General features: G+C 47.0%; 16 protein-coding genes and 2 non-coding genes across 18 annotated transcripts; 12 read left to right on the top strand and 6 right to left on the bottom strand.

The window, feature by feature from the left end:
* The first annotated feature begins 17851 nt into the window (after nt 1–17851).
* On the top strand, nt 17852–23723 carry LOC128724954 (paternally-expressed gene 3 protein). Its single transcript, XM_053818675.1, has 3 exons — nt 17852–17857; nt 20274–22631; nt 22759–23723. The coding sequence occupies exons 1-3, from the start codon at nt 17852–17854 to the stop codon at nt 23008–23010; spliced, it is 2616 nt and encodes an 871-aa protein (XP_053674650.1). The 3' UTR covers nt 23011–23723.
* Nucleotides 23724–24195: 472 nt separating this feature from the next.
* Nucleotides 24196–25157, bottom strand: LOC128727308 (trypsin-7-like). Its single transcript, XM_053821203.1, has 3 exons — nt 24867–25157; nt 24466–24800; nt 24196–24388 (listed from the first exon to the last, which is right to left on the bottom strand). The coding sequence occupies exons 1-3, from the start codon at nt 25155–25157 to the stop codon at nt 24196–24198; spliced, it is 819 nt and encodes a 272-aa protein (XP_053677178.1).
* A 707-nt stretch (nt 25158–25864) lies between these two features.
* LOC128727224 (40S ribosomal protein S4) lies at nt 25865–27986 on the bottom strand. The gene is made up of 3 exons (XM_053821111.1): nt 27975–27986; nt 27222–27480; nt 25865–26550 (listed from the first exon to the last, which is right to left on the bottom strand). Exons 1-3 carry the CDS (start codon nt 27975–27977, stop codon nt 26024–26026), a joined length of 789 nt encoding a protein of 262 aa, XP_053677086.1. The 5' UTR covers nt 27978–27986; the 3' UTR covers nt 25865–26023.
* A 799-nt stretch (nt 27987–28785) lies between these two features.
* LOC128724952 (serine/threonine-protein kinase Nek8) lies at nt 28786–36484 on the top strand. Its single transcript, XM_053818673.1, is given in 8 exon segments — nt 28786–29499; nt 29561–29850; nt 29890–30200; nt 30265–30382; nt 30443–31076; nt 31144–31278; nt 31390–31493; nt 36370–36484. Coding segments are annotated over 8 exon segments (2421 nt in total).
* Nucleotides 36485–38327: 1843 nt separating this feature from the next.
* On the bottom strand, nt 38328–42616 carry LOC128726997 (ras-related protein Rab-8A). Its single transcript, XM_053820853.1, has 5 exons — nt 42493–42616; nt 40418–40617; nt 39996–40088; nt 38622–38735; nt 38328–38534 (listed from the first exon to the last, which is right to left on the bottom strand). The coding sequence occupies exons 1-5, from the start codon at nt 42614–42616 to the stop codon at nt 38406–38408; spliced, it is 660 nt and encodes a 219-aa protein (XP_053676828.1). The 3' UTR covers nt 38328–38405.
* A 1863-nt stretch (nt 42617–44479) lies between these two features.
* Nucleotides 44480–45931, top strand: LOC128724950 (uncharacterized). The gene is made up of 4 exons (XM_053818672.1): nt 44480–45484; nt 45544–45612; nt 45675–45767; nt 45860–45931. Exons 1-4 carry the CDS (start codon nt 44480–44482, stop codon nt 45929–45931), a joined length of 1239 nt encoding a protein of 412 aa, XP_053674647.1.
* A 1778-nt stretch (nt 45932–47709) lies between these two features.
* Nucleotides 47710–49203, top strand: LOC128724949 (uncharacterized). The gene is made up of 4 exons (XM_053818671.1): nt 47710–48744; nt 48817–48885; nt 48951–49082; nt 49141–49203. Exons 1-4 carry the CDS (start codon nt 47710–47712, stop codon nt 49201–49203), a joined length of 1299 nt encoding a protein of 432 aa, XP_053674646.1.
* Nucleotides 49204–49284: 81 nt separating this feature from the next.
* LOC128725375 (complex III assembly factor LYRM7) lies at nt 49285–50331 on the bottom strand. The gene is made up of 4 exons (XM_053819116.1): nt 50235–50331; nt 50018–50161; nt 49860–49941; nt 49285–49789 (listed from the first exon to the last, which is right to left on the bottom strand). The coding sequence occupies exons 1-4, from the start codon at nt 50253–50255 to the stop codon at nt 49686–49688; spliced, it is 351 nt and encodes a 116-aa protein (XP_053675091.1). The 5' UTR covers nt 50256–50331; the 3' UTR covers nt 49285–49685.
* A 290-nt stretch (nt 50332–50621) lies between these two features.
* On the top strand, nt 50622–51405 carry LOC128725272 (ATP synthase subunit e, mitochondrial). Its single transcript, XM_053819002.1, has 3 exons — nt 50622–50754; nt 50964–51120; nt 51190–51405. Exons 1-3 carry the CDS (start codon nt 50710–50712, stop codon nt 51234–51236), a joined length of 249 nt encoding a protein of 82 aa, XP_053674977.1. The 5' UTR covers nt 50622–50709; the 3' UTR covers nt 51237–51405.
* A 1663-nt stretch (nt 51406–53068) lies between these two features.
* On the top strand, nt 53069–69611 carry LOC128722496 (protein Lilipod). The gene is made up of 11 exons (XM_053816163.1): nt 53069–53140; nt 62994–63118; nt 63417–63556; nt 63642–63872; nt 63965–64033; nt 66355–66510; nt 66578–66736; nt 66802–66956; nt 67027–67258; nt 67323–67479; nt 68949–69611. The coding sequence occupies exons 1-11, from the start codon at nt 53069–53071 to the stop codon at nt 69280–69282; spliced, it is 1830 nt and encodes a 609-aa protein (XP_053672138.1). The 3' UTR covers nt 69283–69611.
* A 1883-nt stretch (nt 69612–71494) lies between these two features.
* LOC128724948 (uncharacterized) lies at nt 71495–75419 on the top strand. Its single transcript, XM_053818670.1, has 2 exons — nt 71495–71685; nt 73790–75419. Exons 1-2 carry the CDS (start codon nt 71495–71497, stop codon nt 75417–75419), a joined length of 1821 nt encoding a protein of 606 aa, XP_053674645.1.
* Nucleotides 75420–75872: 453 nt separating this feature from the next.
* Nucleotides 75873–75944, top strand: Trnam-cau (transfer RNA methionine (anticodon CAU)). Its single transcript has one exon. It is a non-coding gene; the product is annotated as a tRNA-Met (tRNA).
* A 259-nt stretch (nt 75945–76203) lies between these two features.
* On the bottom strand, nt 76204–83501 carry LOC128727620 (golgin subfamily A member 4). The gene is made up of 6 exons (XM_053821548.1): nt 83418–83501; nt 82638–82713; nt 78683–82563; nt 78541–78612; nt 78296–78418; nt 76204–78220 (listed from the first exon to the last, which is right to left on the bottom strand). The coding sequence occupies exons 1-6, from the start codon at nt 83499–83501 to the stop codon at nt 78194–78196; spliced, it is 4263 nt and encodes a 1420-aa protein (XP_053677523.1). The 3' UTR covers nt 76204–78193.
* A 1056-nt stretch (nt 83502–84557) lies between these two features.
* On the top strand, nt 84558–93147 carry LOC128727106 (pre-mRNA-processing-splicing factor 8). Its single transcript, XM_053820975.1, has 7 exons — nt 84558–84810; nt 84878–85640; nt 85704–85829; nt 86282–87143; nt 87216–88040; nt 88114–88306; nt 88629–93147. The coding sequence occupies exons 1-7, from the start codon at nt 84558–84560 to the stop codon at nt 92765–92767; spliced, it is 7161 nt and encodes a 2386-aa protein (XP_053676950.1). The 3' UTR covers nt 92768–93147.
* On the top strand, nt 93122–93193 carry Trnae-cuc (transfer RNA glutamic acid (anticodon CUC)). The gene has a single exon. It is a non-coding gene; the product is annotated as a tRNA-Glu (tRNA).
* Nucleotides 93194–94282: 1089 nt separating this feature from the next.
* On the top strand, nt 94283–95079 carry LOC128726700 (dynein axonemal light chain 4). Its single transcript, XM_053820523.1, has 3 exons — nt 94283–94351; nt 94661–94744; nt 94915–95079. Exons 1-3 carry the CDS (start codon nt 94283–94285, stop codon nt 95077–95079), a joined length of 318 nt encoding a protein of 105 aa, XP_053676498.1.
* A 973-nt stretch (nt 95080–96052) lies between these two features.
* Nucleotides 96053–100523, bottom strand: LOC128722934 (ARF GTPase-activating protein Git). The gene is made up of 6 exons (XM_053816626.1): nt 100466–100523; nt 99723–100399; nt 99365–99607; nt 99044–99307; nt 97793–97971; nt 96053–97714 (listed from the first exon to the last, which is right to left on the bottom strand). The coding sequence occupies exons 1-6, from the start codon at nt 100521–100523 to the stop codon at nt 97072–97074; spliced, it is 2064 nt and encodes a 687-aa protein (XP_053672601.1). The 3' UTR covers nt 96053–97071.
* A 909-nt stretch (nt 100524–101432) lies between these two features.
* LOC128726185 (elongator complex protein 2) lies at nt 101433–104106 on the top strand. The gene is made up of 5 exons (XM_053819977.1): nt 101433–101558; nt 101621–102980; nt 103050–103353; nt 103422–103916; nt 103992–104106. The coding sequence occupies exons 1-5, from the start codon at nt 101436–101438 to the stop codon at nt 104104–104106; spliced, it is 2397 nt and encodes a 798-aa protein (XP_053675952.1). The 5' UTR covers nt 101433–101435.
* The last annotated feature ends 10219 nt before the right edge of the window (nt 104107–114325 follow it).

The following is a 114325-nucleotide window of genomic DNA, read 5'->3' as shown; positions in this document are numbered from 1 at the left end:
ATTACAGGGTGCTAAAGAGCTCCCCGAAATGCACGCCGAATCGGATCGACACCCATTTGCATTAATTTACGTGCCAATCATCGAGATAATAAGAGTTTTATGAGCTCCCGGGGGCATGCATTGTTTTGCGTCCTTCTCATTCGTTATCCTTAGTTGAGCTTTTTTTTTGGACCTACTCTCAAAGGTGGGATGTATGCATACGTTTTTTATGCATTTTCTTGATTTCGACATTCGAAAAGCTATCGACTTCCCGCGCATTTATTGTCGAAGCAGCAACGCCGAAGTTTCTTCTCAAGATGTCGGTGAAACTTCGCACAGTAACGGGAATACTACGCAAAACCCACCACCTACGAAACGATCACGCGTTCGCTTCATTTATCTCACATTATTAACTTATCATGCAGCGAATCAAGCGCAGTGAAGCCCATACCGTCACGTGACCATGCTGTTTGCAAACCACGGGGACGAAACCACGGATCTGACCACCCGCAGTATCACGACCACAATGCCGATCACACGATCAATCAACGGCGTTTGGCGCGCGCGCGCGCCAGAGCGAACACACGCGTCCACCTGCTGCTGATCTGGCCGGGTGCGCTAGAATGTCCGAACCACCTCCCAATCGGCCCTACGGCTCTGAACGGGCGACATAAATCAAAGAGCTGCCCATAAGCTGCTGGCTGGCTCACCCTCCCAGAATCGCGCCTAACCTTGAATTACGGCTAGGCAAGTTCACAGCGCGATCATGGAATGTGCGATCGCGCGCAATGGCCGATCGAGAGAGACGCGCAGAGCGCGAAAGAAAGAGACAGAGAGAAGAGCGTTGTCAGAACCAGAACCCAACCGTTGTGGCCGTCGAAGGGAAGGACCGTGCTTTACACACGCATGTGACCTCAATTCGCACCAACCGCACGGCCAGTCACCGAGGGTTGCGAACTCCTCGGGGCACGGGGCACCTTCCCACGAAACCGTGGTTGACATTTCGGGGCGTGTGCCTCCGAAAGCGCGTTATGCAGGGCTCTACCTTCGACGGCCAATAACAATATCAGGACGGAAGGCTAGCTGGAACAATGAAACCGATCGGCAAAGAAAGAAAACTGTCTCGGCCGCCATTTTGGCCTCATCCTGGCAACCATACTACCAATGGCGTCGGAATCCTAACCTACTACACCAGCTGTCAAACAGCGCGCTGCGCGCGGAACGAATTGTCAAAAGTGCGCCAGGGCAGGGAGTGTAACCGTGCGCCACCTAGCGGCTGTCAATCAGCCTTTATTTATGCTTAATTTAATTTGAACCAAAAGATGTCATAATTTTTACGCCGCTCGGTCCGATCAGGCGGGCCGAAACAGGCTGGCCGTCCGCCGTAACTGACTATCGATCACCTAGGAGCGATACGGCGACTTGCGAGATAGAACGCCAGAAGCAAGAAGCTTCCCACGTGTGCCGTGTGTGGTTTGGCGTTGAGCTCAAATCAGAAGCTCGTGCGTAAAAGAAGTCTGCGGGGTCCTAATCCAGCAAGGTTAGCATCGAAATGGGAGGGGGTGTAGATCCGGTTGTTCGCCCGACTCGACTGGAAATGGCCGTCCATCAGCTTAGATACCCGCCAATGTCAACAGAAAAGGTCACGTGCCACCATTACACCCGCAGCAGGACTGGACAGAGCTGGCGTGCCCGGGCAACATCGACACCGAATCGATTGGCTGCCGTCTTGACACTTGGTCCCGGTTGTCTAAAAACACCACACCAGAAAAAACACACACAACACATCAACGGGACGACGCGTCTCCAATGGCAACGGGCGGAACGAGATCAGGCTACTAGATCACGAAGCGGTCCGTTTGTGCTGGTGTCAAAATCAGAAGCTGAGTCATCCGCCAGCCAGCCATTCAAATTGATGGATTAGTTGTCAAATGTCAGCCGATATTGCCCTTTTTCGGACGGCTAATCGTCCGTGGGGCCAATCGCCGGAGACCGTCAGCTTCAATTTCCACCGGCTTGAAACCACACAATGCGGCCTCTGTAGGGCTTTGGGTTGGATTGAAGAATTTACCGACCGGTTGGTTCTGAAACACTCAATGTCAGCCTGTCGTTGGCGGGCGAGAAACCGCGTATGCGTAAGCGTACATGCGAGGTATCGATAGTCCGAAGGAAACCGATGACCATAAATGGACGTTCCCCATAACATAAAACATGGAAACTTTATCTGAAGACAATTAAATTCTCGAGCGATCTGAATGCATTCTCCGTAGCGCAGTTTCCGCGACACGCCAATTCATCGCCTGATTGGGATCGATTTCTGGGGTCACTTGCCAATGTCCCCGATGTCCACTCTGTTAACGTGTCCTTGCGTAAACGTACGGACTCCTGGCGATCTGGCGACCTAGAACCATTTATACACACCACCAGCGAAAGCTCCACCATTACGGCACGTTCTTGATTCCAGCACTTGTCATAAATTATCGGCAATCCCACGCGCCATTTGCCACTGAGAACTGACGCTCCTTACCGCGTCGACGTAGGTGTAATTGAGTCAAATTACGATTACGGTTTTGTTCTTTCCGCACCGAAGGAGCCGCCTGGTTTGGCGCCTTTAGCAGGAGTTAATTTTCGGTTAGTAACGACAGGCGCCAGCAGGCTTCGTTCGCAATCCAGGAGGCGTCAAACGCGAAACAACACGCGCCCACTCTTCGAGTCAAAGCCACCGCCAAACGAGGCGCAACTCGCCTACCTTTTCACGCCCTGAAAGCGCCCGGGGGTGCGTGTAGCGATTGTTTGTAAATTACCCAGCCTCCGCCGGTACACAAAAGCGGGCACCAATTCCCTGGCGTGGCCCTGCGCCTTAACGCCGCCCGTTTTCGGTGCGTCATAAATCATGCCAACCGGGAGGGTCGGCCCACCAAAAGGCTCTGGCTCTGGGAAAGCCCTTCGGAGTGTGGCTCAGCGGTAAAGGGTTGCTTCAACCCTGGACAGTCGTCCTACCGATGACCCTGTGTGGGGAGGGCGCAAAACGCGAGAATGGTGCGCTCGCGCGGCCACTGACGGACAGGTGACGCCGTGGTGGGCATGATATTTCGATTCGAAAACTTCGATTTAATATTCCTTTTTAATTAAATAAAATTATGTTCTCGCGTGCGCGGATCGGTTCGCGCAAACGCAACCGCACGAACTCGCTGCGTGGAAGGGACCTGATCTGGTTCACGGTAAGTGAACGCCACAGGTGTCTGTGTGTGTATACCACCTCTCTGTTCTATCGAAACGCCCCATTCTGTGGCCGGTTTCCAAGGAGACCCAAGGCCGACCCGGCCCGCGAAGCCCTTCGCGGAACAAAGATGAAACGCGCGCGCGTTCACTCTAAGGAACCTCCCTCTTCGGCTCAATCTAAGTGAGTTGGGGTTTAGTTTTTGCTTGTTCTTCTTTCGCTTTACACTCGTAACACTAATGCCGGGCGACGTTGATACCTCTTTTAGATAAAATCCAGCCCCATTCGTCGCTTGGAAGTCGCCCAATTGCGTGCTTTGTAGTCCGGTGAATTGGGTTTGGCAGCTGGTTAGGGTCTCGGCTGTAATTAGGTGATAAATGCCACTAAGCGTTCACTACGCGAGTGTTTTGGGTATAACATCATTTATCTTGCAAGGGCTGGAGTTGCGAATGAAAGGCTTATTTTGAGCTCACAATCAAAAACATGAGTCTTTACAAGGAATTAATTTGTTTTTTTTTTTTTGACCGTTTAGTAGGTCTCAGAAGGCTCCTTGTGTGACATGCTTTTCATTGCTAAATCAATCCATTAATAGAAAAAATTCGTTAATAAGGCGCAAAACTGCTGGAACCGTAAAAAATCCTGATAAGGTATGCACAAAACATCAAAGTTTATGTTTTTACTCCTTTACACCTGTGCTTATTTTCTGGTTTTAACGGCTTTGTTAATACGCGCTAATTAAAATGGTTTTAATTTACGTTTCTTCGATGTTATTACTTTATTGGCCGCGGCGATCCTTTCGTTTTTCTTTTCTGGATTGAAACCCCACCCGTTGGTGGCTTTCTGCAACCTGTTTATCCAGCAGGTACCCATTTCGTGAAGTGATTTTTCATTACCCCTAAAAATTGCTCGATCGACCCAAAAACCGCCGAAAGTGTCTCGCTAGAAGTGGACCAAATTAAGCAATACTCCCGTGTACATGCGCTGGGCATGTACTCGAAAAGACCGGAAAGCTGCCACCGCAAGTCGTGCGTGTGTATGTTTTGCAAATTATGCAAATTACAGGCTTCTTTACGAGCGGGAACGCGAGAAATTACGGCCAGGTGACACCGGCCGCTTCTGCTGGGTAGCGTTTAAGGCGAACAGGCGAATGAAATGCTCGGTGCGTGAACGCCGGCGTGGGCTAAAACAAGCTCTTAAAGATGCAGCGAACAACTTCATCGCCGTGCTGGAGGTGAGATTTTTCGTCGGAGGAAAAGAAGCCATTTTTGTGCCCTGCAATTCATGGCTTGAAGGAAAACAGGATCGAAGAGATGTGATTTGAACAAATGATGCAATTAATTTCTCGTAATTTTGTAACCAATCGAAGGTTCCACTCAATACTTTTCTACTTCTCGTTTCAATAACCAATTTCATGTCAAATGTTTTAAATAAAGTTAAAATAAATCTAGGATTTGTATGAAATTAAACTAAGATTCAAATATTGATGCATTAATTTCTTCAGCCATCACCCAAGCCAAAGTGCTTATGCCTTTGATTTATATTAATATTTATTCCGAAAGACCGATCATGCCGTTCGATCACGTGACACGCAAACGACATAACTAGTTCCATGCGATGCGGGAACCGAATGCAGTCATTTTGATTTTATTTTTACTTTTAATGTTTTTTCTTTCAAACGCACCACACAAATCCACCACGGCACGATAACCGCACTTGAACATCGCGCTACCGATCGGCCATTTTTATTGCCACCTCGGACGCTACGACTGTTCAATTACATCATTTGCTGAAAGTAATGCATACCATTAAAATGGGCGATATATAGTACTGACCCGAGATGCAAAAGTAGTCCGGTGAATTGGCAAATCGGTGGAGAATTCGTCACTGGCTCGTAAATGAGCCACTCCTCACAGTAGGATCGAAAAATGTCACTTCAGACGCGCACGGAACCACCCTTCTATACAGGTCGCGATGAAAATGTGAAATATTTTTCACGCGCCCGTTAAATGTCAACCGTCATTAGCGGACACGGACCTGCACCAAGCATCGAGCCCACGAGGCGATGATGTATGAGCATGTTGCTGCTGCATCGTGAACCTAGTATCGGTGCGTTCGGCTGGTCCATTACCCAAAAGCACACCCGTAAGAATTAGAGCATTCGTTCGAGCCAAACGTCACAGTCCACCCGAAAGGCGTACCAGAAGGTTGCGAAATAGACAAACGCGCAACTCCACGGGAACTCTTTACCGCGCATTTCTGATGACGCGTTTGGTGCTGAGGCGTGAGTCACCGAACGTACGAGACATCCTGCAGCGCAGGCTACCTTGAGCAGCGTTCCACCGACGCACCCAGAGGTCCTAACCCAACACTGACCCATAGACGGGAAAGTTTGCACGCAGTTGTGCGTTTAATCAAATACCATACCGCGTGGCGGCACCCGGAATGCCACCAAATTGCGACAATTAATTTCATTGTGCACCGTGCCGAGCTGGTGAAGGTTTGCGATGGGCTGTTTACCGTAGATCTACATTGGGCTGCTTCGAAATACCCTTGTTGGTGGGACTGACCGTGCATAACCTACATTCTGTGACGGTCGAATAGAAAAGAAATATGCCCCACAATCGGGCCAACAATGATTAAAATCGTGAATAAAGCATAATCTGCTCGCCAGGATCGATGGATTATTCGGTGGAGCTTTTCTTGTGTGTGCGCGCACGCGTGTATGTGTGTGTATCGAAACCCATCAACGGGTCACGGGGTGATTGGGCATTGCACAATTTATTTCGCATTTTTCGGTAGAAGGGCTAACATTCTTTATTCCATATCCAGCCCGTACCTGCACAATTCAATCTTCCACCATGCTGAGATCGTGCACATTCGATTCCTTTCTATTTGCGAATTTGTTGTTGATAATTGATTGGCATCCAGTGGATTGACTTCGTCATGGTACTCTGGCGTGACTCAGAAGCAACATGGACCAAATACTTAACCTGTAGCGATGGGGAAAAATGAAGGAAATAAAATTAATCTTGTTGATCAACATATAAAAAGGCAATTTGAACATAAAACATTGATTTCGAACTTTATTTACCCATCATAAACCGGCTCTATTTTCTCTCCTTATAACCTCTGCAACTGTTACTGCCGATTACATAGTTCCTTTAAGGCCATACACCCCAACAACGAATCATCCGGACGTCCAATGGGCCTGCTTTCCGTGTGACTGACTCTGTCTGATTCGCCGTGCGGCTCAACGGAACTGGAAATCCTTCCCAAGGTGCAAACAACTTTCGAAGGCTCAAGGAACCGGCGAAATTCGATAACTTCACCCAAAGCCGGTCCAACGCACGCACAAAAAAGAATAGCACGCATGACGCGCCACGAGTTCCGCCAAGGCGCCAGCAGTTCATGGTCAAGTTTGGAGCTCCATCGACCGTTTTTGAGGAACTTTGTTTTGATAAATGAAGCCAAGCCACACGGGAAAGGACCCAAAGCAAGCTGGTACGGACATAATTGTGGATGCCGTAGAGAACTCCCACGTATATTCAACATCTCTTGACCATCCCAAAGCCGTAGGTCAAGAGAAGCTTTAATCGTAAAGTAAGGCTTCGTGACGAAGTCTACATTTGTGGCACCCACGGTAACGCAAACACCATCGTCCTAGACAACCCAACGGATCGATCGTACACTGGGTCGATCGTATCGATCACCAGAACCGACACCGATGACCTCGTCCTCCACATTCTCTCGCCATCGGTGGTTGGCGTGGTGAACGCGCTTTTCTTCTCAAACAACAATCGAAAACCCGGCGCCTGGCATTGAGCACGGCAGGTCCGGGAGACTTTGGCTCGCGGTACCGAACCAGGGGAAGGTGCATTCTTTTCGCCAGTCCAACCAGCGATTCAACCGTGGACCTCCAAACTCGGTGAACCGGTTCCTTGGGCTACAAGCGAACGCCTCGAGTCGCACGATGACAGACGGATCGACGAGGTTCTCGCAACGGCCGAGGTCTGATGGCTGCCTAATGACTCAGTTTCTCCAAATATCCGAAGGCAACGTTTGCTGGCTCCGTCGACAAAACCTCCGTAGACTTCCGGTAAAGGTACGCCACCTGTCTAGCTTAGACACGCCGCTTCGACTTTAACCGGCGAAAGGCTATCGATGATCGTGCGAACGATCCTTTCTTCCCTTAGCGCGAAAGGGCGTCAAGTCGTTAATTAGCAATTATGCCACGATAAATGACGGCTCCATGCTCGAGATTGATACGGCTTGCAAGCGACGGCAAATGAAGCCTAAAAAAAGCCACATTCACCGGTTGTCCTTCGTTTATTTTCGATCGTGGCCTCGTCTCGAAACGTTTGCTCCCATGTCGGCTAGACGGCCACCGAAAAGCGTTGATGCAAGACCAAAACCACCGGTCGTCCTGCAGTTTGTTGCAGTCATGTCGTGGAAAACGCTCCTGCACGCATATCTGCACGCGGGCATTACCTAATGGGTGCTACGGTTTTGAGCGGTCAAATATTTTCAAACCTGAGCTGTCGCACGGACCACCAAACCGGCCACCTTTTAGGTGTTGAGCAATTGCGCGACTCGTACGCGTACTTTGGGGACATTAAACAGCTCACTAAACTCCTTGCCGTGGTCAGGTCTCGTGGCAGCATGCTAATGCAATATGGGAGAAACCGCGAGTGCGTTGATGCAGCAAACACGACGGCTCCTGATTGTGGAGTCTGAAATTCGCACCAACCAGTTGCGATTCCCCCGGGCTCTGGTTCGATACGTGCACGTGCGCGAAGGTTCTGCAAAAAAGGGCACGTAGACCGCACACCAGGCCACGGAACCAATTGGCACAAGTACAGCTAGGGTGCGTTTTAATTAATTCATCCAAACCGTTCCGCCTCAAGGTGGAGATCTAGTCTCGGGGCTTCCACGTGCATGCGTAAGAGCTCGTAGTCGCGTGTATCGATCGATCGATCGATAATCCTACTAAAGATCCTACCAGACGCGGCAGATTACTTTCAGCTCGGGGTGGGGATAACTTGCACTACTTGTAAGAGAAACAAAACAGCACCTTGGCATAGCCAGTCCGTTCCAGCTTATCCGCCAAAGCGATGACTTCCCCGGTTAGTGCAAGTTGGTTTTATTTTATTTTTTCCTTCACTATCTGTCATTTCCCTCCTGCTGTAGGTTGCATAAAAGTTTTCCCGCCCGTTCCCAGCTGCCTGGTGCCGTAACTTGTGCGTTGTACTAGGAACCTATTTGCGCTCTGGAGCTGGGCCAATAAATCGACAGACTGCCGTGGTGGCGTAAGTCCGCTATCGAACGGCAAATAATTTGCTTTCTACAAATGTTTTGTGATAGCACCAACCTAGACGGTGACAACAGAGGGCAGAGACAGATCTTGGAGAGGGAAAAGCGATGATGGAAGAATCAGGCTCGAGATAGAGACGATGGCTGCTACTATTACGTTACAGGAAATGGAACGCTGGCACGGGATAGGTATAACTGCCTATTGGTATAACAGAAACAAGCTTCAGGTCTCTGAAAAGGGTTCACCTACATATGCAAATAACCATATCAGGATACTCCCAGGCATTTTGATGTTATTGAATAATTGGAAAGGTTATTTAAATTATAGACCATTTATTTTGAGAAAAAGTAAACGTTATCTTGCTACTTATAAAAGAAAAAATCATCATTACAATCAAGGAATATTACCATCATTCAAAGGTCAAATGTTTTCTTTTTTGTACTCAATACATCCTCAACCTGCTAGCGTTTCATTCAGCCACATACTAAGGCTCTAATTACCTTTGATTGATCGTCTCCCAAGTAGAAATCTCTCAACTTTTTTCTATGAACGAACCAACCCGCTCGACGAGGGAAACGGATTTACAAAAGTTGTGTCGTTGTGTTTGCTAGAATGGCGTAAGGACACACCAGCCACCTCTCCTTCCGTTGGCTTTTTACATCCTCGAGAGGATTATTAATTAGTGTATGAATAATAAATCTAATTAATTACAACGCGCGGCAACTGGGCGGTGAACGGTGGCCCACTAAACGCCACACTCCCGTATCTAGCCATCTCGCGATCACTCTCCTTCTCTCTCTCTCGCTTTAGCTCTCTTTCTATCTATGCTTAGAACGGTTGGACTTTTACAGACCGGCAAGAGTCTGTAAAAAAAAATGCTATTTGAAGGAAAAATCGCCCTATCCACCAAGCAGGCTTAGGTGGTCTTTCGGGCTACCTAAGGATGATGGTGACCGCAATAGCGGCGTTGTATGAGGCTGACCCTGCACAGAGGGCACGCACAAGCTGCGAACGCGGATACGCGTCACGATTACTCGGCCACCGTTCTACTCCGCCCAATCGATCGGAATCGACCTGCGCGAGCTACGGATGCCAGCACGCACGAGACTTTGCTCAGGTTTTGGCACGGAGCTGTAATTAAGCCCCGAACAGCGCCCTTCCAGCACAGTTCGAACCGGTGCAACGGAAGCGTACCGTTTGCCTTGCCTGGCGAACTTAGGCCCCGTTGTTGGTGACACCGGGTGTACTCATTACCGTCACCGTACCGTTTGTTCCTATGACACGTGCGGTGGTACCATGACCCTCAAGGTTGTGCTAGTGTGCAAGCAGGTTGAGACGATGCAACAGATCAACTAACCTCCTTTTAGCGACACGTTTTAGCACGCCGTACGCGCTGCGATGTCTCATTAGGGGTGAAATTGGTCGAAGATCGAATTTTTGGCATATTTTCTGACCCAAGATTTGCAAGTACTCTAAAGATTTAGGCTAATCAACCATTCGCTTATCGCACGTAAGATCCCACAAATGTCGCTTACGCAACAATGACCCAGAAAGGGCCAACCGAATCAAGTGCATTGAGTCATTCGGAATCGACAAGGTACACGTGTACGACGTCAAGACGCAAAGTTGATCGAGATTGTTTTCCACCGGACGCGGTTTGAGTGACATAAGTCTTTACCTTCAGCCACCTTGACCTGTCGTGTTTCAGCCATGATCGACTCGGTACTCGCCCCAATGTTACCCGATACATCTGTAGACCGCCTGGGAGTCCGATGAACTACCTCCGGTGACCTGTTTCCATCGCCGTACGCCCTGATTGCTCGCATGGAAAATAGACCAACGGATATTGATATACATCACATCAATGCGCCCCCCCCCCCCCAAAATAAAGCTCATTTGTTGTCGTATTTCTTCAGTTGCGCTGATTGATTCGTTAGTATTTTCACTTGTTTGCTAGGGCTATTTGTTTGAGCCCTTAAATAGGCTTCTAACCCATGGCATTTATTCCATGCAATCGTCGTCGAAGGGACCTGTCGCCCAAGGCAAGGAGCACATACATTAAACGTTCACAAGTCAACCCCGCAATTAGCGGCAGGCTCGGATATTCCAGCAGTCCACCTATGACGCATCGGGCAAAGCAAAACCCACCCCATTTGCCACCCTTCAAAGCAAACATCATTTGAACTGCATCAATATCTCTCGATCCTCGGTGTCTGCCTTACAGCCGAGTGACCGACCCCAATCCCAGGACGAAAAATGACCGTACGCCTTCATTTGCTATTTATTGTGCCGCTAATAAAGCGCAAACCGGATCGATGCAACCGAGACCATGATGAGATGAAAATGCAATCGATCCAATTAGTCAAATCCACGACCCAGCCCGAGTTCTGTAACAGAGGGACACCGAAGAACAATCACTCCACGCATCGGTGCGGTGTTATGTAAAGCAGGACCGTTTGCTGCGACGATCACCCCACCTTCCTCTCAATCCCACCCTACGAGCTACCTAATGCACCCGTCCCAAATCCACCCCAACGGTGTTGACAAATTCACGTGTGGCCGTCGCCGGGATTTTCCACCATTTTCTGTGACCAACAGCGCGCGCGAAGAGGAGGCTGGTGAGGGTGAAAGCGGCGATCAGGGCGGGCTGGGTGGACGCACGGAGCACCCGGAGCACCGCGTGCGAGGAAGAGTTGTGCAACATGTCAAACGGCATGTACGGCTTGAAACATAAATTATACCGCAACCACACTGAACCACTTGTATCAGATTGCTTTCCGATATGTCTCACACACACACGCGGGTCCAGGTGCCTCGTCTTGGCCGGGGCCCCGGGGGGGCTTCAGATCGTGCGCCAGCCCCCACACGCGGGTGAAAAGTGCGTAGAAATCTGATAGCCTAAACCAAGGTGACTGGAAAACCGTGCACCACACAACCGGGTCAAACAACCTCTCTGTCAGGTTCTTCCAGCAACCCGCTTGTAGGTCCCCGAAAACGGTTCGAAAGGATTCCGACCACCCTCTAACTCCTAAATGAGGTGCAGGTCGTCGATCCTTCCGCACCAAACCAGCGTTTCTGCTAGCTTCGGACCACGGACAGGAGCGCGCGTATCTAAACGCACCCCCAGATCGTATGACTGAACGCACCCCATCGGTTGGTGAGCAGTTTTTTTTTTTTGTTGTTAGCTTTGCAAATTTGCTCCAAGTCCACCCCGCAATGGCCACCCTGATCGACCCGCGAATGTGCTAATTATTACGATCGGCAGCCGAGAAACGGTTTCCATTTGGGAGTTATCATTATGGGACCACTCTGGCCAGTTGAGAGCGTTTGGCTGGACATTTGGCCGTCCAACAATGTACGCGGCTCAAGTACGGGTTTACGATGAGTCATACGATCGTGCAAGCGATCTCCTGGTGGAGTATTTCTCGTTTGTCTCGAGACTCGTCGATTTGTAGCACGCTGAACGGTCATTACTTTGGCTTATTGAAGGAGTGCGTAATTTTTTACGAGCATGTTCTAGTTTAAATTTCGAAAGAAAATCTCTGTAAGAATATGCAAATTGAGATGGAATTTATCAACAGCTCACTACTTCGACACTGCTTTTAGTCTTCGCCTGGTTGGTTCAAACTTGACACCTTTCAAATGCAAGATTACCTTATTTTTTGTAAATAAAAAAAGGTAATATTAATTACAACCTTTAGCTTCGGAGGCCAACACGTGCACGACAGTTCAAACCATTTTCAGTGACATTTCAACAAAGTTACTTTGAGCTGGATCAAAAGCGAATAAAACAATTTAAAGCTCTTCGTTTGTTTTTTCTTCTAACACCCGTTACCACCAATATCGATTTCTAAACACCCTTAACCCGCTGTCACAGAGGCCAATCGAAACCTTCCCGCTTGATTGCTTCATTCCCATTTCGGCAATTATTCTTACTTAAGCTAATACTACAGACAGAAGTTCATTCGTTCTGTTGCGCCACCGAAAACAATCGTTTAAAGCGCACGCGTGTGCACCCAAGGAGTAAGAGGATTATTGCGTGCGATCGAAAAAGTCAATTCCACGCGACCCAAACCCGCCAGGAGGCTTGCAAATTTGTTTGTCGTTCCTCGTGGGGGTCTTTCCTTTTTTTGCACCGATGCTTTGGATCACGCTTTCACGGTCGGGCCCGTTTGATCCTTGCCCATTTGGGTTAATTCAAATGATCAGCCGCTGCGTCGGTCGGTAAAAGCCTTTTTCGCGCCGACGATGATGGGTTGCGTGTGCTCAGGCGACACCTCTAACCAAACCAAAGCCCATGCGCCTCGATCCAATTACCCCAAGGTGCCGAATTGATTGTCTCCTTTTTTTTTCGCTGATGCCGAGATTGGAGCTGTGTGAAGGGTCCCGTTCGAGGTGGACCATGGCGACGCAACGAGATCGAATCGATCGTCAACCTGGGCCCAGTTGGTTGAGCCTCAGGCTGCAGATATGCTGTCGAACAGAAATACAAACAACAAAAACAATAAACATACACCCTTCGACATAATTGATAATGTCATAATCGCTAATGATATTGGAACCCGCCCGAAGGCTACCAAGACCCGAGCCCAACCTTCGCTGCCGGCTCGTTCTCAACCGGTGCCGGCTTCCACGTTCTTGAGGTTTAACATTCCTTGCGAACGAAACCCCTCAAAGGGTCGGCACAGAACGAACACCTGCCCTCGGGAGGGGAAGGCGATCGAGATTCGAGCTGGATGTCACGCCCGGGCGACGAAACGATTTCGATAATTGATCGTTTAAACGAGCTAAAATTTGACGTAAAACACAAACAGCTCAAATACCCGGGGGCGAAATTAACTCCTCGGCGAGGAAACATGGCGTTCGGTTCGGCGTGAAGTTTGGTCGCCTAAGAAACCGACCTACCGGTGCATCGATCCGGCTCTAAAAGAGCGAGAGAAAGAGAGAGAGAGAGCACGTGCGTAAGTCCAAGAAAAATGCCTACACAACTCAAACCGGGTTGCGTAACGCGCACGATCATGCAGCGATCGTGTTGATCGTTGCAGGCGATGCATTTCGCAAATTAAAACGACGCTGTACCGCGAGAACTCTTCCACCGTGCAAACCGTCGAACCACCGGCTGGAATGTCGATCGGTGTTGATGCCTACCGACAGTTTGGTTCTTCAGCCGTCCGTAGGCACCATCGGTGAGCTAATCCACGGCTCGACATTAAATCCGACAACGCTACCAGGCAACACCGCACCCAGCGCAAACATGAATGGAAGTGGAAGTGCTGAAGGTCCCATTCCGAGTTGGAGTGTGATTTTCATTCCTCGCCAAGGAATGGTTACTGAGAACTAGCATCATTGAGGAATTTATTGAGCGTTGTGATCGACTCCTGAGCGATCCTCAGACGATCGACGTCTAAGCGTCTAGGGGTTTGCGTGGACTACGCCCCAACATCCGGTACCACCTGCCATCGTTCTGCAGCAGCGATGGCGTAATCTTGGATTCCTCCGGACACGAAAGTGAAAGGAAAACCCTCATCAGGCTGCTTCGATTTGTAGCACCAAAGCCACCCAACGATGGGCGGTGATTTGTTGCATCCGAAAGGCACTCTCTGTCGTAGTGGGCTTTCTGTCAAAACTTCACTTAAAGGAGTGTAAATGTCAAAATGTGTTAGAAAATAACACCAAATCTCAGCCCACCAGGTACACGAGAAGCCGTTCGAGGCAAGCTTGTGCAAACACCGATGTCTTGAGCATCGTAGCTTACAGAACGCCTGGGCAGAATCCGTAATCGATACACGGGCGGTGGGCAGTAGCGAAATTGTCTGATTTTTTTTTTGTTTCACCAACTGAGCTGCCGTTCGAAACCCTTGCGTACGTTGGAACGCACAACAAGGTGGCTTTTCTTTGTCGCCACGCATTGCACCCTGACCGAGGTTTTGGCCCTCGGCCGGTTCTTTTTTGATCGTACTCCTATCGACCGGTGGCCCTAGTGCGTTTGATATGGGTTTTATTTGCTCAAATTAGCGTTTTATAAGCGCACCAGCAGGCTCCAGCGCTGTTGCTGCTGTACCATAAATCAGCCCAGAACGGGACAGCCGTGGGGCCCGTGGGGGTTTTGGCTTATGCTGCGTGTGTTACGCAACGTACCGCGAAGAATGGACCACCACGGCCATTCGCGCATTACAACCATAATCCCTGGTAATCTTGTCCAGGATGTGGACTTGAACTGGCATTACATCATAAGATTACTAATTTATTATGACAGCATAGTTCCTGCTTTTATTTGCCATTGCGACGTAGGCACTGCTAGAAAAAGAACGGATTCTGTTGTACAGATGTGATATGTGCAGCAGACACCGCTGATTTGAATTGGAACAAATCAAAATATAAAATTATACATGTAAACATGTTTATGGGACATAAAGATATAAATCAACCTTGTCAAATTATTACTAACGTAGTGAGACCTCCCAACCGAGTTCATAAACTTTAATTGATTTCGGAAAATATATCTCACTCGTGCGACAGGTTAAACGGTAAAACAGTAAAAAATTCCGAGCCCTCCCGTTCAAGGTCATCCGGACATCCGCTCGTCAGTAACAGCGTCCAACAGAGTCCATTTGAAAGCACTCTCGAGCCCTCGAAACGGAAGTGCACACTTACTAGAGTTAGGGGTTTTAGCAACCAACACGATACACCTTCCCGTGGGCTCTTATTCCAAGTGGCATTAGTTTTCGTCCCGCTAATGCTGCACATTAAAACACCGAACCAACCAAGGCCGTCCCCATGATGATTTACCATCAGTCAATCAATGTGACAAATTGTTGGCCTGGCCCCAAGCACCGCTGGAACCGCCAGGCTGCTGGGTTGCCTGGTTGCCCATAAAATGTGACCTCAAACGATCGTTTGAGGCATACACCAAGGGCTCGCCCGGCGACGGCGTGGTCCGTGGATTTACATCTCAACACTCCGGGGTTTGTTTCGGTTTGGTCATTTCTCTGTGCCGCCATTTCTTCGCCACAATGTTACACCACGTCTAACGCGGGACGGCGCAATTTTTGCTGCACGCGTACGCTTCGGTTGCGGGTCTTCGGTCACGGCAACAGCAACAACACCAAAAAAAGGGCGGGAAAAACAACAGCACTGAGCACTGCGCAGCATGAAATTAATCAAAGTCCACAACGCCCCGGTTCGTCGCAAGGCTGCATTGGACGCCATTTTCGCCCCAGCTCAGTCTAGGATCCCATTTGGCTGAGATCCAGGATCGTCGGGTGGCAAACCTGTCCCGATTTCGAGGGTTGCGTTGGTTGCACGCGCGCTTATGCAATCTGTTCTGGGTTGGTTGAGGTCGCAAATCGCCCGAGACCAGGTCGGCTAGGCTCAGTCCATCCCGATTGTCGGTGGTTAGGGCTCGAGTGCATCGATCTGCACCAAAGACCGCTGGATTTGTCCCATCGTCCCGTGGACATGCGAATGGGTTCGGTGTAGGGTGATAAAATGGCGACGACAGACAGGGCGGTGTGTGTAATCGATTGCCGCGTTAATCGGTCATGCCGTAAATGGAGCGCTTGCAAAGGGCCGAGGAATAGATTTTGCTTTTATGTTTTTTTTTCCTCTCCCGAATGGAGACCGTCGCCGTCTTGTTTAATGACTATTTTGTATCGTTTTGGGAAAATAAAACACCGTCTCACTGGCGCTCTTTTGAAGGGTGTATGGGTACGGAGGATAGCAAAAAGGGAGGACTGCTCAAATGCTACGCCACTGCTGATGAAACGCCCATTAGGTGGCAAAAAGCAACGCGGGTTATTCGATCAAAAGCTGTTGTGACCCCTTGGACGTGAAGCATACTATTAGCGATCGCATAAGCTAAGCTACTTAGCAAGTTTGAATTTGAACAAAAGAAGAGATTTTTTACGCCTTGCACATAAAATATAATGTCCGAAAAACATGATTCTATTTTTTGCAATTATTTCATTGGAATCAGAAAGTATATTATAATGTCAATCACGCCATTGACCCATTGAGGTTAGCATGCGAACAATATTCTTAATAATCCATCAGAAACAAATCATTCTTTCTAAGAGTTTATAGATGAATTTCTGCAAAGAGAATTACAAACTTCAACCACCACCACTCTTAAGCAAATTCCTTAAGGATCCTTTTTGAAGATCTTCCTGCGTTCTGCATGTGAAAATGCTTCTTACCCTCTTTAAAAGGATGATTTCCTTTGAATCAAATTGATATTGAAATAGAGCAAAATAAAAAGAAAATTAACACAACGCATGCCTCGATGAAATTTAAATAAATTCGAATGTTCTTCATTCGCTGGGTGGACGAAAACAACCGTCATCATGAAGAAATTCAAAGCTCACCTTGGCTTACCGTCCCCACCTTCCACCCTCCATCCGCAACATATCGCATCTTTCTCTCGGCATCGTCGTCGTCGTCGTCGTCGTCACCCTGAGCCACAGAACAGAGAATGCGGGCGCGAACCGATCACCGACCGATCGCAGAAATATCTGTATCAAAGCACCGACACCCCCAGAGCGACGCCTTTCGCGACGTGAACGTGGTACTACTGCCCCTCCACAGTACGATCGCGTGCGCTGGGGGGGTGGGGGAGGGGGAGAGGGGGAGAGGGGGCAGGTGGATGCTTTGGTGGGGGAAACCCTCCTCCTCTCTGAACGCGATCACTTTCCACCACGCGCACACCATTTGACCCCGGCGTCCTAGGGCAAACCGGGTGGAGGTAACGTGAACAACCAGGACGGGAAGCTGCAAACGAGATCAACCCCCAACGATCGAGCACCCCGACCACGACCGATCGGGCCAATGTGTGCGTGCATGCGTGCGTACTCGTCCAGGAAGGATACGCGTGTACGAGCGTCACCAAACGTGAAACGAGAGCACCCGAGAGCTCGAGAACGGTGTGGTGCGCGTGAAAAGCGCGAGAAAAGCTGCAGTACTTGGAGTGGGAAGTCCGGCTGGGTGGTGCTGTTCTGTTCCCACAGTCGGCGGGCGTTCCTTTTCGGGTGACCGGGTGACACGGTGGCGATATAAAAGGGACCGGTGGGCTAGGCCGACCATCCAGTAGTACTACGGCTCTATGTAGAGCGGACTCTCGCAAGCGCAGGACCTCCTTACAACGGCCGTCTGGCATCGCAAAACCTTTTTCCCATTTCGGTTTCTCCTCGCTTCGAACGGTACCGCACCGCGTGGGCATCCCTTTTCTTTCCCGCCTTCTCGAGTGTCGTTCCCGCGGTGGTGTGAATCCTTGTGTGCCTTTCGATCCGGTTCGGATTCGGAGCAGGTGGTTGCTTATTTTCACAAAGTGTGCTCGTTGCGGCAACATGAAGGTGAGTGCGCGTGTGCCGAACCCGTGAGATGCGCCAGTGACGGTGAAGGATAACAGAAACTGTCCAATTGTGCGGCTGGCACGTGGAATAGGAGTGATAAACGCGTTCTAAGGAACAATTGCGCCATTTGTCAAGTGCCTGTCCGGGTGGTGGTGTCAAAAACTTACGGAATATAAACAACAAAAAAAAGACACCCGTTTGTGGCTCACGAGGCAACCTCCACGCTAATCAGGTCGACGTACCGGTTGACCTCCAGAGCGCAGACCTCCATGTGGCAGAACGCGTGTGTGTATGTGCTCGCACCGAAATGGTTGTGCGTTTTCGGAGGTCCTGGTCGAAGGAATCGCGCCACCACGAACTCAGACGTCATTGCCGCTGCCCGTAAAAGGAACCCGCTAGCTTCACGCGGCTCGATCGCGGCCAAATGGGCCACCAATCACGTGACCCGGCAGTGCTCTAATTTGACGACCGTCCGCGCGAGAATCGTGAGCCAAGTCGATTCAATGAAATCGAGAGTAACGATAGCGTTGCGCTGGCCCGAGGCCATCCGTGGGTCAGCCCGTACGAGTCGCCATTGCCCTCAGGCGGCCACCAAACGGGAGAGAGACTTCAATGCGACGATCGCAAACGAACGTTTCCAGAAAGCGTATCGGTGGGGCTTTTTTTTTGGGTTGGCCAAAACACGACCGATTGGCCACGAAAAAATGTACGGAATCGAGAGATTTTCGATCCCGATACTGCACCCATCGCCCCATCGTCCGTGCACCTTTTCTACGTCCACCCGCAACCCCCAAGTCCTAGTCTTAAGCGCAACCTGATTCTAGGCTGCAGCGTTGACTTTGTACTGCTTCTCTTTTTTTTATGTCGCATTTTGCGCGCTGCTCCTTCTCCGCCATGGACAAGTGACCATACGGAAAGTGAACGCACGCGGCCGGTTATGTAAAGCAGTAGGGCGTTGGTACCTGCCGCACCAACCAACCAGATAACCTTACTAAGTCGCGTACTGCTGCACTTCGCCATGTGGGGCGTTCCGTTTCCCATGCACGATGTACAGCGTGGCGTGGTAATAGATTAAATAATGTTCACTCCCTCCTCGTAAGGGAGTATCCGAGCTTCGGGCACAATTTACAGCTGCCAACAGCTATGGGTCCAACGGGAAATGCAAATCACGCTGGTGGCGCGCACGTGGCCCGTGATGGATGGCCAAACGCCCGCCTACATCCGGTTCAGTAGGGCCCCGTTTTCGTTGCTGCTAAAGGGGATGCCCAAGGTCGGGTAGTCGTGGGAAGAATGGACACCGACAAAGGTAGCCGTAACCATTGAAACATTGCCATTGAAAGAAGTATTAATCTCCAGTTGCTTACCTTCGAACGCGACAACCACGTTGCTTCGCTTCCAATTTGAATTTAATCGACGAAACGACGTGTGGGAAATATTTCATTGAAATATTTCACAAGCAATTTGAATCGTGGTACAGCATGCTTCTTGTAATAGAAGTTTCCCGTTAAAATTTAAGGTTTTGAATTGTAAAACCATATAGAAACGACTTGATAGATTAAAAACCAAGGAAAAAGAGGTCATGTCCAATTCGTACAGCTAGTTTGTTGCACTTCTTGCAACATTCATCCCGCGGGCAAATGGTTTGAAAAGCGGCAATTATCATTCCAGCTCACCGAGCAGCAGCATATCATTATCTATTTTTAAATCAAACGTCGTGTAGTCGATTCCAAACCGAAACCCGCTCATTCCGTGCCCGGTGGCACATGTGGCGAGAACCGTCGCCGGTGTAGTTGGGAATTTAATTAGAAACCAGTTTCTAGCGCGCCCTTTCGCGCCCAGCTGCCCTGGGGAGAAAGAATATTTGGCAACGGGGGTTAAACCGCACGCACCATAAACAGTGTGCCTTAATTGAATCGTCACTGAGGTGCGCAGCTCTCGCATAGAGTGACATTGCACGCGCATGGTCGATGTTCACAGACGCGAATGTCACATGTCTGCATGACGGTCGACCCGTCGGTTGGTCGGATCTGCGGTTGCCACTGCTCCAATTTGGTCAGACGGGTGTAAAAACAAGTTCGTTAACCAGTCGGCAACGATCGCGCAAGCAATCGCGATCGCAAAGGGGTTGCAACGGCCCTTCGGGGGGAGTTCCAAACGGTCAGCGTGTGACGAGAGATTGGGCGCCAACTTGCCAACTAGCCCTGTCGACGGGGGCCAAAGGAAAGAGGTCACAACGCAGGGGTCCAAGAACTGTTTCATTCTTCTAACGCAATCCAATCGCACGCACTGCTGGGATTTCTGTTGACAAAGCGCCCTCTAGCGACATCTTTGGTCACATCCTTAAAACTCCTAGACAACACCTTCTAACGAAAGTTCTCGCTGGTTCTGGGGTTTTTTTCCGGGAATTTCTCCACAGTTTTTCGCCGCAGTCCTTGTCGCCACCTGTCTGGCTGCGTCCGGCCTGGCCAGCCCGGCTCCGGATTGTCCGCCAAGCGGACATGTTAGTGGATACTCCTACCCAGCGCCTACTGTGCAGCTGTCAGTTGGTAAAGCTGTCAACTCGGTCAGTGTGACACCCGGCTTCTCGTCCTACGCCGTCGATGGTGAGGTGAAGTACGCCTCGGTGGGTCCTTCCTACAGTTCGTACGAATCATCCCCGGCCTACAGCGCGTATGGCACGTCCGGTGAGGAGCTGAAGCTGACGAGCTACGAAGCAGGTGTGAAGACGGTTGCGGCCGCTCCTGCCGTCACCTACGCCACCAAAACCGCTGGAGTTGTGTACGCTGATAAGTCACCCATCACCTCCTATGCCTCGGTGGTTCCATCCAGTGTCAGCTACACCAAGACGGTGGCTGAACCCGTCTACGCTCAGCCCGTTGTAAGCAAGGTCCTGACAAGTGCTGCTCCGGCTTACGTCACGAAGGAGTATCTGCCTCCGGTCGTCAAGTCCTACTCAGCTGCTCCAGTCGTCTCGTCGTACGTCGCTCCAGCTGTCACAAAATACGCCGCCACTCCGGCCGTTGCCACGTACACCTCCTCGCCAGCTGTTGCTTCCTACGTGGCCGCTGCTCCTGCCGTCAGCAAGTATGTTGCAGCCGCCCCAGCCGTCAGTTACGCAGCTGCCCCAGCCGTCAGCTATGCCGCCGCTCCAGTCGCGAAGGTAGTCAGCGCCAGCTACGCTCCTGCCACGTCCTATGCCAGCTATACTCCAGCTGCCAAGGTTGCCACCTATGCTGCTCCTGCTGCCACCTACGCCAGTTACGCTCCGGCCGCCAAGGTCGCTACTTATGCTGCGCCATCCTACGGTTATGCTGCGTCTTATGCTCCAGTCACGAAGGCCTACGCAAGCTATGCCCCGGCCGCAACCTACGCCAGCTATGCCCCGGCCGCTAAAGTAGCCTCATACACACCAGCCGTTGGTTACGCCGCTTATGCTCCAGCTGCCAAGGTCGCTTATGCTGCCCCGGCCGCCGGCTATGCCAGCTCATACGCTACAACCTCCAACCTGGCTTATGCTGCCCCAGCCGTCACGAAGACGGTTGTGTCCGCTGCTCCGGCAGTCGCTTCCTACTACGCCGCTCCCGCCGTCACCAAGTACGCATCTGCCCCAGCCGTTTCCACGGCGTACGTGTCCGCACCGACCGTCACCAAGTATGCCACTTCCGGAGTGGCCTATGCTCCAGCTGTCAGTAGCTACGTGGCACCATACTCAGCTCACGCTTACACCCCAGCCGTCAGCAAGTACGTGTCCTCACCGGCTGTCTCCTCGTACTACGCCACACCCTCAGTCTCGAAGGTAGTGTCCAGCCCGGGCTATGCCTCGTACGTGTCTGCTGCTCCTGCCGTGGCTAAGGTTGCCGCCGTTCCGGCTGTCTCGACTGCGTACGTCTCTGCACCAGCTGTCTCTAAGGTAGCTTACGGACCGGCCGTCGCTTCGTACAGTGCTGGTCCGGCTGTGTCCGCTTACACCACCGGTGCGGCCTACTCAGGCTACTCTGTTTCCCCGGCTGTCTCGAAGGTAGTGGCCTCTCCAGCTGTCGCTGCGTACAGCACCGGACCTGCCTACTCGTCGTACTCTTTGAGCCCAGCCGTCTCGAAGGTTGTTGCTACTCCGGCCGTGGCCTCCTATAGCGCTGTTCCGGCGGTCTCCAAGGTTTACTCTACTCCTGCCGTATCCGCATACAGCGCTGTTCCGGCTGTGTCGAAGGTCTACTCAACTCCCGCCGTAGCCTCTTATAGTGCTGTCCCAGCTGTGTCGAATGTGTACTCCACTCCAGCTGTGGCTGCCTACAGCGCTGTCCCGGCTGTCTCCAAGGTTGTCGCTACTCCGGCTGTGACCGCTTACAGTGCTGTACCAGCCGTGTCGAAGGTCTACTCAACCCCAGCCGTTGCTGCGTACAGTGCCGGACCGGCTTACTCCTCGTACTCGGTCGCCCCGACTGTATCGAAGGTCCTGACCACTCCTGCCGTTGCTGCTTACAGCGCTGGACCGGCTTACTCTTCTTATGCCGTTAGCCCGGCTGTCACGAAGTACGCCACTGGTGCCGTTGCAGGATACACCACTGGTGCTGTTGCAGGATACGCTGCTTCTGGAGCTGCCCACGGATACTATGCCGCTGGTCCCGCGGTTTCTGCCGCCCATTACGATGGCTACCGTTATGCTGCTGCTGCTCCAGCTCTCACTACCGCTTACACTGCTCCGGCTACTGTTGTCAAGACCGTTGCTCCTACCACCGTCGTCAAGACGGTTGCTGAGAAGTACGTGGAACACTACGTAAGTATCCGGAACCACTCGAGAGATGCTGTCAGTTTGTTTGACAGATCGACTTCGCGACGAGTGACAGCTAGCGATCAGGCAATCCGTTCATTGTTTGAGTTCATCTTTTTCCTTCCTTGCGCAGGACGATAATGCCCGTTACGCTTTCGAGTATGGAGTGAACGATCCGCTGACCGGTGATATCAAGCACCAGAAGGAGGAGCGCGACGGTGATGTCGTCCGTGGCCAGTACTCGCTGGTGGAGCCTGACGGTAACGTGCGTACGGTCGACTACTACGCCGACTGGGCCACCGGATTCCACGCCACCGTTACCAACAGCCGGGACCAAGTGCACGCCACGAAGGTCCTTGGCAAGCGTGACACCGTGAAGGCGTAAGGTGCATTCCCTGCCCTGGCGCGCTAGCCCGGCAGGACGATTGCGCTGCGTTTGCTTCACTGTACAGAAACGTCCTGCATTCCCCACTCTCATCCAGTACATCCTCCGAAACACACTCATCCGAAAGCACTCGATATTGCATGAAAAGCGAAAAGGACTCGCGCACCTGGACCGGATCCTTGGGACCGGTGGCCATCGTGGGCTTGTTCGCGCGAGCCGTTGTTGAAGATATCCTTTTTTTGTTTGCGTTTATACGTTTATGGCACCCATTGCATGCTGTCTGCACGTCATTAGACTCGGAAGGACACGTCAAGCGAACCAAGAGGCGAACCACTTTATTTTTGTTTGTTTGTTTTGTACGTTTTACTACTATTTATTTTCGGTGAGTGCGTGCAGAGCACACGCGCCATCCTAGACACCGGTGCCGTGCCGCGAATGGGGACTGATCTTCGATCTTTGTCCCAAGTGGAGATAGCCCTTCCGGAGAACGATTTCATTCGCTTGTTTGACTCTGTAAATATACACCTATTTCTATTGTTTCGACAAAAAAACACATTATATCAAACACACAACCGCAGCCAGCGGCCATTTTTTTGTCGATCACACATCCCATCCGGCCTCAACAACACGTGGCTCGGGCCACGTGGTTCGACCGCATCCCCCCTCCCGTTTGCCACCAGGACACTTGTCGGACAGCCCGTTTTGGAAAGTGCGCACCCATGTTATCTTTGTGATAGAAGTGTCATACAAATATATGTATTTTATTACTCTTTTTTAACAACGCCACGTGTTTCGGGATGTTCAATCTGGGTCGCATACGTCACGTGGTGGAGGCGCCTGGTTTACCTGTGATGGAGCGCTTACGTCATATCACAACACGCTTACGTCATATAATAACAGGCTTTTCGCCTAATAACCCAGCGGAGACTTTTGCTATCTTGCCTGAAACTAGATAATATCACCATTTTGTATTTCCAACTGCAGCATGCTGCAGTCACCTTTACTTTGCTCTATTTATGAAAACGCACAGAAAAGTGTTTTCAAGATCATTTTTTCGTAGAAACGTTGTCTTTCTCAATTCCAACTATAACTTTTTTTTGTATTTAAACTCCCGATATGATCATGTTCTTTCCAACAAACCGTTACATAAGCTAGATAGATGGTCAAAATACTACATTTACAGCTTTATACGTTTGTGGTCTCACGAATGAACGAACGAATGCCTGGTGCAGCAACACGGGCATACACTCCCGGCAGGTTACCCTGGCACAAGGGCGATCCCCAGGACACGATACCGATCTGGCGACCGTTGTTGGTCAGCGGACCTCCACTATCACCATTGCATGCGTCTCGGCCCGACTCACTGGCACAGATCATGCTGGAAACATTCGCAACACGTTAATACTCAACCCGCAACTTCACGCACACAACTCCTAGACGCAACTCGTTACTTACTTATCGGTGAGACTAGCCGCGCCCCAGAAACTGCGGCAACCATCCTGCGAGATAAGCGGCAAATCGACCGCCATCAGGTTCAACGGTAGCGAACCGATGGGACTGGTCAAACCCCAGCCCGAAACAACTGTACGCGTTCCAGCCGGGTAGTCCGTGCCCTCTGGGGCCAACGGGATTGCAGCGATGTTGGCTCCAATAAAGGACGTCGTGATACGGATGACACACACGTCAAAGTCCAGGCTGGCGTCCGAGTACGACGGATGGTTGATGATTTCCGCTGCCTGGAAGAGAACTCCTCCAGCAGTGCGGTCGGAACTTCCACCACGGAGTGTGATCTGTTTAGGAATCAGGACAAGTTAGCCAATGTGGGTGAGCGATTGAAAAGGATTCGAGGATCCTACCGCCGTGACTGGTGGTGCCGGGAAGGTACAGTGGGCAGCCGATAGAGCGTAGTTGCTAGAGATCACTGAAGCACCGCAAATGTGGGCTCCATTCTGACGCAGAGACAGCTGGAACGGGAAGTTAGCGATGTTGACCTCGGAACCTCCAACGATGCGACCGTTGGGTGGTGGGACGATCGGTGGCACCAGACCTCGCGGTAGGCGACGCTTCGACAGGTACAGATCCTCCTCCCAACTGGCCAAACAACTGCCTACCAGCAGTGCCACCACGAGCAACGACTTTATCGCCATAGTTGACCCTTGCGCTAAAACACGACTGATCGGAAACGAGCTGTAAGCGTGCCGATTTGGTTTAAATAGTATAGCCCAAAGCTAGCGTTTGTAGATAAGATATCTTCGCCACTGTTAGGCCTTTTAGGAAATACAATGCCCTTTCTCTTGCGCTCATCAATGTTCACCTCACAAGGTGGGAAATCCTGCTACGTCAGGAGAAGAAAACAATCGCACCATTCGCATGTGTCGATTAACGTTAGACGTATCTTATCATGGGACTGGCTACGGAACCATTTCCGAAATGTTCTTAATCCCATCGGCAAGACGATACCATTTTGTATTGTATTATTGCTGCACCTATCAGCAGACTGTGCTTATACATAGCGATGTGCGTGTTGAACTACTAGTAATATTTTAAGGGGCATAAAATTATGTTCTAATTAGCATCACAGCAGTTATTTCTACAACCGCCATCCAGTCTTGTTTACGGAGATTAAACGCGATGCGTTCAACGATCTATTCTGTCCCTGGGGATGGCTTTACAGAACTTCACGGACTGAATCGCCTGGTTCCATTCCAATTACCGTGCCCAAACGATTCCTAGTTGAACACGAAGAGACTATCATACTGTTCACTCCTTGAGCCGTTGAAACAATCATTTTCCTAAGCCTTTCACACATATGGGAACGAAAAATAGAAATAATAGTCGAGATCAAAGGTTTTTTTGTATATTCTAGACTTTATTTTGTTCCAACATTTGAAACGGATCTAGACATTCAAATGGAACACATCCTTCCTCTTTCAATCAAACCAACACGGAATTGTTCGCCCTGGTGGACACCCTTCGGCCAGGCTCACTCTTCACGGGACGCGCAGCAGTAACTTTACTGGGCAGCCTTGTTGGCCAGTCGTCGGTCGCGCTCCTCGGCAATGCTCAGCTTCACACCCTTGCCCTTCGGCAGCGAGATGTATGCCTTGGTGCTCTTGCCAATGATGAACACGTTCGAGAGACGCGTCGCGAACACATGGCCCGTCGTGTCCTTCACGTGCACGATCTCGAACGATCCCGGGTGTTTCTCGCGCAGGATCACCGTACCGCAACGACCCAAATTTCTTCCGCCCGTGATCATGCACAGGTTGCCCGGCTCGAACTTGAGCACATCCAGCACCTTACCGGTGGCGATGTCGTACTGGATCGAGTCGTGCTGGTGGATGATCGGATCCGGGTAGCGGATGGTGCGACCATCGTGCGTCAGCAGGTACGGCACACGCTTCGGTCCGATCTGGACACGCTTCACCTTCAGCAGCTTGTACTTGGCCTCCTCCGAAGTGATGCGATGTACCGTGAAACGGCCCTTCACGTCGTAGATCAGACGGAAGTACTCGCCGGTCTTGTGGATGTTGATGACATCTGCAGAAAGTGAACAGAAGAGTGACAATGTTAATTAAACGAACGAGCCCCTATAACCCCTATACTACTACCCCCCTATAAACCCTATAAACCCCTATACTACTGCATAAATTCCCATCTGTTCATCGCATTCTTCATCGTGCGAATCCATTTTTGAATACAGCACAATAATCTAATCAATAATAACTATCCTCCGTCAAATTTGTTATTGGTAGGCCATCAATTATCAAGACCTTCAATGACCGTCGACGGAGTGTTTGCTCTAGGCCAGTTTAATGACGGACGACGCTAGAGAGTTCGCTGTCAACCCGCTTCGATAAGGCCAAACAATTTGCACCGTATCCTGGGGCAACACACTGCAGTATGCTGGAATAAAAATTCGCCAAACGATGTTCCCACACCGAATGTTCCACTTCATATTATTTTCTGGTGTACTGTTTCTCCTTCAGTTTTGTTATTGATAGGCCACCGATATTACTTGAGCCTTCAATGACCGTCGATGGAGAGAATTCATTCTGGGCCGGTTTTATGACGAGCGGCGCGTTTAAATTCGCTGCCAACACGCTTCGATAAGGCCACGGTATCATCTCCACCACGATACTCCTGCACTGCACGTATAACAACCACCAAACACTACACAACCCTTCCGTTCCGTTACCGGTGGTACCTACCCATGAATCCGGCCGGATAGTTCGGGTCAGTGCGGACCTTGCCGTCAATCTTGACGTGACGCTGCATCACGATCTTCGTGACCTCGGTGTTGGTCAGCGCGTACTTCAGCCGGTTACGCAGGAAGATCACCAACGGCAGCGACTCGCGCAGCTTGTGTGGGCCGGTGGACGGACGCGGCGCGAAGGTACCGCCGGTCTTGTCCAACATCCATCCTCGTGGAGCATTCAAACGCTTCAAATGTTTCTTCGGTCCGCGCGCCTAGAAGAGAACAGAAGATGATTAGATACGCTCAACAGACCGTTAATTAAAGGATGCTTTGGAGTGTTTGAAATTGGCCTACTGCAACGTCGAATTGTCCCTAACCTGCTGTCCTCGGGAACATTGCTACACATCACTTTACAGTGAACGAAAAATAACAACTTTTCTCCGTTACACACATGATTGTGTTGCAGTAACAAACTCACATACCATTGAGTATCATCTTAATCGAACTATTTACAACAGCTAAGAAACAGAATACATCTCATAAAGACGCTCGCGATGTCGCTTCCGTCCGGCGATTGCATATCAACAATGTGGCACATCGGCATGTCTCATTTCTCACACAAATCATCAATATTTCAGCTCCAAACACGCCTAATGCAGTCTCCGGCATATCGAGCCATTGTTGATGGAGAATGCAGGCACATTTAACGATGTTTTGCAGGCCAATTTCTAATTATTCACTCCAAAACTCCACGCACGTTACTTACCATCTTGATAGTTTAGGGCGAAAAGAAAACTACAAAAGACAAAATGCCGGAAGTTGTCAAATTGCGTTCAGTGGGTCGAACCGGCGTTGACGTTTGGCTGCGTGACGGAAGTTTTGCGCCATCTAGCGGAACACGTGTCTAAACTTGAAATGCTATGAAATAAATAAATTCAAATTTTGTGGCACTTTTAATAAATATAAAAATATTCATGTTTATTTTAAGATTGAAAATTAATCAGCATTTCTATCGTATGTATTTTTTGGTCGTACACACAGAGTGAAATCGCATTCGTACTGCAATGCCACTATCGAGATGCACTGTATAAACGCTATTTTTACTAGAACTAGTATTAAAAACTACTCTTAGTTATTGCTCTGTTAGAATCATAGATTTAAAGACAAAAATATTTCCACGAAATATAAAAACTAGTTAAAGCAAAGATTGTATGTTAAAATTAATAACGTTCAAATTAATTCATTTGATGTGAATTGTCAGAGATTTTTCACTAGGCAATCATTTAAAAACTGTACCAATGCAGTGCACAGCAGTGATCTGCTCATTTAAATTCAACTGATCTTTTAAAAATGGCAATAGAACTAAGCATATCTAACTTTTCCATATGCATTTGTCGTAACTCTATGTTAGATTGCACTGATGTGAAACAGCTGTGTTTTTTTTTTAAATCACAGCGCTTGCGCTTCTTCGCCGAGCTGCACATCCATAGCAATGATAAGCCCACAACAAATCAGTTATAAATTTTAAAATTGACTGGTTTGTGCATATTTACTGTGTGGGAAAATAACTATTCACAATGGAGCTAAAAGAAATTCGACGACCATACACTATTAAACCAAGTACCGGACAAACAGAATCTACTGGTGAACTATCAATGATGAGTCGATTCCACAGCGTTTCCCTGACGGAGAAAAATCGGGTAGAAAGAATCACAAACTCGAACGAAGTATCCAACAGCCAAGATAAGGAACAGCACCACGTCCTCGAGCTCCCCGGATACAGAAGGATACGGCCCGTAGGTCAGGGTTCCTTCGGTGTAGCTATCCTGTACGACAGGCAATCGGATGGGCAACAGGTGGTCATGAAGCAAATAACGCTCAGTGATCTCGCAAAACCGGAACGAGAAATGGCCATGAATGAGGTGGAAGTGTTTTCTAAGCTTCATCATCCCAACATCATCTCCTATCTTGGTTCGTTCGTGCGGGGTGACATATTACTGATCGAAATGGAGTTCGCAGATGGCGGTACGCTCGCGCAAATGTTGACCAAACGCAGCCAGGGCGAATCGCTGCCGGAACGCTTCGTGTTGAACATCTTCGAGCAGTTGATCAGCGCCATCAACTATATGCATTCGCAGAATATACTGCATCGTGATCTAAAAACTGCCAACGTATTTCTGCACGGTAGGGGCACGGTGAAGGTTGGTGATTTTGGTATCTCAAAAATCATGAACACAAACGTGCACGCCCAAACAGTGTTGGGAACACCGTATTACTTTAGCCCAGAAATGGTAAGTCCTGTGGGTGATTTTTTGCTATATGGTATTTAAAACTGCAGTGCGTTTACTCTAGTGCGAAGGCAAGGCGTACGATGAGAAGAGTGATATCTGGGCCCTCGGATGCATTCTTGGTGAAATGTGCTGCCTACAGAAGGCCTTCACAGCGACGAACCTCTCGGAACTGGTGTCCAAGATTATGACGGCAGAATATGTCCCATTGCCCGATGGGTACTCTCAATCGTTGCGCCACGTTTTGGGGTTGATTTTTCAAATTGAACCGATTGCGCGCCCATCCGCCAAAGAACTGTTGCAACATTGGATTCCTGTGATCTATCGAAATCTGGATTCCACTGAGAGGTAAGCGTCTTAAAGTTGCTTCATTAAAAATACCATTCACTAAAGATTGGCCAACAGCTCATTTCAGATGGAATGCCAGCCTCCTGCATTAGGAAACGATCGTGTGTCATCAAAATCGATGCTTCAAACACAGAAACCCGTTCTAGGACATAATTCCATTGCGAATAGTCTTATCGATGGAGCCACAACCTTGGTTGCAGCAGATGTAAACCAGAATCCACCGATCGAGCGCACTGTGTTGTATCAACTGCACTCCTTCGGTACATCTTCGTCAATGGCACCGTTGCATCTGCCACCTACAATGAGGATCAAGCAAATTGCAAGCCGTGGGCAACATTTTATAGCAGTAATGGAAGGTAATGCATAAACCGAATGTGTCTCGCAGCTTAAATGTAGCATTTTTCTATCATACACCCGCAGAGGGAACCGTGTACAGCTGGGGAGAAGGTGATAAAGGTCAACTCGGACATGACGCCCTCGAGACATGGCACCACATCCCGATGAGGATCGACGCCATCAAGCAGCATAAAGTAGTTTGGTAAGAAATGATACCGTTGACCGAATAATGGGTGACGAGTAAAATCGTTTCTGCTCATAGCGCTGCAGTCGGCGAGGGCTTCACAATCTTCTGCACAGCCTCGGGAGCTTTACTAGCTTGTGGTGACAACAGCCACGGATGTCTCGGGCAGGGTAACAAGACATCACTTTTGCTTCCCAAACCAATTGGAAAGCTTGAACACACACCCATCGTGCAAGTGGCCAGTGGAACGACACACGTGTTGGCCCTCACCGAGGGTGGCATCGTATATAGCTGGGGCACCAGCAACAGCGGTGCGCTGGCACTGGGCAAGCGTATTCAAGTCGCCCTGGAACCGGAACGCGTCATCTTGCCACAGCTGGTGCAGAATGTTCGAGAGCTGCACGCCGGACCGGACTGTACGATTCTCATCACCCGCCAGGGGGATTGCTATTGTTGCGGTAGCAACACCGGAAATCGGCTCGGGTTGGGGCGGAAAGTCTCGGGAACGACCACATTGCGCAAGATCCTGCTTCAGGCTAGTCGCCCCAAAATCCTGACAGTTAGCGTGTCGGACACTCACGCCACGTTCCTGATCGAGGGTGGCTATTTGGTGACACTCGGGGATAACTCCAGCGGCCAACGTGGTGTAGGCCATCAGTACGAGCTGCCTCAGCCTTCGATCATACGTCAGCTGCAATCGCGGTACATTGTGGTAAGCAGTAATACAGTTCTGGGTCAATGTTTGAATTTTCTCCAGAATTTATCTTAATTGCTTTCAGAATGTAAAATGCTGCCAAACGTACACTGTTGCTACTACCGATGATAATTGCATCATACTCTGGGGTACTCGTTTGGGAACACCGGATGGAAATGAAAATCCTAGTGGATCACACGCTAGAAACAATAATGCTGAGGTGAGATCATATTTCTAGTTAACATAGAGAGTAAGAATCCACAATAATTCGATATCTGCGATTGAATCGATAGCATTTTACATGTTTCACTCGTTTTTTTACTGTACTTAGCGATGTTCCCTGGCAACAATTGCGAACAGTACGATGGCACTGGCAAATATTCTAACATCCATCTACAAGCATGAAACGATCCTCGATCCGTCCGATGTTTTGGCGTAAGTACAGCTGCAACCAACATTCGTGCACCTTTGCACGATATTACATTTTTTGCACATACAAACATTGTAAGGATAGTTTTCGTTTCGTTTGAGGAGCATTTAAAGACGCTCTAATACGTTCGTACGAGCTTTAGTATCAGTTATCCGTTTTTGATGATATTCTAAAGCGGTGTGCTTGGTTACCAAAAGCGATTACATCGAGCAAAAGGCTGTAATTTTGTCACTATAAATCCGATAATCTGCTATGTCTTGAAAACACCCCATATTGTCACAGCCGAGTCTCAAAAAGAACCCCAGGTTGTTCGCCTCTTTACTCAAGTGTCGAGCCATACGCCGGTGAATGTAGTATATAAGCCCCGCGTTAAATCTGTCGCTCAGTTGCTCGGTTGCTGTACAGAAACGTGTTGTGAAAATGCTGCGTAAATTCGTTGTCCTAGCCATTGTGCTCTGCGCGGTGCTGTGTGTTAGCGGTAAGATAGCATAACGAGCTTATTTGCAGAATAATGCCTCGGAGTAAATCACAATGCAATTTCCTTTCTTGGCAGCCCAAACCGCAAAACCCAAGCCGACGCCGGCGACCAAACCTCCAGCAACCGTAGCACCCTCTGACAAAGCTTGCAAGAAGGGAGAGGAGTATCCAAAATGCAGCAACCCTTGCAAGGAGAACAAGTGCAAGCCGAACCCTAAGGGCACAGTCTGTCCCGAAGTTTGCACCCCCGGATGTTACTGCGCTAAAGGATACGCTCGTAACGCTAACGGAGTGTGCGTGCCGACCTACATGTGCGCCTACAAGAATTTCTTGGGTTAAGGACATAAACGTTACCTATTAAAATCTTGCTTGTGTTGATAAAATTACGAAATTGATTTAACGGTGTTTAAATTTTGGGTTCTCTTACATACATTTTGCGCAAATTATGACGATTGTAGTTCTTTACGTGAATGTGGTATAGAATTGAGTCTCACAAATTGGTGGGCTGTGAGAACTGATGATATAATATGCATTTATACGTACGAAAAACAGGACGCTGATTTAGTACTACCTAACGATACCAGCATCGATGTTTAGCAATACAGAGCACTACGTCACAAGAACATCGAAGAACCAGTTGTACTTGATCGTTTGTTCACTTGTTTCTATGAGTGTTGTCGCAATGCATATGGAATTTATTCAATTGCCAGAACAATTTATTGATAACTGCCACCAACTATTCAAGTATGGTGAGGACTTTCCATGCAATATTGCGGACAATTCCTTACAAAGTAGAAAATAGTGCATTGTGGAAATTTCCACACTCGTTATTCGATTTTAAATATTCCGCATATTAAGAGGGGCGTTCGTAGCTCGTTCGATCGTGTTGACATTCGATCCGCATATAAACATACTGGGAGGATTTTAAAATAATTTCAGGATTAACATAAGTTGTATAATAAAATTTATTTCTTCCATATATGCCAAATATTTTCACAGTTATTACATACACATACAGTATGTATTTCATGGTAAGAATTCACCTATGCAAATAAGCATTTGCAACAATCTATTCAAATATGCAACACAAGTGAAGTTTTGTGAACTTTTCTTTCGAATTCTCAGAAGGGTATACTTGAGTCAATCTCAAAGCGGTTACTCAGTTCCTGCTACACATGTGCAGAATACCTTATCATGATCGATTTGCAATCTTTTTAACACGTTGGCAGCTGCGTTTATACGCTTCTGTGGGTAGAACTGGCTGGCCTTACATGTAAGCAATCCAAGTGCGCTGTTAACGGCAGTGATATTAAAAAAAAAGATCACTTTTATAAATGGCAAAACCTGCAATACAAAGTATCTTAAAATCTTCGCAGCTTCCCAACGGCCCTGAACCATGTACGGTACCTGTTTGTTTGATCAGATGTTTTAAGATTTTTGCGAACAGTACTGTTTTCTACATATTTTTTGTTGTTTTGTTTTCATTTTTTGTGATGATATATCGTTCCTAAAACACATCATCAACGAAAAAAACAGTATATAAGAACACTTGCCGTACATCTTCAACGAACAATCGTTCAGTGCCGCTCAAAATCATTGCTTTGCAGTGACATTTTTTAGTAAAAATGTTTCCCAAATTCAGTGTACTTGCCTTCGTGGCCATCGTGCTGCTGATTGGTTTTGGTAAGACCGGACAATAGCTTCCTTCATATATACTGCGCAGATCTGCGGTAGCTAAAGCTTAACTTTTCTTGTCATCCCGTAGTTGCCGCTCAGAAAACCAATGCTCCAACCCAACCCAAACCCAAACCCTGTAAGAAGGGAGAGGCGTTCAGCGATTGTGGTAGAATGTGTATGGAACCAAGATGCAAGGCCACTGATACCTCGAAATGTCCTGAAACATGCGCTCCTGGATGTTACTGCAAACCCGGTTTCGTGCGAAGTGCCAACAACGTCTGCGTTCCCAGTTACATGTGCAACTACAAAAACTTTGCTTAAAAAGAAAATGCAAGTTCTCAGTTAGAACACCATTTCTAAAGAATCAACATGCGTTTTTGTCAAAGCCATAAACTAACATGCGTGTTTTTTTGTTACCTATCTATTAATGTGGCTTTTACTTCTATACTATTAACACTACATAAAAAACTAGATGCGACTGCAACTTTGAATAGCTGCATCTATTCGACCCATCCTTACTCGGCCATGTTGTTTATAAATGTTATTGACATTCTTTTTCGAAGGACTATTCCAACAGTTCATTTCACAGTAACCGCCTGCATCTACTAGTCAAAATGCAGGGGAGAATGTTCGTAATGGCAATAGTGCTCACTGTGTTGCTGTATGATTTCAGTAAGATGCCGAAGATACGGATAGCCAACGTACTACGTTCACGTAATCACTAAACCATTTTACTGCAGCTCTCAGTCCGTTGGCATCATTGTCTGTGATTCCAACAAAAACCTGCAAACAGGGTGAAGTCCTCGTAAAATGTGGCAGCGGCTGCATGGAACAGAAATGCACACCTAGAAGGGCGGTTTGTCTCGTACTCTGCGTATCCGGATGCTACTGCGCCAAAGGCTACGCTCGGAACAAGTATTTCGTTGGTTAGAGAAGAAAATATTTCAGACAAATTTGCATTATTTTCTCAAGCTATTTTTCGACCTCTACCTTCAAACACAAATATGTTTCATTTGGTTACACGTGGTTATTTGCATTTAAAATCGTTTCAAGTGCTCCAAACTGCATTCTAAACTGCAGTAAGTGTTTTGGACATTGTTCAGTACGTGATAGAAACGTTGTATCCAAAAGTTCTTTTCTAGAGTTGTGTTAAAGGTGCATAGGATGATACATACATTTATAAAATAAACTGTAGAAAAGGATTTTCATAATCCTGGTTTTTGCAGAAAATTTGCCTGTTTATATAGCTGAATAAACAGATAATTTTCAATACCATCACTATTTAAACAAGTGTGTTGCGTTGTTTGCTAGATATATCGTTGATCTTTCATCAATTTTGGCACACTGACTGTTCCACTAAGAGCGTATTTTAAGCTGGCAAACGTATATAAGCACATTTGAAATTACCTTCCTGAATAACATTCGTGAGGAGTGGATTAACTAAGGTCGATATTATATCAAGCAAAAAATATGCTTTCCAAATCTACCATGCTAGCTTTTGCGACATTTGTTGTTGTGTTTCTTTACGGTACGATTTTGACGATAGCTCAAATTACTGAAGCAGTACTACTTGAATTGTACAATTTCGATGTTTCCCTAGCTCAAAATACCTCTGCAACAAGCATCCTACCAAGCTGCCCACCTGGAGAAAGATGGAAAACATGTAGTAGCATGTGCACGGAACCAAAGTGCAAGCCTAAGTACATGATGTGTCCTGCAGTATGCGTTGCAGGATGCTTCTGCAGGGAAGGATACGTACGAAACAACAACGGTGTTTGTGTACCGCCTCACATGTGTGTTTACTTGAACTATCATGGTTAATATACGTTTGTCAATTATTGTAAACTTGGAAAACTTGTTTTATTCGTTGTGTCCCCTTTTTAACATTATTGTACAGAGAGGCTAGCGATGCATGTGCAGTAAAATTTGTCTATTTTTATCGTCACCATCTGCATTGCTAGACACACAAACGGCCTTCAGTTTCTCTCAGACTTTCAGAGTTTACCAATCAGAGTCTGGTTGATAGACAAAGCTTGGCAAAACATTGAACTAAATCCACTAACATTCATCTTTGCACAGATGTATAAACGATGTCATATGACCGATTAAGGCCAAAATTTTGCGACAACCTCTGAGCTATTGTTTTCCAGTTTTTACATTCTAAAACGGGATTTATATATAAAGACACCGCGACAGCCTTTGAAAGTAACAATTGCACAGTATACATCCAACAAAGAGTACAACTAGCCGATAGTGAAAATGCTGCTCAAGCTATCCGTTTTAACCGTTGTTCTTGGCATGCTCATGGCGAAAGCTCATGGCATATGCTTCTGCAGTTAGTAAAAGCGGTCCAGAACGCTATCGTAATTACTATAATCGACTATATTCCAACCTCTTTTCATGCGACAGAGACACCTTCGCCTTTTGATACCAAGCCGGCATGCAAGACAGGAGAAGAATACGTAATTTGCACCACGAGGTGCGAAGAGAAGCTGTGCAAACCGAGGACCAGAACGTGCTCAATATTTTGCACACCCGGATGCTACTGCAAAACCGGCTATGCACGAAACCAGAACGATGTCTGCGTACCGTACTACATGTGCTCTTACTTGAACTATTACGGATTTGATCAACCAAGCCGCTAAATAAAACTGCACTAAACTATTTTCAAAGTGTATGCTACTGCCGTTTATTAATAAGAACGGATATGTTGGTTTATATTCACAGTTTGTACTCCTCGAAGGAGCAACAAAGCATAGGTCTGTACGCAAAGCTGCTCGACGTTCATCCCTTACAGCACAGCATACTGGTGTTGGTCGAAACCAACTGTCCGTTGGCGTAATTCGGTCCTAGCCGAAGAAGAACACAGCCTCCGATCGACACCTGTTTTATTGCTCTAGATGTTAGCTAACAGTTGTAACTGATGAACACCATCACCCACTCGAATATAAAGTCAAGACAAGCACAACGATATGGTTAGTTATTTATTTTAATGCGAGAAAGAAAAACACTTCTGTAAAGTCTGTTTCAATCACAAATCAGAAAGAAAAAGATTTTTTATTGGATTTTCGTGATAATTTTATTTCGAAATAGTCCAAAAAAAACTACCATCAATGTTACAACTCAAACCTCGTTCAGCGCCATCTATATTCACGTATCGCATCCAATTTCGGTAAATTCTACGTAGACTTCCCTTCCTCCGTATCTGTTGGCTTCAGTAAGCGACCTTTATGTCGCCTTTTCCTACGCTCGCAAATGATTAAGAAATCGTCCCCAAACGTCGTCCTTCAGCAGCTGCATACAACATCCCTTACTGACTAAATCTGGCTTTTTCCACCCTGTTCCATACGTTCACGTGTGTATCAGCATGTCTGCCTCACAGTTCTCTTTTATAGTAATACTAACTCGCGTATAGTTTAGTGAAATTTTCGTTAGGGTTATGCTTAAAGGGTTATCCTTCCTTGCTTCCTTGCATTCTGCTCATCCGTGCTCCAACATCACCAGCCCATGTGGCCTCGTAAACTTGTAACGGTGGCTAGTTAAATGCGATTTCGTCGATGATTGAAATTGTGATAAAAATGAACGAGTAAAAATTTGGCTATTACATCGTTACGTGCTTGTTACGCAATCTGGCCCCATCCCAAATCCGATTAAATTGAGCGATGAGTGGAGTAAAATTATTCTCAACTAACCCTTGCGTAACGTTAAATTATTTATCCCACCGTGTGTGCATGTGGCTTGTGGCAATTGCCACACAATGCTTCTAATTGCACATTGATCTTTCCAATGCTTTAAACTAACTAAAACTAGGAATAATAAACAATTTCGTGAATGCTTCTATCGTTCTTATGTGTCGGTTTTCCATTTAATAGTTGAAGATCGAACGCCCTTTTCGAAACCAAAAAAGCTCCCATCAAGCACAAAATTCAACACTACTGAAAGAATGGTACAATGTTTGCTATGCCACCGAAAGCTCGAATAATTTCAAGCCTCATTATTCTACGCAAGCGATTTTGTAGTGCTCTTAAATGACTTCTCTAAACGGGGCCGATTGATCTACTTTTCAATTCGGAACGAAATAAAAAAAAAGCATTCCAAACCGATTCGATTGGCTCGCTGAAAGACTGTTATACTTTTTACAAGATAGCTGCGTCCTACGGCTTAATCTTTTTGAATGCCCTTCCACGCGGAGCTTTGCTTATGTACCATTCGTATGCGTGTATGTTTTCGCTAATGAATTTGCAACTGGTTAAAAATTTTCTAAGTTGATTAAATGTTCCACTTCTCCCAGAGCCGTGCAGTTTACCTTTCCACCAATAGTTGAAGGCGTTTGCCGAGCTGGGAAATCATCAGCAGATCGCTAGTGGAAGTGAACTAAGCAGGCTATGGTATGTTGCTCGCCATCTGGTTCGAAACCTCATCCACGCGGTGCATCCAAACCTAGCCGAAGTATTACACTCTACGTGTACGCATACGAACCCGGATCAAACTCCCAGATACCGTCGAATGCAGACCACTTTCCCCTGTATACTTTTTGGAACGCGCCGCACTTGCAGTGCAACATGTCTAATATAATTTGTGCTTCACATCGTTTTGGCGCTGTGCAATCGCTGAGTACATCGCACGCGAGTATATCCGTAAGATTCCGCAGGAGAACGAAGCCACGGCACCGCTAGTGGTAAGTCTTGTTGTGAAAGTTTCGTACAATCCTCCCGTCCTGATCAATTCGTCTGGTACTCTGGGCACAACGGTCCGCGACTTCTTTAGCACGAACAACGTCCACCCTCGCCACCGCTACCTAACGTGAACGGTCCGAGACCGTTTGAGCCGGGTCCGTTCTTTATCATGTCCTGAAGACCCTTCTGGCGATCACCATCGTCAAAGTTTTCTCCCTGAAAAGAAGCGAAAGAAGCGAATGATTGGAAAGATATCGATCAGGCCTTCTATCAGCTCTGAGAGCTCTGAGATATCATCCTTACCCGATGTTCTCGCTGCTCGCGGATCTTCCGGGCCAGCGTCAGGAAAGCTTCCTCGATGTTGATGTTCTGTTTGCAGGACACCTCGAAGAACGGCATGTCGAAGTTTTCAGCAATCTAACGGCAACAGAATGCAACGGAACGAACCATTAGCTAGCTTTATTCGAAACGTGTTCAACGAGTCATTGCGGAAGAACTTTCCCAACCACGTGCGCTTTAACTTCATATCATCGAACGTGCACACCATCGCCGTCGGAAGGCGATTGTAAAATTCATTACAATTGGGTAGTAAAAGCTAGGTACTTGTTCGTTTACGAGCTGCATCCCGCAATATTACAGACGCATAAACGACGACAAAGTCCGTTACATCCGGCAAAGGAACAACCCAGGGATAGACTTCGTTTTTTTAATGCCGTCTACCAGTCGGATAGTAAATCAAGCGAATGATTTTTTTTTCCTCGTTTACGACCAACCTGCCCGACATAATTCCGGAACTGCTTATTTCAACGTGTTACACCGGTTGCTTGCCACCCCGGCAGAACAATTACATACTTAGGCCTGGAAAGGGCTCCACAGGTCAATGGCATCATTGAGCGGGAAGCCCCGTGAACCGAAGGAATAATTTACCAATCCGTTCTGTTCGGTTTGCTTTTGTTTGTGTCTTTTTTTTCGCTCGTGGGTTTATTTCTCGCCGACGGATTTATTGCTCCATTCGCCTCACCGGAGCGATAAATCCTTTTCCAGCGCCGCCAGTAACCAAACAAAGCGTCCTGTGTCACCCTCCCGACTGGAACCACCCTTCATCCTGGGAAATCAGGAAAAACCGGCGCCACCAGCATACCGTTCCGTGTGTCGCCTATTTGTCTCGAGCAATATTCCATTTTGCCAGTGCGGTTCCATTTGTGAGCCGATCCCACCCTCGGCCAGGTCGGGGTTTGTACAGCCACAGGTACACGCATCCTGAAACCTTGTAAGGACTCAAGGATAAGGGGGACGAAAGAAAAACTAAACCAAACACAAACCAACCCTCCGATTAGCGGGACCTCGGTTGAGGACCCACTCATTCAGTGATTTTTTTCCTAACTCCGAGTGGAACGGCGTCAACCAAATGGAAATTTGCTCCCTTTCGACGAATCCTTAGACCCCACCCCACTACCCTTTACTCTTGCTGGGAATTATGATGCTTATGACCCCGTTCCTCTTCAGAACAACGACACGAAAAACGCAGAACCAGACGACCAGAGCTTTCGGGCGCCGACGGTGCAATAAATTAATATCAATTAATTCCCTCGCGGGTCGAGGGAAGGCGTGTGAAAATGTCCTCCGTCCTTTCGATGATGTTAGCCCCCTCCCCCCCTCTCTCCTTCCTCAAATTACCTTTTCGCCTCGCTCCTTGTCGACAGCTCGCTGCGGTGGGTTGCATTCGCACTTATTGCCCGCCAGAACCTTTACCACGTCGGGGGCCGCGTTCTTGAGGGCGAAGCAAATAGAAATAACCGTGGCCATTAATGATGATGAATGAAGTGAGATCAGGATACGGGACGGGGGCTATACAGTTCGTGCGTAATGCATTTTCGTAGTGCTGTTTTGTGCAGCAGAATGAGTAGGTAAAAATGCAATTTATAAATGTGATCAAGCTTTCTAAGACATCTTCTTAAATAAAATTCAGCGTGTTGAATTTCTAACTTACATTGAACTTAAAATGTGTTAAATTGAATACAAATATCAAACACACGAGAACTATCTGCTCTTTGCTCTTTGCTACTTTAATCAAATTCGTATTCAAAACGCCACCATACCTCCTGAATGTTTCGCAACCAGTAGGATAGATTGTTGAACGACTCCAGGCTCGTCACGTCGTACATCAGCAGGATGCCCATGGCGCCGCGGTAATAGGCAGTCGTTAACGTGCGGAATCGCTCCTGTCCGGCCGTGTCCCAAATCTGCAGCTTGATCGGCACACCGTCCAGGTTGATGAGTTTCTGCTTGAAATCGATGCCTGGCGCATCAAGAAACAAAACAAAGTGAAAGAAAAAGGAAAATTCAACGTTCAAAACCATAGACAGAAAGACAAACACACGTGCCCCGTTCCTGGGCATCTCACCGAAAGAGATCAAATAGGAACGTTCCCAATTTGCGGTTCCAAAACCCCACGACCAAGGTGCACGGGTTCGGGAGTCCAATTTCCCGTGTGCCAGACTTTGCGGGGTTTTTTTTTGTCGTTTGCTTAAAACGGAAAATTCATTGTCAATTTCCAATGGTGCCTTCTTCCGAAACCCGTAGCAAAAGCTCGGATCTTTGTGTGACCCAAGAGCCGGACGTTTGGTGCAAATACAATCCATAAAACATGACGCTTTATTAGATCATGCTGGGGACTCCCGACGGGAAGGTTGCTGGATGCCTTTTTTCGTTCGCTATTTCTCCCACCTCATAGAGCTCGCGACAGACGGTGGGCAAATACACCAGCATCTGACCATATGTCATCGAGATCCGAAGGAACCGGCCCGTAAACTACCCGTGTCTTGTCAGAAATCATTCATTCCGTTAGTCACCCATGCCCTAGGCCACCAGCAGGACGACAAACCACTTTTCGCTAATGGTTCCGTGCTTCAAATTCCTTGTCCTCGGTGTAACGATGCGCGATATAAATTGCCCTGTGCTGCGTCCCTCTTTGAGAGGGAATGCTTTATCTGACCATCCGCTGCTCGAAAGGCGAAAGGCGACCTGAAAAGCGGTAAAATGCACTAAAATACGACACTGGACCGTAAACGTCGATCGTAAAAAATGTCTCGCCGGTGGTGGGTAACGAAGGCTGGAGCAACGAAGGCGGCAACCTCAGTTCGGTAATTCACCAGACCTAAGATGTACGTGATGTACGCGAACATTGCCAAATATTGCTAGCCAAGGAGAAGATAAATAAAAAGGTACAGAACGCGAGAAAATGGATTCAAGGACTACTATTCCATGGAACTCTAAGAAGGTTTTTTTTCTAGATAAGAAGCTATGATTCATGGTGGAACCAGTGAGAATTAAGTAAAGGTGAACATTATTCTCTAGCTTCAGCTCGGTTCAGCTTACTGGAGGGGTGTAACGAATGCTCATTTAAAATTTTAAATAGTTTAAACACCTTTGAGCAACGCCTGCTGTGTATTTTTAATGTGCTTTGCATTATTCGCTTGTTGTGTTGAATTATTCCTTTCTGTTGAATATTCTTTCCATTTAAAAGTTTTAATTCATATGCACTGCTTTGCAAATTTTCAAAACATGCCTCGAGTTCTTATTGTTGGTTTCTGCATCAAGCTTTCTAACGGATGTAACTGACGCCATGACGCCTGATATTCAGCCGATAATTCGCTGAAGCACGCACCGGGAAATGAATTCCGCCCCAGCAGCACGACGCCGTGGCGCTCGATGACGACGATGCGACCAAGGGCAAATCTCCTGTCGTTGACGGTGCATCATCGCATATGCAAAGTGCATTTCACCAGCCACCTGCAATTATCCGCACGGAACCGCAGCGACCCGCGCGATGAATCATCACGTGCAGGACCTTCTGCTTCTGCCCTTTCGGCAAGTGCAAGGGAGAACGCAACAGCATCGATAGCAACGCCGCATTCGTCATCGTAATGATCTGCTGCACTCGGTTCTTGAATCGATTTTCCTTAATTGATGAACGGAAGAACGGACGCGGATGGCACACAAAGGATAGCGTGGAAAGGATAGCTCGCTCTCTTGGGACCGTTGCAGGTGGAAAACAAAGACGAGCCAATTTCGTTTGATGGCTACATCCCACACAAGTCCTCACCGGAACCTTCGCATCCTCCGCCATGCTGTGCTCTTTGTTGTGAAGGTATCAACTATCGTTTCCACTTACCGATCGTGGAGATGTAGGTATCGTAGTACCGCTCGTCGCAGTACCGATGAACGATGCACGTCTTGCCAACGTTGGAGTCGCCCAATACCAGCACCTTGTACGTGGCCGCAAAATCGAGTGCCATTTTCGGGGCGTCGAAGGGCTACACGTGAAACTCTTTCGTGTGATTCAGCAGCGAACGGATGCCTTTGTATTATTTTGCTATTTTTTGTTGTGGCGTTTCGTTAGCAGCTCCTTTTACACGCAACTGTACACCTTCTGGTTCGGGCGAGTCTGCGATGGTCTGGCGTGCGGAAAACACCCTTCCTGCTTTGTTTTCGCTTAAGTTTTCCTTCCGGTGGATAAAGCACTCTTTCCGTCGTCTAATGGCTGACGAATGGGTGCTTAATGCGGGTTCCGTTTTTTCACTCGCTTCGCTACCTTCTCGGTTTCACTCTCGAATGGCTACTTGGCAAGGATACGAAAACAAATAAGAGACACCACTCGCGGAATGCTGCGGATCTGAATCGCAGAACACACCCTGGGTTTTTTTTGCACTTTTATCCGAACCAAACCTTACACCACTGTGAACACTCTCACTGTGATACTGCTTTCTTTGTTCATTTTCCACCGCCGAAGTTCGCGGTTGAAAATGCACTTGTCGCGAGACTTACTACGCCGAAAACTACGCTGTAATAAAAGGAAAAACAAACAATAGAACTCTCCGATTCACGCACTTTTCGTTGGTGGGTGTTTGCGAAACAAACGTCCACCTCGTCACCAGCGGAACTGAGTCCACCCCACCAACGAGAGCTTTTACACCGAGACCAAACGCAAGGGTATCCTTGTTGACTTTCCCTTACATCACAACTGCGCGGTTGGGATTCCACTTCAGGTCCACTGTACCGAACAGGCCATGCAAACACTTGTGTTGACGTTTGCTTTTCAGCGCAGGCTGCAAGAGCCTGCAGCAGGAGCCGTTGTTTTCGAGGAAATAGAAAATGGAACCCAAAATGGAAGCTGGGAGGCTCTGTCTAAAATTATTGCTTCTTCAACGTTGAGCAATCTCGCACCATACACTAAGTATCCTAGCGGAGGGTAACGTTTGCACAAACACCAGCCACCGTGAAAAGTGATGTCCTTTTTGCGGGAGAAATCGATTCCAGGCTTCCGAACCGTACCACTATCCGTAATGAACTGCGATTGCATCCAACAACGGGTTGCGATTGCGTTCGTGCCACCGAAGAATTTGATGCTGGGTGGTTTTTGTCGCAAAACTACACAGACTTCCGTCGATATGCTTGCTCGGCGGTCCGCGTCACAGAGTGTGCAGGAGTCAACACAAAACAAAATTGCAGGAAAAATCAATACTCTCGGGGCGCATGCGTGTGCAATGTCCGTGGGGTGCAGCATACGAACAGCAGGCACACAAACACACACTTCGACCGCGCCGCAGATTGCGTCCCACGTGTGCGAAGTTTCGGTCGTTTTTGAAATGATTTAAGCGCATCGGTGGATAGCCGTTTGATTGTAATTAGATGTGGAGAAAGAAAAAGAAATAAAAAAAATAATCAGCATCTTTGGAAGTATGTTGTAAACTGTAGCTTTACAATAATTTGTTTGTTAGCATACTTCTTACGTTATCATGATTCAAGTAACCGTTACAATGTTCATTATAACAATCATTTCTCCTTTAAAAGCCAAAAAAGTGCATAAACAGTGCACAGACCCTGGGCATCGCATGTAATATACTCCTATGTTCAACGGCTTATATTAAGGATTAATGTTACAACACATGATACATTAAACATTGTGTCTAGCTTCAGACAACGTACATTATTCTACATACTACATTGCTCTACTCTTTAGCAGGCTCGCTGTTGAAATGCAGCCATGTACCGCCACTTGTTCAATGATGCATTTTTTATGTAATGCATTCGTTCAATTGCACTGCCGACCAATAATAACTTCCCGTAACGAGTGATCTTTGCTTCAGTCCAGCCCCAGGATGTATCGCATGCAAACCGAGAAGCGGACATATTTTCGTGCTCTCCTGGCAGACACGTTCGGACTGGTGATTCGTCTAACGCAATGGTGTTTCTCGGCTCCGTACCCGCTGCATCCGTACCAAAGGATCAAACAACACTCCCAACTGAAGCAAATTCGGTTGTTGCGGCAGTGCACATCGGTAGTGCTACTGATCTTAGTTATAGCCGCACCGATCTGGCTGTACGTTCACTACGCGAAGCTAATCTTTGGCTACAAAATCCCTATGTCCATCAAGCTGATGTACTACATCCAAACGGTCCTGCAAACGTTTGGTATCGGATACGTTATGTTGTTTTACAGTTTTAAAAACAACTTCCACCATTTCTACTTCGGTCGGATCGCATACGTGCTGGAGCAGTTCGGTCACCGGAATATCGGTGAACATTTGAACGTCGTCAGAACGAACATCCGCCGGTTACTTGTGGGTGTTTTACTACATACTGTGATGATTCTCATAATACTCGTCGTTCGCGAGCACTCGTGGGCCATTCTACCGAGAGCCATCATCTTCATGGCAGGACAGCTTATGAGTACAAGTCTAACGCTGCTATACGTGACCCTGTTCTATACCATCGCCGTGTTACTACGCCAGATGAACGACACGCTGGAAGGTATTCTGAATGGTCCCGCATTGGATGAAACTTCGGCTGAATCTTGTCGGTTTTTGAACAAACCGATACGTAGCACTCGAGACGATCAACGGATGATAGAGAAGATTCGATTGTTGCAGCTCAGACTTCTCGAGGTGGTGATGCGTACGAATGGAGACGCATTTGGAAAGCTACTGATCGCGATCCTGCTGACCACGTTCATCTATCTGAACACCGAACTGTTGCAGCTCTACCAAGGCATGAGGATTGGTGCTTACTCTTTCCAAGCTATCAGCACGAAATTATTCAATGCTATACTTAAATTTGCCATGCTGCTCCTGTACGCCTACCCAAATCGAATGATTCAAGAGCAGGTAAGGAGCGATTCAAAATTCACGCATACTTTTAGTGAGTATTTTGATTTATTTCCAAGAATCTGCGAGCGTTGGATGTGTTGCATCAGCTGAGTAGGACAGGAAACGACGCTCGTTGCAATGAAATTGTACGTAAATTAACGGTTCCTATTTGCAAGGATATAATAATGCCTCATTCTATTCTTAACAGATCAACCGTTTCATAACGCAAAAGAACTTCTTTCTCGCTAAAGGACATGAAGCCTACGGCATGATCTCCGTTGATATGTCTCTGATATTACACGTATGATGACAGGAATCACTCACCGTCTCATTGTTCTGCTGCATCAAATGCAGACGTTCATTAATATTAACTTCCATTTCGTTTACTTTTAGATTATTGGCGGATTGACCAGCATCCTGGTGGTGTTGGTGCAATTTTCTGATGCGAAGCCCTCACGCACCTGAGCTCATTAAACTTAGCTTCCAAAATATGAGCTCTAATGTGGCGGGATTTTGCACGAACGTATTTTTTCTCATTGTGCACGGAATGACCATGTTCGTGAGCAAAAAATAGCAATCAAATAAAGGCACAAACCATGTCTCCTGGAAGTAATTAACGCACGACTCTCTTATAGCACTGACAGTTCGAAAGCTTGTTAGTAATCTAGTTTCACTTTCCGGTATTGCTACATTGAAAAGCTCACGTGGAAATGCATTCATCATTTATGCAACAATTGGTGTTCGTGTGGCGTTGAAAAAGGACTCAAATGGAGTCAGTTAACCACCGTGATGGAACCCGTGAAGACAGACAAAAGCTTCTACCACAACCTGATAACCAAACAGTTCCACCTTCTGCTGAACATTACCCAATGGTTATCATTTCTGCCTTATCCTTCCTACATCCTGCAGCAAGATGTTCAGGGAAAGCACTTCCGCACGCAAGTTCTACGGTGTTTGAACGATGCCATGGCCGTGATTTTGTTCGTTATTGCCGTTGGCAGCTATATTGTTCTGTACAAGCAGTATCCAGAGCTGCTGTACGTGGAAAGCCATCCAACCACGTTGCAAATCATGTACCATCTGGAAAACTGGCTCACCGTCATAATGGTGCTGATTGCAATGCTAAAGCCACGGTTCAGCACTGGGTATTTTCGGAACCTGGTCGACACCTTGCTTGATATACTGATGTACTTTGATCGACCCAGGAGTATAGAGCTTGCACTACGGAAGACGGCTAGTACATCCAAGCGATTGCTGCTGTTATACTTGTTCCACGTGGTGCCGACTACCGTTACAATTTGGATAACTATCGCTCAGCCAATGTCTACTTTTTTGAACGTGAACTACATCGTACCTTACATCGCTGTCGTGTTTACCGTGCTTCGATACCATACCTTACTTTCTATGATAGCCTCCATTCTGGGCTGCATGAATGAAATGCTCCGAGATGCTACCGTACACGAAGCTAGTGATCTACGACCCTACGGAAAACATATCAGTTACATTAACCTGAAACCCACGGTAATGGGGACTGACGATTTGAAACAGGAAGTGACAACGATAGAAAAACTTTCCACGCTGCATATGTCGGTCATGCGGCTAGCAAGGAACGCCAATGGACACTTCGGACCACAGATGGTGCTAATCCTGGCCACCACGTTCATCCAAATAAACGTGGTTCTCTTGGGATTGTACCACAATATTGGTCAACCCGTGAAGGATCAATTCTCCTTGTGGGTTGAGCTTCTGCATGCTATAGTGTTCTTTACGTTCTTCTTTGTCATCGCTGGATCGAATCATTCAATTCAAAAAGAGGTGTATCAACTAACAGCAAAAAAATGCAAGGTGCTCGAATTGTAAAAAATATCTAAATTTACTGTCCTTCTTACAGAACGAACGTTCGCTACTGCTATTGCATAAATTTAAATGCTCCTGGAACAACGAACAAAACGTTGCGGTAAGGATGATCTAGCCCTGTTTCAATGAACTCAGAATTTCGCTCTAATGGGACGGAGCAGTGAAGTATATAAAATTCGTTAGCCTCGGAGATTATATTTGCTTACATTTTGCTGTGCAGCATAGTGTCGTTGCGTGATGCCTCTTCATTTTATCCTTTATGCGATTAATTTTTAATTACAACTACCACTCATCAAGGACACGCGCGCGCGCCAAATGATTTGTCTATACAATAAGTGTTGCAGCGCTCTGGGAGTGGCGTTCTATCGTCAGTATCGTTTTAAAAGATGGCCTGGAAAGACACGGAAAAGGACAAAATGCGTCATCAGCTACGCATGACGATCGGAGCAACGACACGTGTTTCGCAAATCCTATCACTCGCCCCATACCCACTGACTCTGTTTCAGGGGGATCACTGCGATGTCAACAGTGATCGAAATCAGGTTGTGATCTTTTTCCGCCATCTGTTCGCCATTTTCATAACAGGTGCTACCGTAGCGTCTCAGTTTGTGCTGTTTTTCTTCTATCCTGATCTGCTGTATCAACCAACGGCTCCGGCGTTCATCAAAATTCTCTACTACATCGTAAACGTGCTGCAGTCGCTAACGGTTGCGAATCTGATGATTGGCTGTGAACGCCGCCGTTTGCAATACGAGGGGTACTTTTCCGAGGTGCTGCAGTTGATAAGAGCAACGATCGAACAAAGTGACTGTGAGGAGACGATCTGGTACCGAAACACCGCCAAAGCCTTGTTGATCGCATACTCCACCGTCACGGTGCTACTTCCGTTCATTATCGCAACGGTTCACATGGGCATCGGTACCATTCCTTATGCGATAGCCCAGGTTGTTCCGTTTACCATTAGTTATCTGATTCTCGCACAGTACTATTGTGTGTACGTACATTTGTCCTCGATTGCAAGGAAACTAAACAAGCGTCTGACTAAGCTAGTTAGCATCAACTCGCCATTGGAACAGGGAGAACAACGGAAAGGGAAATCAATAGCTTATGATTTTGTAACACGCTCTGTTTCGACCGTAAAAGAAATCCACATATCTTCTGACCAGATCGATCAGCTTCGGTTGCTCCACGTGCAAACGATTGAGATTACAAACAGTTTGTGCATCAACTTTGGTCTTGTAATAATTCTCATTGTTGTGGCCGCTTTTGCAAGCATTAACATTGAGCTATTGGAGATGTATCAAAGCATCAGGCATCCTACACTAACACCGTTGACCATTTTTATGAAATTCATATTTGCAATGATAAAATTTTCGTTCTTTGTTCTAATAGCCTATCCTAATCGACTCATTCAGAACGAGGTGATTATCAGATTAAAGTTCACAACTTTGAAATATGTAGCAAAATGAAAACTTCATACCCATGCTTTCTAGAACCAGAGCACCCTTTTCATGCTATACAAAATTCGGCGATCCTCGTATGCCCCTGACGTGAATGGGGTGGTAAGTCCTCGGAAATAACGATTTGATGATAAATGGTTTTGCTCAAAACTTTCGACTAAGCGAAGATAAAAAATGAAAAACAAATGATTCGTGCTATTTTGTTTCAGATCGAACATTACATATCGCAAATTGCTAACCTGCAGGACGTTTACCAAGCATGTGGAATGATTAACTTAGATATGAAGCTTATCTCTAACGTAAGTAGCTACTAAGTGGCGTGCAGCACAAGAAAATATTGTTTGTTTTCTTTCGCAGGTTGTAGCCGCGATCACATCCATTATGGTGGTGCTAATTCAATTTGCAGATTCCAGCTCCTAGGTTGCTTTTGGATGCAACATCTCCAATCTAATTGTTTTCGGCCTTGAACAGTAACGACTAACATTCTATGTTATGTTTTGATTGCATGTAGAAACAAAACGCTTACATAAAAGCTTTTATTCAAATCATTTCTTAAATAAGATAAGGAAAGCTAATATTATTCTTTTTAAAATTTCATACACCTATCCAGTACTACGTATTTCATCACTACAAACTGATTCCTTTAAACTTCAATTAATATAATAAGTACTATTCATGATATGGATAATATTGAATGAGTCTTTGGGAGTATGAAAATAAAATAACAACAATTAACTAATGCCTTATTGTATTCTATGTACTGCACATTGATTCTAAAAACTGGGATAAGGTACCTATTCGGAAATGCCATGTTAAGTGATGATTCCGATAACAATTTCGATTAGAGACACGTGTTTACTCCCAAAAAGCAACAGCAGCGCCGAGAGGTGGAAGACATATGTTTACTTTTTATCACTACACTTCTTGCTCCGAGGCGGAGGAAGTTCGGCGTTCGGATCGAACATTACATTGTCCATTTTTCTCGTGTCAGGTGTGATTCTTGCCTCTAAAAAATATATCAATTGTAGCACATCCGAGCTTTGGCCATTGGCCACATACCGTCACGCATAGCTTACCGAATACGGTTGGGTTTTTCTTTACAGCTTGCACTACAGATCTGCGCAACTCAACATCCACATCCTTAGCAATTTGAATCTTCTGTGAGGAGATCATATAAGAAAGAGCGATTAGTGCACCTGCTTTCATAGATAATTTTAGAGTCAAGTCAACTCACCTCTTTGATTTGTTTTTCATCGGTGATGTCCTTGTTTTTCATAAACTCTTCCCGGATACGTTGCCTGGCGGCGGAAATAGTGCGAAAGTCGCCGGAAAACACATCATTCTTGGTGCGCTGCAAAATTTTGTACCACCGGAGAGCCTGCAATATGTCCACGAGATATCATCAGGTGAAATCCACCATACTACACGTGAATTTGTAGCTCAATCCTAACCTCGCGTCGTAAAGAACTCATAATTTTGTCACCGGTGCCGGGAACCGATTTTGGCTGGGTCAATTTGTTTTAATTTTACGCAACACCGATAAAGCTAATGTTTATGATGCAACTGTCATGATCCAAATCAGCTGACAGAGGAAAGCAAAGATGCAATGCAGAATTTTGCAATGTATCTCCTATTTAACTGCTGGATTGAAAATGATGCAGCGGTTTAAATAGTGTCACCTGTGCTTCCCTATGTATGGGAAAAATAGAATTAAAAGAATAGAACTTCTAAAACGAATTAAAAAAATAAGTTATCGTTGCACTCTTTTGACAAAACATCGCAAATTCGTTCGACATCTCTTGGTCCGTCAAATGATATCTGTCAAATTCTAGCACTTTGCCATTCGGACCGATTGCGATATCGTTCTGTGCCAGAAAATCGTCTATTTTTCCGACCTGCTGCAAATTTTCCCCTGCAGAACCCGAAATGGCTGATCTTGGTGCTCCAGTTCGTGTATCCCCTCTGATCCGGGTAAGACAACGTGCAAATCCAGACCGAAATTGCAGCGCATTGACCAGCAAGGAATCAAAACATTATGTAATGGGAGCCGGAGATCTTCCATCCCGGAACATTCCGTTTTCAGTCCCTGGATGGTGATTCGATGCTGATTATGGATAGGATGCATCGCATGGTAACGATTAGCATGAGCTGACAATTTAAAGTTCATCGTGTTTTTCTAGTTCGGACGCTGGTCCTTCCTGGTGGTCGGAGTTGCCTACGGTGCGTACCATCAGCAGCGCCTGGCTAAGCGGGAAGTTGGAATCCGTGAAATTGAAGCGCAACAGAAAGTTATCCGCGACGCTAAACTGGCCGTAGAAAAGAAACGAAACCAGGAAGGTAAGGGATAATAAATCTCTGTATATCTGTATTGGAAAAGAGCTGACCACTTGTTTGCATTGCTTTCAGCTGAAGCAAAGGCCATTGCCGACCTGTCTGCACCCTCCAAGAAGTAAACAGAGTAAGGATGCAGTTTCTTTCTCTTCAAGACGCCCTACATCTCATGTCTTGTAAATGTTGCAGTACTGGATGATAAATAAATTCTTTGCTAGGAAGTAAACAACTCGTAGATTCCAAACGACTTCGCCGGTTTGAGCTTCGAACACAATGGCTCGTCCATTAGATCCGTACATAAAGATATCGTTTGTATGCGAGCTGATCGAAAAACTAATAACAGTCGCATTATTGAATTTCTTTAGAAAATAGATGTTCTGGAAATTGTACTGTAGTTTTGAGTTAAATGCAATTTTTGGATATTTGCTTTCTGAACGTAAAATCATCGAATTTTGACGAAGCAGGCACATGGCGATGTAATGTATACGTTTACTAGCTCATATTGATTACTCAAAAGATGTTATCTCGAAACTTATTCAGTAATGCTTACTTTAAACACTCCTAAAATTTTATAATTATTACTACTACTAGCAGTATTAGTTTTGTAGTTTTCAATAAATTAAATTTTCAAAAAAAATTGCGCCTTAATTGACCTATCTGTATATTTTTGAATGTTTCACGCAACACCTATAGTGTACTCTTTCACTCTCTATTTAAACAGCCAAATGCATCGTTTCGCTCTCTTTTTTAACGGTTAGTTTCAATCGATGCATCTTGCAATCTAGCATGAAGAGAGCGTTGCAGTTCTTCTTGGTTCAGTTTGACTTGTTCGATTTTCAATAGTGTAATTAATGTACTACAAATCAATTGTTGGGCGAATGTTTTAGCAGGGATTCAAAAATTAGAGTTTTACCCTGTAATTCACGGAACGATCTGACACTCTGGCAGCTGACATCACGGTAGCGCCGTCAGTGTTATCTGCTGGTAAGCCAGAGAGAGAGACGAAGCAACGGCGTCATCTCACTCGCAGCTTGGGTTCCGTTTGCGTCCGTCGCATTTGCTCTCGAAAGGCCTGGTATTTACGCATCCGCTCCGTCCCGTTGTGTACGTCTCGCGGTGGCCAACCAAACGGCTACTGCAAAAGTTATGCTTGCTAGTTCGCATTATACGTCCGTCACAATACCGTTGGTTCGCGTTGCATTGAAGCAAGGCTAGTGAACGAAAATCGGAAGCAAATAAACCTGGCTGGCTTGTGTGGTCACTTGTGTTTCGTTATCTTGCCAAGGCACGGTCCGAGTTGCCAGCTAGTTTGCGATTAGAAAAGTGTACGGGTTTGCAGTGAAAAGGTTCCCTCTCGGTAATTGCGGCCTAATCAAACCCTCGCCAACAACAACGCGCTCCCATCCACGTCCCGGGCCAGTGACAATCCGTGCCAGGATCGCACGGCCAACGTCACTACGCATTTGTTTCCGAATTGTGCCATCTACATCGAAGTGAAAGTGGCTAGTTACCATGCAAGGCGTCGGTCGGTGATGAATGCGCCCGTAGAAGGAGTGCCTACTGTTTTAGAGGAAATATATTCGACAGCATAAGTGGTTGATCCGTGCATTCCGAGTGGCTGCCAGCAAAGGCCCTATGGTGATGTGTTGCGATATTTTGAGGCCTCCCGGATCCGTCGACGGAGATTAGCGGAGTCGCGCGAAGAAAGTGACCGTAGTGGGTGCAAAATCAACTGTTCGAGAGAGAGCTTATCCCCGCGAATCTAGTACCCTTTGGAGGGCCAGCGCCAGTCTCCCTGCCAACGGAAGAGGGCGCCTTCCTTCGTCGTTTTCGCGTGCGTGCTCTCTCTCTCTCACTTACTCTCTATTTCCATCTCTATCGTTTGTGGCCAACTCTGGCCCCCAACGGCGGCAAGATTACCCTCAACGTGACCCAACTTTCCATCCTGGACGCGATGGAGCAGGACGAGGAACAAGTGCCCGACATACGGGAGCAGATGTTTCACAACACTGTCCGCGAGCATATCGTAAGTATCGTATGTGGGGGGTAGATGTGGGTTTAGTGGGTATTTTTAAATGCATTTTCATGCGCACCCGCCCTGGAGCGAGTGGGCCTTGCAGCGGTATTCCGAATTTAGGTCACAGTGCCACACCAGTGCACTACCAGCGTGTTTTGTGCGGGGCCAATAGTTTGTTTCTTTTTCATTTTTTTACACTCATATGGGTGAAAAAAAAGCCGAATGTACACCTTGGAATGTAGCAGAATCTTCTAGCTAGTCATGTACATATACATGCACACTGTGGCCGAAAAACGGTGCCCATCAAAATCAACGCCGCGATTAGGCTTTTCCGTCGACTTTGACCTCCTTCACGGCACCATCCGCGCAAACGCCAAGGGTCCTTACGGTGAATAATCCGTACAAACACAGGGTACCCGATAAGACGTGGCCAGCACAATTGCCACCGATAAGCGGCACTCGCGTGGCGTTTGTCTAACGCTTATTCGTCGATTTGAACGGCAATCTCAGCATTTTCTTCACGACAAGTGTTGGGGTTTGTCTCGCTCGATAGCCTTCTTTCAACGGATAACGTAAGAAGAAAAAACCACCAAGACTGAAAATCAATAGCAAACGGGTCCGATCATATCTGGATCGCAAATGTTCCGTTGCTATATCAACACCAACACCTACCCTGTTCAGCTGCTCAAGAGAGAAGAAAATGCGATCACCAATCATGCTCCTACGTGTGCACCACGTATCCGTTTCTAATTCGTTATCACGATGCAGGCCAGAAGGGAGCCTTGGAGTGAAGATGGTGAGGCACATTGAAAGGGGCTGCTTTTGTTGTTCTCCCAACACCCCACTACCGCTACCTAAAAACAAATATTTAAGGGTAGCTTCGTCCATAGGCGATGGAGCAATGATGGCAAAGAACGCCTTTTTGATGTTTTGTATTACATCGTTACCAAATTCTACTTCTAATGGATGTCTTAAGCAGCGGTGCGTAGAGGTAGAGGCAATGAAAATAACTGTACGCCTCATGAAAAGCCTCGGTGAGGTGGTTCGACCTTCATTTCTTTTTTCACCCTCACGTCCTCATTTCGCACACCCAAAAATTTTTACTCTCTTCGCGATGCACACACAGAACCGTGTGTTCGATGCCAGCCGAGGAAAATGAGGTACACACTATCAATCTATAAAGCTTTGGAGTGCCTTGGGTTTAACGATTTAAGGTTAAGAGAGGCGCTAAAATTGCATCTACTGCTTTTTACACCTGATAGGACTATACAATCAGCGCTGGGATGTTGAGGAACTAAATGCCATGGCAAACCTAATCTTACAAGAAACAACCTCCAGAATAAGCTCGATTGTCGAGCCCTTTCGGGATGATTTCTTAACGCCAGAATCTCAAGTAGGTGCTGACGGAATCACAGGCGGGTGGATGGATTCGAAATGCATAAATCGGATGCTTGATGCTTTCCAAGTGTGGCCAGATGGTTTCCAATTGGTAGAAAACAAATATTTCTTCTGTTCTATTTCAATCTCGATCGGGTTAAAACGTGCTCAAGAACACAGCCAACATTAATTTACACATTAACGGTACGTAAGCGAATAAGATAATAATGTACAGCATCTGTATATTTAAAATCATGAGGAAAAAGTGTACGCAGCGAAAACGATTTTTTATGAGGCATTTTGTTTTGTATATCTTGAATACTGGTACTTTTTTGCAATATTTTGTCTATACATTAAACCATGCAAAGCAAAATGGTTAAGGAAGAAGATAACTGGCTGTTGAAATGTGCTGGAAACTATTTGATAACTATATTACTATTCATCTCCTTGCCATCTAGATGTTACTAAATCATGAAATCGACGTAATGGGTAGCATTTTCATGGAAAAAAATGAGCTATCATCCTTGATGAATTATTTCCAAGCAACCGAATGCTGCATTATTTTTTTTTTGCACGTGTGTGATGCGATGCTTTCTCTTTATCGCACCAGTTGCACAAGTTGCACCAATGCGCCGCTCCAAATGGCATTGACCATATTCCATCACGGATGCGCTCAGCCTAACTCACCACCAAATTTGCACTAATCGTACCATGTGGCGCCTTCGCCGTTCTGCACGGGTACTATATTTAGCATTAAGCACGTTCGACCAAAACCGCTTGCCTTCTCCGACACCTAAGCGGATGCTGCTGTGAAAAAATATCACCCTCGGCTTGCGACGATTCCGGCGACGTATGTGGTTCGTTGCCATTGATCTTTCGACGGCGTCGCGCGTTTTCCGCCGGTAATTGTTATATTTTTGTTTCCCATTTTCTTTCCCTTTGCCACCCTACGATCGTTGGTTTTCCCTTCACGGCTAAGGTTTATCGGCTGCGGGGTGATGATTGTTAACCGCCCGATGGTCGACAAAATTAGCAACCGCCACACGACGACGACGCTACGGGATCGGACGGAAGGAAAAAAAATACGGACGCGTTTCTCCTTTCACTTCTCAATCCGGGTCTTTGGTTTCTTTCGTCTGGTAGTGGGATCTACGATAATAAGACGCTGGTGGAGGGATATAGCTTTACATATGCGTTTGTGTGCTTTGTTTTCCAACGTTTTCACCTCCGAAAGGAAAAGATCACAAATGCAAATTTCTCCGTAAAAATAAAACACCAAGACGAGTCACATCCTTTTGACAGTTGGCAAAAGTGATCATATTTTAGCGATCTGAAATGTCCACCTCTGAACGCTTGAATTGGTGGCTGCTCTTTCCGGCGGAAGACACGATTCCACCGCAAGACGGAAATGGTCTTCCGTCGGTGTCAGACACAAACCACTGGCAATGTTCATTAATTGGCCCGTTTCTGGCCGATGCTGCCACTTCCCAGTGGAGGTGTTCCACTCAGAAGTGCATAATTCCATCGTTACGTAGTGTCTGAGGTCTTGTCTGGTTTCCACCGTCAGGCAGTGTCCCTCTCGGGTGATCTCGCCCGTTTTCCGGTGGAACCAAATTTGCTGTCCGCCCAATCCGTGGCACCGTAACAGGGCTAAGGATCGATCTCGCATAGGCCAAGTGAGACAGAGCTGTTGTTCAGTCCGTACCCATCCCATTGCCCGAGACCGGGTGGGATCGTCCTGTTCGGGAAATACGTGCTGGAGGTACCAACGGAACGATCGACATCCTAACTTGCTACGAAGGCGCTTGCGTTCGCTGAGGCCATCGTTGGGCATCCCGTCAGAAGACCGGGCTTTCAGCAAAGTTTGCAGATCCGGATGCAAACGATAGAAGTAGTTGGCGTACTCGTCCATCCACACCTCTGCCACACGGAGGCTGTTTTTCATCGTGAGCTCTCGTTCACGGATGTAGCTCTTATTTTCGCACGAGAGGCATGTTTGAGAAGATAGTTAAGGTGGATAAGAGGATACGGAAGCAGAATTCTTTGAGTTTACTGGCCGTGAAACTTACCCCAATGTACGGATGGTTTCGTTTCTGAATGTGAGCCACTCTAGAGCAGGGCACAGTCTTGATCACCCCACCGCACATCCAAACTTTGAAGGAGAGCTCCATGTTTTCACCGCCGTAGGTCTGTAGCCCGGGATCGTACCATCCAAGGCGGGAGAAAAATGCCTTCCCGATGCAGAACAATCCACCAGCCATTACGGGACTATTGAACGGTTCCAGTGGGTTCTGTGTGTGGGGAAGAAGTTGAATCAACTAACTTGAGTACGTATTTTTCCTCTTGCTTGCCAAACTCACGGCTTGATGTCTTTGAAGACGATCGTAACGTGGACGCCACTGGAAACTGAGATTCCAATCAAAGGCTCCATATAGACCACTTGAAGGTCCCGGTTGTAGGGCGAGTGTCGTCTCGTTGAGCCAATCGATCGTTGGTACAGCAACGACATCGTCTTCATGTGCCACCAGCTCGAGCAGTGGCTCCAGCCAACCTTCCAGACACTCACAGTGTGCGTCAAGAAAAAGCAAATGCTTGGCGGTGGCTTGTTTGGCTCCAAAAATACGTCCCTGGATTAGCCCTATTCGTTGTGGTGTTCGCAGGATACGAACCAAGCCACTGTATGGCAGGAAGTAGTCATCCAGGAAGGTTTTCAGTTGCACTGTAAGAATGCATGAAACAAACGATCGCAGCTATAGGGTCTTTTGAAGACGTCAATGACAGAAGAAGCTCAGTAGAAACTTCCATTCGACAGCTAAATCCACACTTACCCATACTAGACCAATCGTCCACCAGCAGGATCTCTTGAACAAGTTCCGGTGGGGTTCGATTCAGAACCGAATGTACAGTACGTAACAATACCGACAGGGCCTCATCATGGAACACGATCACGACGGAGACCGATGGTAGTGGCGTCTTTTGAGCCTGCTTCCTTCGACACCAGGGATCCCGCACATCCGGCAACTCCCGGTGTACGGAGATCAGATCCGACACGAACTGGTTGTAACCCTGGAGCTCCCATCCGAGGGCTATTTGCTTCTGTACTGCTGCAGGTATCTGTGCCACATCCGGCGGTATCGTCACCGGCACACCCAAGTGTCCTGGACCTTCTTTAGGTGAAGGTTTGATCCTTCGAGAAGGGCTACTTACGGGTTGTTCAAACACCGCACGGGAGTACTGGTGCACGATGAGTACCAGGCTGATGGCCAGCAAAAAGAGTAGCATCAGCTCAGGTCTACATGCAGCTGCACGGTGTGTGGGGAGCTACGGAGAAAATTCGGAACGTTCCGGCATGAGTTTGCTGACGTAAAACGCACGCGTTCTCACTTTCACGGTCCCACTGACCCTCATATTGGTGAGGATCATTCCACGCGCTTAAATCACCGCTTTTCCACTACTATGCCTTTCGCATCTTTTTTGCTGGAAGTTTTCCTTGAAGACGAAATGTTCACGGGAAATTCGCGCGCAATGTGCGCCAAGAAAGCAACTGAACTGCCCACGGTGGAGGTCTCAATCGTGCAATTTTTTCTAGGTTATCGAGGAAGTTGATTACTACTTCGAATAGAGCAACATAATTGAGAGAGAAAGGGAGATAAAAGAGCACAAAATCATGCTTAGGTTCGCCCGATGGGTTCGAATGAATGTAATTTTCTTGTTTTCCGTCGTTGTCTTATCATGAACGTCGCCTGAATCGATGCGTTTCCTGTGCGTGCTGTTTTTTGGGCTGTTTTTTTAACATTTCCTGCATGCTATGTGTCTGTTGTCAGGTCGGTTTCACTGCACAGTGGAATCAGATAGATAGATCGATCGAATTTTGGGTTATTTTCAATGTTTTCGAGTGTTATATTAATGTGGCGTATATATCGGATTTTCTGGACCTATTTTAGAAGTGATATTGTTGATTCCTTTTGCCATTGTGCGCAGAAAAAGTGAATTTGTTATTTGTTACAGAGTCTCTAACCGGGACTGAGACAGTAATTACATCATGCAAAATGTATTTTGCGATAGCTTGAACTCCACCACAGGTACCTTTATCGATAAACCTTGCCTTTCTATACTACATTCACTCCCAATGTCCGACCGATTGATCCACAAAAGGTGTTCAGGTGGAGAACGCAACACCACCTTGTCGGTATATTGGCTATCGTTTAAGATAGCGCTTATCGCCGGTGCCATTGAGAACGTGCCCTCGTTTGCCACTTGTCGTCCGGTTTCGGTCTCCTTAAACTTTGTACCTGCCCTTCGTGGACCGCGTGCCAATTTAGGTCTGCGTGCGACACGATTTGTGACGTCACCTAAAAGGGGGGTTGAACGAAACGTAGAATTGTTTACATTGGAGTTGGTTTAGTTTTGTTTACAAACGTCATCGAGCGCCTCGTGCGGCACGATCGGTTTTATGATACAGGGCAGCATGTTATAATGCGCACACGGAAATTTTGGTGCCGCCAGCATCAGTATAAAGCATTGCCACCGGTTCAAAGGCAGCATAAAAACATTCTGCTTGTGACTCGCGCGTGTGTGTGTTTATCAGCCACATAAAAAGCACACACCGTTTTGTTTACTGCGTGGTTAGTTTGGTTCCATGTTTATCACCCCAACGGCTGGCACCAGTTCTTTGTTGTATGTAAACACAGAGAGACAGATAGAGCGGGATAGAAATAGCGAGAAAGAGTGTTTGAAAAGTAGACAAGGTCTAGCCGGAAGAGAGACATTCCGCGAGTTACACGCGAACTCGCAGCTTTGTGATTTTGTTTCTTTGTGCACATGTATGATCGGATTGTCGTACTCTAGGGGTTATAATCCGGATCGGAAACATCCATTCGTTCACGGTGCATGCAAATTAGTAATTAGCACGGTTAGAGTGCATATCGACAATCCGATAACATGCACTATCGACAAAGTATTGCTCTGAAAGGGTATTTTTCTGTGTATTATTATCCATCGATCGAAACCTTCTCATGCTAGCTAGGTCGCTATTCCACGCGCAATAATACATGCGTGCAGATATTTATTTCCTCACCTAAGGACGGCAACCCTTAGCACAAATCTATCTACGCTTTGTACAGAACAGCTCTGCGGCCTTTAAGAGTGTCGCCATCACATCCGCTGGATACGCATTTTATTTTTTTTTTTTCACATCCACACATGTGCGTATCGTTGAAACCACGACGCAATACTTCCAGCCGAACGATGCCCGGATTTTCCATGATGTAATATGTTCTTTGTCGAATGGCTGCGGGCAACATAGGGTTGGTAAAGCATTGAATTGAAGACCCATAGTGCGGTTGGCAGACACGATTGTATTTAGTTTGCTTTTTATTGAAATAGATTTATAAGATGCAAGCATTTGTGATCAAATAATTTGACATGCTTTGTGGTCTCAAGTTCAAGGTGCAGAGCATTTTGTGTCGCTTGTGAGCCACAAATAAATCCCATTGTCAGTGCGGCGCTTCGCTATTGTTAACCGATCGTATCGATCATACATCTTCACTATAACCGCCAACTCTATATTTAAACAGCGTCCACCAGTTTCTGAATGCACTTCATCGGGGGAGGTCCAAAAGTCCACCCTATCATTCGCAAGCATGCGACACACTCGAGAGGATCGAACGAAAGTAAAACATGCGCTCTGTTTGTTTGGTTAATCATCTCACACGCAACTACATCTAAGAGACCTGGCTCGTCCGTCTGACTGCACTATCGTGCAAAAATGTTCACTCTGCAAGAAACCACGGCTTTGGATTAAAAATCCACCCCCAACAGGCGGTCATCGGGCTGGAAAAATGGAAACAATCGCACACCCGTGGAGCATTCCCGTCGACTGTGCAACTCGTGGGGAGGAAGGTGAAATCACAGCCCCAACAGTAGGAGCTTTAGTTCGTGTCGTCTGCAACCAGAGCCTTCTTCTCTCTTCGATGGTTTCGAAGTTGGCGTTCCGCTGGTGGTACCGAAATCGAGGCACTTTCGGCGGGAGCAGAGACGAGACGTGTGTTCGCTCTTTTCTTCTGATGTTGCTGCCGTTTTCTTCGAGCAGCTTCGCGTGTCGTTTGTTGCAGCGTTTGGAAATCATTTTCATGCCAACAACAACATGTGTGTGTGTGTGCCCGTTGGCCACCCCATTTAGGGTGGGAGGGATTTATGAATGGCAGGAGCGGGAAAGCGGTTCGTGCGATGTTTTATTTTTAGTTTGCGACTGGAACGCGGTTTCGTTTTGATGTGGCTATACTATATTGCATCAAAACACTAGTGAGGGGTCAATGTCCTTCACCCAATCGTGTTTTACATCGGTCAGCAACAAAAGAAGCGCGTTTTTTATTTGAATATACGTTATAAAATATTTGTTAGGGCGTTGGTTTTTTATGACAGTTTTGCGCTTCTGCTATATGGGTTGATCTTGCATTCCATTCCAGACCTCGGCACATCAGACTCTGTTAGCAACTTTCACTTCGCACCTTCGTGCGACTCATCTGGGTCCAGTTGTCTGGCGAATAACGGAGAATAAGACATTGCCGATCGATCACATTAACGCAAATGGTGAGCACGTGTAAAACATGCACATGCTGCGGTCGTTTTGTTGAACTCTGTACACGAAATAAACCCTTCCTCAATGGTGTACCGGGAATCAAAAAAAAAGTACAGCCGTAAAATAAATCCAAATCAGGCAGCAGCAACTCATAAACCTCTCCCTGCATAAATAAATCGTTTGTGTTTGTCCACGGGTCCAACCCAAAAAAAAATGAAGAGGGTAGTGTTCTCTGCTGTTGGTTCTGTAAACAATCCACCATCATATAGCCAAAGCTGTTTTTTCGTGCGGCACGTGATCCAAAACGTGTACGCCCGGTCCGCCCGGTTCTCTTTGCATCAAGTCGTGGCTGAGTAAAAGTTCCAACTGAACGAATTGGAGCGTCGTGGCGTGACGCCCTTTTTGGGATGGTTTCTGAAGTGCGCTTCAATATTTGGTATGTCGTGAGGGTGAAAAAAAACTTCATTTGGTCGCCCACTGGCGCCATTCAATTGACTTGACGAGCCCCTTCGGCTTGTGGAGGTCTAGACGGCTCGTAGACGAAGTAAACAGAGGAACGAATAACGAACGAATGTCATGAATATGAAGGAAGTCCAAGTGCTGAATGTTTGAGGTTTTATGTTGGATTTTTTTTCGAGCACGAACGTCATGCTTCTATGCAGAGAACTTCTGGCCGATTGGAGCTCATGATTTGGTGTACACAGGGAAATGTCTCACGATACAAAGCGGATTTAGGTTGGAGACTTGGGAGACCACTAATTAAGCATTCACATTACGTTTAGTTTGATAAATTCTAATGCTGCGATGCATGGGCTCGTACGTGGCGAGAATGAGAATCAAAAAAGCTAAGTAAACAGTACTATATTCCATAGTGCTGTGGAAACAGCATAGATATGGATACGTTGTACAAATGTTGCTTACCAATTCGTGCAAGATCATCGGCATTGCTATTCTTCGCTTCCTCGATGCGCTCTAAAAATTGGTAATTCGATTAGAAAACGTTTAGCGGAATTGCATCCTTTCATTCGTTGCATCTCTTTAAAGCATCCTCGTTTCAGCTCGTTACACAGTATAATGCATTCAATTTTCTTTTCTGTATTCTGTTTTTTTTTTTGTCTTGCTTCGATACCAAACCCGTGTTACGGTGAATGTTGTGTTCAGATTGAATCTTATCCCGTTGCTTCAGGCAACATAAAAAGGCAAGCTTAAACACCAATTTCCGTTCGCAAGCGCATGCACGCGAGAGTCATCTATCCCGTTACATCGGATGGTTGTGCAAGTAGAAAGACAGGATTGAGTTGCAGAAGAAATTTTTTATGGAAAACAAAAATGTTAATTTGATCTTGGAATGTTTTTTTCGGTAGCATATACAACAACGACTACTCACATAAATAATCTTTCGAATGATTGAATAAATGAATTTCGAATGATAAAACATTAACTATCTTCTCTGTCTGTACTAAAATACTATTTGAATTCGATATCTCGTCTATATCGTAAACAGAAACTTGTTAAGATATCGTTCAAGTGGTGGAAAAGAAAAACGGTGCTTCAGTCCGAAAATAGCGAACTGGAACAAATGAGCGGCCTCACCATGATTGTCGCAGGTCGCTTGCATAGTGCAGCAGCCGGTTTTCGATGTAATTTTTTAAGGGTGAGGAATGCATGTAGCCTTCTCGGCAAGTACGAGATCGGTGGGCCGATCGGACGCGGTTCATTGCGCTCGATAGAATGATTGTGCAATTGAGGTGAACGATTTCGAACTGCGGGTTAATGAGACGTGATGGAGACAGTGTCTGCTAGGGATCGATTTCGCGTACGCGATCAAATGTCACTCTTTTGTTGTATTTCTGCTAAATTGATGGCCAGAAAATAAGAACAAACTATTTTCTCGTTTATTTGCAGATATTTATGTTGTTATTTCTGTTGCTTTACCTTGGAAGCTATGCGTTGATCATCCGGTTCCGAAGACGTGATCGTGAGGATTTGTTTGCGCCAGATGAGGACGAAATCACCGTCTATCGAATCAGGTAAGTACGGCGGCGCACATGACCGTTCTCTTGTAAAATATAATGTTTCAAACAGAATCAGGTCTTATCCATTATGACGAATTGAATGATCGCATAATACTATGCTGTTTTTGTTTCGAATGAGGCATGTTTTTGCATCAAATTAAATCTGGGAGCGCCAGGGACGACTCATTCAGCCGCGTTCTGCAGCACAATGGCGCTCCTTCCATTCGTAATCGTATTCTCGTTCCGTTTGACTAACTATTGTGTTCTCTGTTCTCTTCTGCGCTATGCTGCCGGTTCCGCTGCACATGAACAGCTTATGGTTATGCACATTTTCACTAGCAGTAGCCGTGGGTGCCGCCCTGCTGCTCCCCATTTCGATCGCCAGCAATGAGGTGCTGATCCTCTATCCCAACAGCTACTACGTTAAATGGCTGAACAGCTCGCTCATTCAAGGTAAGGGCGCGAAACCGTACCAGAAGGCCGTACAGGGCAGCCTTCCATCAACAGGCCCTAACCGACACTCGTCTTCAATTTACAGGGCTCTGGAACTACGTGTTTCTGTTCTCGAACCTGGCGCTGTTTGTGCTGCTGCCCTTCTCCTATTTGTTCACCGAATCGTCCGGTTTTAGCGGCCACAAGAAAGGCATCATGGCGCGAGTGTATGAAACGTTCACCGTCTTCTCGCTGCTCGCGTTCATCGTGTTTGCGACGACGTACGTCATTTCCGCACTTCGCGATCCGGACCGGAACACCTTTCAGGCGCTCTTCAGTAAGTGCTCCACCACCCACGTGTCTGCTATTCTTATAGATCCATTGTTTTTTTCTTTTGGTTTTGTTACGCTCTTTTTTTGTCTCCAACAGATCTAGCCAAATATCATCTGCCATTCTTGTACTCGTGTGTGTCCTTTTTAGGTGTACTTTTACTATTAGGTAAGTGGTCGTTATTTTCCTTTATTTATTTCCTGTGATGCTCAGCAACCATTGCAATGCGTTGGGGGTGAGATTTTTCACGATGAGCCATGTGATGGTATGCTCGTAATCCACTCGTCTTGGTAACGATCGTTAAATGGAGCTGGGGGAAAAATCTACCGTGGGGAAAAGATAGTGGTGGATTGTTTTACAAATGGCTTACGCGAGATAGTAAGAGAATAACTTGACCGGGAGTCGAGTTACAGCAGCGCAGAACAGCGATCGTACCACAGGTATCGTGTGACTTGACAAAAATGTCCTTTTTTGTGTTCTTCATTCTTTTGTGATTGATGCATTCCTGTCATGCTTTCAATAAAATGGCAACATCTTTCGCGGACATTTGCATATGCAGGTGTGGATAGCGGTCTGTTTAGAAAGGAAATAAATTCCCACATTTCCACTAACGTTGGTCTGGTCGGCTTTAAAGCAATGATGGTTCTAAAATATTGGCTTGAAGCGCGCTCTAGACCTTACCCTTATTCTTAGGCAGTTCGCTACCTCGGCCACAAGCAAGGATTGGTGGTTACTAGAACACCAAGCGGCGTAACAACGTTTGATCGATAATCTTGTAAACAAAACGCGCATCAACCGCAAAAACCGACCTGTCTGTGGACAATCCATCAAAAACCCGCCCAAAGTCGGAGGCTTCTCTTTGCTCAGGGAAAAAAGCACGGGTAGGAAGTGGAAATAAAATTATAGCTAGCCTTCAGCGGGCTAGATTGGGTACTGCAGTGCACGAATTACGAGTAACAATGCACCACATTCGATTTTCTTTTCATTGATTTAGACATTGTTTTCGCTTGTGCGTTAACGTTGGAATCGGATGATATTTTATTGGTGCAATATGTTTACAATAATCAGCTCTGAGCGCTTGTTAGGCTTCCGAAAGCTCTCCAGATGAGCTAGATTGAACGTCATCCATGGGTAAGGGTTTTGTGGCAAATCGATGATCCTGTTCCGTTCCGACAGTCATACCGGATGTCGCATCAATGTCGCCATTTCCTTCGCCACTTTGCTCCGAGTAAACTGCTTCCGTTTCATCACTCGATGTCACCGCCGCTACCGACGTTTTTCCTTCGATTTCACGCACGATCCTATCAATGTACCCCAACTCACGAGGATTGTGCTTTCGCGCCTCAGACACGCTCTTTTCGTACGCCTTCATTTCCCCAAGTCCATAGTAACCCTGTGCCCGGAAGCTCCATGAGTGGAGATTCTTCTCATCCAGTTTGCTCAGCACAAAATCACAATCGATGATGGCGCGTTTAAACAGTCCGATGCGGATGTAGGCTTGCGCTCGGTTGTTGTACAGTATCGGACTATCCCGGATCTGGTCGATCGCCTTCGAATACATGTTGATCGCTTGCTCGTACTCGGCTCGCCGAAAGGCTCTGTTGCCGGCACGTCGCAGTCCTTGTGCCACCTGTTCTCGCTCTCGTCGCTCCTTTGCTCGCCGTGCCGCATCCCTTTCGACCTCTGCCATGAAGGCGTTTTTATCCTGAACCGGCTGATCAAGCGATGTGTCATCTCCTGCGCCTCGGTTGATGACGGTTCGTTCTTGATTGACGCGTACGATAAAGTTTTCCTCGTTGGTTTCTTCCTTCTGCCTTGCGTTGAGATCAGTGCCAAGAAATCTGCAGAATAGACCCATATTCTGGATAACTTGTCCGAACCAAATAGTAACACCGTTTGTACTTACTGGTCGGCGAAGGCAACACCCATTTGTTCCTTGGTTTTGTCGCCACTGGTCATTAGGTTGAGTATTCGCATGACCTCATCAACCTTGCTGAGACCTGCCTCGAAGGCCTCTTCGTCCTCCTTGGACATCATCCTGTTAGATCCGTCGTAGCACCTCCTGCACTGAAGCTACTATGTCAAGTAACCCAGGGAATCGTATTCGTACAGAAATTGAGCGATGTCCCTCACAAACTGAACGATGACGCACACAACAATCCTTCCTCGCGGACTGGTTCTTCCTTTACTGACGACCTGCACAACGCAAGCAATTTCTGCTGCCTTCACGAGCGCGTTGTTAACTACACAAATCCGCTTGTTGATTGGAAGCTATCAAAGAACCTCGACCCAAGGGCTGCCAAGTGCGAAGTTCGTTGCCGTAACAACCGTCGAATGTTGATGGTGGATGGATTGTTCACGTTGCTACCGCCTGCTGGGTTGCACCGTAGAGCGGAATCCTTTTCCTACGTCAGGCATTGGCGTGTCCTGGTGGTCTCATTCGCTGTCAGCTCATTTTTGTCTTGTTTTCTTCTTTTGTACGCTTCCAGTTTGCACCCCCATGGGTTTTGTAAGACTGTTCGGTGTGGTCGGCCAGGTTCTGGTCAAGCCAAACCTTTTACGTGATGTCAACGAGGAATTCCACACCTTCAACATCGAGGAAGCGACGGTCAAGCGCAAGCTGGCGAACGCCAATATCAACATGGGTAAGAACATTCGGTGGAATACGATGCAAGTCACAGGACTTCATAGAGACCCTCGCTTTCTTTCCAGAGCTACGGAGCGTCACGACAATAGACCTTACACCAGCCAAACTCTGCTCCGGGTTGGATGATTTGTATCAAATCAAACCTACCATCAACGGTAGCACGCACGAGTCGGCCAAGCTGTTCGAAAGACTGAGAGAGCTAGAGTCTGAACGTAGAGTGCTAGGTACGGTTTCCTTAGTCCTGAATCTTAAGTATATTGACTAATCGATCGATCTTTGATCATTTCAGATAAGCAACGCAGCTCTTCGGCCCTACAGAGGAATCTGGTTTATCCGATAGCGATGCTGCTATTGCTGATTCTCACCGGCATCACCGTACTACTGGTCGTGCAGAACACGCTTGAGTTGCTTATTGGCATCAAGGCGGTACCGCTGAGTACACGGGTATGCCAAGTTCACCGTGAAGGCTGATCTAGTGGACAGACATAGTTCTAGCAACTGTTTTTTTTTGTAGCAATTTACGCTGGGAATCACGTCCCTATCGAAGTTAGGCCCACTGGGGGCCACACTGGAAGTATGCATCATCACCTATCTAGGCGTTACGTCCACCGTGGGCCTCTATACGATGCCTTTCATGCGCAACGTTCGTCCGCAGCGGCGGAACACATCACTGGCACAGTTAATAGCGAACTGTGGCCTGGTGCTAATCCTAAGTTCGGCATTACCCCTGCTAGCCCGCATACTAGGTATGTCTTCAACTAGAAAGAACTCAATACTGACCGGATTCATGATATGTTTGTTTCAATTTAGGTATTACAAACTTTGATCTGCTCGGGGACTTTGGCCAGATCGAGTGGCTCGGCAACCTGTTGATCGTGCTGCTTTATAACGTGGTGTTTGGAACAGCGGCCACGCTGTGCCTGTTCAACAAGTTCACCGCTACTGTACGACGAGAGCTGTGCGCTCGGTTAGTGGAGAATTATTTCATCTTTCTTAGCTACCTTACGTTTATTATCAACTGAGACGCACTTCCTTGTGAATCGTACGCTCGAATGCACTGCGTATGATGGTTTTTGGGGTTGGATCATGCTTCCCCGCAGAGGGGCGAGAGCGCCGTTAACCATAACTGTCATTTGTTCGAAGGGTTTCTTGTGTTTGCTTTAATTTATCATCATTGTACCTTGTGGTTGTAGCGCAACTAGGACAAGCACTTTACGGCGCGGAAAAATTAGGAGCACGTCTAGTGTCATACTTACGTTGGTTCACACGTCATTAACGTACTATTCCTACTGGCGCGTGTCGTTGCCTTTAGGGACAATAGTACGGAAAAGATCGAACTATTTTATTTATTTTCATAATTCATTTCGTTCATCGTCGAAAACTTATCATATCTCAGCGGCAGAATATCATCGCGCCACGTCTTCTTTGGTGTGTAAGCTTTTGTGTATGTGTTTGAGAATATGCTTCAATTAACGATCATTAGTTACATGCTAACCGCACACGCAACGCAACGATGCTCAATCGATATACTGTACGGACACTGTAATGCATTTGAGCACCTATTTTTTCATATAACGAAGGGTTTTCGTGTCACACTAGCCAAAAACGAAACGAAATCATTCCTTACGAATCAAGAGCGAGAGCATACAACGACAAATTAATTAAACGAACATTGTGCAAGCGTTAGCACAAAGCCTAAAGCCTGAAATACTCTAAGCTGTATAGAGCAATTGAATATGTAGAAATAAGGGTAATATCTTTCTTGATGCAGGTGCAACATCCAGTTCGGATGAATTCTAGTCGCGAGGAGAATCGATTACGATTAAACAAAATATGTGTGATGCTATATTGCCAGATCTTTCCTTTTTGTCCTTGTATCTTTTTTCCTTATCCTTGCCAGATGACTGAAGTTGAAGGACATAGAAGTAAAGTGAAAAAGAGACATCTATTGTCTGACGAGGAAGATATTCGTGAATATTTGCAGAAAAGCTTTATGAGTAACGACATAATGGCTATATTTGCAAAGTTGATGATCCCATTAGATTATTTTCGTGTTTGTTAAACAATGTGGCGGACAATAAATTGTGTTGTGTAGGTAAATTTAATTTAAAACAAGTGAATAAATTGCAGCTAAGCCGTTTATCAAGCCAAGCGTTAAATAGGGTTGTTATACCTTGTTAATGTGTTCTAACAACATCTGGTGGCTTTTAGTGTAGCTTTTACCTAACTCTCTCTTTTCCTAATCCTAACCTTGGTATAAAATCATACATTGTTTATGTTATCGTGTCTGGTCGAACTTTTAAATTCCTTCACCTTTATTAATCCTTCTAACCGTTGCGTTTTTTTCTTCTACGTCTCATTCTTTTCGTTCTTTTGTACATGTTCTACATCTTTCATCCTACTGACTGCCGTTTATTAAATCCTTAAACCTTGAAGTTTGAAAGCGCTGTTCAACTACAGCAGCCACCTGGAACTCAGCATTTCCCAGAACGCAAGCCAGCTCAATCATCTGCATCCCGGTGCGTTTACCCAGCCGCACCACACGACTCACTGTCCACCTGGGAATGCTGCCCAAAGCGAAATAAGCGAAGCAAACCAGCAGCAGCATACGGTTGTAGTTGAGGAAAACGGAAGCATTACTCTGAATCATCGCCATCCTCCCAATGGGAATAATCAAACCAACGAAAGCCATATCGACCTGACCAAAGAAGAGCCTCCTCTACAGCTAGCCAGCGGAATGGATAACTTGGATCCTAAAAAGACACGCTGAACCAGATAAAAACTACCCAAAAGACATGACATGCCGCAGGTGCTAGTGCAGAAAATTGCGATAGTTTTTGGTGTGCATACGCGCGCATCCTCTCAGTAAGATATAGGCGATAATTATTATATTTTACTTTTCCGTCTACGTTTTTTTGCCACTGATGCCAAAGCACAAATCCGCTGTCTTAATACTTCCATCGAGTGTTCGTTTTTACACAGCGTTTTCAGTGATACCGAAATACGAGAACTCCTCAGTCCTGTGAGGAAAAACCTTCGACGCACACCGATGTGTTTGAGAGTGGCGCACAATTATATGTAATCATCTATCTCCTCGAAACAAGACCACAAGAAAAAATAAGTATCACAAACTTTGTCGTCGTTCTGTAGCGTTTTTCTCACGAATATCACACATTAGAGAGGTATAACGAATGGATGCGAGAAACAAATGGAACCATCAAAAAGGTACATAATAACAGCTGCTTCGAAGGGAAAGGGCCAGGTGTGCTTTGCCCTGCTTTCAAAAGCGAAATCGGCAACAGGGTCTCGTCAGCTGAAGAAATTTCTTACCCATTATCTTAAAACTGTAGGTATTGCTATGAAAGCATCCTGTGGCCTTGCTCTTGGAATGGCACACCCCTCCTTAGGAAAACCTTTGCATTCAACAGGTACCGAGACGAAGGATATTCCTTAAAAGGAGGGTAGCATTACTACCCTTACATGTAGTCTTAAGGTGGTGCGTGTGAATTTTAAACTGTACAGTGTGGCACATAATTATCGGGTAACGGCTAACGTATATGTTCCTTAGGTTTGCCACCTTTGGTTTTACATTTTAAAAACAATTTAGAGTTAATTTTTAAAGAAGGTACTTTTAGAGAACAAGTCGTATGTATTTAAAATACAGTGGATTTAATGACCCTGCTGGTTTTAATGACCGTAATGCATTAAAAAAAATTGCAGTAATTTTTAATGGATTATGCAAGTCACTTGTTTATTGTATTTTTATTCAATAATAAAAGGTAATTTGAAACTATGAAATCTATATCATAACTGTAACATTAAATGATCGTTTTAAAAATGCCGAAACATTTTACTCAGGTCCAACGAACTCCACACTCCCCTATGCTTTATGTTTGGTGTGTCAAGCCATGTGACGACAGCATACTCATATGTTTTTCGATTCCGGTTTGGCCCGTTGGAACGTTGTGTTGGTTAGTGCGTCATCACAGCGAAGCATATACACACCCCTCGGTATGCTCACCTACCCTTAAAATCTAGCAACTGCTGTGCTGTTGCTGGCACAGTTTCTCTCTTTCGCTCGCATCATCATCCCCGGCTCGATCACGTTTTCGTTATGCTATTTCTTTATGCGTGCCTCTCGCAGCAACGCACCAACGGCAACCGCCACTAACACGTGCGTACGCAAGCACCAATGTTGTTTTGCGTACGGAAAATGGCTCGCTCAGCCGCCCTGTTGGAAACGCGCGCGCGATCCGCGTATGATGAAGGGCAAACGCGCCAGGAGAGACATGAGTTAAAGAACAGGGAACTGGCTTAAGTCTGGTCGCCGTCTCGACACAAACACACAGGCACGCTTGGGGCAACGCGCCAGACTACGGGCATCCGGTGGAGCTCGCCATTGCAGTTCCACGCCGCGCCATTGCAGCATAGGTGCGCTGTTCGTTTAGGGGTGCGTTTTGGTTCTTTTTGTGTATTTTTCCATCAGGGAATCAAGCGTCAGTTTTTCACCCTTAAAAATCCTACCCGTAAACAGTGAAACCGTACACCAGTGGACCAGGTTTTCCTCGTGGCTTACCCCTAAAGCCTCAGATAAGGCTGTAAGAGAGAAAAAGAGAGCGTTCGCAGCTAACCTACGCACACCGATTGAGGCTTAAAGGCGCTAGGGGTGTGCTGAAAACAGATTAATCGCTCCAGTAGAGTTGCCACCGTCGGTTCTGTCTGCAGCACGTCTCCGCTAGCAGAACCATCTAAAGTGATCATTCCGTGTCCTGTGAGCCGGCAGTTTGCGTTTACGGGGTGTATGCGCATAAATTAACCCTTAAGTGCCAGTGCATTCGGCGTCAGATCCCTACGGCCATAGCAGCGCAACCAGTGTGCAACAGGAGATCAGTTTTGTCCCGAGGTGGTACACCTGCCGGGCGAGTGATTGTGTGCGAGCGTGTGTGTGTGTTTTGGGACATTTTTCCCACGTGTCAATCGATATGGAGCGCCAGCAATCTGTGCGAGGTGCAGCTCGGGCAACCGACGATCAGCAGCAATCAACACTTTTCACCGAATTACGGGCGGAAATTGCCAAGATCGACGCGAACGCGGAAACGATCACGCAGGCGTACCAAGTGCGAAAGTTCGACGAACTGTTCCGGCGGCGCGTCCGGAGCGAGTTATTAATCAAGTAGGTTTTTCTTCTCCCCCTGTGTGCTATCTGAACATCGTTTCCTCCATCATGCAGCGCATTTTTTGGGGCTTGCGAATTCGGTTTCGGAACTACGGATCGTTGGTTACATACGTTGTGTGGTTTGTGGTTAAAAGCGTCATGTTGAAGCTAACCGGTTGGACAAATGATTCACCAGCGACCGATGGACGCTTCGATAAATGCATCATGGTTGCATTGGCGCCGAAAACCAGTTTTGAGCGACAGTGACGTACGGAAAAAAACCCATCCAGGAAGGCGATCCAAGCAGGCACGGCGTTGGGGGCCGGCATCCATTGTTGATGGTGCATGTGGGAGAAAATGGCGTTCGTGGAGTTTCTTTTATTTTATCTCCACGTGAAGGCTTGGTTTTGCAGCATCGAGCACCATGCTGGAGAAAAAAAAATCGTGAAAATAATTCAATTAGTTTTTGATTACTTCGACTCAACAGCTCGATTTGATTAGGAGCGCAGTTGGGTGTTGACAATCGGCAGCGAGATGGAGACATTGATTAACACCTTTCCGTTGGGTAGGGCATGATAAGGGATTGGTTAGCGTAGAAGTGCTCTCGCTTCGTTTGGCTTGAAAATGAATGAAAACGCAACTGGAAAGTCACGATTTTGCCCCACCTGTCCTTCGCGGAGGTTAAGCTTGATAGCGACATGCTTGTGGCTTCCCAAGCCAAAAATAGCGAAAAAAGAACTCGTCGTAATCACGCTCACGGTTCATTCTGGTTTGCTGGTTTTATTTGTGTTTTTTTTTTCGCCTATACCATCCAAGGTGCTGGTTGTTGTTTACGATGTTTTAACCCCCCCAAAGATGGGCCCCACACAGCCACGATTGAGAGGCATTATCGTGCTGGCGTTGCTAAACCTCGAATACCTTTGGAAAGCGCATTATGTGTTGTTCTATCGAGTGCGCTGTTTGTTTTGCGTACGGGGTGCTTTGATAACGACTACAGCGATAGGGTTTACACGAGGTACATTCACAGAAATTGAGTGGCACTAAACAAACGTGTAGTTCAACAGCAAGCTACTCGTAGTAGTGGTGATGTGGAAAAATTTACTCTTTATCTGGGGTAGTTGAGGGGTTTAAAAAACCACAAATTAGTAAAAATCACGCATTTTAATGTCTCTTTAAATGGATATAGGGTTTTTTTTCCAGACAGATGGTAGCTTGCGTCCAATTAACTCCGTTTTTCATTTTCTCCATTTTCCTTTCTCTTGATGTTGAAACTGAGTTTTGGGTGACATAAAACGTACATTTTCATTTTTCCCTACGCCTGGGGTTGCCTTTAATTTATTGATGAATTCATAGAGGAAAAACTAAGCTATCTTTTGAGGCGATATATCAGGCGGTTACGATCAGTTGTTTTCCCACAGTGCTATCTACGAAATCAATGAAAGACAACAATGGAAAATAGGGTTTTGCTCTCGATCATCGACGCTAACGTTGGCATTAATGATACGAATGAGGTGATTTAAATTTTCACTAATTATGAACCACTCTATCCGTATATTTATACAAAAATCAACAGCTTACGTCACATACTATTTTTTTACCACGGACACATAAGAACGTTTGGAAAGCTGTCTAAATATGTGGATTATTCGTTGGGGCCATAACAAATTTCAACTAGATGTTTTAAATTTAAAACATTCCCCACCATTTACTTTCATTGCCTCGTATTTTCGATATAAAACGATACAGAACACATGTTTGCCTCTCATGGTTTCCGTATCAGACAACGTTTTCAAAACAACTCACCCGCTGGTTGAATGTCACCACAAGCCGGCGCGGTATTTGCATGACTCACTTGCGTAAGCGCACACGCGCGGCAGCACGTGGCCATGAAAGTGCACGTGTTTAGTATCGTCGACAAAACAAGCGCTCGTTTTGAAACGTAGGTTAGCGAAGAAAGAGAAGAAACAGTTTTGAAAATCACATTTTGTGAGATTCCTTAAAGGTTAAGGTGCTACTTTTACTTGATTTTTTCTCCCCCACGTTGATTGATGGAGACGCCTGGTCATTGGTTGAGACAGTTAAACTAATTTCTCTTTCTCTACTCTTCCATTCGCTCTCACAGTGATCTCTTTCAGTACTTCAATGAGGAGGCTCTCTCGGACGAAACGTTTGCTCAACAGCTGGCAATCGTGTTCGCTACTCGGCAATTGGGCGACGCCAGGTTACAGACCACGAACCTGCGCAACACGTGGATTGAAATACTGGAGAAGAACTTCCTCGGTGCCAAGGCGCTCAAGCAACAGAACGTCCAGCGGTTCTACAACTCGGTAACGCTGCTGGGAAATTACTACAACCGAAAGATGGTTGCGCTCGGCAGCAGGATCGCCATCCTTGGGGAGTCGCTGATGTCTTTGCTTAACTCCGAGCTGGAGGCAGAAATCGACAAAGCATGCCATAATCCGGGTCACCGGATCGATCCGGACTTCACAAAGCTTCTGCTGTCGCAGATTACTCTGAACGGAGCGATCGGTAAGGTGGACATGCCGAAAGAAACGAACACTTTGCTGTTCACGATGCGGAAGGCGTTGATCGTTGTGCCGAACCTTTGTATGCAAGCGAAAGCTTTCCTGTTAATGGCCATTGATATGTACTATGGCACGCTCGACGAGAATTTGCTGGACCAGCTGTACACCAAGTACATCGTGAAACCGGCTGAACCAGCACATCCTGTGGTTGTAGTAGGCGCTGAAACGTGCGAACCGGTTCAAACGGTTCAAGCCTTACCGCGAGAAGAACCATCGGTGATAAACGGAGGCAAACACACGCCGGAAAATGAAGCTTGTGACACGAAGACGAGGAGGCGAGGTGGTAGATCGAACCGTGCAGGGGGAGGAGGTGGAAAGGGAAAGTCCCCGGTTCGCACAACGAGCGACAAGGAAAATAAACGCCGTCCCGTACAGCCAAAGGTTGCGTTGGGAAGGAAATCTACTGCCCCGGAATTTGATGACCGCAACATTCGAGCGCAAGAGGACACCAACAGAGTGGGTTCAATCAAGCGTGAAACGCCCACAACACCGACGAAGACTAATCCTCCCACCCCAAGTCAACCTCGTTCACCCGCCAAAAAAGGACTCTCGCCAAGAATGGAAAAACTCGCCGTACCACCGAAGATAACGGTCACCTGTTCGACACCCTCACCAAAGCGCACAAACCAGGAAAAATCTTCTCCTACGTCACCCCGGGCTGTGCTCGGTCCGTCGATTGCGAGGCAGAAGCAACAGATCCCACCAAATAGTCCAACACCTTCTCGGGAAGGACGACAGACGGGGAAGAATGGACCTTCTCAGGTTTCCCGTGGCCACCAATCGACCACATCCCTGGGAATGGAATCGGGAAGGTCGGTGAACATTCCTAGACTTGAAACGCTTTCACTTAATGACAGCTCCCGTGGACGCGATGTAGTGCAAATGCCCGCGAAACCAGCCACATCCATATGTCCGAAAACTCCCGCAACGGAACCGGATCGAGCGGCCGGTACGAGCACCTTGCGCACAACGGTACGAGAGCCCAATGGTCATTCGAAAGGACACGAATCCGTCCCTGCGGAGAAACACAAACAAACGCAAGTGTACTTTCAAGATGATCACCTGGATTTCCCCTCCTTTGTAGCGATGCTTTCTGGTGAGGGCGATTCGCCTAAGAAAGCGAATCCCTACACAAAATCCTTTCTCTCGTTTTTGACGAGCAAGTAAACAATCGAGCTGTTTCGGAAGGAAGGTCGTATTTGAAGAGAAATTGTTGCGTAGAAACAAACTATTGAATAAAGACGAACAATTGTACATAGTAGTTATAGCTTTCGGTTCGGAGTTATAACATAACACGATAATTGTGATGGTTTTCTTACCTTAGAATTAACAAGAAAGAACAGGCGAATATATTGTGCGATCTTTGAGACATATATGCATAACAGCACGAGTTTGGTTGACATACACTTATTTAAATAACCAACTAGATCAAGCTTTAAACAATCTTTCTTTCAGATGTCCTTGATGTATCGTTTGGATGTTCTCCTGGCGTTTCGGTCGGTTTTAACAGGCGTTATTTAGAACCTTCACATTTCACTACTCACATCCTTGCCAGTTATCCTTGTGTTCAGAAGCTTGAGATTCGTTGACAATTTAAATTTAGTCACACCCTTCTCATAGAGCAGAGTGGCGCAGTGGAAGCGTGCTGGGCCCATAACCCAGAGGTCCGTAGATCGAAACTACGTTCTGCTAAGGATGAAGTTATTAAAAGGATAATTGAAATATCCACTTTTTTATGCATAAGCACTAATGGCGAATTTGAAAGATGCGATTTCGATAAATATTCCACAGATAACAAACAAACGACGTGTAAAACATAAAATTGTATAACTTTTTACATTGAAACCATAGATTTCGGACTTATAGCATAAAAACCCCAACAGTTCGTATTCCGCAACTGTTCCCATATTTCGGCAACTGTTTGTATAAAAACACGACTGCTTGTGTTTGGTTTTGTTTTTGTATTGTTTTAGCTAGATTTAATAATGTTTCATTTTCAAACTCTACCCTGCTCAACGCCTCAAATGCCGTAATAACCGCCTTCTTACCACGAACCTCCTAGAGTTATACAATACGCCCTTCATTGCAATTTTCCTATCTTGGATGCTGTGAGAAAAGTGCTGGATAATGCGATGAAACGAATCGGGCCACCGGGTACAATTTACTTCGTTTTACTCTATTCACCTGAGCCCGCTGGGAAGGGAATTTGTCTAGCATAGTTAACACGGGTCGTAGGTGAAACCTCCTCTAATCTTGGGTTCCGGTCCTGGTTGCTCCTTAATATAGCTAATTACAACGGTGTTCAACAACCGACGGTCTCGCAGCATCAAGAAGCTCGTACGTTCGATTAATGCCTAGGAGAGAATACTGCCGAGTTGAGTAATTTCGTGTGATCGCAGGTGTAATGATGTCACAGCAATGATAGCAATGATAGCATGAAGAGAAAGCCCGGTCGGATCTGTGCCTTACTGCAGGTGTAGTTTGATAGGGGTGTTCTACTTTTTGTCCATTTCATTCCGTTTGCTTAGCTTGCCAAAACGGCATCCAGATCATTCGGAGCACCGATATCCCTCACTCCGCAAGGGTATTGCTTCCGGCGAATGGAAAGCAAAGCTTGTCCAGCCAGTCCGTTACGACCTGGGAGAGACCTATAGGGGGGCAAAAGCTCTCACACTAGCCCCTGGTACTAGTTGGGGGCTTTTACGGGCGCGCTGACTTATGCGAAACATGGAGTAAACCACGTGGAACAGAACAAGATGTGAGATTAAGGACATGCATGGACAGATGGATTTCTTTTGCGTTTGCTTTACTTTTCGGTGTATGTATTCAACATTATTCGCCTGGTTGCGCCTCTTACGATTTTCTCTATGCTAACCGTTTTAAACTATAGCAATCCTTTATGAATAGAAATTTACAACCGCAAGATACCGAATCACTCTACATAAACACATATTTATATAATTCTCAATCAAAAGTTACAACAAAATAAACCCCCTCTTTGATTGAGAGGGCGAACAAAAGAAATAAAAAATCAAACGTTAACGTACTAGCAATAGACACATAGTTTACAGAGTAAAATGCACATAAAATGTCATAATCCAAAGGAAACGGAAACAAAAGCAAGATAAGGGAACAGCAGTTCTTGGCGCTAGGTTTTGTTTTACTTCCGTTGAGCCACTTGTATTGACCGGAAAGGATGCACAAAAAGCATTGCACTTAGCACTCGCACGCACAAACTACCCTAGTCTTTCGCGTTGCCTGGTGCACGATTCTAAATGGAGAGATGGTGGTTACATCTTCCCATCGTGTTCAATCATCGGTTGCATGTTATCATCCTAGCAGTTAAAAATGTTTCACAGTACGTAAAATAGACATTACAGTAGTATGTTGGCTGATGCGAGAATTGTTTTTAAAAGTGGCCGATCGTATCGATTCGACGAATGAACACACCGTCCTGTTTGGACTGTCGGGCTCAATGGAGCATTGATGCTTAATAGTTGTGTTTTTGTTCTTGTAATTTCATCTAAATCTTCCTGCTTTCACATGCCTTTCGATTTATCACCGCACTAAACACAGGATGAGAAAGGGTTAGTAAAATTCAACGGTAACGTCACAGTCTACAGAATCGGTACAAACGAAAGGAACGGAAAAGGATGAACTGAACGTTGAACTAAAACTCCAGCTAACCGTATTTAACAGCAGGAAAAAGGATAGAAGATCCGTTTCCTAAACGCAAACATGCAACATGATAATAATATTATAGCGTAGAGGTATAAATACAATCACTCGTACGACAAAACATTTACTTTGAGTCACTTATGGTAATCAATAACTAGGGTATCGTCGTACGAGTTCTTTTAGAAAAATTGAAAACCATATCCGCCCTTTCGATGGTGTTGTTCCTGCTGTTGCCGCTTCTGCATAGCCATCGTCTTTTCCTGCTATAGCAAGTTGTTTATCTGTCCCATCTAGCCATACAGAAAATACAGCAAGTCGTTAGTAATGCGAATAAACGAATCATCACTCCACAGCTAACTACCTACCAATGATCTCCGATGGGCTTCCTTTTCTATGACCACCTGCGTCTGCTGGGGCGAAAACTTCAGAACGGCTGCTATCACTTTGACCAGGGTGCTGTTGTTGCCGGTTACGCTTCCACTGAGATACTGCAATAGATCGTTTAAAAGGATGGAATGAATATCGGTCGTTGAACACTCTTTCGTTGGAGCTGAGAAGCTAGCATTAGAAGAATAGACGTAAAAAAGGACATTTGCTCTTCTGCACGCACCTGGAATAGAATGTTTCGTAAGTACTCGAATTCCGTGTTGGCGGCGATTCCTTCATTGTGATGCATGGATACCTTGGAACGAGAACAAAAGGTAACAGTTAGGACAGGTATGCATCTTCGCCATACGATCGTTCCAGCTTACCAGCGTTTCGTCCAACTGCCGCGACAGCTTATCATTGGCTAGCTTCAGCCGTTCGTTCGATTGCTCCAGGATGAGATAGTTCTCGCATTTCTGCTCCAGAAACAGGTTCCGGTTGGAGACGTCCTGCACCTCGTGCATGATCTTCTTCAATTTGTTCTCCAGCTCTTCCTTTTTATTACGCAACTCGTCGTACGACTGCTGCTGTTCGAGCGATCTGACTTGATCCGGTTCCTGGTCGCTGGCTGGATCGGCAGATGGTGGATCGCGTTTCAGCTGCTCAATTTCCATTTCGAAACGCCGCACGGTTTGCTCCGTTTCGGTCGTAAAATCTGCCAGCCGGACACGCAGCTCTTCGTTATCCTTTTCCAGCTTTTCCTTGTCCGCCCGAAGCTCTTTCTGGAACTGTTCGAACTCCTCCTGCCGGAGTTTGCTTTCATCAAGCGCGCCTTGTTTGCGCTTTTCGTCGTCCTGATCGCGCGCTTCTTTTTCTTTCTCCAGTCGCAGCTTTTCCTCTTCCAAAATGATGTTCTCTGCTCGCACCTGTTTCAGTTGCTCCTCGAGAGCTTCCCGTTTGGCTAATAATGTTTGGTTTTCATCAGCAAACTTCTCATTACACTCTTTCCTGATGCGTTCTGTAAGCTCCTCCGCAGCCGTCCGATGGCTCTGCTCGAGGTTTTCCTCGCGCTGCCGATGGTCTGCTTCCTGTTTCTTTTCCTTCGCCACGAACTCGTTGATCAGCTTCGTAATCTCTTGATCACGTTCTTCCAGCATCGCCTCAGTTTGGCTCTGCTTCGTGCGCACCGTTGCCAGCTCCGCGTCCTTGGATGTTAGCCGGCCTTTGGCTTCCTGCAATTCTCCCTGCAGTTGCTTGGTGAAGGTGTTCAGATACTCGTTCTCGATTTTCACCTCCTCATAGCTAGCGAGACGTTTCTCGAGATCGGTCGCGTTACGTCCGAGCGATTGCTTTTCCTTTGCCAGCTCCTCCATCTGCTTCTGCAGCGCATCGTTTTGGTCCATCAGTCTTCGCTTGTCGCTCTCCAGCAGCACCTTCAGCTCGCTGTGCTTCCCCTTGAGGTAGTCGTTCTCGCTACGCATCTTCGCCAGCTCTTCCTCGAGGCATTTATTGGTGTCAAGCACGCACAGCTTCTCCTTTTCTCGAGCTTCCATCGCATCCTGCAACGATCGATGCTGGTGATCAAGCAGCTCTTTCTCGTCGAACAGACGCGCGTGATCACCGGTACATTGACTGAGCTGCTCTTCGAGGCGGCCGCTTCGTTCCGATTCCGACTTAGAGCGATCTTCCGCCTCACGTAGGGCTACGGTGAGTTTTTTCAGTTCTTCCGCTGTTCGGCGACTGCTCTCTTCCAGTAGGCAATTCTTTTCGGCAAGCTGCGAATTCTCGCACTCCACCTGTTGCAGCTTCGTCTCGTGCTCCTTCAACTTCGCCTGGAGCTTACCAAGCGTGTCCTTTTCGAGCTTCACTCGCACCTCACAGTGTTCCCGTTGTAGCTTTTCGATTTTCTCCTCTAGCGACTGCTTTTCTTCCAGCAGCTTGGAATGTGCATCCTTGACGTCTGTTAGCTGTTCCTCGAGACGACCGATTTCCTGCAGAATGTTCGTGACCTGCGCCTTCAGTTCCGTCTTCTCGCGGATCTCGCGTTCAAGGGTTTTTTCTAGGTCACGTTTTTCCCCACGGATGGTTTCGATCTTCGATCGGAGACTGGTACCCTCCGCCTCGAGGTCGCTCTTTTCCTTGTGAGCGCTCTCCAGCTTATCGACGAGCTCGTCCCGCTTTTCGGATAATCGCCGATTTTCCTCTGACTTTAGTTCCAACACGTGGTTTAGATCACGTGTCGTTTCAAGCAGCTTCGCTTCGGCCTCAGCCATGGAGGCACGCATCGACTCTTGCAGTGATCGAAGCGCTTCCGATTCGGAGTTCTCGTTAATGATCTTCAAGTTGCGTACTTCCTCCGTTAATGTTTGTTTCTGGCCAGTGAGTTGTTTCACTTCTTGCCGCACCTGTTTCAGTTCCTTAGACAGTTCATCGTTCGTCGCCCGGAGTGTGGCCTTCTCTTCCGTTAGCTTCTTTTGCTTACCATTCACCTTCTCGTACCGCTCTTCCAATTGTTCTAGCTGCACCGATACGGCTTGCAAACTGGCCTCGTTGCTCTTTTTGTCGCGATCGTGCAGTTCCTTCGCAGCGTCCAGCGCTTTCGTCAGCTCGAGCAGCTTTTCCTGATCGAGGGATTGCGTTTTGCGGAAAGCGGCAATCTCTTCTTCTGCCTGCAACTGTTTAGCTCGCGTTTCTTCGCGTTCTTTTGCATCACCCGCCAATTGTTGCTGCTGTAGCCGTTCGATTTCCCGTTCACGCCCTGCTAGCTGACTCTCAGTTTGCTGCACTTTCCGCTCAAGTTCGTCGCGCGCCGATTGCACATCGGAGAGCTGAGTTTCTTTCTCGAGCAACTGTTTTTTGATCTCGGCAACGTACTCGTTCGAGCTGTCCTCGCGCTTTTTAGCATCCTCTAGCTCCAGTTTTAACGCATCTAAATCGTCCTGCTTATCGAGGGATTGCGCCGTTTTTTGCAAATCCTGGACCTGCACAAGCAAGCCATCCTTCTCCTGCGCCATTGCCGAAAACTTTGCTTCTAGTTCGGTCGCTTTCTTCAGCAATTCGCTCTTCTCGTAATCCAGCGTTAGTCCAGTCGCTTTCAGCTGCTGCTTGTCTTTTTCTAGCTCCATAATCGTGCGCTCGAAGTCGATAAACTTTGACTCGAGTTTGTTTTTCTGCTCGTTGCACGTGCTCAGCGTGCTTTCGAGCTCCTTCACCTTGCCGGCAACTTTGCGAACCTCGGACAACTCCTTTCCGAGCCCGTCTTTCTCCAGTAGCGTTTGCTTCATGTTCTTCTCCAAGCTCGTCAGCTGCTCCTTCAGTTTGCGTACTTCGGCCTCCTTCGCTTCCAGCTCCGAATGGATAGCCATCTTGTTCTCCGCGATCGTGATCGTGTGTTCTTCTTCGCGTTTCGTCAGCTCGCTCACTTCGAGGCTAAGAACGGCCTTCTGCCGGAGCTCGTCGTTCAGCTTCGACTCGAGAGCCTTTATCCGTTCTTCGAGTGGACCAGTATCCCGCACCGGGATCCCGTGAACGTCGTTTCCGTTGGTACCGTCTTCCCCGGTAAGTGAAATTAGATCCTTCTCTCCGCCACTTATGTTTCCATTCTCTCCCACTAATTCAAGCTTCGAGCGAAGGGTTTTCACCACACACTGCAGTTCATCGATCTCCATCCGAAGGGCCGAATCAAGGTGCGCTTTTGCTTGCTGCTCCAGGACGCATTGCTCGCGCAGCTCACTCATCCGCCTAAGGGCCTTGTCCTGCGTTTCGACCAGCACCGCCCGTGCCTTGGTGTTATCCTTTTCGAGCTCCCGGTATCGTCGGGCAAGTTCCGTGTAACGCTCTCGGTACTTCTGGTACCGATCGAGTGCCTTCTTGTATGCCTGGAACAATTTGTCTTTGCTCACGAGATCGAGCTGATTTGCGTTGGCGCTACCGGCGACCGATTCCGTTTCACTTGCCGACACGTCCACATCCGTTTCGAGGTGATATATTGCGGGTGAATCGTACGCCGGGAGACGAAACGAAATGTCGCTTGCCATTGACGAATTCGATAGCCGGCGGTTGCGCGGCTGCTGTGTCGCGGATCCGGTTGAAGAGTTTCCGGCTACCGAACCCGGAGTTGTGGCCGTGGTTGAAGGGGAGATACCATTGTTGAGGCTGGTATTCGAGAGCACCGAACTGTTGCCGGATGCATTCGACAGGGTGTTCGTTGGCTGGACGGGAGTGCTCGTAGCGGAATTTCCTTTCAGTGGAGAATTTTGCGGAGTATCTGAAATGTAACATAGACTTGTTAATACTGTGGATCTTATGATTAGAGAAAAGCGCAAGTAAATAATTTCGTACCATCTTCCGTGATGCTAAAGAAATTTTCGCTACCAGAGACCTCAGAAGTGGTGGAAGAAGCAGAACTAACAGCAGCCTGCAAAAACAATGTGATCAGTCAATAGAGAATAGAAATAAAAACGCGAATGTTGTATGAATTTAATGAAGGCTAATTACTAGGACATTTAAATGGGCCTGTATTTCATTGCTCCTTAAAGGTTTATATTCAAATTAAGATTAAGATGAGCATATCTTATTCTTCCACGTCAACCTCACCAAACACCCGTAACATGCTAATCATTCTCATCGGAGCGATGACCCTGTTCCAGTTGAGCGCAGCAGGCGTAGTACACCCACCACAGTAGCCGATTGTGGGGAGTTTGGCGTGCTGACCAAAGTAAACAACATAAGCATCTCTCGTAATTCTCGGAGTCACAGCAGGCCAAACGATGCAGGTTCTTGGCACACCTCCCGGAGAGGGATGATGCATGTTAGCATAAAAGGGGTTACACGATGGGTGGTCAAGTGTATGATGAGCTACAACTGGTTACAAATTGTTTCCTTCTTCGTGACGCGTGGAGTGGTAAGGATTAATAGAAGCACACCCAGATACGATCGCAACGTATAATGTCGATTTCAGTAATATGGTAGAAACATGAAACCTGGGTTAGAAAGAATGCAAGAACGTCTCTATTGCGACGAAATGACCAATGACCATAGGGTGTGAAACGGCACACTATTACGAAAGCAGCTGGATTGCAAAAGGGTACAACGCCATGGTTAACACCAACGTTAGCTTACCTGCAACCCTTTCGATATTTGCTCGAACCGTTGCGGGGATTGTTTGACCTCCTCGGCGATTTTGTCCTTAAGTTTTTTGAACATTTTGCCCGTGTTTGCGTTGTATTCTTTGGACGGTTGTCAACGTTAAACCAAGCGTAGGTGTTCTCCTGCACCGAAGCCGTGTGCAAGGTAAAACCTCACCCACAACTCACTCCACAAGCACGGAATGCAGTGTTTGCGAACAAGAAGGTGCAGTAGTACCGTTGTGGCTGTGATTTGCAGAGATTTCGGACAGCCCCCGATTACATTGCACTCCACCCCGACACGGCCCTGCGCGAACGACGCTGGGCGGGGGTCACCGAAATAATCGCCGTTTCGGGACACCGAACACCGGACCGTATTTTGGCGACACTCTTCGTTCGCTACGGACAACTCCGGACCGAGGGAAGGTAAAACTACGTGTAAGAAAATTTTCTCACTTTCTTCCTTCGTTGCTCTCGTTTGGTTGACAGCTTGACCTAACCCAACTGTTGTCAAAATTAGTGCCACCCTTGAATGATTGTTTTGCTTTTATGAATACCACCGTATTTCCAAACATGGTTTAAAATGTGCTTTACCAATCCGAAAATGAAAGCAAAATTTAAAGATAATTTTTATGTTGATCTAAATGATCAAATACGCGTTGTATACTCAGAAACTTGAGTTCAATCACAGGGTGGCGGTAAGAACACAGCCCTATGTTCTCGATCGCGGTAGACAGCTGTCAAAATGAAGGACGAAAAACTCCGCATCGCATCAAACGAGAAAGCCGTGTTTCTGCGTGGTGTGAAATTAATTTCCTAATATTACCTACAAAATCATTTCAATAGTGGACAATCGTACTGTAAAAGTGGAGTGCTAGCAGAGCAGCTCAAAGTAAGTGTAAATTGAATCGTCGATTGTTTTGAAGAAAGGTAGAAAAAGCAAGTGAAAGTTAGGCTTGCTGCACACCGGGTTTGGAGCGCTAGCCTATCATGGCGGCCTACTTCAAAACCTCATTGAAGTTCTTTGCTATGTGTGAAAACACCTGAGGTTGAAGACTTGACGTCCCAATCTTACTTCAAGTGTGTTTATCGTGTTTTTTTATTATTTTTTCCCGCTTGTATAAGGTCAGTCAAAATGTCTATACCGCCATATATGATACCGCCCAATCCATGGGCGGCTCATATGATGGCCCAACAGCAAGTGTTCGCAGTGCAGCAGGCCCAAGCTCAGGCACAGGCCCAGGCGCAACAACAGCAGCAAGCCCAGGCCCATCTGCACGCTCAGCAGATGGCTGCGAACCAAATGCAACTGCCGCCGATGGGACACATTCCGCCGGGTCCACCGAAACCGGATGTCGTACTGACGGAGGAAAAGTTGCAGGAAAAAGGTTCCGAAACTTCATTTGAGCTGTTGTAGCACAGATGATTAATGATTTCGTTTGTATTTCAATGTAGCACAAAAATGGCAACAGTTGCAAACAAAGCGGTTTGCCGAGAAGCGCAAGTTTGGGTTTGTGGACGCACAAAAGGAGGACATGCCGCCGGAACATATTCGCAAGATCATACGAGACCACGGCGACATGACGAGCCGTAAGTACCGACACGATAAGCGCGTGTATTTGGGTGCACTTAAGTACATGCCTCATGCGGTGATGAAGCTGCTCGAAAACATGCCCATGCCGTGGGAACAGATCCGGGATGTTCCGGTGCTATACCACATAACCGGTGCGATCACGTTTGTAAACGAGATCCCTTGGGTGATTGAACCGCTATACATTGCTCAGTGGGGCACAATGTGGATCATGATGAGACGTGAAAAACGTGATCGTCGGCATTTCAAACGAATGCGTTTTCCGCCTTTCGACGATGAGGAACCGCCTCTTGATTACGCCGATAACGTGCTCGATGTGGAGCCACTCGAGGCAATTCAAATCGATCTTGACGCCGAGGAAGACGGCAGCGTGTACGATTGGTTCTATGAGCATAGGCCATTAATAGGAACGCCCCACGTTAATGGCTCCACTTACCGGAAGTGGAATCTTACACTTCCCCAAATGGCCACGCTGTACCGATTGGGAAATCAGTTGCTTACAGATCTAGTGGATGATAACTTCTTCTACCTCTTCGATCCGAAAAGTTTCTTCACCGCAAAAGCCCTCAATATGGCCATTCCCGGTGGTCCAAAGTTTGAACCACTGATAAAGGATCACAATGTGGGGTAAGTTCAAATAGCAGGAAGGGCGGAAGGCATTTGTTCCATATTTATTTTTTGTCCTTGCAGCGATGAAGATTGGAACGAGTTTAATGATATCAACAAGATCATAATCCGCCAGCCGATACGAACAGAATATCGAATTGCATTTCCATATCTGTACAACAACATGCCACACTTTGTGCATTTATCATGGTGAGTTAATATTCCTATAAATTTAAATCGTCTGCCATCTATCCATCGTTCAACATCATTGTATAGAAGTTTCTTACAGTGCCATAAATCATTTCGATGGTAAAGCAATAAGCCCGTAGAATTCGTTTTACTACTGTTAATATAAGCGAAAATTTTTTTTAATATATTATGGATCCAATGTTGATCGTTTAAGAAAAGTGCTAAAAACGACCGCTTAAATCCATGAACATGTCAAGTTGGTCCATGAACATGCTCAAATCCATGAACATGAACATCGCTTAAATCCATGAACATGTCAAGCATATGAATGCTGGATAGTCTATTTAGTTTTGAATTTTTGCATCATTTCCTGGTAACGTGAATATATCTCTAAATGGTTCATATGTGTATTTTAAGATATATTTTACTATTGGGTTAACGCAGTTTCGATTCTATTTTTCCATATTGTATAGGTACCATATGCCAAACGTAGTGTTCATTAAGACAGAAGATCCAGATTTGCCTGCCTTCTACTTCGATCCCTTGATCAACCCGATCGCTCACCGGCATGCAGTAAAAACTATCGAAATTTTGCCCGATGATGACGAAGAATTCATTCTACCGGAGGAAGTGCAACCGTTCCTGCAGGACACACCACTCTACACCGATAATACGGCAAATGGTATCTCGCTGCTCTGGGGTCCACGACCGTTCAACATGCGCTCAGGTCGGTGTCGACGAGCGATCGATATTCCGTTAGTAAAAACCTGGTACAAAGAGCACTGTCCCCCGGGGCATCCTGTAAAGGTGCGCGTCAGTTACCAGAAGCTGCTGAAATATTACGTACTGAACGCACTGAAGCACCGCAAACCGAAGCCACAAAAGAAGCGCTACCTCTTCCGGTCGTTTAAGGCAACCAAATTCTTCCAAACGACCACATTGGATTGGGTGGAAGCGGGTCTGCAGGTGTGTCGTCAAGGGTACAACATGTTGAATTTGTTGATTCATCGCAAGAACTTGAACTACTTGCATCTGGATTACAACTTCAATCTCAAGCCGGTTAAAACACTCACCACGAAAGAGCGTAAAAAATCTCGTTTCGGTAACGCATTCCATTTGTGTCGTGAAATTTTGCGCCTGACCAAGCTCATCATCGACTCTCACGTACAATATCGACTGAACAACGTTGATGCGTTCCAGCTTGCTGATGGACTCCAGTACATATTCGCCCACGTAGGCCAGTTGACTGGCATGTACCGATACAAGTACAAGCTGATGCGACAGATTCGAATGTGCAAGGATCTAAAGCATCTCATCTACTATCGTTTCAATACGGTAAGGCGTGAGTGTACGAAAACGGATTTTTTTCTCGGGGAACTAATTGTTACTACGCCTCTTTTTTTGCAGGGACCGGTAGGTAAGGGCCCGGGATGCGGATTCTGGGCACCGGGTTGGCGTGTTTGGTTATTCTTCATGCGAGGCATCACGCCACTGCTGGAACGCTGGTTGGGTAATTTGCTTTCTCGTCAGTTCGAGGGTCGTCACTCGAAGGGTGTCGCTAAAACGGTCACGAAGCAGCGCGTTGAGTCACATTTCGATCTAGAGCTACGCGCTTCCGTGATGCACGACATCGTCGACATGATGCCAGAGGGTATCAAGCAAAACAAGGCCCGAACCATCCTGCAGCATTTGTCCGAGGCGTGGCGCTGCTGGAAAGCCAACATTCCGTGGAAAGTACCCGGGTTGCCAATCCCAATTGAGAATATGATCCTGCGGTACGTGAAGATGAAGGCCGACTGGTGGACTAACACGGCTCATTACAACCGTGAGCGTATCCGGCGAGGCGCAACCGTGGACAAAACGGTTTGCAAGAAGAACTTGGGTCGCTTGACGCGTTTGTACCTGAAGGCGGAACAGGAACGACAACACAACTACCTGAAGGATGGGCCATACATTTCACCTGAAGAGGCGGTGGCAATTTACACGACCACCGTGCACTGGTTGGAGTCGCGCCGCTTTGCGCCTATCCCATTCCCGCCGCTCTCGTACAAGCACGATACGAAGCTGCTCATTTTGGCGTTGGAACGACTGAAGGAAGCTTACAGCGTGAAATCGCGATTGAACCAGAGCCAGCGCGAAGAGCTTGGTTTGATTGAGCAGGCGTACGACAATCCTCACGAGGCGTTGTCAAGAATTAAGCGTCATCTGCTGACACAGCGTGCATTTAAAGAGGTAAACTCTCAAACATAGAAATACTTGAAGTGTTTGTTTATCTGATCTGTCCTTTTTCTATCTCTCCTTCCAGACCGGGATTGAGTTTATGGATCTGTACAGCCACTTGATTCCGGTGTACGATGTGGAACCCTTGGAAAAGATTACGGATGCCTACCTCGACCAATACCTGTGGTACGAGGCTGATAAACGACGTCTGTTCCCACCGTGGATTAAACCAAGCGATACGGAACCTCCACCATTGCTGGTGTACAAATGGTGTCAAGGTGAGTCAATTTATATATGGAATAAGAAGTGTATTCTGAGTATTTCGTCGAAGAGGAAGTGTTTTTTGAGTGTATTCAGTGACGTCTGAGTATCCCTGCATATTATTAGTTCGCCTAGTTGGAGTAAGCTGGATGCTGCCGGTGTGTGCTTTGTGACAATGAGATTTAATGTTTAAGTTCATCCCCTTGTTGCAAACCTCACGCTGGCGGTATGTCCGATGTACGACGAGTGTTATTTGCAAGCCGAAAAGTGAATTGATCGATTGTAGAATTGATAGTTACAAAAGAGTTAGTTCATTATTGCTTACTTTTTCATTTACAGGTATTAACAACCTTCAGGATGTGTGGGACGTATCCGAGGGCGAGTGTAACGTACTGCTCGAGTCACGTTTCGAGAAGCTGTACGAAAAGATCGACTTGACCCTGCTAAATCGACTGTTGCGCTTGATCGTCGATCACAATATTGCTGATTACATGACCGCTAAAAACAACGTGGTGATCAACTATAAGGACATGAATCACACGAACAGTTACGGCATCATTCGTGGACTGCAGTTTGCATCGTTCGTTGCACAGTACTATGGTTTAGTGCTTGATTTGCTGGTGCTCGGTTTGCAGCGTGCCAGCGAAATGGCCGGCCCACCCCAAATGCCGAACGATTTCCTCACCTTCCAGGACGTGGCGACGGAAGCTTGCCATCCGATCCGCCTATACTGTCGATACGTCGATCGGATTCATATTTTCTTCCGTTTCACCGCGGAAGAGGCCCGTGATCTGATTCAACGATACCTTACCGAACATCCGGATCCGAACAACGAGAACATCGTTGGGTACAACAACAAGAAATGCTGGCCTCGCGACGCTCGTATGCGTCTGATGAAGCATGACGTTAATTTGGGCCGTGCGGTGTTCTGGGACATTAAGAATCGGTTGCCGCGCTCGGTAACAACCGTTCAGTGGGACAACACGTTCGTGTCCGTCTACTCGAAGGATAATCCCAATCTGCTGTTCAACATGTCTGGCTTCGAGTGTCGTATCCTGCCGAAGTGTCGCACGCAGAACGACGAATTCACGCACCGCGATGGAGTGTGGAATTTACAGAACGAGGTCACGAAGGAGCGTACTGCCCAGTGTTTCCTACGCGTTGATGATGAGTCGCTCAGCCGATTCCACAACCGCGTCCGCCAGATCCTGATGGCGTCCGGTTCGACCACTTTCACGAAGATCGTTAACAAATGGAACACGGCGCTGATTGGGCTGATGACGTACTTCCGTGAGGCGGTAGTCAACACGCAGGAGTTGTTGGATCTATTGGTGAAATGCGAGAACAAAATTCAGACCCGTATCAAGATTGGATTGAATTCGAAAATGCCTTCCCGTTTCCCGCCTGTCGTTTTCTACACACCTAAAGAGCTGGGCGGGCTGGGAATGTTGAGCATGGGTCACGTGCTTATTCCGCAGTCGGATCTCCGCTGGTCGAAGCAGACGGACGTGGGTATTACCCACTTCCGGTCGGGTATGTCGCACGACGAGGATCAGCTGATTCCCAATCTGTACCGTTACATTCAGCCGTGGGAGAGTGAATTTATCGATTCGCAGCGAGTGTGGGCTGAATACGCGCTGAAGCGGCAAGAAGCAAACGCTCAGAATCGTCGACTGACACTGGAAGATCTGGAGGATAGCTGGGATCGCGGCATCCCTCGTATAAACACGCTGTTCCAAAAAGATCGTCACACGCTCGCGTACGACAAAGGTTGGCGCATCCGGACGGAGTTCAAGCAATATCAAGTGTTGAAACAGAACCCATTCTGGTGGACGCATCAACGGCATGATGGTAAACTGTGGAACTTAAACAACTATCGTACGGACATGATACAAGCACTTGGCGGTGTCGAGGGTATCCTCGAACATACTCTGTTCAAGGGCACATACTTCCCGACCTGGGAAGGTTTGTTCTGGGAAAAGGCATCCGGATTTGAGGAATCGATGAAGTACAAGAAGCTCACAAACGCGCAGCGCTCCGGTTTGAATCAGATCCCGAACCGTCGATTCACACTCTGGTGGTCACCGACGATTAACCGTGCGAACGTGTACGTGGGTTTCCAGGTGCAGCTGGATCTGACGGGCATTTTCATGCACGGTAAAATACCGACGCTCAAGATTTCTTTAATTCAGATTTTCCGTGCTCACTTGTGGCAGAAGATCCACGAATCGATCGTGATGGATCTTTGCCAGGTGTTTGATCAGGAGCTGGACGCACTCGAGATTGAAACGGTGCAGAAGGAAACCATCCATCCGCGTAAGTCGTACAAAATGAACTCGTCGTGTGCGGACATTCTGCTCTTCCCGGCGTACAAATGGAACGTGTCACGGCCGTCGCTGCTAGCGGACACGAAGGATACGATGGACAACACGACAACGCAGAAGTTCTGGATCGATGTGCAATTGCGTTGGGGCGATTACGATTCACACGACATTGAGCGTTACGCGCGTGCCAAATTCCTCGACTACACTACGGATAACATGTCGATCTATCCGTCTCCAACTGGCGTCCTGATTGCGATTGATCTAGCGTACAACCTGCACAGCGCGTACGGCAATTGGTTCCCGGGTTGCAAACCGTTGATCCAGCAGGCTATGGCAAAAATCATGAAGGCTAACCCAGCACTGTATGTACTGCGGGAGCGTATTCGAAAGGCACTGCAACTGTACAGTTCGGAACCAACCGAGCCGTACCTGAGCTCGCAGAACTACGGCGAGCTGTTCTCGAATCAGATCATCTGGTTTGTAGACGACACGAACGTGTACCGTGTGACGATCCACAAAACGTTCGAGGGTAACTTGACCACGAAACCGATTAACGGTGCGATCTTCATCTTTAATCCGCGTACGGGTCAGTTGTTCCTCAAAATCATTCACACGTCGGTGTGGGCAGGACAGAAGCGTCTTGGTCAGCTGGCTAAGTGGAAGACGGCTGAGGAAGTGGCGGCCTTGATTCGGTCGCTACCAGTCGAGGAACAACCCAAGCAGATTATCGTAACGCGCAAGGGCATGTTAGATCCGCTAGAGGTGCATTTGCTTGACTTCCCGAACATCGTCATCAAGGGATCGGAGCTGCAGTTACCATTCCAGGCTTGTCTGAAAGTGGAGAAATTCGGTGATCTCATTTTGAAGGCTACCGAACCACAGATGGTGCTGTTTAACCTATACGATGATTGGTTGAAGACGATCTCATCGTATACGGCATTTTCGCGTTTGATCCTCATCCTGCGCGCGCTGCACGTCAACACTGAGCGCACTAAGGTGATTCTCAAGCCGGACAAAACGACTGTTACCGAGGCGCACCACATCTGGCCGACGCTGACCGATGAGGAGTGGATTAAAGTGGAGGTGCAGTTGAAGGATCTGATCCTGGCGGATTACGGCAAGAAGAACAACGTAAACGTGGCGTCTCTAACGCAGTCAGAAATCCGTGACATTATTCTCGGTATGGAGATCTCAGCTCCGTCTGCTCAGCGACAACAAATTGCCGAAATTGAGAAGCAAACGAAGGAGCAATCACAGCTTACCGCGACGACAACTCGCACGACGAACAAGCACGGTGATGAGATCATTACTTCTACGACGAGCAATTACGAGACGACTACGTTTAGCTCGAAAACGGAATGGCGTGTGAGAGCTATCTCGGCAACGAACTTGCATCTGCGTACCAACCACATCTACGTCAGCTCGGACGACATTAAGGAAACAGGATACACGTACATTCTGCCCAAGAACGTGCTGAAGAAGTTTGTCACCATCTCCGATCTGCGAGCACAGATCGCCGGGTATTTGTACGGTGTAAGTCCACCGGACAACCCACAAGTGAAAGAGATTCGATGCATCGTGATGCCACCGCAATGGGGCACGCACCAGCAGATCAACCTACCGAGCACGTTGCCTGCCCACCAGTATCTGAAGGATATGGAGCCACTTGGATGGATCCACACGCAGCCAAACGAGTTGCCACAGCTTTCACCTCAGGACATTACGACGCACGCTCGCATCATGTCCGAAAATCCAACCTGGGACGGTGAGAAGACAATCGTAATCACGTGCTCCTTCACTCCCGGCTCGTGCTCTCTCACCGCCTACAAGCTGACACCTTCGGGCTACGAGTGGGGCCACAAGAACACGGACAAGGGCAACAATCCGAAGGGGTACCTACCGTCGCACTACGAGCGTGTGCAAATGTTGCTGTCGAACAAGTTCCTCGGTTTCTTTATGGTGCCGGCGCAGGGTAGTTGGAACTACAATTTCATGGGTGTTCGTCACGATCCGAACATGAAGTACGAGCTGCAGTTGGCTAACCCGAAAGAGTTCTACCATGAGATTCACCGACCGTCCCATTTCCTGCTGTTTTCAAGCCTAGAGGAGGGCGGCGATGGCAACGGTGCCGACCGGGAGGATATGTTTGGCTAAACGGAGCAACGCTAGAGGGTTATTCCATTCGTACAACCCCTGTCGGGAATTATATTGGGCCACGGCTTGGTCAAGCGGATGCTTAATTAAAGTGTGACATTGGTAAAATAATTAGGAATAGTAGCAAGACTAATAAAGTATGTTCTTTTACACTCTCTATGAAGATAATCCAATTGGCGTAATGGCTCTAATGTCTTGATGGTTTTCTTTGCTAGCTTCTACATCTTTAGATTCAATATTTCAGCTCATTTTCTGACTTCGTGTGCCTTTATTGCGTCGAAAATGCGCGGCATTCTTTGTTTTATAAATAAATCCTCGTTTGCAACTCGAACAGTAGTAATCTCTGTGTACAACTCCCATATTGTCTAGTGGTTAGGATATCCGGCTCTCACCCGGAAGGCCCGGGTTCGATTCCCGGTATGGGAAAGAGGAGATCAAGTCCTTTTTTGATGAATGCAAGGAAATATATCGTTTATGTCATTCGCCCTTTGGCTTTAGCTCATTTAAGGTCCTGATCCTGCACTCATCTATAGGATATTTTTAGTGAGACAATGAAAATATCAACCAACCGTTAACAATAGGACAATAAAAAAGCCATTTTAAAATTTGGGAAAATACGTAAGCAAGTAACATGCTCTTCTTCGACTTCCATTTGAACCCATACGCAAATTACAATCAAGCTATTGATAAGAATACATTGATAATGTAACAGACCTTTGCATGATAGTTCCATAAAATAAAAAACGTGTACACGCAATCAACCTAATCTTTCTTACTGCAAATGAATCGTTATCACGATAATGTGGATTCAATGAATTATATTATATGACCCACCCAGCCTGTTTAGATGCTTTTCTTTTTGTGGGCACGGTCCCTACGATAAAAATCCCTACCAAATGAATTTATGAAGGGTGTCATGAAAGGGCGTTCCAGCGTCTCCCGCAGCAGATGCTCGCACGTGTTTCGAATGCCGAAATCGTTCAAGGTTTCGCAAGGATTCTAGAGGTTGGCTGTATTTGCGCTTGCGCGGCATTTGGTAAACATTCAATGCCGGCTGCTATAACAACGCAAACCCGGTCTGAATGCCGCCATAAGATATGCCGGGTGCTGGGGGAATCCTCCGGCAGGCATCGGGAGAAAAGGATGAGTCACCATGGTAACGCGATAAATAAGCCATTGCTGGAGGGAAATCCCTGACGGCAGGTTCTAATACATTTCGATTGTTGAAGCAATTTCGCTAGAGGAGCAAGTGGCGATTCTGAAGGTGTTTTTAGGGTTTTGAACCATCTGGAACTGTTTGTGGTTGGTTTTTTTATAACCGTTGAGGTTGGTTTTACATATTATTAAGATTCTGTGGTGTGTTGAGTGAAATCCCTAGCATTGAAGTATCGATTAACCAGCAAGTTGCACAAGGACGGTTTCTGATACCACATCTAGTGGCCCATTTTTGTTGTTATTGTCTTTCTCAGCAGAAAAGAAAAGGAAAAATCAACCGTTCCAGCCTTTTGAGCGACCATGGAGGACCAACCGAAGGCTGAAGGTGAAGCGGACAAAAAGATTGTCCATGTCTATCCACTGGTAAAGGTACGTGGCCTCCGGAGTAGTGTAACAGGCTTGTACGGACAGCTTCTATAGTCCGTTAATGGCGCTCCTTGAAATGCTTCATGATCGAACTTAGCTTGCAGTTTTTAAAAACTCCTATCCTTTTACCATTTACTCATTTGTATAACTGTTGTTTGTGTAATGCTCTCCTTGATATTTATATATCTGCTTGGTTGTAACAACCGTTCAACCTCCTTCGTCCGTTTCCATCCTGCACCAACGCACCACAACTCCTCCACCACACCGGCACCATCCACTAACGCCGTTCGCCACACGTTTTGCCGGGGCCAGTTTTCCGATATGAATGACGATGTCCGAGCCGAGGCGATAGAATTGAGCATTACAGCGTGTGAGAAATACGCACAAAACTACGAGGTAACGAAAACACACACACACACTATTTGCTCAGCACGATAATTTCCCGTCAACCCATCCAAGGATCCTCCCGTCCATCCGTCCTTTCCCACCGATACCCGATACCGGATGCGTATCCATTTTTTGTTGTTGCAATTCGCGTTCATCGCGTTCTCGGTTTCCACCATCAGGTTGCGGCGAAAACGATCAAAGAGCTGATGGATAAAAAGTTTGGCACCTTCTGGCACGTGGTCGTCGGCGAAGGTTTCGGCTACGAGGTGTCCTACGAAACGAAGAACATACTGTACCTGTTCTTTGGCGGCAACCTAGCGATCGTCCTGTGGAAGTGTTCTTAAACCGCAGGACACGCTCAAAATCGCTGTCTCGCAGAATATACTAAATATAGTTGTTGGTTGGTTACGCGATCTGTTTGCCGGTTTTGTCAAATTCCCATCCCGTTCCTGTGTGAATCCTTGAAAATCAAACGAAAAAAAAAATCATGTATAAAACATCGCAGAAATGCTGCGGCAACCATTGGCTCGCGCGCTCGTGTTTGTATAGTATCCTACCTTGTACAGAAAATCCTTCTTATTTCGCACCGCGGGAATTGATTTTATGCTGTAACAAGCCCTACCCACCATTAGCCCCGTGTATAAAGGATGTACAGATGGTGAAATGTATTGCAGTGTACAAAATTTGCCCAAAACCGGAAGCCATACGTTGAATTCGGTCGATATTCCCACTGTAAGATAGCCCGACTTTACTCACCGTGTACAGCAAATAAGCAGGAAGAGGCGTCACGTTTGTAAATGAACCGTGCCGTGGGGAACCGTGCCTCTCCCGGGGCAGCATCACACTTCCGTCCGCTACGGTGGATTCTGTTTGGCCCGCGCAGGGAGGCACCTCCCGACGGCACCACACACGTTTCTCACGTTCTGCAATGCCATTCTACTCTAATCTGCGCCTTACAGCGTCATTGTTGTTTGCCGGATCGAAGCAAGACGCGCAAGTTCATACCGACCGGAAATGCGTGCAGAGGTCTTTATCTGAACACTGCCTTCGTGCCATTTGCCGTGTGTATCGTAGACGCTCGCTAAGGACAATGCGTTCCCAATGCGAACACGAAACCCAACAGGACTGACGTGTTTGAATGGGGCGTTTGAGCGAGCATTAGGATTAAGAAAATGCACTTATGCCGTTAGATCGCACCAGCAGTAGACTTAGAGCACGTTCTCGACAACCGTTCTATCATCTTACATGCGATTTGTGAATTAATACGCTGCAGATACAAGCTTGTTTTTTTGTTTTATTATTAACATCATTATCGGTGTACTTACTCGTGTAAATTGCAAGAGCTGATAAATATCTCTACATTAAATTTCCCAATAGAAGGCATTTGAGTTGTAGAAAAACGTATAATTATCATGTGTATATTTGTGTCTATGTTTGCAAACAAGCGGTTAAAAACTCGTATTAATCATTGTTTCTATGTCCCGTTTCGGTTTTACTCATCAATAAACAAACCGGAAATCGAAACTTTTGCAGTTTCTCCACACGAATTATTGCCAGTATGGGTTTTAGTGTATAATAGATAGCATAGATATGATCGTATAAGTATAAAATCTCCAATGTCCATCATACTGATGGCGTCGATCGTACCTCATTGGTTCCCCCTTGTTGTCTAGCGATTCGTTGTAAAAAAAAGCATAATATGAATAATGGTCCGCACTTTTAAACTATCGACGGTTGGTCGACGAATTACACTACGCGTGAATACGAATATCCTTTTCAACGGTACAATTATTGTCGATGAAATCAGGCTCCATTACGTATCGCATCGGTTTTAAACAATATTACTTGATAGTTATACATATATGTGTTCTTTTGGCACTTTTGGAACAGGTAATATAGGCGTATGCAGAAATAGCCATCGTGTACCGGTGGACACCAGCGCATGAGTAAGAGTAAGACTCCTTGCACGGTGAAGCAAGAAGCCTCAACCAGTCTGGCGCTCGTATTATTTCGCGTAGTTTCTAGAGGCGGGAACACGACGAATACTGTTTCGGATAGACTCTGATCGAGCACCAGGTGTGCGTTTCAAAAGGGGCATTTCCACTGGGGTGCTTTGGCGGGAAGGGGGATTTACATTATATTGCTGCCTGTAGTAAGGAGGAGTTAAAAGACAATTATTGCAAACTAGCAATCTGTGAAATGTGGTTTCGATTCATGTACGCGAGAGCTTTTTGGTGATCGTTTGCATAGGACGTGGCAAGCCTCGAAGCTTTCAGAAATCGAATATAGCTGCATATGGGCAATATTCAGCGCACGGGAGCAAACGAGTGCAATTACTACTCCTTTACGTGGGTGATGAGAATTTTCGTCGATTTCGCCAACTCATACGCACAGCCCCGCACCTGCTCCATACTCTGTTGTACCCCTTCCGACAACCCGTTACCGACGCCTCCAGTAGTACCATTTCCTAGCTGACCGGCACTTTCCGCCGCCAGACATTGCTGTAATCGGGCGCATTCCGCCTGCATGAGATTGGCGTGGAAATTGAGCTGCTGCAGGGCTCCGCGCAGACATTCGTTCGCGATCAGTGAGGCAGGATATAGCGCCATCAGGTCGACCACGGCTAAACGTATCCGATCCGCGCACGGAATAAACGCCTCGCGCTGAGACAGCTCCTGCATGGCTGCAAACAATTCCTTGATGCGCCGAGCAACGACGTTTGTGCGGCATTTTACCTCTTCATTCGAAGGAAGCTGATGCCCCGTCGAGGGAGCTGGTGCCATTGAGTAGAGGCTTTGCGTAACAGGAGCTCTGCTTTCGTCGCGCGGAGTTTGCCGGGCTTCGTACATACTGACGGGTCGTTTGGCGTTGGCCGCCGCCGCTGCCGCAGCCGCTTGCCGTGAGTCTTGACTTCCGCCGACATCTCGCTCTGGCGAACCCTCGCTAGCTCCGGATCCATTCAGATGTGAATCGATCCTCCTGAAATGATGCAATATACATGAATGTTTGACCAACAAATATGGTGCTGGTTTTTGAGACTTAAAGCGGTTTACTTACAGCTGAACCTCGTGCTCCTTCGTGTCGATGTGCGATTTCAGTTGATCGTTTTCCGAGGCCAACTTCTGTACCATGCTGCGCAGCTCGTGAATTGTTAGCTCTTGGTCATGCAATCGTTGGCGCAACGTTTCTACCTCCACATTGGAGACGGCTGCTGGGGATGATTTGTTCACTAGCGCCTTCAAAAGGATGATTAGGGAAAAGCGATGGCATCGATGAGATAAAGGTGTATTCTAGCATCAAACGGAACCACCGTGGAGGACGTTTGCGTGTTGCAAAATGTTAGAGAGCTTACGGCAAGAGTAATCTTACAGATAACACAGCAGGATAGATGATCTCGGAGGCACACAAACACGTACATACTCATGCAAATAGTGACGAAGGCAAATATACACATGGGAGGTAACGTTCTGAGTTAGTGATGAATGGAAAAATGTTACATTATTGTTTGCTCGAGAAACAGGCAGTTAAATTTATTGGTTCTGTTAGGTTCTAGTTTTCCCGATGGATATTCGTTGCATTGATTTTTGACCATTTTTTTTTCATCATATCTGATCGCTAAACGTTGCCTTGCAACGCGACGCTTCTCCCCGGACGGTATGATGTTCAAAATACACGGATAAAACATCTCTTTCAGTACACATTAACTACACAGGAAGGCTAACATCTTGCTACTGGATGAACGATGATGGCACAATGAGAATGTTTCTATTTTATAGATGTTGTAAACATGGAGTAGAATGGATAGCAACAGTAGTATGAACAGAGCTTTAATGATTTGTGGCGTATGTCCCACCAATGAACGATATTGCACATGTAACATTCAAGCACCGCGTAAAGCACGTGTCGCCTATGGCTACGTCTAATACATCACTTTGTTCTAAATATCCTCGCAAAAACCTTAACCCACGCACGAGCGCTAGTCGAGCAGTACCTGCTCTGGCAGCCGGCGATTAGTTTTCTACTTATGAATTAGTTTCTTACGCATAAGTTCATATCACATGTTAGTAGTGTTAGCGTGTGTGGTTGCAGTTCCGGTTAAACTATACTATGCTGTCTAATGCTTTCTCTGCGTTCTGTGTCAAATGCCGATCGAGTTGGCTGACCAAGCGAGGGATCTCCTGGAAACACCCTCTGCCAAAGGGATGATCCTCTACCACCACCGAGTGATTCTATGACCGATCACCAAATTCACCCGAAGCTGTTGTTATGATTGAGTATGGATTTTTTCTGCCGCGAAAGGAGCTTTACCTGTTGCGCCACCGGCGCCAGCGCGGCGTAGTCATCATCGGAAGCGACGGCGTCGTACAGGGGTTCGTCATCGGACATGTTGGAGTCACGTGTCCCAGCTGCAGAAGCCGCAGCGGCCGCCTTAAGCTGTGCCAGACCTGCCGGCAACGGTCCATCGATGGGGCGAAGATTGGCCATGTTTTGACGACGGTGTGCATCGAGCAGGACATCCATCAGCAGCCCCGCAAATTCCTGCTGGCTGAACCGAGCTAGCTTTTGACGTCCCTGTGGACAAACCGATCGTTAACGTCCTTTGCACAACGCTATTCCACATGTTCTTACCTGGTTCCTTGTGGCACTTAGATGAGGATTGGCGGGAAGAAACGGCACGGCCCCAGAGTCTGGATTGAGAGCACTTGTCGCCCAGATTGCTTCAGTTTCGCGGCGATCCACTTCATCGTACAGATCCATTACCAACTCCTCGAACATTCGGTTCGGGACGAGCTGCAGTTTGCCGCGAGCGATCTTCAGCTGTTCACTCATCTCTTTCTTCGACTGACCAGGAATGAGCAAATGTTGCCCTGCCTGCAAGACAGATATTGTATGCTTAGGAACGGCCTTATTGAGCTACTCTTTACAAAGAATTATAAGCCAACTGAAACACATTAAAAGAATGTTATTCTCGATTACGATCGCTTACCGCGTGGTTTGGTTTTTTACCGATCAGAAAGAATGTTAACCGATCAGTCACCTCGTACATGACTTCCAGCAGCCTTTCGGCGATGACAGTGTGCTTCCCTTGCTTGGCTAACTCTAGCGAAGTGTGTCCCTGGGCATCGAGTGCATTTACATCGGCACCGTAGACAAGCAGCAGCTCGATCTGGGATAGCTGACCCGACTTGACGGCCACGTGAAGAGGCGTGGAGCCTTTGTCCTCGTTGTAGAAGTTTGGATCCGCTCCTTGCACCAGCAACCGAAGGGATGTTTCCAGATTACTAGCTCGTACGCTAGCGTGAAGCTGTTTGCTCAGCTCGAGCTCCAAGCTGCTCCCATCCTCGGCCTGAAATGTAGGCTTAAGCACGTACGCCAGCTGAACGTGCTTGGCCCGTATGAAATCGGCTTTTGTTGGATGCACCGCATCCTTTGGAGTCGGTTTTCGTTTCAGGTTTTTCGGTGCCGCTGCGCCGAGCAACAGATGTTCCCAGAGACTGTTGGCACCGTGTGTGTTCAGTTGGTTTACGAAGTTCAGCAACGACGGCTGCCAGGTACCCTGGCGTAGCGACTTCACCTGAGAGATGTGCCGACCAAGGCTCCGATGGACGGAGCAGCAGTCGGCGCAAAGCAGGATGCCGCGGTTGATCGACGCCCAGGAGGGATCTAGAATGGATGAATCAATTTGGAATTAACATGACTAATAGTTAGTCGCGCCAAAGACACGCTTACCCGAGCTGCCACAGTCCCCGCAGACGTCCGTTTGTATACGCGATTTAGCACGTGACATTTTTCTTCTCTTACTTTCTGCGTTTATTTGCTTTATGGTAAAGATGTGCGAAAATACTGTTTGTTTATCTTATTATCGTTCCGAAATGCTGCGCTAGAGGCACGAAACCGTTGTTGATATGGGAGATGATGAGCAGGGTTACTGTATCGAAGCTCGGAGCAGCAATCGTTCGCGATAAACCCGTTTTGATTTCTAGATGAGTGCGCGGTTCGGGTGAGAAAAAAGTGCCCGTAAAACAGGTTGCCCGATCGCGGAATCCAGCAGTACAGCAGCGCACGGCATCAATCCGCAATAGCACATCTCACATTCAGCAATAGCACAGACCACTAATACGGGCAGCGATGACCAATCCCGTCTAGGTGCAGTATTGCACGGCAGCACCCACGCACCGTGGGATACGCAATTCGGTTCTATAAGGCCAGCGACGTTGTTTCTACCACCACTGCGTAGGTCGCCATTTTTCGAGAGGCAGCTTCGCTTTGCGTTGCTTCCTTTTTCATCCGCTGTTCTATGTTTAGAAGCAGCGATGGGGAAAAAGCCATCAAACTACACACCTACTGAATGTTTTGACACATCCGATCGCCGTTCCAACCCGCTCTCAACAGTACATCCAGCAGCAGCACAATTTGTTTGTGTTTTGGTTTGACTCACTTGTTGCGTGGGTGGAATTTGTTTCTTGATAAACGCAACCATACCTCTTGGTCAAAGTGTTTTACGTGCTGCGATACATACGGAAAATATAGTACAATGCATTTACAACTTTAAATAATCGTTCATACCGAAGCGATCTAGCGAATTGTCACGCTCACTGCTGTCATCCTGACAGTAACCCCACAGCAAACATTTTGTAAACACGGCCGGTTTAGTTGCGCACATGCTGATCGTTCAGTTCGTTTTTCGACGAGCAGTAAAATGTCCATAACAACGCTCTACACTTCAGCCTCATGTAATCGGACGCCGGATTCATTGGATTGGGGCGATGATGGGTTGATTTACTTCGCCGCCAACAACGCTATTGCCGTGTTTGATCCAAAGGTATGTTAAGAAATGGCGAGACCGGTGTCGATGTCATGCTGTATAACTTTTCAATTTCGTAGTACCATGGCTCCGTAAAAATCGTGCGCACGCTGACGGGACACACGGCTAGGGTGAATACAGTGCGAGTAGTTCACAATGCTAGCGATTGTCTCGGAGGAATCGACCTCATCAGTGGTTCCGACGATAGTACATGTATACTGTGGAACACCAAGGATGCATCCGTACCTCTAGCAAATGCGCGATTTGTGCTGAAAGGCCACACGAACAGCGTGACGGTAGCAGAAGCTTTTGTTGATACAACGCACAATCTGATCGTCGCTACGGGGTCAGTGGATAGCTCGATCAAGTTGTGGCACGCTGAAAATGAAACCGAATTCGCATGCTTTCAAACGATCGACTTGCGGTCGGGACTGACGTTTGGAATGAAGTTGTTCGGTTTGCCCCAATCCAACGCCACCGTGCTCGCATACACCACCGATACGGACGTCGTTAATTTGTGCGTTAGACAAGAGGAGGGCGATTCTTTCCCCATCTTTGTCCATGTCGAACAGTTGAAAGGACACTGCGATTGGGTCCGTGGTTTGGACCACATCCGGCTACCAGACAGTGAGGATTGCTTACTAGCCAGCTCATCTCAGGATACATTCATCCGATTGTGGCGAATTTCGCCCAGAGCTTCATTGCAGAAGCAGAAACAGATCGATGAAATCCTTCTAGACGAGGACATTACGCTCGAGGAACGCACATTTACCGTTCGTACTGCTTCTGGAAGCGAATACCACTATGCTCTGTCCCTGGAGTCCGTACTTCAAGGGCACGAAGGGTGGGTGTACGGAGTGCACTTCCGCATACGCGACAACCAGCTACATCTGCTGTCGAGTTCGATCGACAAAACCCTTACCGTATGGACACCTTCCGAGAGTGGCGTTTGGGTTGAGAGTGTTCGCGTGGGCGAAGTTGGAGGCTCATCGCTCGGATTTTATGGTGGTAAATTGTCGCCTGACGGTCGGTCCATCATCGGGCATGGATTTCAAGGAAGTTTTCATCTGTGGCACGAAGATCCCGCGCAGCCGGGCCTCTGGAACCCGGGGACGATCATCGGAGGGCATTTTGGTGGAGCGAGAGACCTTGCTTGGGACCCAACCGGAGGAATGTACGTGATGACGCTCTCAGCGGATCAAACCACACGTGTCCACGCCCCGTGGCTCCGCGGCGACGAAGTTACTTGGCACGAAATAGGCCGCCCACAGGTGCACGGTTACGATATGCAATGTTTAACGTTGCTCTCGCGCTATCGGTTGGCGAGTGCGGCTGAGGAGAAAATAATACGAATTTTTGAAGCCCCATCCAATTTCGTGCAAAATTTTCGAACACTCTGTGGCATTTCTGACGATTCGGAGGGCGATGAGATTGTAAAAAGTATGTACGCAACATGGCAAACGACGAACGGTTTGTGATTTCATTTCATTTTATTTCATTGATCTTCAGGTCAGCCTATGGGAGCATCTGTACCGTCTTTGGGCCTTTCCAACAAAGCGGTATTTGAGATTGAGCAACCCGAAACGGAAACCCGCCATATTAAGGATATGTACCCGGAACATTATTTCAGTCCGATTACTATGAGCTCACCGCCGGCAGAAGAAACGCTTATGCAAAACACGCTGTGGCCAGAAGTCCAGAAGCTTTATGGTCATGGAAATGAAATTTACGCAATTGCATGTACCTATGATGGGAGCCTCATTGCGTCTGCTTGCCGAGCGACCTCAGCAGATCAAGCTCAGATTATACTCTGGTAAGTTGAAACGTCGTGGGTTTGAATGGCTGATTTTTAATGTATTTTGTGCAATGGCTTATCTATAGGGACACAAATACCTGGCGAATCGTACAGCAGCTGACTGCCCATCAATTGACAGTGACACAGCTTGCATTCTCGCCCAATGGACAATTTCTTCTATCTGTGTCTCGCGATCGAACGTTTTCCGTATTTCATCGGGTAGCAGTAGAACAGGAAAGGAAAGAATTCAAGCTGTTTATGCGCTCCGACAAATCAAAAGGAGTGCACACGCGCATTATTTGGTGCTGTGACTGGTCGCACGACTCGGAAACGTTTGTTACGGGTTCTAGGGATGGAAAGGTGGTGGCCTGGACGAAGTCCCAGGAACAATCAAGTGGATCGGCGACCCATTTCATACAGAAAGCTATTTTGGAGCTCAAAAATGAATCAATAACAGCTGTCGCATTTGGCAGAATGATGCTTTCGGAAAAACGGTACTTGGTGGCCGTTGGATTGGAGAGTGGTGCAATCAAATTGTACACGCTAGGACAGTGGGATCTGCAGCTAACTATTGCTGAAAAGTAAGTGCAATGAGCTGAGGAACGAATTTACTTTGTACTTAACTTATAACCATTGTTTAATCGTTACTCTTTCAGAGATGCACATCATATGACGGTCAAGCGCCTTTCATTCCGACCACACGTGGCGAACCACCAACTGGCAAGTTGTGGTGAGGATGGTCTAGTTCGAGTTTATGCTATAGAAGTATAGAAATAAGTAAAAAAAAGTTGGATGGTACAATAAATCCGATTAAGAATAAAAAATATTAAAAGCTTTGTGTAAAATTTAAAAATTAATTATAAAATTATAAGGTAAACACATTTACATGCTATGTTTTAGTCTTATATACTTACTGGTAAATTTTCTAGCGCTTCAAGCGTGGTCGTAATTTCCGAGATTTTAAAAATAGGTACTTTTATGCACTACAATAGAAGCAACATATAGTTCAAATTTCAGCACCAAAAAGCCTTGCGAACAGCCCTTTTCGCGGAGAACGTCACCATGACAGCCGTCAAGTGCATCGATGTCAGCCGAAGGGCTCGTTTTCTCTTTCTCTCGCTTGCAAGAGCACTGCGCATGCCATCTCGCTCGTGCAGCTAATGCAACCCCCTGCCACGGCATCGCAATGCTCGTAAGCCTCCCCATTGTAAATTCTTCGCTATCGCAATGAGTAGTTCGTGAGCGTCTCGCTGCTTCGCGGTGGTGTGTAAAAATTGTGTCCGCTCCGTGCGTCGATAGGCGTATGCAATTCGCCAGCCATCGTTCAAGCGTGCGAGCGTGAGAAAGAGTGCAATGTAAGTGTGCTTTCATGGAGTGTACGTGTGCTTAGGTAGCACGCGGAGCAAGAAACATAAATCCCTTATGCTGCTACCGTTTGTGCTGTGAGAACGAAAGGCAGTGTTGCAAAGGGCAAAGAGAGCGGGAACGAGAGAGAAAGAAAGAGAGAGAACATAAGAAGAACACGGTCAGATAATCGGGTACGCGGAAAATGATTCATAAGACGGGGCAAATTTGGAGCATTCACTGCGCTTGGGCCATCGGATCGTGTGATCTAAGGGCGTGCGTTTCTTCCGTTAAATTTGTAGCGTCCAGAGGCATGCAAGGGACACTACCAAACCGAGGGAAAGATCACCGCTTCCGCTGGAACCCGGCTCTCAACCAGACGCTGGACTAGAGGTCAGGCAAGGGTTTATGATTGATTAACAGTGGCTTCCCCGAAAGGAAGCAAGCTCTATCCTCCAAACCGTGGCCGCATACTGGGGAAGACTCCACGTCAGAGGGGCACTGGTGGGAGCAAAGGGCGACGGCAAAAAAGCGAGCGAATCAATCAGCCCAAAATTCACCCTCATCATACACACGCGCGCGAAGGCGTGATTTTTGTTCCTCGAGAGCGCAAAGCGCATAACCACCCGTCAGCCGGTGGAGTGAGTGAAACAGAGCTAAAAACCGTGACGACGGTCGCGATTGCGGTAGGCAGCGAAACGAATGAAATAGCTGGCTGGCCCAGGAAAGCGCCCTTCCGTGGTCTGCGTCGGGAGTAAGAAGGAAGCATAAGGTTGCGAAGCATAGGAAAAGAGAGAAGTAAAAGAAGAAGCGCGCCCGCAAGGGCTGGTGGTTCGGTGGAGTGTGTATTTTATGCTACGGGTGTGCATACGTGCCTGTGTATGGGTGTATTGTTTTGTGCCAAAGGAAAAATACGCGTGCGTGGTGCAGTGGTGTGTGCAGAAGCTCCCAGAGGTACAGCATTCTTGGCCGATGATTTCCATTTTCCGGCCATCCGGAGAGCATAGCACAGGAAAGCACCAATTACTGGGCACAGTATTCAGAATCGATCTGTTCCGAACGGCATGGGTTCGGTTCTGTGATTAGTGTCATGCGAATTGCATCCACTTCAAAATGCACTTTGTTGTCGCAGAAATTCGGTGCTCCTGGAATATAAATAAATACGCGAAATCGGATCGCCCTGTGCTGCTCTCGCACATGGCCTACTGCAACGCGCGCGCACCATCTATGCAACCGGAAAAGCAGGCATGACCGGGCTCTAGGAGCTGGTTTGCTACTGCCCTTATATTCCCTATGTCGGTTGCAGCGGGTGTGTGTGTCGTTTGGTGTGTACGCTTGCAGACGGTGCTGGCGGTTCACTGGTATGCGTGCGATGCGCCGTCATCGTTGCATTTTTGTGTGTTGTTTTTCCCCGTCTGTGGATGCTCAGGAGGTCGCTAGGGGCATGGTTTATGCGGTATAAAAAAAATTACAAGAAGTGCATTGGTTTATCATGAAAATTATCCTGTCGGTTGGTTTGTTGCTGCTGAAGAGTCTACGAACGGTCAGTTGAGTGTTGCAACGGACTTGTTTACTTCCGTTTGCAGGTTTACCGATGCACAGTGTGGGCCGTTCAAATTGTCTAAATGTTCCGACCGTTTTTCTTGCTTCTCGGAATCGATTTGTGATTTTCTTCTTCTTCCTTTTATCTGTCTAGCCACCGGTTTGGTTCGGGGATGAGTCGCTGTGAAATCGTGTGTCGTGAAACCAAGTGAAAAGCGTGATCTGTGTGATTAGTTCTCGAGCTGGCTCTGGCTGGTTCCTGATCGTGTATTCTAAACAGCGCCCTTTTTTTCATGCTGAACGGTGCGTAGTGTACTTTAGTGTGTCCACGTGGGCGCGCATTTAGGTGGAAAATCCGTATGTGTACCGACGTTGGCGTAGCAGTGATTTCCCGTGCATCATACGCACTTCGCCAGTCCTTCAACGATCGTGCACCCTAACCGTTGGCCAGAAACATCCGAAATTCATCCTCGGCGTGTACGGCGCGCGTGCGGTTCTTCTGTGAGCATCGTTTTAGAGGTAAGCTGACACTCCCTGTTTCGATGAAATCACGGACAAAAAGCCAGTTTCTGATGCGATAGGATCCATATTATTTCCCTCTGAAGTCTGCTTTCAAATGAAACGTCCTTTTTGGTTGGTTCGGTTTGGTTCTCTGGGACGATAATCACGATACGGTTACATCAACACGAAAAACCCGTTGAATTTCCCCCTGATTTTGGTATTTTCATAGGGTTAGCTATTGTTTTTCGCCTCGCCAACCCGTGGTGATTCTAGCTCATTTTGACAGCTTCGGAATAGACGTGGTTCGACGGTAATAGAGCACACTCGGCGGTACTTGTCTGTCACGCGCTGTGCCTACTACGATTATCGGTCGTTGATGACGCGCTTCGGTTCAAGTGTTTCATTTGGATTGGCATCTATTTGACAGATGAGACTAGCTGTGAGAGAAAACTCGCAGCAAAATCGGGTCAAACATTCTTTTGGGAATGTATTGGGGATGGAGCGAGTCTTTCCCGGCGAAACTGATTAGGTTTCTAAGGGCCACAATGGTTTGGATGCTGTGCAAGGTGAGGGTTTCGAACATGCTGTAGGATACTTTCGTAAAGAATGCTCGACCATGTCAATGCGACGTGTTCAGCTATGTTCATACTCAAAAAAGAGAAAGAAGCAGAGGGGATTAAGTAAGGAGAGAAGTATCCGTCAGCGCTTGATCGTCAGTCTGTTAAAGTTGCAGCCAATAGAATCATTCGCAGCCTCCAGGAAATGGCCGTTTTTCACGTGCGTTCTAACCTTCCGTACCTTCTTGTGACGTGTTATTTGAGCCTCGGCGGATCATGTTTCGAGAGCCCTATTGCTTCGAGCAGAGAGGGTAACGCGCCCCATACGGCTTGTTTATCAACGTTAATAGCTTCATTGGACAATTTTGTACGCATCGAAGCAGTAAATCTGGTTTCATTGGAATATCGTCTCTCCGCGGGAAACTGAAATCATAAACCGACGGTCTCGCAAAGGTGTGACGAACACGATCGTCGGCATGGGGTGTTGTTTCGAGAGCCATCGAATGGCGGCAAGGATGTAGCCCTTAAAACAATCCCTACGATCAAGGGTGGGTAGTTTCGAAAGAGCCAACGGACTACAGACAAAAAAAACATTCAAAAACAATAAAAGGGTCATACGGGGTGTGTGAGATGGATACGGCCACATAAATAATAGGCGACACGACGAACCCAAAAACGGGTTAATGGTGCAGATGAAGAGGAAAACGATGCCGCAGCTCTTTTCCCATGGGACAGGGTGGCGCTTTTAAACAAACCGATCGATCGATCGATCAACCCAAGCAAGCGAACCGTAGGGGGGTTCTGTATGTGTTCGGTTCCGGTTTAATGGCTAGCGGAATGAAATCGAATCGAATTAGTATCAGAAATGCACACGAATTGATGAGTGTATGTGAGTATGTCCCGCTAAGGCCCTTCTTCTATCCTGCTGCTATTGGGATGCTTCTGTTTGGAAGAAAAATCATCCCCATCAGCTCGCGTCCTGGTTGTGTGAATCCGTTGGAGTGCAGATGACTTGAGGCTAATTGAGTTTGTAATCGTCTCCATTCCGTCTGAAGCGAACGACGATAGTAAACCACACACGGTAGCGAGAGAGCTTGTGTGAAGGTGAACATGCCGATACATGGCTGCGGTAATAATGCCAAGCCTTTTTCGCGGCGTGTTGGTTGCGGTTGGAAAGCATTGGTAGATATCCAAACGGAAGCCAGCTAGGAGGGATCGTGGGAAAATTTACGGAAAGCCGGCAGTTGCCCCCCCCCCACATTGGTACCGACGGGCGGATGTGCACCCCGGGGGGTCCTGGGAAGGGAAGGGTTGTGTTCGATTATGACTGCGTGCGTATGCGCCACCAAATCGATACCGTAGGATGAGAATCATTATGTATGAGGGCTTCAATAAAGTTTTTGATTAGACCAATGCAAGAGAGAATAGGATTGAGAGCGAGTAGGGGCATTTTTGAAGAGCGCAAAGACCGGTTATCCGAATAACGGGAGGTCTGGTTATTCTTGTTATTTTTTTATAACTTTATGATAACTACAAACATTTGTATCATTCATTCTATCACGCATCATGTTGAGCTATGTTTCGCTATTGAGCGCCATGTCCTCTTTTAGCGACCAAAAAGCAGATGCACATTTGGATAGGAACGAGATTTGTTTGCTTTGTTATAAGGGGCGCTTTAATTCTTTTCTCATCTCTTATCTGGGCGCGTCACGGACCAGGGGTTTCGTGTCCCTTGCTGTTGTACCCTAGGCTGAAAGCTCATTCTGAGGCGAGTGCATACAATCGGTTTAATTGTGCTGATGTTCCCTGCACGTCCATAAAAACAGTCTTAAATCTACACATACTTTCCACTGTTTATGCAGTGTGGCACCCAACAAGGGAAGAAAGCACCATTATTAGAATAGAGGGTAGCCTAAAATGGTTGTAACAGTGTGACACACTTTCGGGGTTCTTATGGGCGTTTCTTATTATTCATCATCAAATATCTTTTATTCCGTACAGGTATCAGAATTCCATTCTGTCAGACGGATTGCAAATGAAGTATCGTTATGATTTGTTTCACTGTTTTTTCGTCTAAACCAAAATAGAAAATGTGCTACTCGTTTCCGGGGTCTGTTACGGAAATGTAGATGAAAGAATGAACACACATCCTCTGCTTCGGGTGTTGAATGTGGGCTTTTTTTCTGTCCGAGTGTCAGATTGCGGTTGATTTTGCGTCCTCTATTTTCCACCAATTTTTGTGATGTCACATTCGTTCTATGCCGTATTCTGTGTATCATACGGTGACGGATGTTGACACAATGATAGCAACGATTAGTTGCAGATGTTTATGCTGGATATGCTGACACACCAGTCGTAGTATAATAGTTGATAAATTGTGTAAAAAATTTCAAATTCTGATTCATAGCTTAGCACACCTATTTGGCTTGGGTGATATAATATTTGACGTACTTTTAGTTACGTTATACCGTGTTTGTTAAGCATAATTTTATCTAGTGTAACATAAGCTGGGTTTATCGTATTTTTGATTTTATTTAACATTTATGACCAATCCACACACTCCATGAATGAATTCATTTATCTTTTTTCAAAAGAAACGTTGAAAAATCTCTCAGCAATATGTATGTGGCTGAGAATGATTTTTTATGCTCATGTCTGGACCTAATCGCTATGCTAGCACGGTTAGAGACTGCAAGGATAGCAAAAATAGTTGAACACTATAGCTTCCAATTAAACTGCAGACCACCAACCTTGTCTTCCGCCCGGAAGGAACCGCCAGAGGATTTCCGTTCTACGCGGAGAGAGTTTCTTGTTCGTTTTTTCCCCATTTTCCGTCCACATAGTGCGGAATAACGAACCGACGAACTCTGCGGAAGTCGTAAAGGAGGTGTGCGCCTCGATGGAGACATACCCGATGTCCCCTTCACATGTTTTGGATAGGGTAAAAGGGTAGCAGTCAGGCGCCGACAGAATTTTAGGTGACGCTTGCTAACGATGGTGGCCCGAGGTTTAGTCTCTTGACGCCATCGTGGCTGCCACTGCGTTTATTTCGTCCAAAATACGTACCCTCCGGTGCTTTGGGGGTTTGCTGGGTTGGATTTTTTATGCTCAACCGACTCGTTTGAATGTGTGTCGCATTTCATCGACGTTAGTGTATCATTTTATGGGACATGGATCGTGATTTTATTACTCGAAAATGTGTAAACGCTTCCTTGTAGAGCAGCATACTCGAAAGTTGTGCAAATGTTTGGAAACAAGCGCTCGTTAAACATATCATAATTGTTCATCTTAAGTGAGTTTTAATATTTTATTGGGCAATTTACACTCGTATCGTGGGGATTTGCTTAAACACGGTGCGGTTCTCTCAAATTCACTTACCAATTTCGGTCGCTTCTGCCGCGAATGTGGCTCGAAAATTGCGGGCCAAAGCAAAACGTGGGTTGTTCTCTCTCTAGACGGCGAAGAAGCAGCACTTTTATGGGGCTTTTTTGTGTAGTTAAATCTCCTCCTCCGCCAAGGGTGCTCCTCTGGGGAGGCTAAGCCGATGAAAAGCGAGCAGCAGTGGAGAAAAAAACACGTCGCCGTGACTAGCGCTTGGCGTTCACAACAATCGGATTTGTGCCCTTGTTGTGTGTGTGTGGGGATGGAAGAAGCATCCCTACCGAACAAACCGAGAGGCTGTGGCAATTGTTTCCCGTTTGAGATCAGCCCCTGTTTCCTGTGGGCGCGGGAGAAGCACTCTCCAAGAAAACGGGTGGTAGCTTAAAAGGCGCCCAGTTTGTGGGTGGGAGCTTGGGATGAAACAGTTGGGAAGAGGCGGGTGAGCATTGTTTTCTTGCGGAAAAGCACAGAAGGGAAGGAAAAAAAACAGCCACCCACGGAATCTCAACAAAATCAACACCCAAAACCACCCACCGACCCTCGGCTTCACAGCTGGTATTGTGTCTCGACGCCTTGTATGTGTGTGTGTGGTTGCTTCTTTATGACACTTTAAGCTTTCACCCTTTCGACACTCGCTGCGCCGGAACACTAGCGATGAAGGGCCACTGGGAAAGCTCGCAAATGCTGCTTCCTTTCGGGTGGAACGCGCAAACACGACGGGCTAGGCGGGGTTTAAACCTTGTTAAGTCTACAAAATAAAATGCCTCGAAATTAAAGGCCTTCCAGCGGGTGTGCTTTCCCAAAACATCATGTAATAATAGCTCTCGGGACGCGCAGTTATCGCTTGAAATTATTGTTTTCCCGGGCGCCAGTTATATGACGGGTTTGTTTGTTGTTTACCGTTTTGCCTCTAGGACTGTTGGGGCGGTGCTGGTGATTTTCTTTCACAAAAGCGTCGAGCTACGATTGATAGTGCCGATCCACGCGCAAAAGTGCCGCGTCTTGCGCCGATAGTGATGCGAAAAGGTCATCAAAACGCGAGCGCGCGCGAGAGAGAGAGAGAGAAAGGGCACACCGGCCCTTATCGGGGTGGCCTTTCGCGCTTTTACTACCACGCTGAGAGCCAGGGCGTGTGATTGTCGTAATGCTGGAGAATGGGTGTTTTGCTGATAATCACGTGGCATGCAAATGTTGCACTTTCGTGCGCTTTAATAGTGGTTTGTTTTGATGGCCAAGACGGGCTGAATTGTGGGAGTGTTTTTATGCGAGATTTGGGTAACTTTTCACTCAAAAAATTAAATAATTTTGTTTTGTTAAATTAAAGAATTACTGTATTTCTACTCCTAGGTTCAAGTTTATGTCATCCTCATTAGTAACAATGATGCAGTTAAATTTTTTATTGCAATAATGCGATTGCAAGGTATTTGCATTAACTATAGCGTAGACCTGACTGTGATTTATGCTAGCACAATGTTTGAGCAGCACTTTAATTTTGCGAAATTTAGCAGATATTGTTTAACAAGACTCGTGCTTAGTTTAGTAGCAAATAGCCTTTTGGAGCCGATCTTTGTGCTGTTCTGCTCTGTGGTGGAAACACACACATCACACGGTTTATTCCTTTGGCACAAGTGACAGACGACCGCCTCAGGAGGGTCTGGTCATTGTGCCAGATTCATAAATTATATCCTAATTAAATCTCACCCTCGTACTACGCCTGTCCTGGGGCTGTGGAAATGCAGCATGAGCTCTGAACTGGTGGATGCTGCCGTTTGAGCTTAGATGCCAAACACACACACAAACACACACGCTCTCCCTCGAACGGATCCTCCTCTCGCTCTTCCACCACAGCCCCTCTAAAACGATGCCTTCCGGACTCGATCCTCTCACTCTCGTGCCGTCTCTCGATAGATTTCGATTAATTGTTTCCGTGCAGGGTAAGTTTTTTTTTCGCTCACGAGCGCGCCCTCCTCACTCAGCTGATAATTAGCGAGCGAACCGGGGAAAGACGGATGTGTAGAGGACGGCCGAGAGTAAAAGTCAGCAGCCCGCACACTGGCGGGTGATTAATAAGGAGCAGCAAGGAAGGGAAAGCTCGCCGTAAAACCCGGGCGGTGGCCTGAAATTTACTTTTAATGTTTTCGCCGCGGGGATGAAAGTGCACCCCTTAATGGGTGGGAAAGGACGAGCGGGTGTGATGCGGTGCAAAGGGGCACAAGCGAGACGGCCGATGATGGGTGATGATGATGATCATCATCTCGCCCCGCCGCTCATTTACCTCGGGCGCCTCTGACCTGTGGCGATCGAACCTCTGGGGTGTGTGTGTGTGTCTGTGTTGAGGGAAAAGGAAGAAAATGGCCAATTGTGCATTGTGTGGTGTGCGTCTCCTTTCTTTTCTTCTTCCCGCGTCACAAGCCCTCTCTCTTTCCTTTTTGTCTTTATTTTGGCGTAAATTATTCGTTACCGATTTTTGTTCCCTCCGGCCCACCAGGTATTGGGGTGGCTACGTGCGTGCGCATGTGTGTGTTTGAAGCAAAAAAAGGGGGTCGTTGGAAAATAATGGCCGTGTCCGTCGTAGTTCGATTTTCACTTTTCACCTCTTGCGTCTTGCGAAGAACTCAGCGCACGTTGAAGGTGCAAATGGGCTTTGGGGCCACTGAATGGATGGCGAGAGAGAGAGAGAGAAAGCGAGATGGCTGATTGCGGGAAAATAAGAGCGAAAGCGTCTCGTCTTCGGTCAGGACCAGCCCTTCTTCCCACCCACACCCTCCCAGACTGCTTCGAAACAAACGTTTCGGCGCGATAATGGCGCTCGTAAAAAGAAATCTCTCCTCCGTAGTGTCTCGTACGCGGGAAATGCGCTGCAGTGGCGCGATGGTGGAACAATTTCGTTTCCATTGCCGCTGTAGGAAGTGGAAAATAAAATGAATATCATTATCGGGCGCGCGGGAAATTGCGAGTCTGCGGCAGCACACGGCGTTCGCGTTTGTTTCCACTCCAAAAAAAAAAGGTGCCTTTTGGTCGCACGAGGGTCATGGTCGCGTATCGAGGTGGAAAAGTCACCTTCGTTTCGAGTGAAAAGCGGTAAAATGCACCGGCCAAACAGATGGCCAGCTCGCCCTAGGGTTGGAGGGTGCCTGTGTGTCCGCGAAAAAAATCGGATCTCGCGTTCTCTTATCGCTTTCTCGCTCGCTCGCAATCAGAGGCGCGATTCGCGATTGTTCCTTACTGGCGCCGTTTAGGGAAATGTGCCGTTTCTCATTTTCGCTTCTGTTTCGGGGTGAGTCTTATTTTTTTTTTGCCGCCCTAAGGAAACCTTCCGGCGAAAGGCCTCTAGGCCTGGGAACAATTTCGTACCATAGCGCTAAACCTTGATTGTGGGGTTCGTCGGGAAAGCCGAAACTTTGCGATGTCTCGCGGTTATAAAAATGGAATTATATTGCCACCAGCTGGAGATGGGAAAATTGGGCCACCAAAAATTGTCCTCTTCCGTAAGCCAGCAATTTGTTTTCGAATTGCGTTTTTTTTGTCTCCTGCTGTGGTTACGTTCAGGCACGACGTTCGCATAAAAATGGCGGACGGATTCGTAGGTTTCCCAGGGAAATCATTGATTAAAAATGATGTTACGTATTTGCCAGCCAGCATGGAGGAACAATTTAAATACGAAA

The sequence above is a fragment of the Anopheles nili genome, chromosome 3 (assembly GCF_943737925.1).
Source record: "Anopheles nili chromosome 3, idAnoNiliSN_F5_01, whole genome shotgun sequence".
NCBI lineage: Eukaryota > Metazoa > Arthropoda > Insecta > Diptera > Culicidae > Anopheles > Anopheles nili.
The sequence above is the reverse complement of the archived record's forward strand: the minus strand, read 5'-3'. Positions and strand labels throughout refer to the sequence as shown.

Bases quoted from the DNA above. Each gene is read 5' to 3' on its own strand.
- LOC128727620 (XM_053821548.1), bottom strand. From the start codon at position 83,501: ATGTTCAAAAAACTTAAGGACAAAATCGCCGAGGAGGTCAAACAATCC. The intron at 82,564-82,637 runs GTACGAAATTAT...GTTACATTTCAG, and splicing joins CTTTAGCATCACGGAAGATG to ATACTCCGCAAAATTCTCCA. The intron at 78,419-78,540 runs GTGCGTGCAGAA...GATCTATTGCAG, and splicing joins TACGAAACATTCTATTCCAG to TATCTCAGTGGAAGCGTAAC.
- LOC128725375 (XM_053819116.1), bottom strand. From the start codon at position 50,255: ATGAGTTCTTTACGACGCGAG. The intron at 49,942-50,017 runs GTGAGTTGACTT...ATCTCCTCACAG, and splicing joins ATGAAAAACAAATCAAAGAG to AAGATTCAAATTGCTAAGGA. The intron at 49,790-49,859 runs GTAAGCTATGCG...TATATTTTTTAG, and splicing joins GAAAAACCCAACCGTATTCG to AGGCAAGAATCACACCTGAC.
- LOC128724954 (XM_053818675.1), top strand. The intron at 22,632-22,758 runs GTAAGTATCCGG...TTCCTTGCGCAG, and splicing joins AGAAGTACGTGGAACACTAC to GACGATAATGCCCGTTACGC.
- LOC128726700 (XM_053820523.1), top strand. From the start codon at position 94,283: ATGGAGGACCAACCGAAGGCTGAAGGTGAAGCGGACAAAAAGATTGTC. The intron at 94,352-94,660 runs GTACGTGGCCTC...TGCCGGGGCCAG, and splicing joins ATGTCTATCCACTGGTAAAG to TTTTCCGATATGAATGACGA. The intron at 94,745-94,914 runs GTAACGAAAACA...TTCCACCATCAG, and splicing joins AATACGCACAAAACTACGAG to GTTGCGGCGAAAACGATCAA.
- LOC128727106 (XM_053820975.1), top strand. From the start codon at position 84,558: ATGTCTATACCGCCATATATGATACCGCCCAATCCATGGGCGGCTCAT. The intron at 85,830-86,281 runs GTGAGTTAATAT...CATATTGTATAG, and splicing joins CACTTTGTGCATTTATCATG to GTACCATATGCCAAACGTAG. The intron at 88,307-88,628 runs GTGAGTCAATTT...TTTCATTTACAG, and splicing joins GGTGTACAAATGGTGTCAAG to GTATTAACAACCTTCAGGAT.
- LOC128727308 (XM_053821203.1), bottom strand. From the start codon at position 25,157: ATGGCGATAAAGTCGTTGCTCGTGGTGGCACTGCTGGTAGGCAGTTGT. The intron at 24,801-24,866 runs GTAGGATCCTCG...ATTCCTAAACAG, and splicing joins CGGCACCACCAGTCACGGCG to ATCACACTCCGTGGTGGAAG. The intron at 24,389-24,465 runs GTAAGTAACGAG...GAATGTTTCCAG, and splicing joins GCGGCTAGTCTCACCGATAA to CATGATCTGTGCCAGTGAGT.
- LOC128724948 (XM_053818670.1), top strand. From the start codon at position 71,495: ATGGAGCGCCAGCAATCTGTGCGAGGTGCAGCTCGGGCAACCGACGAT. The intron at 71,686-73,789 runs GTAGGTTTTTCT...TCGCTCTCACAG, and splicing joins CGGAGCGAGTTATTAATCAA to TGATCTCTTTCAGTACTTCA.
- LOC128725272 (XM_053819002.1), top strand. From the start codon at position 50,710: ATGGCTGATCTTGGTGCTCCAGTTCGTGTATCCCCTCTGATCCGG. The intron at 50,755-50,963 runs GTAAGACAACGT...GTGTTTTTCTAG, and splicing joins GTGTATCCCCTCTGATCCGG to TTCGGACGCTGGTCCTTCCT. The intron at 51,121-51,189 runs GTAAGGGATAAT...CATTGCTTTCAG, and splicing joins AAAGAAACGAAACCAGGAAG to CTGAAGCAAAGGCCATTGCC.
- LOC128724949 (XM_053818671.1), top strand. From the start codon at position 47,710: ATGGCCTGGAAAGACACGGAAAAGGACAAAATGCGTCATCAGCTACGC. The intron at 48,745-48,816 runs GTGATTATCAGA...CATGCTTTCTAG, and splicing joins ATCGACTCATTCAGAACGAG to AACCAGAGCACCCTTTTCAT. The intron at 48,886-48,950 runs GTAAGTCCTCGG...GACTAAGCGAAG, and splicing joins CCCCTGACGTGAATGGGGTG to ATAAAAAATGAAAAACAAAT.
- LOC128726997 (XM_053820853.1), bottom strand. From the start codon at position 42,616: ATGGCACTCGATTTTGCGGCCACGTACAAGGTGCTGGTATTGGGCGAC. The intron at 40,618-42,492 runs GTAAGTGGAAAC...TTGATGCGCCAG, and splicing joins TACCTACATCTCCACGATCG to GCATCGATTTCAAGCAGAAA. The intron at 40,089-40,417 runs GTATGGTGGCGT...TTCGCCCTCAAG, and splicing joins GGTTGCGAAACATTCAGGAG to AACGCGGCCCCCGACGTGGT.
- LOC128727224 (XM_053821111.1), bottom strand. The intron at 26,551-27,221 runs GTAGGTACCACC...CACTTTCTGCAG, and splicing joins CTATCCGGCCGGATTCATGG to ATGTCATCAACATCCACAAG.
- LOC128722934 (XM_053816626.1), bottom strand. From the start codon at position 100,523: ATGTCACGTGCTAAATCGCGTATACAAACGGACGTCTGCGGGGACTGT. The intron at 100,400-100,465 runs GTAAGCGTGTCT...CATCCATTCTAG, and splicing joins CGGGGACTGTGGCAGCTCGG to ATCCCTCCTGGGCGTCGATC. The intron at 97,715-97,792 runs GTAAGTAAACCG...GCATCATTTCAG, and splicing joins AAGGAGCACGAGGTTCAGCT to GAGGATCGATTCACATCTGA.
- LOC128726185 (XM_053819977.1), top strand. From the start codon at position 101,436: ATGTCCATAACAACGCTCTACACTTCAGCCTCATGTAATCGGACGCCG. The intron at 101,559-101,620 runs GTATGTTAAGAA...TCAATTTCGTAG, and splicing joins TTGCCGTGTTTGATCCAAAG to TACCATGGCTCCGTAAAAAT. The intron at 103,354-103,421 runs GTAAGTTGAAAC...GCTTATCTATAG, and splicing joins CAAGCTCAGATTATACTCTG to GGACACAAATACCTGGCGAA.
- LOC128722496 (XM_053816163.1), top strand. From the start codon at position 53,069: ATGGAGCAGGACGAGGAACAAGTGCCCGACATACGGGAGCAGATGTTT. The intron at 63,873-63,964 runs GTAAGTGCTCCA...TGTCTCCAACAG, and splicing joins CACCTTTCAGGCGCTCTTCA to ATCTAGCCAAATATCATCTG. The intron at 67,259-67,322 runs GTATGTCTTCAA...GTTTCAATTTAG, and splicing joins CCTGCTAGCCCGCATACTAG to GTATTACAAACTTTGATCTG.
- LOC128724950 (XM_053818672.1), top strand. From the start codon at position 44,480: ATGTATCGCATGCAAACCGAGAAGCGGACATATTTTCGTGCTCTCCTG. The intron at 45,613-45,674 runs GTACGTAAATTA...TATTCTTAACAG, and splicing joins ACGCTCGTTGCAATGAAATT to ATCAACCGTTTCATAACGCA. The intron at 45,768-45,859 runs GTATGATGACAG...GTTTACTTTTAG, and splicing joins ATATGTCTCTGATATTACAC to ATTATTGGCGGATTGACCAG.